This window comes from Heptranchias perlo, chromosome 5 (assembly GCF_035084215.1).
Source record: "Heptranchias perlo isolate sHepPer1 chromosome 5, sHepPer1.hap1, whole genome shotgun sequence".
Lineage (NCBI taxonomy): Eukaryota > Metazoa > Chordata > Chondrichthyes > Hexanchiformes > Hexanchidae > Heptranchias > Heptranchias perlo.
This window is the reverse complement of record NC_090329.1, coordinates 66695814-66801098: the sequence shown is the minus strand read 5'-3', so window position 1 is coordinate 66801098 and position 105285 is coordinate 66695814. Positions and strand designations below refer to the sequence as shown.

General features: G+C 42.3%; 1 protein-coding gene and 1 long non-coding RNA gene across 2 annotated transcripts; one reads left to right on the top strand and one right to left on the bottom strand.

Annotated features, from left to right (window-relative positions):
- Positions 1 to 5303: 5303 nt before the first annotated feature.
- Positions 5304 to 102096, top strand: moxd1 (monooxygenase, DBH-like 1). The gene is made up of 12 exons (XM_067984530.1): positions 5304 to 6142; positions 26497 to 26646; positions 34088 to 34255; positions 34432 to 34515; positions 55530 to 55709; positions 61416 to 61518; positions 80669 to 80835; positions 86399 to 86590; positions 91828 to 91887; positions 93768 to 93910; positions 99367 to 99535; positions 101798 to 102096. Exons 1-12 carry the CDS (start codon positions 5855 to 5857, stop codon positions 101951 to 101953), a joined length of 1860 nt encoding a protein of 619 aa, XP_067840631.1. The 5' UTR covers positions 5304 to 5854; the 3' UTR covers positions 101954 to 102096.
- On the bottom strand, positions 55881 to 95164 carry LOC137321826 (uncharacterized). Its single transcript, XR_010962909.1, has 2 exons — positions 94979 to 95164; positions 55881 to 56575 (listed from the first exon to the last, which is right to left on the bottom strand). It is a non-coding gene; the product is annotated as an uncharacterized lncRNA (long non-coding RNA).
- Positions 102097 to 105285: the final 3189 nt, after the last annotated feature.

Sequence of the window (105285 nt, the reverse complement as noted above, 5' to 3'; positions counted from 1 at the left end):
CCACTGATGCTGGTAAGTTCATGGTGCCTGGAGAAGATTTAAATTGCACCCTTGAGGCTCAAGACCACATCGGTCTCCAGCAACACACTATGTTGGTCGAAAATCTGAGGGACCTGATCAGGTCCTTAGCTTTGGTGGACACCTGGTGGCATCACCATCCCGACTCCAGTTCCTGTACTTACGTGAGGGCTGGACAGTTGCCGCAGTCAATCCAGCCTAGAGTGGCGTTATATTTCTCAAATATATGTATCCTGTCCGAGGTACAGCCAGTGCCAGGCTTGGATCACTGCCTGGCTTGGATCACTGCCTAATGCAGAGCTTGCTCTGGTAAGGTCTGCATACTGGCACTTTAACAACGTGCTCTTGGGGTAGGCATTTCCAAGAGTTGTTTTGTTAATTCTGGGCTGGATGAAAGAGAAAAAAGGGGAGCTTCCGCTACCTGAGGCTATTGTGGGATTTGGGCAACCTCGCATCTGTCTTCTGCCGAGAGTATGTGAAGGAGTGAGCCAGGAGGCAAGACTCCAATCAAGGCAGTTGGAGAAGGAGGGTCTTTGTCTGGAGTTTTGCCTGGTCCTTGACATCGGAGATTCAGCCTTGCGGTGAGTGTATGATGAGAAAACGACACGCTGGAAGACCTGTGACTCACCGGGACATGAGGCTTCTTTGTGAGATTGCACCTCCACTCCTTCGGGGCCTGGACCACGGATTGCCCTTCTACTCACTGAAGAAGAGGTAAGGAGCCCATAAGTAATTCATCAGGTTGCTGGCTAAAAATGGATCCCCTCTCATGGATTCCGAAGGAATTAATAGCAATGACTGTGCCTTTTTAATGAGGCTCTTTAGTCTCTGGATATGATCAGCAAGGACGCTCGCAGACTTTTGTGGGAGCCCCCGTCACAGGTCAGCCGAGAGAGCATCAGTTGCTTGAGGTTCCACTAACTCTCGGAGAGCTGTCCGACATTGTCCACCACATATACTGAAAGAAAGCTCAAGGCATTGTTAAAGTAAAATCTAAGCTGTTGGTTTAAAGTAAAATTTAAGCTGTTGGGTTAAAGGCAAAAATGACCTTAGGCGACTAGTGTGTGCGTGGCTGCAGTCACTGCCCCGAGACCACACTGAAATGTGCCTTGTGCGAACCAGACTAACCATAATTAAAGCTTAAACATAACAAATGATGATTAACAAATTAGTGTACTGCTAAAAAAAATGGACTCTGCTAAACAAAATGGACCCTGTGAAAAGACATTAAAAAATGCTGACTGAGCACAACAAACTGATTAAAAACTACAGAACCAGACTGAATAGACAAAGACCAGACTGTCTTAAGTTGATAACAGTTGTTTTAATGTGATTGGAGGTCAATTGTTGCTGTCGGGGCCTAATTGGCTAATGTGTAACTAAGCAAGGCTAATAATGTAATAAACTGCTGAATGTCTGTACTTGTAACATATAAAAGACTCAACGACCATTTTAAAATTGAGAAGGTGGCTGCGTACACTGCGGAGTGTCCAGTTCTTCTCCCAAAGTACTTTGTTCAATAAACTGCATGTTGAATCTTTAAGTCTGACTCCGAGTGGCGTTTTTCCCACAACAAATTGGCGTAGTCGGCAGGATCTCACTGCTGGTGAGTTGATCGGTTGGCCTCGATCGGCGAATTGGAGTAGAGATTATTGAACTGTGGAAGTCAGACTGAGCCAACAATGCAGTTAAAAACGGGGGAAAGTTAGGGGAAGTTATGGGACTGTTGGGTAAAAACAGGAACTGATTGCTTGTGACCCCCAGGATGTTGATGGTGGGGGATTTGGTGATGGTAATGCCCTTGAATGTCAAGGGGAGGTGGTAGACTCTCTCTTGATGGAGATGGTCATTGCCTGGCACTTATCTGGCGCGAAAGTTACTTGCCACTTATGAGCCCAAGCCTGGATGTTGTCCAGGTCTTGCTGCATGTAGGCTCAGACTGCTTCATTATTTGAGGGGTTGCGAATGGAACTGAACACTGTGCAATCATCAGCGAACATCCCCATTTCTGAACTTATGATGGTGGGAAGGTCATTGGTGAAGATGGTTGGGCCTAGGACACTGCCCTGAGAAACTCCTGCAGCAATGCCCAGGGGATGAGATGATTGGCCTCCAACAACCACTACCATCTTCCTTTGTGCTAGGTATGACTCCAGCCACTGGAGAGTTTTCCCCCTGATTCCCATTGACTTCAATTTTACTAGGGCTCCTTGGTGCCACACTCGGTCAAATGCTGCCTTGATGTCAAGGGCAGTCACTCTCACCTCACCTCTGGAATTCAGCTCTTTTGTCCATGTTTGGACCAAGGCTATAATGAGGTCTGGAGCCGAGTGGTCCTGGCGGAACCCAAACTGAGCATCGGTGAGCAGGTTATTGGTGGGTAAGTGCCGCTTGATAGCACTGTCGACGACACCTTCCATCACTTTGCTGATGATTGAGAGTAGACTGATGGGGCGGTAATTGGCTGGATTGGATTTGTCCTGCTTTTTGTGGACCGGACATACCTGAGCAATTTTCCACATTGTCGGCTAGATGCCAGTGTTGTAACTGTACTGGAACAGCTTGGCTAGAGGGGCAGCTAGTTCTGGAGCACAAGTCTTCAGCACTACAGCCGGGATGTTGTCGGGGCCCATAGCCTTTGCTGTATCCTGGCCCACACGATCCACCTTGACCAGTCCTCCATGGTCCTGGTCTGTTGTGTCTATGGTAGCCTCCATCTGGTCCAGGACCTTATCCACCATTCGCAGAGGGCTGGTCTGTCCCTAGATCAGCATTGGACAGGTGGACCACAATGACCTGTTCAGAGCTTCGGGACTCACTTTGTCATTTGGATCCGACTTTTGTATGCCACTGCACAGTGTCTCATTAAAGTTAGCAGATTTGTGATGACCCTCTTCACTTTACTAGAGGAGTGTGACAGGGATGTCCAATGTCCATGCTGTATTCGATCTGCAGAGAGCCTTTCCTTCATCTTCCATACAAGAGGCTGTCAGGACTGGCTGTGTGTGTGGACACAGCCCTTTTGGCTCATGTTGATACGTGCTCCTTGTGGTAAGGGATCCCACTGACAGCTGAAGGATGCATGAATGCCAGCAAGTGTACTCTGCCACATCTTCAACTAGAATCACAAATAGGATAAGTGCTGGGGAACTTTACTAAACCAATGACAGGTAGGTTTCCTGCTGAAGGAGTTCCATGATTTCAGCTGGAATACCACTCAGCTGTTGTATCTGGAAGTTTATCTGAGCCTCACCACGGACTCCAGGCCATCAAACTGGATGAGAAGAAGACAAAAGTTACCGTCTTGGATGTTGGACAGGATTGCTCAGAGTGCTTTTACAACGGTAGAGAGTTGGTCATAAACCATGTGGTTGCTGCCATGCTTTGTTACCGGCTGATTACTTTGATCCCTTTCCCCGAATTTGTTGCTAAGATCCCTTGGTGCAAAGGTAACCAAAGTTAGGTACATACTGTATAGCAGCAGAGTAGGGTGGATGTCACTACAGACGTCAACCACCTGGATGTACAGGCATAATCCGTCCTAATGCCATCCAGGAAATAAATTCTGTACGCAGTTAGATGCATCTAGTTGGCTCAGGAGAGTGAATTAGACCTGCTTGATCGTGCCTTTGTTCGGACTGAGCCGCTCATTAGCGGGAGGCTCTGATACTCCTGCTTTGCTGCTTGAGCCTTCTCTTGGAAATTCCCTGTATGCCATTCCATTCTGAAAGGAGCGATTTGCTGTATTCGCAGCTGTTGCACACTCTCCGCTTTTTTGCCCTCCTCTTCTCCCCGACACATCCAGGCAGAATATCCTGCCAACTGGCCTGGGTGAGCACCTCCAGTGGAAAGCCTTGTATTCGGGGACCCTCCCTGGCACTACCGTGGAACTGGAGTGGAGAACGCTGCATGACTTATTGATGAGAACCAACTTGTCATTTAACATTACATTCACACATTTTTAGTTTGGCTCTCATTATGTATTAGTGATGCCCTCCTTCCTGTTATTGTATTTGTTCTGGTTTTATTGGGCTCATCCCCAGTGCAGTTCTATTGGTCCAGAATCAAAAACATACTAAGAGACCTACACTCAGTCAAGAAGAAAACTTAATTTAAAGACCTTCCAATTGCTTGCTCTCTATTCTGGGCCAACCTCTCAACCCTACCCACTTCAGATGAATACCATTCCTCCTGAAAAGCTACCTTAATTTGAAAATGCTTTCCTATTGTCCACATAGATGAACTTTTCTCTACAACTCGTTACAGCTCCTTCAACCCTTCATTCGAGCTAATTATCTTTGTGTTCCACTCTGTTGAATCTATAATGACAGGTAACAAGCTGGAAACCACTAGTCCATATTTCTTCTCCCTTTTAACTAGTTCCTGGGATCATAGGGAGCTAAGACTCACCAATCAAGGTAATACAAAAGCCAAATTATCAGAGTAAGGAGACAGAGAAGACCCAAATATGTAAAATGCACCTTGACCCATGTGCTTTTGAGTGAATTTGGGTATGCAACAACTTAACATGTACTATCCAATGTTACTTTATAATTTAGTCCAGTGTGCTAGACTAGAGAGCTTTATTGAGGGCAGCCGTAGTGAGGGCAGCAGTCGTCTTGAGAAGAGAAACAATGAGCCTCATAGAGTGAATTGTCCATTTATACTTATAGCAGCTGTTGGCGCATAGAGAAGTTATTGTTTATAAGTATAGAGATATGTCAGCTGTTCCAAGTATCCGCAGGAGTTCTGAGTGCGTTGGGGAGCGACAGTCTTGATGGCCTCAGGGAGAGAGGTTGTAGTCTCAAACAGGCAAAGATTATCGGAAGATGCACATTGTTTTTTAAAAAATCATTAATGGAGCATATATTATTGTTACGATTTTTAACTCTCATATTGTACCAACTTCATGATCAAAAACAACAACTTGCATTAATATAACGCTTTTAACGTAGAAACGTCCCAAGGTGTCGTGCAATTAATCTGAAAATATCTTTAACCTTTTAGTTTATTCTGATATATTAATGTACAATCCTGTTATTTATATCCACGTAACATCCAAATTAACATCAAAACCCCGACTGGATTGCTCTGATAGCCGGAAATAACCTAATCAGTCACATTATATGCAAGTTTGGATCCAGTTATCAGGGTTTGGGAGGATTTTAATAAACGTCTACCCATTTAAACTTATGCTGCGTTTGTCAATGCAAGGCTTTGTGATTCTTGTTCAATAGCTCATTCTGTGTGACGGTGTTTGCGTAAGGCCCGTCAAAAGCCATAACTGTGAACACAGAAGCCAGGCCGAATATTTGAGTGATGAATTTGACAAATCTGCTGCAGACACTAGGCAGAGTGAACATGTCCAAGTCTGCCTGGCGGTTCAAGTTCCCAGATAAACCTGACAAGTGATTCGCGGGGCAAGGCTTGCCTTTACTGACATTCGCTTTCTTCGATGTAGGACAACAACAAAAAATGTGTGTGTGTGTTTTTGTTTAATTCCAGTCACGCACGGCCACTGACTCGGCTCCATCTCACACTGCTCGGGGCGGTGGGACGAAGAGGCTCCTCTTCCTTTGACAACTTCCCTCAGACCTTTTCAATTTGCCCGGGAACTCCGGAAAGATCGGTATCACCGGACAAAACGTGTCGGGGCAGAAGATTTGTTTTTTTTCCACATTTGTTGATGCAAACTGCAGATGCTGGAGTTTGAAAACATTTAACACCACAAAGCCTGGTCGCCTCTTTTTCGCTGTAATCATCGGGACGAACGTTTATCTTTCTGGATTGAAGATCTTTCTTTTAAAAAAAAACTTCACATCACCAGCCATAAAGCATGTTGTTGAGTTGTTTTTTATGCCTTGTTTTGGCGGGCAGTGTGCTGATGCTGAAGAGTCCAGCTTCAGCCTCTGGCTACTGGAGAAGGGAAGCGTTCAACCACCATGCCGTGCTGGATGAAAAGGGAAAATATCACTTCAGGTGGAAACATGATAATACGACCATCACCTTCGAATTGGAAGTTGAAACCAGGGGCTACGTTGGATTTGGACTTTCCCCAACGGGATCCATGGCTCAGTCAGATATGGTGATTGGAGGAGTTGCAAATGGGCGCCCGTATCTCAAGGTAAGAAGTGTCTGAATGACCATCCATCCCAGTCCACTTCACGCAAGTACTTGTAGGCACATTTCGATGCCTGTGGATCCACAGAATAGCTCTAAATGGCCAGTGATATGTTTGACATAAATCCGAACTGGTTTGGTTTTATCTATTGGATTTGCACGAAATCCAATTTTACTGCTATCTGTTGAACATCTAAAGTGAAAAATCTGGGGCAGGGACGTAAAATCTACATGTGATTGAATATGGGCGTGTTGATAAGGAAGATCAGTCCGCAAATAAATCCAAGAGAAGATTGAATCATTTTTAACTGCCGTTCACCCTTAGAAATGCTAATCAAGATTGCAAATAACAGCAGCTTCTTATTCATCCCTCCCCCTCAGAAACTCATACTATAAAATTGCTATTTTATTTCTGAGTTACTGAAAAACGTTTCAATGATTAACTTTTAGGCACAAGTTATGATCAGAGGTTTAAATAGAGTTTGAGAACAGAAGGAATCTAGGCAATAACAACGGGCCAGAACTGAGAGGCGAACAAACGGCACCCCCTGTTACTTACACTTGCCCATAGATTTCCAATGGGGTTTTGCACGGCAAGTTGCTGTTGGGGGACATCTAAACAGCACAGCGCCCTCTATAGGGCATCTGAGACCTGTGTGAACAAGGCAAGCAACTGTGTGTCCCCTTAACCAATGAGATTGAAGAATCGTTAATGAGCAGCATAGAAGCTGAACCAGGAAATGTTAGATAAGTGAATTCAATGTCAAATCAGGTACAGTAAGGCAAATAAAGTGAAAGAAAGATTGGATTAAGAGACAGAAAGAAAAAGTATTTACATTTTAAAAAAATCCAACAATAATTAAAAGCTAAAGGGATGAGACTCTACACTTGTAAAGGTTAATTTTCAGTGCTAGAGACATTGTTTGGCAGTAATTAAGACTTGCAACCATTAAAAGGGTACTTAGACTGGAATGGACAAGTACTAACTTTTTGGGCCAAGTTTAATCCATATCTACAATGTCAGTACAACCACTTCACAGCGTTCAATTCATTTGAATGGAGAGCCAGACGACGAGATGCTGTTTTCGCACATTTTACGGAGATGCAGGGTATCTCAGACAGCAACTTCCAGATTTTTGCGTTTAACTGCGCATCTCCACTTGTAAGAAGTTGCTGTCAGATTTGCACATAAACAAAGGTGAATGCTGATCGCCTCACCGTTATTTTCACAGCAAAATCTGGGCCATTATGTTCAAATTTTCCAGGTTTAAGGCATATTCAATGGAAAAAATGTCAAAATTAGACAACAAATGCATTTTGGGTGATTTTTTTTATATATTAAAAGAGGCATTACAGTCTGGTAAATTATCTTGCAAGACAGTTCAGGCTAGTATAGGAAACTACAAAGATATCATTGAATTACTGGTTATATCCACAGTTGAAAAAGTCTTTAAAAATGGCTCAGTTCTGTATTAAGATATTGGTACTAGCCTATCTTAAAATGAGACATATTTGAAAAAAAAGTTAGAATATACATTGGCAATGCAAGGAGGGAGTGGGTTAGTATACATGTCTATGTTGTGCAGATGTAAAAAATAAATAGTTGCATTTATGTAATGTTATCTTCTCAAAGTGCTTCCCATAGTGATTTACTGTTGGAGAGCAGTGACTGTTTGTTTATGTAGGTAAAGATGTGCACATATAATTCTGTTTTGGAAGGCTGTTGTGTATGGAATGCTATGCCTGGCTAGTGCTTAGATTGAGTGAAACTAGGATTACACATCTGTTTGATTTAAATGTTCCTAGAGAACAGAATGATTTCAGTTGGCAATCATGGTGGCCATAAAATGGTCTTGATGGCTTGGCAGTTAAGTTCTTTGCTACATTGCTATGATCTGTTCTGGAAAATATGAATATAAAGCTAATCAATCTCCTATGGAGTTGACTAACATCAGCTGATGATTCAGCTGCTGTCTGATCGAGGGGAAAAGCACTGCAGGTGAGTTTTCTGAGGTGAACTGAGAGTCGGTGTGGGGAGATTTTGGCAGGAGGTGTTAGCGAGGAGCAGGAACATAAGTGGTTGGTTCTGCAAATGGGATGCTACCTCAGTGAATTAGTCACTGTGAGGTGGATTGTTCCTACAAAGCTAGAAGGAAAGCGAAATCATCAACTGATGTGGGGTTAGGGGATGTCTGGGTGAGCAGTAAGGGTCCAAAAAAAATTGAACAAAATATTTTACATTTCTAGTTAAAGCTCTTTATTAACCTTCATTGATTAGCTGTATTTTGATGGCTGCAGACTGACACCATGGAGGCTATGAGAATTATTGTGCTCCACAGTAGCCTGAGCCTGCAACTGCAAGCAAACTCAAACCATTAGCTCTCTGTACTTTCTAATAGAGCTAGGCCTTGTAGACAATTTGACTCTCTGTTCAATTGTTAGAGACTGACACCATATTGGTTAATAGCCATATGACATTATTTAGCACAAGCAAGAATCAATACATTACAGTATTTAAGGAGTAGTTTACAAAGCACAATTGAGAATTACATTTACCCCGTTGTTCTTTGGTTAGAAGCAGCGACCCTGTTCCTTGTTCCTTCAATCCTATACTGTCATTCTCGTTCACCCGCCTGGTGCTTTCTTTTCTATATTCTACATCAACAAAGTCTCAGATATCCCCCCCCCCCCAGTTTTATCCCAAAAAATGGAACTGCGGCAAAATACATCCAATAAGATATTTTTCAAAATACTCCCCTAATTTACAATTTACCCAATCATATGGACAACACGTACTTGTCCAGAAGAGACAGTGCCTTATGGCCCTCCTTAATCTCTCCTTATCCTTAGCACAATGTTCCTCTGTCCCTGCAGTTGATGAATCATCCTATGGGCCTTGAAGATAACGGAAGTTCTAGCTAACTTCAGTATTCCAGTATCTCTGAAGGAGTGGCAATAACAAAATGCTCATGGCTGTTAGCTTACTGCAGCTGCAGTATGTTCATTTAAAAGCAGTCTATTTTGTGACAGCAGTTCCAGCTAAAGTCTTGACTATTTAACCCTTTCGAGCCTGGTTCCTCTAAATACCTTCTAAACACATATTTCCTTACATTCCACACCTTGAGAAGGAGGAGCCACCTCCGACTCCTCACTCAATCTTATTTTTTACCTTTCTGCAACAAGGCCATTATCTCTAGGTTGTTAGCGCATTGACCAAGTCTTTTAAGCATATGTTTCAAGGAACGCATAATATCAAGAAATCATGGATGTAAAAAATTCTTCAGCTCTCCTTTTACTAATATCCATTTTGTGGATATTTTTGTTAAGTATTATTTCCTCCCTAGCCCAATTTCATTCTTAACTGAAAGGAACCTAACCATGAATTTTGGAAATCCAAATTACTATGTCCCTCTTTACTTTAATTTCAATCCCTCTGATTGGTACCAGTATTTCCTGATCGTTTAATTAATTAGTCGATTTCTCTATGGAGCATGTGCCGGTGCCTCATTTAAAAGCTTTTCTCACTATCCTGAGCCGCACTGACCATTGTGCTGTTGTCAAGTAACTGAGCATATTTAAGACCCGTTCTTCAATGCATCTTCGTCTTGCATTTCCACATATTAATTGCCTCATATGCAACATATCATAGGTAATTAACTTTCAACTGGCCAGTTTCTTTTTCCTCATGGTATTTCTGAATGTGTTTTCCATGGTACACATCATATGTCCAGTAAGATTCAATCCTGTAAGAGCAACTGCACTCTTTTAAAGAGTGGTTCCAATAGCTCACCAGGCCGTAGGCCTTTGTAATCATGTCCTTCATCCTGGTCTCCATCTATAATTGATGGCAACATACATTTGTATCTTGCGTGTCCATTGTAGCCATTCTTGGGCTTTCAGGCTTCCTTATCAAAAGCGAGTCTGGAAGTCTTTGCTTATATCCCCCTGCATGGTCCTGATGTCTCAGGTAATGGCCAGGCTATCAAATGCTATTTTCTTATTGTTCAGTATAGGTAAGGACACAAATATCTCCAAGAGAAAGCTATCAATTTACTATTCTCAACTACATGTCCATGATTTTCACCAGATTGTACATTTATACCAGATTGATATCTTTTGGTAAATCATGCCCAGGTCAATGACTTTAGAGAACTTCTCATTTGGTGGTGTAATATCTCTGTTTCTATCTTATATTCTGAATCACTTCCCCTCATTCAATTTTACACATCCCATTATATTTCCATTTCATGTCATTCATGAGCCCTGGAGGAACTTTACTGTCCAGTACAATATTCCAATACATTTTTTTAAAATGTTTATTTTACTTCAATTCTTCTTGAACTGCTTTTCATTCTCCCAATTCCGGAGAGCAGTATTGTTGGACTTACAGGACATGTCAATGTACACCCCCCCGCCCCCACACAAAATACTTTCTTCCTTGATACACAGCATTGGATAGGAACCATTTGACTGGATTTCTTTTATTTTAAAATCTAATTTGATCATCCCCTTTTAAACTACAGGTTTGTAGGCTTGAACTGCAACTCATATCAATTCCAATTTCAGCAACAAATAATATCCAGGCTTTGAGGTTTTACAGTAGAGACAGAAGTGCTTGTAATTACTTTTGGCAAAACGTTTCCAAAAGAAGAAAAGCAACTTGGTCAAGGCTGATTGCTTTTCCTTTTCTATATAATTTTGAATTTTCGAAATCCAAGTCTTAAGTTTTAGCCCAAAACGTCACCATACTGTGACATTTGATATCTACTGTGTCTGCAGATAAGGTCTTAAATTCTTAACACCGATCGTTTCCTGCACTTTTGTGGTCCCGAAAACCATGGTCCCAAACACAGAAAATCTATTGTGGCTCTTCTTGAAAGTCCAAGGGGTTAATTTGTCAATTCGTGATTTAATTCTGTCATGTGGGGAAATATCCAATTAAATGATGCCAATTATTTTAAATAAATGCAAAGTTTGTTGCTGGTGAATTAAAAACAGATCTTGGTGTCCTTGGAAGGGGTTAACTTCTTTGCAGAAACAAAATGACGGCGCCAGATATCATCAGACATACACAGCGTTCTCGGCGTATGCCAACGTAGCTTTCGTGTCATTTTTTTAAAAAAAACTTTCGTATCAGGGAAGATAGCGTTTCAGTTCGTTCATCTTAGTTTTTAGTTGGTTCAACATTTCCAGATTGTTGTCATGGAGACAGAAGATTAAGTTTAACTTAGCCCAGACAAAATTACTTTTACAATAGCTACCAAGAGAGTCTATCTACCTCCCCTTGACATTCAATGGCATTACCATCACCGAATCCCCCACCATCAACATCCTGGGGGTCAGCATTGACCAGAAACTTAACTGGACCAGCCATATAAATACTGTGGCTACAAGAGCAGGTCAGAGGCTGGGGATTCTGCAGCAAATGACTCACCTCCTGACTCCCCAAAGCCTTACCACCATCTACAAGGCACAGGTCAGGAATGTGATGGAATACTCTCCACTTGCCTGGATGAGTGCAGCTCCAACAACACTCAAGAAGCTTGACACCATCCAGGACAAAGCAGACCGCTTGTTTCGCACCCCATCCACCACCCTAAACATTCACTCCCTTCACCACCGGCGCACAGTGGCTGCAGTGTGTACTACAGCAACTCGCCAAGGCTTCTTTGACAGCACCTCCCAAACCCACGACCTCTACCACCTAGAAGGACAAGGGCAGCAGGCACCTGGGAACAACACCACCTGCATGTTCCCCTCCAAGTCACACACTATCCCGACTTGGAAATATATCGCCGTTCCTTTATTGTCGCTGGGTCAAAATCCTGGAACTCCATTCCTAACAGCACTGTGGGAGAACCTTCACCATACGGACTGCAGCGGTTCAAGAAGGCGGCTGACCACCACCTTCTCAAGGGCAATTAGGGATGGGCAATAAATGCTGGCCTTGCCAGCGACACCCACATCCCATGAACAAATTTTAAAAAATTGTCCAATTTTGGGACAGTTCCAAAGTTTTTTGTAAGAGGTCAGCGGTGGATAATGGCTTTCCATCCGTTGAGGTGAAGCCTCGTTTCTCTCAGATAGGTAAATAATCAGTCAGTGACAAACAGGCTGTTGGAGAAAGTGATCAGGACTCATTCTCCTCTGACCATCTGGAGGACATAGGCCACTGTGGCTAATTCAGCTTGCTGTGCTGATCAGCCTCCAGTTAAATCTTTTAATGCACCTGACAGTAACAACTCGGTGGGGGTGTGGGCAGTTATAAGTACGACTTTATCTAATCCAGTGATATAGGCAAATTTGTTATTACATTTTATCCTGACCTTCCTGTCGTTGTAGTTCAGCATTACGTGTTACTAATTTTCTGGCTCTATTTGCACCTTTGGTTTGAAGGTAATCTACTGACGCAGCCAAAGTCGCGTTGTAAGCAGTAGTATGAGCTAATTAATTTCCCACTCTAATTTTTGTCCCATCAACTTTTTGTTGAAGGCTCCCTTGGTTTCTAATTGTTTCTTAAGTTTTATAATAGAGACATGAGATGGAGGTATCCTTTATTTAATTTTTTCTGTTTCTCGGTCACTTTTTTTCTGACCACACAAGATAAAAAGTGCGCTATCAGAACTAACAGCTAAGACATTTCAGTATAACCAAGATGATTATCTCAAAGTTGATGCCCTGTATGAGATAACAAAATATTGTTCTTTGATTTACAGTTACACACAACATTAACTCATTACATATCAGTTCACACCCACCAATACTCAACATAACTTCAAACAGATTAATTTTCATATGTGATCATCTCATGTCCGGAATTTGAGACTCAGATTTTTCATAAGAACCAGAATTTTACTGTGGCCACAATAAAAGTCTGGTTTCCACAATTTGATAGGTTCGTTAACCTCAATAACTCTAATTTTAATTCAGCAATATCAAAATTAAACACAAGACAAAACAGATAAAATTATCAATATAGCACGTTTGTACTAAAACCCAGTAAATTACATCATCTTTCGTTCTTCTTCAGGCGTGCCTTTCCAAAAACTGTTAAAAATACTGGAAATAACTGCTTTCACAGCTAAACAAAATCTTTGTTACATTACACACAAGAGGAAAACACATAACAACTATTAAAAAGCGGCTATAGCTTGCAACAGCAAAAAGAAAGCACTTACAATGAGGACAGGCTTTTTAAAGAGGCAGCACATGGAAAACAAAAGCACACATTCTGCAGCTTGTGATCCTTTCCCTTTCTCCTTCTTGATTCCATCATAGAATCCCATTCTGTACCGACTCAAAGTCTCAAGTTCAATTCTGTTTCCTCATCCAAGCCTGGAGTGGTGAAGGTTCCTCCATCTTTCTTTTTGTTCTTCCTTCTTCCTCACCGTTCAACCTTTCTGTCTGAATTTCAACTTCCTCTCTCAATCTCTCTAACTCTTGTGGCTAGAATAACAAGTCCCCCGCTTTCCAATCCTCCTCTTTAATTTCCTTCTCCTTTACCAGTTTCTTCATCTTAGTCTCCACCTCACACAAAGTCTGACAAGTTCCTATTTTAACTCCTTGTCCTCCTGTACAATCGTACTCTCAGTTACTTGACTTTGAATCCATTTTGTCGCCTTTTGACATGAGTCTCCTTCAGGACTGGTCAAAAATGACATTAAATCTGTTACACATAATTTCTCAAACTTCTTATCTTGGGGGTCTCTCAACATCAGTTGAGCTAGCCATTCTGTCAACACTAAAGTGTTGATGAACCATCACTGTACTACTGGTAGGTCGCAATGTCCTATGCACCCGAAGGTTCCCTTCCTTAACTGACAAGGCGATGTCACTCCTAGGATCTCACTTACACCAAACATGCCGACCGCTATTTTGTCAGTTTCCTGGCTGGCTCACCAATTTGTAGTCAATTTGACTCTCTGTTCAATTGTTTGAGACTGACACCGTATTGGTTAATAGCCATATGACTTTATTTAGCACAAGCAAGAATCAATATATTACAGTATTTAAGCAGTAGTTTACAAAGCACAATTGAGAATTATATTACCCTGTTGTTCTTTGGGTAGAAGCTGTGACCTCGTTCCTTCATTCCCGTACTCTCATTCACCCGTCTGGTGCTTTCTTTTCTGTATTCTACACCGACAAAGTCTCACACCGCCCCAGTTATACCCCAAAAAATGGAACTGCGGCAAATTACATCCAATCAGGTATTTTTCCAAATACTCCCCTTAATTTACAATTTACCCAATCATATGGACAATACATACTTGTCCAGAAGAGAGAGTGCCTTGTGACCCCCCCCCCCCCCCCCCCCCGTCTCTCCTTATCTTTAACACAATGTTTCTCTGTCCCAGCAGTTGATGAATCACCCTATAGGCCTTGAAGGTAACGGGAGTTCGAGCTAACTTCAGTATTCCAGTATCTCTGAAGGAGTGGGGGTACCGTTATGTTCCTCCCTTAGTTGCAATAACAGTGCTCATGGCTGTTAACTTACTGCAGCTGTGGGATGACTAATTTAAAGCAGTCTCTTATGTGACAGCAGCTCCAGCTAAAGCTTTGACTATTTAACCCTTTTGAGCCCGGTTCCCCTAAATACATTCGAAACCTTTATTTCTTTACAGCCTATAAATTCGACCACACTGCGCCCATATTTCGGGCGCTAACTGGTCTACCATGCCCCAATATGGTGGGCAAGAAATGCGTGCATATTTCTAACCGGAAGTGCGCCGCCCATCATATTGGGAACGATAAAATATCATTGTGCATTGCCCACGCCTGAAACAGACGTTGTTAGCTCCCTTGAAAGTAAGGAGCCTATCACGTGTTTGAGGCCCCCACTGTAAGATTGGTTTGTTCTGAGGCAGCCGGAGCCGGCTGTGCTCCTCCTGATCCCACATTTAAAGAATGCGGGCCACCACCACTCCCCGATCTCCCTGCCCGGCCTTTGTTTCTCCCTGTCTCTGCTTCCGATCTCCCTCCCTGGCTTCCATTTCTCCACAACGGCTTTCACTTACCTGAGGGCCACTGTGACGCCAGCAGTGGCCCGATCTTCATTGAATCTTCGCTGGCCGGCTGTTCGCACCACACCAGCTCCATTGAAATAAGGCCTGAGGCCCAATATCTGGGGCACCTCAGGCCTCCCCATTTAGGCGCAGGGATTGTACCCTGCACAAAATTGGCCGCACTCGAACTTCTAGTCCCTAATGTTTAAGCAGATAACGTGACGTGGCATTTAACTTTGCAAACCCCTATTACAGCACCAACTATAGGTGTAATTGGCACTGTATCCTAATATTGCCACCTTTTGTAATGGGTTTTCCAATTGTCAGAGCGTGACCTAGGACTTTTAAATGCACTTTGAAATAGAATGTTGAAAACTACTATGTGATAAATAACAGTGAGCGCTGTTAGCCTTACCATTATTTTCACAGCAAAATCTGGGCCATTAGTTCTTCAGGAGTTGATGCCAAGAATTTTTTGAAATGGTGATTAAAGTAGTGGACAGGGGAATGTCAATGGATGTTGTTTATATGGACTTCCAGAAGGCATTTGATGAAGTTCCCCATAAGAGACTGTTAGCTAAAGTTGAAGCTCATGGAATTGAGGGCAAATTATTGACCTAGTTTGGAAATTGCCTGAGCAGCAGAAAATAGAGAGTAGGGATAAAGGTACTCAAATTGGCAGGATGTGACTAGTGCTGTCCCACAACTATCACTGCATTTATTAATGACTTAGATGATGTATCCAAGTTTGCCGATGATACAAAGATAGGCAGCATTATAAGCAGTGTAGATGGAAGCATAAAATTAATGGGTTAAGTGAATTGGCAAAACTGTGGCAAATGGATTTCAGTGTAGACAAGTGTGAGGTAATCCATTTTGGACCTAAAAATGATAGATCAGAGTGCTTTCTAAATGGTGAAAAGCTCAAAACAATGGAGGTCCAAAGAGACTTAGGGGTCTGTGTACATGGATCATTAAAATGTCGTGGACAAGTATAGAAAATAATCAAAAAGGCAAATGGAATGCTGGCCTTTATATCTAGAGGACTAGAATACAAGGAGGTAGAATTTATGCTACAGCTATACAAAGCCCTGGTTAGACCACACCTGGAGTACTGTGTTCAGTTCTGGGCACCGCACCTTAGGAAGGACATATTGGCCTTGGAGGGAGAGCAGTGTAGATTTACTAGAATGATACCCAGACTCCAAGGGTTAAATTACGAGGAGAGATTACACTAATTAGGGTTGTATTCCCTGGAATTGAGAAGATTAAGTGGTGATTTGATCAAAGTTTTAAAGCTATTAAGGGGAACCGATAGGGTAGATAGAGAGAAATTATTTCTGCTGGTTGGGGAATCTAGAACAAGGGGACATAGCCTAAAATTTATAGCCAGGACTTTCGGGTGTGAAGTTAGGAAACACTTCTACACGCAAAGGGTGGTAGAAGTTTGGAACTCTCTTTCGCAGACAGCAGTTGATGCCAGCTCAATTGTTAATTTTAAAACTGAGATTGATAGATTTTTGTTAACCAAAGGTATTAAAGGATATGGGGCTAAGGCAGGTATATGGAGTTAGGTCACAGATCAGCCATGATCTCATTGAATGGCGGAACAGGCTCGAGGGGCTAAATGGCCGACTCCTGTTCCTATGTTCCTGTGCCAGATTTACAAGATACAGATTGATAAGACAGGAAAAAAATAGCGTAGGCAATTATCATGTTGCATGTTTTAACGTGTGATTGCAATTTTAGGATTTGTTAAATAAAAAAGCTTATTGGCAAGCGTTGCGATTGAGCAAGACATTTCTTTATAATTAGGTAGATTATATATTGGCTTAGCACACTGAAGTCTGATAAATAGTGTTTGTAAAATACCTATTTTCTTATAAGCAAATAAGAAAAACAAAGAATTGAAAAGTCCTTTAAAATTAAATCAATAACTTAATGATCACACTGCGCAAGTAAAACTGTGTTTCATTTGAATCCCAGCACTTTTGCAGCTCCAAGGAGTTTTTCAGATTTTGGGCCAAAATCTCCAAACATTTTGACTCAAATCTCTACAGATTTCTGACGATCCCGCCCAAAACCTTAAGCTTCAAAGATAGAAGTTTGTTAGGCTCCTATCACAGATAACACTTCGGCGATGGTAATGCCATTGAATGTCAAGGGGAGGTGGTTAGACTCTCCCTTGTTGGAGATGGTCATTGCCTGGCACTTGTGTAGCGCGAATGTTACTTGCCACTTATCGGCCCAAGCCTGGATGTTGTCCAGGTCTTGCTGCATGCTGGCTCGGACTGTTTCATCATCTGAGGGTGTGCGAATGGAGCTGAACTCTGTGCAATCGTCAGCGAACATCCCTATTTCTAACCTTATGATGGAGGGAAGGTCATTGATGAAGCAGCTGAAGATGGTTGGGCCTAGGACACTGCCCTGAGGAACTCCTGCAGCAATGTCCGGGGGCTGAGATGATTGGCCTCCAACAACCACTACCATCTTCCATTGTGCTAGGTATGACTCCAGCCACTGGAGAGTTTCCCCCCTGATTCCCATTGACCTCAATTTTACTAGGGCTCCTTGATGCCACTTGCAGTCAAATGCTGCCTTGATGTCAAGGACAGTCACTCTCACCTCACCTCTGGAATTGAGCTCTTTTGTCCATGTTTGGACCAAGGCTGTAATGAGGTCTGGAGCTGAGTGGTCCTGGCGGAATGCAAACTGAGCATCGGTGAGCAGGTTATTGGCCGCTTGATAGCACTGTCAACGACAACTTCCATCACTTTGCTGATGATTGAGAGTAGACTGATGGGGGGGATATTTGGCCGGATTGGATTTGTCCTGCTTTTTGTGGACAGATGCCAGTGTTGTAGCTGCACTAGATCAGCCTGGCTAGAGGCATGGCTAGTTCTGGAGCACAAGTCTTCAGCATTACAGCTGGGATGTTGCCGGGGCCCATCACCTTTGCTGTGTCTAGTGCATTCAGCTGTTACTTGATATCACATGGAGTGAATCGAATTGGCTGATTACTGGCTTTTGTGATGGTGGGGATCTCGAGAAGAGGCCGAGATGGATCATCCACTCGGCACTTCTGGCTGAAGCTTGTAGCAAACGCTTCAGCCTTGTCTTTTGCACTCACATACTGGACTCTGCCACCATTGAGGATGGGGATGTTCAGAGAGCCTCCTCCTCTCATTAATTGTTTAATTGTCCACCACCATTCACGACTGGATATGGCAGGACTGCAGAGTTTTGATCTGATCCGTTGGTTGTGGAATTGCTAGCTTTGTCTATAGTATGCTGCTTCAACTGTTTAGCATGCATGTAGTCCTGTGATGTAGCTTCACCAGGTTGGCACCTCATTTTTAGGTACGCCTGGTGCTGCTCCTGGCATGCTCTTCTACACTCCTCATTGAACCAGGGTTGATGCCCTGGCTTGTTGGTAATGGTAGAGTGAGGAATATGCCAGGCCATGAGGTTACAGATTGTGCTGGAATACAATTCTGCTGCTGCTGATGGCCCACAGCGCCTCATGGATGCCCAGTTTTGAGCTGCTAGATCTATTCTGAATCTATCCCATTTAGCACGGTGGTAGTGCCACACAACACGTTGGACGGTGTCCTCAGTGTGAAGACGGGACTTCGTCCCCACAAGGACTGTGCAGTGGTCACTCCTACCAATACTACCATGGACAGATGCATCTGCGACAGGTATATTGGTGAGGACGAGGTCAAGTAGGTTTTTTTCCTCGTGTTGGTTCTCTCACCACTTGCAGCTATGTCCTTCAGGGCTTGGTCAGTAGTGGTGCTACCGAGCCACTCTTGATGATGGACATTGAAGTCCCCCACCCAGAGTACATTCTGTGCCCTTGCTACCCTCAGTGCTTCCTCCAAGTGGTGCTCAACATGGAGGAGGACTGATTCATCAGCTGAGGGAGGATGGTATGGCAGCAGGAGCTTTCCTTACCCATGTTTGATCTGATGCCATGAGATTTCATGGGGTCCACAGTCAATGTTAAGGACTCCCAGGGCCACTCCCTCCTGAGTGTATACCACTGTGCCGCCACCTCTGATGGATCTGTCCTGCCGGTGGGACAGGATATACCCAGGGATGGTGATGACGGAGTCTGGGAAGTTGGCTGAAAGGAAATATGGCTATGTCAGGCTGTTGCTTGACTAGTCTGTGGGACAGCTCTCCCAATTTTGGCACAAGTCCCCATATGTTAGTGAGGAGGATTTGCAGGGTCATCTGGGCTTGGTTTGCCTCTGCCTTTGCCATGTCCGGTGCCAGGTGGTCTGTCCGGTTTTATTCTTATGACCTTCTGTAGCGGGATTGTACAACTGAGTGGCCTGCTCAGCCATTTCAGAGGGCAGTTAAGAATCAAACACATTGCTGTATGTCTGGATCACATATCCGCCAGACTGGCTAAGAACGGCAGGTTTCCTACCCTAAGGGACATTAGTGAACCAGATGGGCTTTACAAAGTATTTTGGAATAGCCCTCACTATGTAACCTAAGAGTTCATATCAGAGATCATAGAATCATAGAAGTTACAACATGGAAACAGGCCCTTCGGCCCAACATGTCCATGTCACCCAATTTATACCACTAAGCTAGTCCCAATTGCCTGCACTTGGCCCATATCCCTCTATACCCATCTTACCCATGTAACTGTCCAAATGCTTTTTAAAAGACAAAATTGTACCCGCCTCTACTACTGCCTCTGGCAGCTCGTTCCAGACACTCACCACCCTTTGAGTGAAAAAATTGCCTCTCTGGGCCCTTTTGTATCTCTCCCCTCTCACCTTAAATCTATGTCCCCTCGTTATAGACTCCCCTACCTTTGGGAAAAGATTTTGACTATCTACCTTATCTATGCCCCTCATTATTTTATAGACTTCTATAAGATCACCCCTTAACCTCCTACTCTCCAGGGAAAAAAGTCCCAGTCTATCTAACCTCTCCCTATAAGTCAAACCATCAAGTCCCGGTAGCATCCTAGTAAATCTTTTCTGCACTCTTTCTAGTTTAATAATATCCTTTCTATAATAGGGTGACCAGAACTGTACACAGTATTCCAAGTGTGGCCTTACTAACGTCTTGTAGAACTTCAACAAGACATCCCAACTCCTGCATTCAATGTTCTGACCAATGAAACCAAGCATGCCGAATGCCTTCTTCACCACCCTATCCACCTGTGACTCCACTTTCAAGGAGCTATGAACCTGTACTCCCAGATCTCTTTGTTCTATAACTCTCCCCAACACCCTACCATTAACGGAGTAGGTCCTGGCCCGATTCGATCTACCAAAATGCATCACCTCACATTTATCTAAATTAAACTCCATCTGCCATTCATCGGCCCACTGGCCCAATTTATCAAGATCCCGTTGCAATCCTAGATAACCTTCTTCACTGTCCACAATGCCACCAATCTTGGTGTCATCTGCAAACTTACTAACCATGCCTCCTAAATTCTCATCCAAATCATTAATATAAATAACAAATAACAGCGGACCCAGCACCGATCCCTGAGGCACACCGCTGGTCACAGGCCTCCAGTTTGAAAAACAACCCTCTACAACCACCCTTTGTCTTCTGTCGTCAATCCAATTTTGTATCCAATTGGCTACCTCACCTTGGATCCCGTGAGATTTAACCTTATGTAACAACCTACCATGCGGTACCTTGCCAAAGGCTTTGCTGAAGTCCATGTAGACCACGTCTACTGCATAGCCCTCATCTATCTTCTTGGTTACCCCTTCAAAAAACTCAATCAAATTCGTAAGACATGATTTTCCTCTCACAAAACCATGCTGACTGTTCCTAATCAGTCCCTGCCTCCAAATGCCTGTAGATCCTGTCTCTCAGAATTCCCTCTAACAACTTACCCACTACAGATGTCAGGCTCACCGGTCTGTAGTTCCCAGGCTTTTTCCTGCCGCCCTTCTTAAACAAAGGCACAACATTTGCTACCCTCCAATCTTCAGGCACCTCACCTGTAGCTGTCGATGATTCAAATATCTCTGCTAGGGGACCCGCAATTTCCTCCCTAACCTCCCATAACGTCCTGGGATACATTTCATCAGGTCCCGGAGATTTATCTACCTTGATGCGCGTTATTGTACTATTATTCCTTACATATAAAGTAATAACATTTAGATGTTCAGTAATTAATCCAGAAAAATTACTTAATACATGAAAATTAATAGCAGTAGTTCAAGTTGGACAATTTTCAGTGAGGAATTAATACTTATGATATTTTGTTATTATGGTCCAGATAACAGCCTGAAATAATTTGGCTCTAAGGATTGGCACTTAACCAAAAGACAGTTATGAAATTGCATGGAATGTTTATTACCTGTTAAAGAAGTTCCACCTTAGATGACTCACCTCGAAGAAAACCTTAATCTGTCTAATAGCCACAAACTGGTGGTTAAATACTAGTTAGGATGTAACAGGAGGATTAATTACCATTTAAGCTTGAAAGATGGGGCTAAAATTCAAAAAACATTCAGCTCCTTCCTGTCCTTCCTGGAACCTTTATTGATGATTAAGTATTGTGTCATGAGAAAATTTTCCCAGAGAAAGTTACAGCAGCATTAAAAACTATTATTAAGGGAATTTAAAAAAAAATTGTAGCAGATGTGAAATTCCAAATAGCATGTACCAAAGCATTGTACACAGAAACTGTTATGTGACAATTTATCATAGAATTAATATGTAAATGAAGAATTGTTTGGAGCTTTAACTATTTAAGTATGGCCTAGTTTTTTCAATTGTAAAATTGCCCTGACCCATTATATGGAATTAAAGTAAGGAAGGCATCATAGCTGATGCCCATTATTTCCCCAGACACTTTGGATGTTAAATTGGTTAACCCCTGAAACCGGGCATGGGTATCGTGATCCGCGATTAACCTGCGCCCGGTGCTTCTGTCGCAGGCAGGACGAGGTATTCATCCAGCCTGAACACTCCCCTAAACGCAGCGTTGCATTCCAGGCCTTGACACGAGGATTGAATGACATTCGCACTTTCCACCAGCAGGGGGAGCCCAAATCTTTTAAAGGCAGGCTGTCTCTTAAAATCTCTTAAAGGTAGCTGGTACTTGTTTTTGCTAAAACTAACAGTCTGCCCTTCAGACACATGTTCAAAAGGCAGTGGGAAGCAGCAGGGCATGAAGTCAATGCCAGGCACATAGCACCACAAACATGGATGCAGTGCAGGAAGGAGTTCAGTGCTTTAACACGAGTGGTCAAGGTGAGTGAGGTCAAGTGGAATCTCCTAATAACAGGGCCACTAGCCGCTTCCACTGCTCCACGCACTACGCCCCCCCATCACCCACATACCAACAAACTCTCTCCATCAGTACTCAACTCTTCCAGTCAGATGCTTCCTCTCATTCCTACACATTACCACTGTTTCAAGCCGCCCACCCACAACTCACAGGCCACACACACTGGCAGCTATTCATCCATGACAGGCACATCACACAGACACACGTCCTGCTTTCTTGTAGGAGAAGGTGTTGCATAACATAAGGAAGCAGCAAGTGGCAGTGGCATTTAGCCCCTCGAGTCTGTTCTACCATTCAATAAGATCATGGTGGACCTTTGATCTAACTCCATATACCCACCTTCGTCCCATATTCCTTAATACCCTTGGTTCACAGAAATCTATCAATCTCAGATGTAACATTCACAAGTGAGCTAGCATCAACTGCCATTTGCAGAAGAACGTTCCAATTTTCCCCCCACCCTTTGTGTTTCCTAACTTCACTCCTGCACATCCTGGCTCCAAATGTTAGGCTATGTCCCCTCGTCCTAGTATTCAAGTATAGGAGACCTCCAAAAACAGGTACAAGTGCATCAGCAGCCAGAAGCAATAATCCAGCAACTAACCTGTTAAATCCTGCATGGTCCCTTTAAATCGCGCTGATGGAGGGTCCTCCAAATACTCTAAGACACGTTCAGATGTTCGCGGTTGAGTGGAGCGTTAGACACCATTTTGGGACTTATCACTTTAAATCAGCATTGCGCACTGATTGTATCCATTTTCACCTTACTTTACATGCTTCCGGCATTTGTTATTTGTGCATGCGCTACTACCTTTACCAAGATGGCGTCCGGCGCATGTCATGCTAGAAATGTGCGTGCGCATCCAAGGCGCCATTTTGGCACTCCAGGAGGCTGTGTCCCGCTGAAAGAACTGGCGCTAGACGGCCCAATTTCTAGACCATGATTTGTAAAGGTTCTTCACGTATGTCCGTCTGGTCTACTCTGAAGAGATTTCAAAGATTGTAATTTGATTGTGTCATGTAAGTGACACATTCTTTGTTGTATTTAGAGATGTTTTAGTGATGTAGTTAAAACTACATTCAGTAGTACTGTGAGGAATTTGGATAGTTTGTTGATCCAAATCGAAAGGCAGCTTCAGAGCAAAAGCGAAAACAGAATGCATGTTCATTGTACTTTTTCAGGTAGAACATACAAAGTGCAGAATTAGACAGTGTGGACAAACGTATTGTTGTCAACAACCTTCCAATAATGAATTTCCTTGGAGTTGTTCCTGCATTGCCGCCGTTACGGAATTGTGGCGGAGCAGGAGCAGCTCCGAAGAGATTCCTGGTGTGTCTTAGCTGCTACTTTTTCAAAATAACTGAGACCAGCCAAAACCTGAAGCATTTTCATAAAAGTACACAACGTGGGACAAATGAAGATGCGCCCTTTTTCTCACCGCCAAATTAAGGCTACATCTTTAATTACTTCTCTCAATATATCAAACTTACTGATTATACACCATGCTTCAGCCAGGCAGCCTAAATTTCTAGTGATAAAAATATTATCATATTTTAGAAGTATTGGAAATTCATAAATGCTGATCAGATGCTGTGTTATCTGCTGGAGCCTTGCAATGTACTGCAGCTATTGGAGTTAATGTTGATTTGGCATGTACGTGTAAGACAGCAAAGTACTGAATATGAGGTATATGCAGTCATAAAAAATAAAGGTGTGTAGGATTGATCAAAAAGGATGAAAGAAGTTCATTCTGAGAGAATATAACAGACAGAAATAGACATGGTTAAATTGAGAGAGAAAAAGCAGAGAAATAAATGATTGGGAATAAGATTATAGGGAGGAAGAAATAATTGTATAGGCCGAGAAATTGCTCAGAGTGGTGAACCTACAGTCCTCGCCGCTCCATAGATTTATACTAACCCACTAACTTACCGTGGTCTTTACTGGGTGCGCTACCTCTAATAGGAAGCAGAGAAAAGCCCAGCGTTAGCTCCAGCGATGCTACCATCCATGGGAGAAGCCAGAGGATCGAGCTCTCCCCTCAGATCGCAGCATTTTTGACATGCTGCGAAACTTTCTGCAGGCTGCAAAGTTAAATCCAGGAAGTGAAAGATACAACATTAAAATCATTGTAAAAAACAGTTATAAACAGTGGAAAAAAAGACAGGGTAAGAAATAATCAAATTAAATAAAAGACAAGGGAATTTTTTTTTTAATTAATTTTTTAATGACCAAAAACTATTAAAATAAGGAGTAATGAGATGCCACATTTTTTAGTTGTTTGGCAGTCATTAAGACTTACTGTTAAAACTTAGTTTAGACCTGGCATTTTTAAGCGTACCTGTTTTGTAGCGATATTAGTTACTTTCCAGCTGGGTAAGTGAGCAAGTTGGCGCTGGTTCAATGATTTCACTGATTGCAGCCGGCAATATGATAGCTTCAAATTAAAGGTATATCACCAGCGAACCAGGAGGACCAAGTTCCAGATTTCCATGTTTTACTGCGCATGTGCGAACGCTGGAACTTTCTCTTCAATTTTGCCACTAACGGTGAGCGCTGTTGAGCTCGCCATTCTTTGCTAAGCAATTTCTGGGCCATTGTTTCTACCTTGATGCAGCAAAATATATAATTTAAGGAAATGATTTAGGAGAGGTGAAAAAAAATGGTTCCCTTATGTAAATTCTGAAAATCTCAGATCACTGCCAGGATACACTCATGTTGTTCAAGTTGGTATCTTAAATCCAAAACAAAACAAAGCATTTTTACAATTGTTGCACTGAGCAAAATGCCATTGACACAAGTACAAAATCATGAAAGAAAATGATTTTAGGGATACTCTATAGAAAAGTTAACCTCTGTTGGCAGATTTAAATATAGTCGTCTCTTGTCAGAATGTAAATGTGTGTTTTCTAATGAATATTGACATTTCAAAAGAAAGGATGATTGCCATCTTAGGAGTTGTTTGGGGATCAACCTTTTGGAAAAATGGAGATAAGTATATAATAAATCCACCCTGATGTCAATCTACAATTTCTTGCTTTGGTTTTATAAATGTTTTTGTCTTTGACATATATATTTATATTGGATGGTTTTGAATCAACTAAACAGACAGTTTAAATCATTCCAGAGCTTAACCAATTTATCAAGTATGGACATGTTTATAAAAAATGTAAATATCAAGTGATACAGAACCACCCATCCCAAGCAGTCAATGAATGGGCACAGCCCAAACAAGTCAGGGAATCTTGTTTTTGGAAAAAAAACATTTTTGTATAGATATTTCAGACACTACAATATTGTACACAATGCTTTATCCTATTTATCTTCTGATAATTACATCGCAAACTACCATGAGCCCCATTTTTCACTGATAATGTTCTTAAACTTACCAGCAGAGTTATCATGTCATGGGAAAGAATTCCTCAAGGAGAAGACTGTGATACACAAATCTAGTACATAGTTTTAGAGAGAAAGACATTAAAAAAAGGATTATGCACCCAAATGTTGTTAGTTCTTGCAACAATTAAATTATGGAGTTCAACCCTGGTTTCCTGCAGCAAATTTAAGAGCTATGGTGTAATGCATAGATTGTGCAATAATAGGAGACAGAATGTAACCTGAGATTTAATTAATTGGGAAAAGTATTGGACAATAAATTGACTCACTATTTCCTCTCCCACATTTCATATCTCTGACCCTTCCCATTGCCTATGTTTTGCTTTCTTCACCATTCTCCAACTTGCCAACACTCCAACGGCTTATACTCCATGGGTGATTCCATGATCCAACAGTGCTCACAGGAAGTGCATCTCTGGAAACTGCACACATACAACCTGTGAATTTCTGTCCATTAATTCTAATGGATGGAAAATCATGCACAGCATGCCAAGGGTTCACACCCTACATGTGCCATTCCCCAGTGAACGTACCAGATTGTTGAATTATCCTTATGTTCACTTGAATTGTAAAAGCAGCAGCACAATTAGGGATGTTATTGTAAATATGAAAATCTACAGGATTACACCTCCATATTGCAACCTGTCATCTTATTTATATTTTAACAGGATTATAATACATTGAACTTTGATGGAAAACTGAATAAGGACCTCCGTCAGGATTATCGCTTGGAGTATGGCATGGAAAACAATACACACACAATCATCGCTTTCTCACGAGATTTGAATACCTGTGACAATAAAGATAAGATTATAACGGTAAGACTTTTCATTTAATATTTTTCCATACCTTGATTTGTGGTCTTATAATAAACAAGACTGAAAGTCATAACATGTAAAGAATTTTACATGGAATTACTGTACCAAATTACATCCACGCATTTTTCATTTTTTTCGTATTTGAGTTCAAAATTCCATAGATCTGACATGCGTACCCTTTCTCTTTAGTTAGGATCTGCAGAAATTATTACCTGAATTTTCCTCTACATGAAATATAATTTTTGTGAGCAGTTTGCCTATTGTAAGAGCTACTGTCGAATAACCCTATATTGTCACTGGCTTTAAGATAGTGATAATCAATTACCACCAATGGGGAAAATGTAGAATGGGACATGTTGGTGAAATTATAAATGGTTTCCTGAATTTTCCCACCCCCCCCCCCCCATTTTTAAATTGCTAGGAACGATGTGGCCAAGTTGGCGCAGCTCTTTACATTTATGATTCCTTCAGTTAAGGTATAGGTTTTTATAATGATGATCAAGAAATGTATAAAACTTAGATAAAAATTAAACTTATTTACCAAGCATGTTCAAGCTTAATTAATCATAGAATCATAGATTCATAAAAGGAGGCCATTCAGCCCATCCAGCCCATGCCTGCTCTTTGTAAGAGCAATCCAGTTAGTCCCATTCCCCGGCTTTCTCCCCATAGTCCTGCAAATCTTTTCCCTTCAAGTATTTATCCAATTCCTTTTTGAAAGCCACGATTGAATCTGCTTCCACCACCCTTTCAGGCAGTGCATCCTAGATCATAACTACTCGCTGCGTAAAAAAGTTTTTCCTGGTGCCGCCTTTGGTTCCTTTGCCAATCATCTTAAATCTGTGTCCTCTGTTTCTTGACCCTTCCATCAATGGGAGCAGTTTCTCTTTATTTACTTTATCTAAACCCTTCATGATTTTGAACACTTCTATCAAATCTCCTCTCAACCTTCTCTGCTCTAAGGAGAACAACCCCAGCTTCTCCAGTCTATCCACTGAAGTCCCTCATCCCTGGAACCATTCTAGTAAATCTTTCCTGCACCCTCTCTCAGGCCTTCAAATCCTTCTTAAAGTGCGGTGCCCTGAATTGGACACAATACTCCAGTTGTGGCCGAACCGGTGTATTATAAAAGTTCAACATAACTTCCTTGCTTTTGTACTCTGTGCCTCTATTTATAATGCCCAGGGTCCCGTCTGCTTTTTTTAAACCACTTTCTCAATGTGTCCTGCCACCTTCGAAGATTTGTGCACATATACCCCCATGTCTCTCTGTTCCTTCACCCCCTTTAGAATTGAACCATTAAGTTTATATTACCTCTCCTCGTTCTTCCTGCCAAATGAATCACCTCTCACTTCTCTGCATTAAATTTCATCTGCCATGTGTCTACCCATGGCACCAGCCTGTCTATGTCCTCTTGAAGTCTATTACTATCCTTCTCAATGTTTACACACTTCCAAGTTTTGTGTCATCTGCAAATTTTGAAATTGTGCCCTGTACACCCAAGTCCAAGTATTAATATATATCAAAAAAAGCAGTGTCCTAGTACCGACCCCTGGGGAACACCACTGTATACCTCCTCCAGTCCGAAAAATAACTGTTCACCACTACTCTCTGTTTCCTGTTACTGAGCCAATTTCGTATCCATGCTGCCACTGTCCCTTTTATTCCATGGACTTCAATTTTGCTGACAAGCATATTATGTGGCACTTTATCAAACGCCATTTTAAAGTCCATGTATACAACATCAACCGCATTGCCCTCATCAACCCTCTCTATTACCTCCTCAAAAAACTCAATCAAGTCAGTTAAACACGATTTGCATTTAACAAATCCGTGCTGGTCTAGTCCTTCCAGAAATTTGCTGTTTATATTGATTGTATTTTCTGGTTGTTTTTGGTTCTTTGAGATAAACAAAGATTAAACAATGCCAAATTTCAAAGTTCACAAATGTTGTTTGTCACCTATGTAACGTGGTATATTTGCTAAATAAAGAACTTCTTGAATATAGTAACCTGCATTGTTTTTCACCTCCGAAAACATTGAGAAATTCATGCTTTAACTTCTTTTCATGATTGCTTTATAGCCCATAAGAAATGTCATTGTTCTTAGAAATAGTTTCCCTCTGAGGTTTCATCCTAATTAATTTTCCCTTGTATATGAATGGAGGAGGTGACGAATGTCTTGGGATGCTCTGTGAATGGCAGGTCTCGCTATCAATCGTAGAAACAGCACCATTATGTGGTTGTGTTCATTAGACTAGATAGGCAAGCAAGTCAAGTGCATGCTGGGAGTTGAAATCTGCTGCTTTGGCGCTGCCTTTGTGTTGTCATAGTGATAGCTGTAGGACTTAAACTTAAGCAAAATTCTTCTGAGAGGGGTCAATCTTCCTACTGAATACATTGTTAGGAATGTTCCAAACACACAAGCAGAAATGTATACGTATGATTTTCTTCAAAATTTTGTAATTTTTTATGCTTTGCTTAAAATGTACAGGAACTTCATTACAAGCTTGAATCCTTTGCAAATGGGAAATTGATAGCAAGATTTTCCTATTTTCTTGGTGGGGTGGGAGTGCACTGTGCACTCAGCTTGCCCATTTAAATAGTTGACAAAGGGAAGACACATTCTAACCTTAGTCAGTGAGTTCTTAAATCTGTGTTACTGGGTTTTTCAATGTTGGTTTTAATCATTCTTAAAATGGATAATGATTAAGCGCTCACCTCTATTTGGATTTTTTTGGAGGCAATAAAGAGGATAAAAGGATGCACTGGTAGCTTGGCTTGCACCAGAGGGCGACTGCCCATACCTGTGTTTACCTACATGGCTATTTGTACAGACCTTGGCACACCTACCTAGGAATATCTGAGGACACCTACTTTCACAGTCTTTGTTTCAGTGGGGAAGCAGTGATTGAGCTGTGCTTGTAATGATGTATAAAATTGCTGGACTATAACTTGGTGTTGTAAAATTGTTTGTAATATTTTTGGGTTTCTTTACTCTTTTTATCACTCAAGATTTTTTTGGCCTCTGTGTTTCGCGCTTATCTCATAGGTGAGATGTAGCACCCTATGTTTCAGAGAGTATTTTCACTTGCTCAGATAACCAGGTAAGTTCATAGCACACCCCTGGATCAAACAGAGAATCCTCTTCAGTTTATTTCAGCTACTTATTTTATCACACTGATCCTCTTTGTCTTCAGAAGGTGGTAGAATAACACTACACAACACTTGAACTTGCGCTTTAACTGCCAAATAAATTTATTAAACGATAAAAGAACACACATAGTCACAGTAACGGAACTTGGGTTGTTTTTCTTCGAGCAGATAAGGTTAAGAGGAGATTTGATAGAGGTGTTCAAAATCATGAAGGGTTTTGGCAGAGTAACTAAAGAGAAATTGTTTCCAGTGGCAGAAGGGTCAGTAACCAGAGGACACAGATTTACGGTAATTGGCATAAGAACCAGAGGCAACATGAGGAAACATTTTTTTATACAGTAAGTCGTTATTATCTGGAATGCACTGCCTGAAAGGTTGGTGGAAACAGATTCAATAATAACTTTCAAAAGGGAATTGGGATAAATACTTGAAGGGGGGAAATTTGCAAGGCTATGGGGAAAGAGCAGAGGTGTGGGCCTAATTGGCCAGCTCTTTCAAAGAGCCGGCACAGGCATGATGGGCCGAATGACCTCCTTCTGTGCTATATCATTCTATGATTCTATACATTTTTACAGTAGTTATTAAGAGGTAGGAAATAATTTGTGACTGCTGTGCTAAACTATGATTTTAAATAATATTCTTACATAAAAGTTCCTTTTACTTTTCTCATCTATAGGAGCTGGTTGACCTGACTATCTGTCTTTAAAGACTTCAGATAGTCTCTCCAATTTGCACAAGACAGGTTGATAAATACCTTCAAAAAAGTGATTGAGACCAAGCAGATTTAAATAAATGTTATTTTTTTTTAAAACTGCCAAATCCAAAACATATTGAACAAATCTCACAAGATGTTTGGATTTGGTTTGACCTCTCCCTTGACACCAGTCTCAGACAAAGTAATAATTCTGTAACAATTTTATTCAGATAAAACAGAAAATGATTTCTGTGAGTGAAACTGGTTTTGAATACCATATATACAGTGACAGAGTTAAAGAAGCCAATCCTATGTTAAGTTTTAGATAAAAATGCAATAAAAACTATGCCATTTGTTGGAATCTGACCAGTAAACAATGTCAACAACAGGGATGGCCTTGCCAATGGCTATGAAGGTGATCGCAGTACTGAAGTTTTATGCCTCTGGCCCCTTCCAAGCTACCTTGGTCAATCCACAAAGCACAAATGCATCAAACCAGTCACAAATGTGTTATTCATTAGGGCAGACACCTTCATTACTTTCTCCTTGGAAAATTGACAGCAAAATCATAGAGCACTGCAGTTCTTCTGGAATGTAGGATTCCCCAAATACCACACTCTCTGATAAGTTTTGGGGCTCTTTTTGAGTGACCTCCAGAGGTCTCTTTAAGGATCGGTTTTGGCTGCATAAGACCTGATAATACCAGTTGGAGCTTGCACATTGCTAGCTCAATTTAACAATCTGGGTGTGAAATGGGTGCAGGATGCTCATTTCAATATTGAAATGAGGGTTACGCTCATTTCATGCAGCTGCCAGGACTGCCTGAAAAAAGGCCTAGACCAATTTTGTAGTGGCTCGAATGCCCGTGTATATATTTAGTCCGCTTTACAAAGAGAAGAGAATCACATGGTGGCACATAACACATTCCAGTAGCTGGAATACATAGCATAAGTTCTCCAATGCTACCCTTCAGCCTCACTATCATTTCCCCAAATATTGGGCAGACTAAGGCACACTCCAGATCATAGGGGATGCAAAGTCTACTTATGGGAGTGGGTGATGATACTAAATCCTGAGAAAATATCCAATGTAAAGAACTCAAAAACATGACAGCTGATCTGCTTCAAAAGGGTGCATGCACCTGCCCAATTGACTAATGGCATGTGACCATTGACAATGTGCAACATGTTTTTTCCAGGAAGTCCAGGTCATGGAGAGATTTGGCAGCAGGCTATGAAGGCCAATAGCACACTGTGAGGGTCTGGGACTGATGGCGCTCGGAACAGGGGGTTTCTGGCAGCAGCTGGTGCTTAATAGTAGAGCCCTTTACAAGTCGTGCAGTTTCTTTTGGATCTCTTTCTAGCTCTTGGCAGTAACAGAGCTGCTGTTTACTTGTTCCATGGCACTTGATTGTCTCCACAGTATGCTTATGGGCTGCTGTGCTGCACAAGAAAAAGTCCTCCTGTTTCTCCATCATGCAGTTTACCATGACCTCTATGACTTGGTCAGTTGAACAAGCTATTCAATTTTAACACTGAACCATTACTGAAAATTACTGCAGAGTCCACAGCTGGATGAATGAACTGTTTCTCATTTATAAAGTTAAATGGCTCATTAGCAACTTCAGAAGCATGGAAGGAGCATTATCGCAAGTGTAATCATGAGTAGCCAATTTTCTTTCTTTCCTACGAACAAAATCTGGTAGTAAGAGATTGGCCTATGCAAAATTGCTCTTAACTGTTTATTTTGATTGGTGATCATTAAAATCTACAAAAAAATAGGATTTTTTCAGAGAGGAAAATTTAGCCCATAATTCCTTGGGTCATGCGTATCCTTTTTCCTGGTTTCTCAAAAAAGCTCATGAACAATAATTTGAGAATTTACACCATTCCCTGGTTTATGAAAGAAACTTTTAAGTTTTGTACGATGCTGGTCCCCACTAGCCTTTACCATACACTTTACAGTTTAGACATGTTGTTTCATACAATCACCCAGGTCTTGCATCAATCATAAATTTTCTTAATGGTTCAAGCAATCTTTTCTGCAATTTTTGAGTGTGTAACTTTTGCAACACTGACATTTTGTTTGGGAGATTAGCAATGCTGTGTAATAATCTACATCTTCCTGGAAGAGCATCCCATGCCAGTATCACATCACTTGAAAAAATACTACCCCACCACCCACAAAATAGGCATTGAGAGGTCACAATGTGACAGAAGTGAATATGTACATGCAGCATCTCAGAGGTAAAACGGGTACTCTTGAGTTTGTCAGTTAGCCATTTTCCACAAATACTACACGTTCCATAGCTAGATTACTGAGGTTTTCATCATTTATACTGGTTAAGTGGTACATTAGCTGCTTGAAAAGTTTTAAAGGATCATTATTACAGCTCAATCATGATTGGATGATTTTGTATCGTCCCTACTAAATAAATTGAATTATAAAGCCCCCATATCCACCATTTTATTCATGGATTATGAAATTTTATTAAAACAAAATTTTCTTTGACCCTTTTTGAAAAAAGAAAGCTCAAGGACAATCACCTAACATAAGATAAATCAGAGACTAGAAAAGGTCAATCAGCTTCTCTAGTAAATTTTTTTTTAAATGAAATTTTATTTTCTATAATGCCTTTTATATCCCCAGAATGTCCCAAAGCACTTCACAGCCAATGAATTACTTTTGAAGTGTAGTCACTGTTGTTATGTGGGCAAATGTGACTGCCAATTTGTGCAGGGCAAGGTCCCACAAACAGCAATTAGATAAATGGCTACATAATCTGCTTTGGTGATGCTGGCTGAAGGATAAGTGTTGACCAGGAGAATTCCCCAGCTTTTCTTTGAATAGTGCCTTGGAATCTTTTACATCCACCTGAACAGGCAGGTGGGGCCTTGGTTTAACATCTCATCCAACTTCAACTCTCCCATCATGACTTCTAATTGCACTTCAAGTAAAGCAAATATTTTTGCCTCTGTTACCTTACTTGCTAGATTATTCTAAATATTTATCATTCTTTTTGAGTGAAGAAGATTTTGCTGGTAGCTGTTTTCTAAAGTTACTTTCTACTATTCATTTAAGCCCCATAGTCCTACTTTCTTGGCATGCCTTGATGTAATAGCCTGGGCTTACATTTGATATGTTATGTACTTGAGGTCCACTTTACCCATCTTTCTACACAACAAACCATAAATGTATTTAATCTTTCTTTATAGTTCATCCTCTGTGTATTTGCAGTCAGTCTTATTGCTCTTTTGTGTACCCTTTCTCTTGCAAGTGTGGTAACTAACTCCAAACAAGGTATGATGTTCTGGTCAGACCATGTTTGGAGTAAATTTTGTGAGATTGTGTTTCCAGTGCAAACCCTTGCAAAATGTATCCTATATCTTATTGTCTGACTATGATTCTCAGGTTCTGCTAGCTTGACCAGTCTTGACTCATTTTTCCTCTGTATTTGTATTAGAAAATTTTAAAAAGTTCAGTGAGTAATTATCCTTGCTTTATGTATTTAAAATCACTTGGCACTCACTTTTACTGTTCAGTGTATTATTCAACAATCTAACATTTGTCTTTGTTCATTGCTTATGGTCAGGACAACACTGTTAGAGTGATTTGGGCCTATCATCCTGGAGATGTGGAACAAGATAGTCCAAAATATCACTTATCAAACCGTGGGAGGAAAAGTCTTCATTTATTGAACCCTGAGATGGACACTTTTATTCCTAGTGACGTACTTATATTTAACATAAGACAGTATAACGTAAGTACACATAATAGAGATTTAATAGCATCCAGCCTAGGACTAAAATCCTAGGAATAATTCACATGTAATTATTATGAATTGTTTATCTTTTTTCTCTTCTGTTGCAAAAAAATTGTCTCTTAAACAGAAAAATGTTTTTTTTGAAATTGTTGGGTTTATTTTGTTTAAGACAGGTCTCAATACCTAAAAAGGACACCACCTATTGGTGCCAAATCTTTAAGCTGCCAACCCTGACCAAAAAGCATCATGTAGTAAGGGTAAGCAATACAACTTTTCATTTAATAGAAATATTTAATTTTCAATATCTGCAAATAAGAGGCTACAATTTTGACAATTGGATGTAGCCCTGGAGTACAGGGCAGTTTTGGGCAGAAGAGGATGACTCCTAGAATATTGCTTCAATCTGTTCTTTACTCCTGTCATTCAACTGGTTACTGTTAGGCCTTGACCCTATTCCATATATCTTAGTAAGTTACAGGCTTGTATTGAGTTATTTGGGTGGAATTCAGGGCAACACTTGAGATGGGAGCATAGTTTTCTGAAGAACTGACTTATCAGCTGATTATCCTGGCTTGGAAGTCAGGACATCTGAATTAAAGCTTGGATATAGTTAGGAGCCAAATTAAATGTTGGTTATACTTAACTTGGGTCAAATCGGATACAAATCACACTATGTAGGATACGTTTGATCTTGGCAGCTTTTCCTGTGTGTGGTTAACCGGAATGTGCTAGCTTTTGAAAGTACAAATAAAACTAAAAGAGCTTCAAATGGAAGTGCATACAGGGAACATTGTGACATCTAAACCGTCCTGTGAAAGGGGAAAATGGACAATTTACATTCCTAAAATTAACTCTTGAGGAAGAAACATCTGAATACGAGACTATTACTGTTCTGTTTTTCTGTGTATGTAAAGAACATCCCTGGAAATGAACAGTGATCTTTCAGAGTGTGGGACATGACCTTTACTTAACACATGCTAACAATGGTTTAAATTGTTGTACTTGGCAAGGATTGTAGAACAATGAAGGCAAAAAAGGGGCCTACTCTACAATGCAACTAAAATTCCTTATTTCATTTACATTATTTTCCACTACCATGACCAGCAGCATAAGTATGTGCTGGACTTTGGGGCGGAAATAAGAAGAGGTCGAGTGCTTAAAACATGCAAATTGTTAATTGTATCCAGGTGGTTTATATCAATTAGTGTTAATTATATTCAGGTGGTGGGTATTAATTAGGGACTCTCATATCCATTTATCTTATCTAGGAGCATGATATGTAAGGGTGATCTCTGCGAATAAAGGCTTGGAAGTAACTGAAGACCAGGCTTTATTATTCTATCCTTCACCACCTGACTATCCGACTTTTTACACAAGTAGTATGCTAACTGGTATTTTCCAACTGGGCAGCACTGGGGAAGCAAGAGGCTTGAGCTGCTGGAGCGTATGAGCCTCATTAGCGCTTTAAACCCTGATTTTAACTCTGGATGGGAATGCAGAAGGCAGGGTCTGGGAGGGAAACCCCCATGACGCAGTGGTGGAAGGCAGGGGCAATTTGAACTCCCGGGCCTCATTAACATTTCGTAGGTTGGACGCTCGCCCAAATCCGGCGATATTTGCAACCTAGCTGGTGGGCAGGAATGGAGCTCGGGTAGCTGGAGGCCACTGCTGGGGACCCGAGGGAATGGTCTCTGGCATAAGCTAATTGATGAGGGGGAAGGGATTGGGAGCTGATCATGGTCAAGGGAGACCCAAGGTTTCCAGTTTTATGTGCCAGTCTTGGATCAGTGGATGTACAGTCGCCTCTGAGTCAGAAAGTTGTGGGTTCAAGTCCTACTCAAGAGATTTGAGCAAGTAATCTAGGCCAACACTCCAGTGCAGTACTGAGGGATTGCTGCACTGTAAGATGTGCCGTCTTTTGGTTGAGATGTTAAGCAGGGGTCCTGTCTGCCCTCTCAGGTGGGCATAAAAAATCCCATGTCACTATTTTGAAGTAAAGGAGGGGAATGTCCTGGCCAATATTTATTCCTCAACCAACATCACTCAAAAAAACAAATGACCTGGTCACTATCTTGTTGGTGGGACCTTGCTGTGCGCAAGATGGCTGTCACGTTTCCTATATTACAACAGTGACTACACTTCAAAAATATTTAATTGGACTGAAAGGCACTACATGAATGCAAGTTCATTCGTTCTTTCTTTCATTTCTACAAGGAAATGTTTTTTTTAAAAAAATGAAAAATGAAACTTATCTAGGATTTTTATGGTCTGACTCTGCCTCCCTTCGCCTTTCACCGGCGGTCCGGCACTGCGTTCGATTCGTGCGAATCTGAGTAAAAATCATGTCAGTGTCCAAATTACATCACCAGACCCTGACTTCCAAATATTAATGAGGCCTCTGCCTGCCTGTGGTAGGCACCTTTCCTGCAACTATTTTAACAGCAGAGTTAAAATAGCGGCAGTCATGAATGCATCGGGAATTGTCCAATTACCATTTTAATTGCTGATTTCTGCTGGGTGGGCAGGATTCAAATTGGGTTATTTAAAAATTATTTAAATGAAGGACTTCCTTGCCCTGCATTTTCCAGTTGTTTGTTCCACCAGTACTACGTCATTGATGTGTGCCTGTACAAATAGATGCACAGCAGGCCAGAGCCAAGAGAAATGACTTCCTGGTCTTAAAAGCTGTGTCTCCCTTGGTTTGGTAGTGATTGTTTTATACCCTTTTAGTTTGATTTTGTTGCGTTATTTCGGAACATTGGTTTCATTTTTTTGCATTTTATATCATTTTTGTTTTTTACATTTTCTCTTTTAACTATCTGACATTCATGAGAGATTGGGCAATCCTTTTGGAATTCCTCTTGTCATCAGGGAGCCAGAGGCCAAGGAGGAGTTCCAAAGGACTGCTCAGACCTGAAGTGGGTTGTATAGCCAAGTAGGTGGATCCATATACCCCGCCAGAACTACTTGGGCATATCAGAGGAGCTGTGTCTTTGCCATCAACCCTTGACTAGGGAGGCCTTTCTCCAGATTGGGATTGTGCTCTCGAGGTGCTTCTCCTTTTGCCTTACCATTGGCAGCAGCGTCTTCAGCCATTTCAGTTGTACAGACTGGAACTCTAACTAAATCACTTCAGCTCTCCAACTTTTTTTTTAAAAGTCTGAAAAACCAGATATTTGGTTTAGATTTGAGTAATCTCTTCCTTCTTGGCTCAGTAGCCGTTTTCCTTTGTAAAGTGCATTGCGAGACCTCTACATTAAAGGCGTTATATAAATGCAAGTTGTTACTAGAAGTCTGCATGAGAATGACAAGATATTTCCCTTATTACGCCCTCACAATCACATGACAATATTATGTTGTAATAGCAGTGCTATGTTCCCAAATTATGATCAGATTTTTCCTGAAGTGTACACATTTTCCTAATTCCTTTAGAGTTTTTAAAATATTTTCTCCTTGCATTTATAGAGAGAACAATAAAAAGACAGATAGTAGATAGCAACAGGAAAGATGCGAAGGATTATTGTTTTTTTAGTTAGTAAGAACATGAGTTGTGAAAGATGGGATAGGTCATTCAGGGGTTAAATTGAGAAAAGTGTTATAGGAGATCAGGGATTAGCAGAATGCTTCATTTCAACTTCTTCAATGGAAAAATTCTTAATCTGGTCAAATTGTCTTGGGAATATGTAGGCTCGAAATTACTGATAGGCAGAGGAACATTTAATGCATTAATATGACATTCCTCTGTCCGCTATTTCAATGGAGTGTTAATTTAAATGGGCTAATACATCTGAAATTATTGGACAGAGGGATATCAGCTGGCCCTTTTAAGTGTCTGCCCACTAGTATTGCCAACACTAATGTAAGCCTTATAACATGTAAAGATCAGTAAAACATGTGTTAGGAAAAAACTCAAAGAACTCTGTGTGTATGGGTGTGTACGGGAGGAGGGGGAGTGGGATTTCGTAGCAGTAAGTTTTACACTGATACACCACTATATGATTAAATGACAATGTAGGTGTTAAGTCACACTTATTCTCAAATTATTACGTAGCTTTAACATGGTGGTGAAGTTTTGTGTCAATGAATTAAAAACAGCAGTTTTATTACCATGAAAAGCACATTAAGAAAAGGAAGAGTTCAGAGACGAGCAATAGATCTGATTATGGGACTTGGTCTCTAAGTTATGAAGATATATTCAAAATTAAATTTCTTTTCATTAGTGACAAAAGGTTCAAAGGGGCTATGATCCAGGTCTTTAAAGCCGTGGCAGACCTGGATAGTGTAAGCAAAGATTGACAGCTGACAGTTGAAGCTATAATTGTATGCAATTAGTATGTCTTATGTGACCACACAATACTGGATTAAAACTCACATATCTTGTTGCTAGTGGCAACTCAACTATTAGATCATTGAACGTTTCCAGCATTGGATTTTTTTCAAAAACCTAGCAGTAGGACACAGAGTCTCAGTCTAGGAAGTTTTGAGACAGCACATTGCAAAGACAGTGCTTGTATTATTGGGAAATTTGTAAGAGGATAATAGATTAATTATAAAAGATCAAAAACAGTGTGGTCTTTCATGTTACACTTGTCTCCAAATCATACTGTGTTAATTTTAATCATTCTTCTTTGTTTAGGGATGGTGATGCATGATTTGAGTTTTTCAGAAATTAATAATCATTCAAAAATCTATGCCTGTAGATTCTGACAAGTAGTTTCTTTGTTTTTCACTGGATTATTATACAGGGTGATGCCCTTAGACTAGATTGATTACCTAAATGGAAATGATGATTTATGTCATCTTACTGCTCCAGAAAATAAGTGTTTCACGCCAGTTTGGGGAAGAGTACAATTCATAGTGTTTACTTAAATTTATACAATTAAAAAGCTGAGTGACCATTGTGTATGAAACAAGAATACACAGCAAAACAGTTGACAATTGAACGTAGGTGGCTGTTAATTGATCATTGTGTCTTTGGGTTGATGTTTTCACTTGTCTACCACTATGACTGCAATATAGCTTGACCTTAATTACTATGAGGATGTGTGGTTGCTAAGGGAACTAGGGATTAAGAGGAGCCAAATAACTTTTATATGAAAGAAAAATCAAATAATTGCTCAAATTAAAATCAGGGTAACCAGGGATGGGCAATAATTGCTGGCCTTGCCAGTGATGCCCACACCCTGAGAATGAAGAATATAAAATTCACCCAATAAGAGCAACTCTCATGCTAAACTTGGCCACGTCCTCTGCATATCTGTGGTTTAGATTTGAATTTCTCAAAAGTATATCAGTTGTTTGGTCAGTTTCAGACCTATCTCCCCTGTTATTCTTTGAATAGTGCCATGGGATCTTTAATGTCCATCTCAACAGGCAGATGGGGCCTGAGTTTAACATCTCATCCATCAGTGCAGCACTCCCTCAGCACGGCACTGAAGCATCAAATTTAAGATTTGAGAGATCCCTTAGAATGTCACAAACCAGTGCTTCAAGATATTGGGGAGGGGGCGGTGGTTACATAGGTTCAACTTTCCACCTGGGTGTTGTGGATTGGCTGTGAGTTATAGAAGCCGTGCAATTTTCATTTCCATTGATTTCATACTGTCAAACGTTAGTGACTGCATTACCGTACTGTCAAACTTCAGGAGTCCCAGATCAGTGCTACCAAACTCCGGGACTATTCCCTGTGGTTACCAAAGGCCAGGACCATCCCCCAGTGCTACCAAAACCTAGAACTAACCCCAATTCTACCAAATTGCAGGTCAGCCCCTAATTGTCACAAAACCCCATTTTTCCTCCCCAGTATTGCTAAATACCAGGGGCTCTATTTTAGCACCCGCCATCGGGTGCGTTCCTGGCGGGAGGGCTCCGAAAATCGGAGAATCCCGGCGCGGTACCGGAGCCCGCCCCGAACCTGCGCACTTCCGGGTTGCCCGCTGACGCGCCGGCGTGCGCGCGCAGCCCCCACTGGTGGGAATCCCGCAGGCAATTAAAGCCAGCGGGATGCCACTTGACAGTATTTATTTAGGTATTTCAAGTCATTAACTGACCTGATTAAGGGACTATGTGGGATTGTAGAACAAAGTGGGACTGTTTCCCACACTGGGGGAAACACTCCCAGGTCAAATGGACGTATTGCAGCTGTCAACCTGTGGCAGCTGTAAAGGTCCATTTGACAGGTGGGGGTGGGGGGGAGACCCTCACCCATTGCAGGAGGCCACTCTGTCCCTTGGGACAAAGTTTGGCCTCCACCACCCTCCTCCTGACAGTCAAAGTCACCAACCTGCATACTTACCCTGGGGTCCGGAGACATGTACCTACCTTGCGGACCCCCTCAGATGTACATCTTGCGGATGGGGGCCGCCGGAGCTGCAGTCATGACCTCCTCGGAGGGCAAACAGCCTCACCAGCCTCGCCATCCACGCCGTCCACCTCTGACACGTGGAGCTCCACAACAGAGTGCTGTGACACATCCACCTGTACAGCAGGAGGGAGGGCTACCGCAGAGAGAGATGCGTCGCAGAGGGCACTACCCTCGCCACAGGTTACACAGACCGAGGCTCAGCCTCCTGGACCTCTCTGAGCAGCAGTGCACACGGAGGCTCAGAGTCACTCGACATGTAGTCGTGGACATCTGCAGCCTCCTTCATGCCAAGCTGCTCCTGGCTGGCCCGAGCACCATCTTCCTACCTGTCGCTGTCAAAGTCACCACTGCCCTCAACAACCTCTCCTCCGCATCCTTCCAGGGTGCAACCGGGGACATCACCGATGTCTCTCAGTCGTCTGCGCAACAGAGCCCTGCAAATACACCTACACCCACTCTGCAGTGACACAGTGGGTGGCATCAGTTGTGGGTCCTCATAGTGATCCTCAGGAGAGGGCATTATTGCACAAACCAGACAGGATTCGCGAAGACATGGCAGTAGTGGTGCCAATATAATATGTAATGTGAGTTGGTCAGAAATTCAATATAAGTAACACCCATGACAAACCCTCAGACACCCTTGTGCATCCCCTTCATGCTCACGACACGTTTGCCTTACGCTGCCTACTGCACATATGTGATGCATGCCCTGTGGCTGCAGCACAGGTTGTGGCAGGTTGAGTGAGGCTGGCCATGAAAGAGATGCACAAGAGGGTGAGTATGAGAGAGAGCCATGAGATTGTATGAGGATTGGATTGAGTGGTAGTGGCGGGATGAGTACTGGCGAGGTGAGTAGGTGCAGGTACGATGAGGATGAGGTTTGAGTGGGTATGAGGGGTGATGTGACAGAGTTGTGTTGGCAGTGCTGAAGGAGATGTGGGGTGGGGGCAGTGATGTGGCAGAGGGAGTGTAGGGGAAAGACTACGTGTACTCACTTTGGCTGACCTACTGAGGTCGTTGGAGCGCCTCCTGCACTGTATGCAGGTGGGCGATATGTTGGTTGCGCTGGTGACCTCCTCTGCCACCTCGAGCCAGGCCTTCCTGGTGGCAGAGGCAGGCCGCTTCCTCCCGCCCGCCGGGAGGAAGATCTCTGTCCTCCCCCCTCCTCCTCGCCCCATGTATTGATACCTGGAGTGAGGCATCATTAAACTGGGAGCAGCCTTCCCCCTGGGCTGCTCCATGCTGTAATTTTTGCTATTTGTTGCAGCATCTGTCAGTGGAGGACTGCCCCTTTAAATAGAGCGCCTCCAGCTGACAGATCGTATTGCGCATGCGCAGCCCGCCCGACGCGCAGATCAGCAGTGGGGAACCCGGAGGAGCAGGTAAGTGGATCCAATTAGTGGATTGGATCCTACAATCGCGCGGGAAACTGACTAATTTCACCAGGCGCGTTACCCAGCGGAGGGAGCGTCCGATAAAAGGCGGGATTTCAGAGCGCTGAGAGGAGCCGAGCCGAGCGGAGGGAGCGTCCGATAAAAGGCGGGATTTCAGAGCGCTGAGAACAGCTGAGAGGAGCCGAGCCGAGCGGAGGGAGCGTCCGATAAAAGGCGGGATTTCAGAGCGCTGAGAACAGCTGAGAGGAGCCGAGCCGAGCGGAGGGAGCGTCCGATAAAAGGCGGGATTTCAGAGCGCTGAGAGGAGCCGAGCCGAGCGGAGGGAGCGTCCGATAAAAGGCGGGATTTCAGAGCGCTGAGAGGAGCCGAGCGGAGCTGCGACCGAGTTCGAAGTGACGTCAGGAATCAGATCGGGACGCGACACAGGGGAGGCACCTGATTGGTGAGTAGGTTCAGGTGAGTATTTCTCCTTATCTACAGTAACTGAAGTAAAAGGAAAGGGAAGGTCTGCAGGTCTTATAGGAAGTAGCGTTTATTTTTAGTGAATCAAGGTCCCTAGTGTAGTTAACATTCTCTAAATTGAGAACAATTTAAAGGAGTAAACTCCTTAAAGGGAGTGGTAAGTAGTTTTTCTTTTTTTTTTCTCTTGACATTGTAGTTGTTCTTAAGCTAATTTAAGGGTTAAGTCATGGCAGGAGATCCCAGCGCCGTGTCATGTTCCTCTTGTGGGATGTGGGAATTCAGGGCTCCTTCCTGTATCCCTGATTCCTTCACCTGCGGGAAGTGTGTCCAGCTGCAGCTATTGTTTGACCGCTTGACGGCTCTGGAGCTGCGGATGGACTCACTTTGGAGCATCCGCGATGCTGAGAAAGTCGTGGATAGCACGTTCAGTGAGTTGGTCACACCGCAGATAAAAATTACTGAGGGAGATAGTGAATGGGTGACCAACAGACAGAGGAAGAGTAGGAAGGCAGTGCAGGGGTCCCCTGCGGTCATCTCCCTCCAAAACAGGTATACCGTTTTGGATACTGTTGGCGGAGATGGCTCACCAGGGGAAGGTGGCAGTGGCCAGGTTCATGGCACCGTGGCTGGCTCTGCTGCACAGGAGGGCAGGAAAAAGAGTGGCAGAGCTATAGTGATAGGGGACTCGATTGTAAGGGGAATAGACAGGCGTTTCTGCGGACGCAACCGAGACTCCAGGATGGTATGTTGCCTCCCTGGTGCAAGGGTCAAGGATGTCTCGGAGCGGCTGCAGGACATTCTGGAGGGGGAGGGTGAACAGCCAGTTGTCGTGGTGCATATAGGCACCAACGATATAGGTAAAAAACAGGATGAGGTCCTACAAGCTGAATTTAGGGAGTTAGGAGTTAAACTAAAGAGTAGGACCTCAAAGGTAGTAATCTCAGGATTGCTACCAGTGCCACGGGTTAGTCAGAGTAGGAATGACAGGATAGCTAAGATGAATACGTGGCTTGAGAGATGGTGCAGGCTGGAGGGATTCAAATTCCTGGGCCATTGGAACCGGTTCTGGGGGAGGTGGGACCAGTACAAATTGGACGGTCTGCATCTGGGCAGGACTGGAACCAATGTCCTAGGGGGAGTGTTTGCCAGTGCTGTTGGGGAGGGTTTAAACTAATGTGGCAGGGGGATGGGAACCGATGCAGGAAGTCAGTGGGAAATAAAGTGGTGACAGAAACAAAAGGCAGTAAGGGAGAGTGTACAGAACATGACCGGACAGATGGTCTGAGAAAGCAGGGCAAAGACCAAGGGAAGTCTAGATTAAACTGCATTTATTTCAATGCAAGAAGTCTGATGGGCAAGGCAGATGAACTCAGGGCATGGATGGGTACATGGGACTGGGATGTTATAGCTATTACTGAAACATGGCTAAGGGAGGGGCAGGACTGGCAGCTCAATGTTCCAGGGTACAGATGCTATAGGAAAGATAGAGCAGGAGGTAAGAGAGGAGGGGGAGTTGCGTTCTTGATTAGGGAGAACATCACGGCAGTAGTGAGAGGGGATATATCCGAGGGTTCGCCCACTGAGTCCATATGGGTAGAACTGAAAAATAAGAAGGGAGAGATCACTTTGATAGGATTGTACTACAGACCCCCAAATAGTCAACGGGAAATTGAGGAGCAAATATGTAAGGAGATTACAGACAGCTGCAAGAAAAATAGGGTGGTAATAGTAGGGGACTTTAACTTTCCCAACATTGACTGGGACAGCCATAGCATTAGGGGCTTGGATGGAGAGAAATTTGTTGAGTGTATTCAGGAGGAATTTCTCATTCAGTATGTGGATGGCCCGACTAGAGAGGGGGCAAAACTTGACCTCCTCTTGGGAAATAAGGAAGGGCAGGTGACAGAAGTGTTAGTGAGGGATCACTTTGGGACCAGTGATCATAATTCCATTAGTTTTAAGATAGCTATGGAGAAGGATAGGTCTGGCCCAAAAGTTAAAATTCTAAATTGGGGAAAGGCCAATTTTGATGGTATTAGACAGGAACTTTCAGAAGTTGATTGGGAGAGTCCGTTGGCAGGCAAAGGGACGTCTGGTAAGTGGGAGGCTTTCAAAAGTGTGTTAACCAGGGTTCAGGGTAAGCACATTCCTTATAAAGTGAAGGGCAAGGCTGGTAGAAGTAGGGAACCTTGGATGACTCGGGAGATTGAGGCACTCGTCAAAAAGAAGAAGGAGGCATATGACATGCATAGGCAGCTGGGATCAAGTGGATCCCTTGAAGAGTATAGAGATTGCCGGAGTAGAGTTAAGAGAGAAATCAGGAGGGCAAAAAGGGGATATGAGATTGCTTTGGCAGATCAGGCAAAGGTGAATCCAAAGAGCTTCTACAAATACATAAAGGGCAAAAGGGTAACTAGGGAGAGAGTAGGGCCTCTTAAGGATCAACAAGGTCATCTATGTGCGGAACCACAAGAGATGGGTGAGATCCTGAACGAATATTTCACATCGGTATTTACGGTTGAGAAAGGCATGGATGTTAGGGAACTTGGGGAAATAAATAGTGATGTCTTGAGGAGTGTACATATTACAGAGAGGGAGGTGCTGGAAGTCTTAACGCGCATCAAGGTAGATAAATCTCCGGGACCTGATGAAATGTATCCCAGGACGTTAAGGGAGGTTAGGGAGGAAATTGCGGGTCCCCTAGCAGAGATATTTGAATCATCCACCGCTACAGGTGAGGTGCCTGAAGATTGGAGGGTAGCAAATGTTGTGCCTTTGTTTAAGAAGGGCGGCAGGGAAAAGCCTGGGAACTACAGACCAGTGAGCCTGACATCTGTAGTGGGTAAGTTGTTAGAGGGTATTCTGAGGGACAGAATCTACAGGCATTTGGAGAGGCAGGGACTAATTAGGAACAGTCAGCATGGTTTTGTGAGAGGAAAATCATGTCTCACGAATTTGATTGAGTTTTTTGAAGGGGTAACCAAGAAGATAGATGAGGGCTGTGCAGTAGACGTGGTCTACATGGACTTCAGCAAAGCATTTGACAAGGTACCGCATGGTAGGTTGTTACATAAGGTTAAATCTCATGGGATCCAAGGTGAGGTAGCCAATTGGATACAAAATTGGCTTGACGACAGAAGACAGAGGGTGGTTGTCGAGGGTTGTTTTTCAAACTGGATGCCTGTGTCCAGCGGTGTGCCTCAGGGATCGGTGCTGGGTCCGCTGTTATTTGTTATTTATATTAATGATTTGGATGAGAATTTAGGAGGCATGGTTAGTAAGTTTGCAGATGACACCAAGATTGGTGGCATTGTGGACAGTGAAGAAGGTTATCTAGGATTGCAACGGGATCTTGATAAATTGGGCCAGTGGGCCGATGAATGGCAGATGGAGTTTAATTTAGATAAATGTGAGGTGATGCATTTTGGTAGATCGAATCGGGCCAGGACCTACTCCGTTAATGGTAGGGCGTTGGGGAGAGTTATAGAACAAAGAGATCTAGGAGTACAGATTCATAGCTCCTTGAAAGTGGAGTCACAGGTGGATAGGGTGGTGAAGAAGGCATTCAGCATGCTTGGTTTCATTGGTCAGAACATTGAATGCAGGAGTTGGAATGTCTTGTTGAAGTTGTACAGGGCATTGGTGAGGCCACACTTGGAGTACTGTGTACAGTTCTGGTCACCCTATTATAGAAAGGATATTATTAAACTAGAAAGAGTGCAGAAAAGATTTACTAGGATGCTACCGGGACTTGATGGTTTGACTTACAGGGAGAGGTTAGACAGACTGGGACTTTATTCCCTGGAGAGTAGGAGGTTAAGGGGTGATCTTATAGAAGTCTATAAAATAATGAGGGGCATAGATAAGGTCGATAGTCAAAATCTTTTCCCAAAGGTAGGGGAGTCTATAACGAGGGGGCACATATTTAAGGTGAGAGGGGAGAGATACAAAAGGATCCAGAGGGGCAATTTTTTCACTCAAAGGGTGGTGAGTGTCTGGAACGAGCTGCCAGAGGCAGTAGTAGAGGCGGGTACAATTTTGTCTTTTAAAAAGCATTTGGACAGTTACATGGGGAAGATGGGTATCGAGGGATATGGGCCAAGTGCAGGCAATTGGGACTAGCTTAGTGGTATAAACTGGGCGACATGGACATGTTGGGCCGAAGGGCCTGTTTCCATGTTGTAACTTCTATGATTCTATGATTCTATGATTCTATGATTCTATGATTCATAGCTCCGAATTGCCACAATATTGGATTTATATTGTATGAGGTAAGAAACCAGGTGCGATCATTAACTTTTAACTTTTTATTTTATTTTAAGATATATATATATATACACACACAGTTTTAAAACTTTAGAATTTATTTTAATAAATGAGGAATTGGCCCCACTTCAGCAGTCCTTAGGCTGCCCTGCTCCATCTCTCCATGATTCCTGTTTCATCACTCACTCATGGACCTTTAGCTGTTTTAACTTTAAAATAAATGCATTTCTTTAGGGTTTAATATTAAACTTTACATCCAAAGGTCAGAATTACCCAGTTTCCTCTCCCTCTCTCCCTCACTGAGCCCCTCTCTTCACCTTCCTGGATGCCTTAAACCATTGATGCCATCTGATGTGCCCTTCTGTTTTCACCACCATTGCCCCAAGTGTTCACAAGCTGATCAAACTCTATTTTCTGCCTTTCTGTTGGGCTAAGCCTCCGTTGCTCCTGGAAGCACTAATGCGTAGGCTCTGTCTTCAGTTCTCCTGCTGGGCCACGGCTCTCGACACTGCGACTTGTTTTTTTATCCTGTCAGGCAGTTCCTCTGAAGCTCCCTCAATTCCTTTTTAAAAGTAGAAGTTCCTTTCCAAGGCTGCAGAGCCAGCTGGTGGCAAGTGTACAGCCCGTAATTCTCCAATAAGCTTGAATGGTAATCTTGATTATATTTCAATCACATTGTTAGAATTTTTTTTTTAAATGCATCCCTCTCTTCCCCTGTCGCCCTGCCCATTCCACCTTGCCTCTGTCTCATTTCCCTCCCCTTCCCCTTTGCCATCCTCCCTTCATCCCACCTCCCTTTTTACCTCTTCCCTTTTTGCCTCTCTTTCCTTCCCCTCCTCTCCATCCCCTTCTCCCTTCCCTCTTATCTCAGTTCCCCATCTCCCAATGTCCATCCCTGCTCCATCCCACCTCCCCTTCTCTACCCATCTCTCCTCTCTCTTCCTTCTTTTCCCCCCTTTCATACCCTACCCCCCATTGTACCCTCCACTCCCCCATCCCTTTTCCACCCTCACCTTTGTCGAATTGTTCCATGTACTCTAACCCTATTTGACCTAAACACTGCACATAGGCCTAGAAATTCAGAGGGCATGGCGCCAGCTACATGTACCTGTTCACATGGTCGCGGTGACCACCAGAAATTGGTGCTGGCACCTCAGTATAATAAGAGAGGCATCCAACCAATACTACCCACAGCATATTGGACTCTTAGGCACCCATTTTACACCTGAAAAACAAGCACAATCCAATTTCTAGGCCAGAATCTTCATTTCCCATGTGCAAAGGGAATAGTAAATTTAAAAATATAAATGAGAACATTTTATTACAATACTAGTTCATTTTCCTTAACCTTGCACACTGGGAGTTAAAACCAAGTATAGTTTTCTGGTGAAGCTGGTTTAAAGGGCTAAGGATAATTGAGCCAAAGGATAGAGAGCCACATATCCAAATTCGCTGATGACACAAAGGTAGGCAGAATTGTAAGCATAAAATTACAGAGAGATATTAATGGATTAAGTGAATGAGCAAACTGTGGCAAATGGATTTCAGTGGAGGCAAGTGTGAGGTCATCCACCATGAACCTAAAAAGGATAGATCAGAATACTCTCTAAATGGTGAAAAGCTTGAAACAGTGGAGATCCAAAGATACTTAGGGGAGACATAGATCATTAAAATGTCATGCACAGGTACAGAAAATAATTAAAAAGGCTAATGGAATGCTGGCCTTTATATCTAAAGGACTAGAATACAAAGGGGTAGAGGTTATGCTACAGCTATACAAAGCCCTGGTTAGACCACACCTGGAGTACTGTGTTCAGTTCTGGGCACCGCACCTTAGGAAAGATATATTGGCCTTGGATGGAGTGCAGCATAGATTTACTGGAATGATACCTGGACTCCAAATTACGAGGACAGATTGGAATTTAGAAGATTAAGTGGTGATTTGATCAAAGTTTTAAAGATATTAAGGGGAACTGATAGGATAGATAGAAACTATTTCTGTTGGTTGGCAGTCTAGGACAAGGGGACATAGCCTAAAAATTAGAGCCAGGACTTTCAGGAGTGAAGTTAGGAAACATTTCTACACGCAAAGGGTGGTAGAAGTTTGTAACTCTCCTCCGCAAACGGCAGTTGATGCTAGCTCAATTGTTAATTTTTAAATCTGCGATTGATAGATTTTTGTTAGCCCCATATCCCTTAATACCTTTGGTTAAGGCGGATATATGGAGTTAGGTCACAGATCAGCCATGATCTCATTGAATGGTGGAACAGGCTCGAGGGGCTAAATGGCCTACTCCTGTTCCTATGTTCAAAGTGCACAGATGTAATTCAGTCACCATTTTAAAGACAGACATTCTATCCTTACTATATATAATACTATGATTTTAATTGATTGTTTAGAGTTAAATAGTAAAACCTACAGAATTTGGAAAGCAGCAAAGTAGAGTTGTTTGAAGCACAGAACAAGCTAAGGAGCTGAGAGATGCAAAACGGAGGTGCCACGGTGCCACCGCTGATGAGAAGGTGTAAGTGTAGTGTGACGAGTTTACATAGCCAGTTTCCATTATAAAAATGAACCCAGGAATTTATAATGGCAAAAGGTTGACTCAAAAGTGTGACAGAAAGTAAGATTTTGTCAACAGGAAGTGCATGCAGATGTAAGATTTTTAGTATATTATAGATAAATAAACTGACAACAGTAAATTTAACACTTTTTCTCTTTATAATCACTGGCGGATACTGCACATATTTAGTGTTTTTTGATTTTCAAAAACCATATTTATTTTTGATTTTTAAAAAGCACTAGAGTTAGATTGCTATACCTAAAGGGGATATTTTGCTTTATAGAATTAGATAGAAATTACATGGAAATAGGCTGTTTGGCCCAACCAGGTCATGTTACTGTTTCTCCTCCACATAAGCAGTAACCCTAATCCCATGTATCCACCCTGTTCCCATATCCATTTTCCTTCAACTGCCTATCTAACCTATTCTTAAATGTTGATATTGTCTCTGCTTCAATCACTAACTCCTATAATGCATTCCAGAGCCTCACAAACCTCTGTGTAAAAAGGTTTCTCCTGCATTATGTCCTAAATCGCTTACATTTAATCTTTTATCTACATCCATCTATTCTAGACCCTTCAATCACTGGAAACAGTGGGGTAAATTTTTGTCTTTGCCACATGGTGATAATGAGTTGGAGCAGATCGCTTGCCTATTATATAACCCATCTGATTTTCAATATATTGAAAGCAGTGTAATGGCTGAGCAATCTGCTCCCCCAGATTACCACCCATGCAGTAGAGATAAAAGTTTACCCCAGTCTGTTTCTACTTGTTCTGTGCCATCCCCTCATTATTTTAAGCGTCTCTATCAAATCATTCTGTAATGTCCTATGCTGTAATGAAAACAACCCCAATTTTCCATTTTTCTTCACATTCCTCTTATATTTCCTCTTACCAGGCAGCATCCTAGTAAATCTGAAATGTACCCTCTCTATTGCCTCAACATCCTTCCCATAGTGTGGAGCCTAAAACTGCACGCATTACTCCAACTGTGGTCTTACTGAGGTTTTATATAGATTTACCATTATATCTCAGCTTTTATATTGTATACTTCTTCCCTTAAACCCAATATGCTGTTAGTTTTTTTTTAATGATCTTATCTACTTGAGGTGCTGCTTTTAAGTTCTTGTGAACTTGAACCCCTAAATCCCTCTGCTCTTCCACATCACCCTCCATTCAGTGTAAAAATTATTAATTTTATTTGTGTCTCCAAAATGTGCCACCTCACGTTTAGTGACAATGAATTCCGTCTATTGGGGTCTACATCTACACAAATTGGGGATGTATTCTCTAGAGTTTAGAAGGTTAAGGGGTGATCTGATCGAAGTTTATAAGATATTAAGGGGAACGGATAGGGTGGATAGAGAGAAACTATTTCCGCTGGTTGGGGATTCTAGGAGTAGGGGGCACAGTCTAAAAATTAGAGCCAGACCTTTCAGGAGTGAGATTAGAAAACATTTCTACACACAAAGGGTGGTAGAAGTTTGGAACTCTGTTCCGCAAACGGCAATTGATACTAGCTCAATTGCTAAATTTAAATCTGAGATAGATAGCTCTTTGGCAACCAAAGGTATTAAGGGATATGGGCCAAAGGCAGGTATATGGAATTAGATCACAGATCAGCCATGATCTTGTCAAATGGCGGAGCAGGCACGAGGGGCTGAATGGCCTACTCCTGTTCCTATGTTCCTATCTGCCTCTTTTTTGACCATTCCACCATCTTACCAATATCCCCTTGCAGCTTCTTTTGGTCCTCAGAATTATTTATTATGCCTTGTATTTTAATATCATCTGCAAATTTGGACACCACTCCCTCCAGCCCTATATCCAGATCTTTGATGTCCACAGCTAACAGAAGTGGTCCGAGAACAGAAACCTGTGGGACACCGCAACACACGTCCAAGCACTGATAAACTGCCATTAACTCACTCTCAGTTTCCTCCTTCCTGCTTCAAAACATTGTAATCTTGTTATTAACATGACAATACAAGATATCTGACCTTCCTTAGTAGCTTTGAAAATCACATAACTAGCAAAAATAATGTTTATATGATTCCAGATGTTCCAAAAGTAAAAATCCCTTCCGATTGTAAAACATTTTATCTTTGGAATGTGGTACATAACCCAAAGATTATTTTGGTTGGGTTGGTTTTGTTTACTTTTTCTTTTAGCCCTTGATGTTTTCAGTGAATCATGCAGTGAAGAACTCTCCAAACCATTCATCTGCAACCACTTTTCTTCATTTGCTACAGTTTAAGATTAAATGTTCTGTAGAAAAGGATTTGACTGCCATGATTTATATTCCTTGTGATTTGTTTCCCCATTCTAGAACTACAGACACTGCTTTGTAAAATTACAGTATTTTCAATGAATCCAAATGTGAACAGAAATTATTACATTAAAGAAAAATGATTCAACTGCAATTTTTCAACATAATCTTAGGTTCAAGAATACATAGAAACATAGAAAATAGGAGCAGGAGTAGGCCATTCGCCCCTTCGAGCCCACTCCGCTATTCAATATGATCATGGCTGATCCTCTATCTCAATAGCATATTACTGCGCTCTCCCATACTCCTTGATGCCTTTTGTGTCTAGAATATATACATATATAATTTATTTTTATATATATATATATATATATATATATACACACACATCCTGTCATCTCCCTATTTAAAAAAAAACATTTCAGCAGATCTATGGGTTTTTCCATATTAATTATGTTCACATTTTTAATAAAACTTTCCCATTAATGTGACTGCCTGCGGATTTACACTTTGGCCATTGGTGACGTGGAGCAGATTTGTCAACCTTCATCTTAATTTTTTTAATCTTTCATTTCTTTTCTTAGTAACTAATTTTTCATTTCCAAAATAAGGGTTTAAGCTTGTGTTTATTAAAGACTGTATAAGTCTGAACTCATTAATAGTGCAATCCTAGTGCACGCTGTGAGCGCATATCAAGAAATTGTGCACTCCCAGACCATGATTTTCCATTCATTAACAAGCAGAACATTTACACTTGAAGGCAATAATATGAAGATAGGAATTGACTGGTGATGAAGAAAGTGGTGGGTATGTGACATGGGGGAACATGTGGAGAATGGAGATCTGTTGGTCCAAAAGGGGCCAATGGCAGTTTGTGTTCCATTCTCCTGAACCACCCTCTCCTACAATAGTGTTTGACCCTGTTCCCCCCAATACAGCCAAATTCCAGCAACTCCAGATACTCCAAAACCTCCTCCAGAGTCCTGCTGGACCATAGGATCTGCCTCCTCAGACTTTTTTCCCCCTCCCCCTCCTAGATTCTATGACTGCACCCCCCCCCCCACTCAGTGCTTACAAACACCAAAATTCCATATTCACTCCCAGATCTTGAGAACCCACTCCCTAATGCCACTAGGTTCTAGAATCACTGTCCCAGTGATCCCAGGAACTGTTCCAATGTTCCTAAAACCTCCTTCTCCAGTGTTCCTGGAATCCAGGAACTCCTTTCCAGAGCTCCCAATCTCTGGGGGCCCACATCAAAGTACTGCTAGACCCTGAGACCATATCCCAGGACCACCTATAGAGCTGATAATTCAGTGCCCCTGGTAATAAAACTTTACATAATTCCCCTGTTTCTATAAAGCCTCTGACTAACTGAGCAACTCCGCGATACACATGAGAGAGAGAGAGATGTGTATTACTTTCAAAAAGTCACAAAACTTATAATAATCCCTACATTTAATTATATTTTCCCCTATCCCTCTTTGTGAAGGTTACAACTCGTGTTGTGTTACAGATTCATTGGTGGCAGCAGGCATCTGCAACCTCACCTAAGTTTCTGGTATTCATCATCTGCAAACCCAGACAGTGAGTAGGATATTTGACTATGTGTACTGTTCCAATGAAGCCTCATTTGTCCTCATTTTCTATCCACATATAGTCATCGGAGGCTCAGGAATGGGAACCTTGGCACTTTTCTCCTCTTTAAAAAGAAATACTTGCATTTATATAGTGCCTTTCACGACCTCAGGACATCCCAAAGCTTTACAGCCAGTGAAGTACTTTTGACGTGTGTAGTTACCGTTGCAATGTAGGAAATGCAGCAGCCAATTTATGCACAGCAAGGTCCCACAAACAGCAATGAGATAATGACCAGATAATCTGTTTTCGTGATGTTGGTTGAAGGATAAATATTAGCCAGGACACCAGGGAGAACTCCCCTGCTCTTCTTCAGAAGAGTGCCATGGGATCTTTTACATCCACCTGAGAGGGCAAATGAAGTCTCGGTTTAATGTCTCATCTGAAATATGACACTTCCGACAGTACAGCACTCCCTCAGTACTACACTGGAGTGTCAGCCTAGATTTTGTGCTCAAGTCTCTGGAGTGGGGCAATGTGAGCCCCCAGAGATTGGGAACACTGGAAGGGAGCTCTTCGAGTTCCAGGAGCACTGAAGAAGGAGATTCTAGTCCATAGACCTTCTTTAGCCCATAGAAACGGAGGCCGATTGTAATCTTTTCACTGTACCCTGTCTCAGATCAGTTAAGTTGGTATAGATCAGGGATCAACTTTATGGATTGAGATTGTGCTGTGTGAAATTAGTAATAAGTGTATAATAATGTTTGTATGAAATTATATGATCCACTATTTCAACAAAAGGTGTTAATCCAATTAAAATAAATTGATTTCTTAAAATAGTGGATGGAAAAAATCATATGAACATGTTAACATCTGTTTAGATAATCTGAGGAGACTGCTTTGGATTTTGTTACTGCATTTACTTTCGTAAGTCATTAAAGAAAAATATAGATAATTTCTCATTCTCAGATACTCTTAAATTACTAGAAAACCAATGGTTGTGTGCCCCTTCAGACAGTGCATACCAGTACATTTATTCCATGCAGCTTCTAGATAAATCTAGAATCATGTAAAACATTGCTAGTAAGGAATTACACCAGTATTATTTCACACAAAGTACAATGCAAAGTGTGATGGGTCTGTATATAATTATATTTTAAATATAATAATCATTTAAATCCTGAGACTGTTTTGCAGACTTTAACTCACCAAGTTATATACACAATAAATGGTTTCCTGTCAGTGATATGATCGGAAACCTAGACCTATTAAACGAGGGGCTTCATGGCAAATATTTAAAAATTCCAGTAACTAAATCTGAATCTGATCATCATCATCGCTTGTCGCTCCAAAACCGCCAGCCCTGAAGAGGACCGTTGATGCCGACGTCCACGTCTATATCTTCTGTTGTGGTCTCGGTGTGACGATCCGGATTCTTTCCCCTCAGTCTGGTTCAGTAAAAACTGAGTCGAGTACATTTTAAAGTTCATCACAACTTTAATAGCAGGTCTTAGTCTGTAGCTTCAATTCAGATTCCTGAGAGAATCCGAACGATTCTAACAGAATAAGGAGACAAAGACAAAAACTCATACCTTTATACAGATCGATAGGGGTTGGAACATCATTAACACAAGAGTCAACACCAATCATAAGCCGGGCACAGGTTGCCATGCGAGGTTACATTATTTCCGGCCAATCATAGATAATCATGTGCTGACCATGTTGCTGTTAGACAGCAAAGGGGATACTTCCTCACCTTCCAACTTGGAATGTTCTTCCCTGTTCCTTCTGTTCCTTATCTCCCAACCTGGAATGTCTTTCAACTTTGGCTAAGCTCGTTACCTATATTGATCTGCCATAAACATGGAGACATTCAGACCAGTCCTTGAATCACATCAAAGACTCTACATTGATAAGACCATGCAAACCTGCTGACTACGCAAACATATGGCCCAGCAGGAGGCCAGGCCACCTGTACCAATCTCAGTTACTAACTAATTAACCCTTTCTAACCATTTTGCATTCTGCTTCTTTGCCACGCTGGCATCTTAATATTTTACTGAAAACTGACCACGTAGGGATTCTCAGGTGCATGTTATCAGATTTGGTCGCTCCCATTGCTAGTTGCAATAGGAGATTAACAGGGGTAACAATGTAAACGCATCTGACTCAACCCCTCTGAATCTGATAAACTGTTTCAAATTTGAATGATTTTTTTTGGTTTGGCATTTGGCAGCAATGAAAAAATGTCACCAATGCTGTGACATAAATAATTGCATAATAGAGCAACTAAGGGAAAGGAGGGTTGCTTTTATATTAAGTTATAAGATTACTGACTGTCTTCTGCATGTTATAATGCATTTATTCACAGGTTGAGCCCATTATTCAGAAAGGACATGAACATTTGGTCCATCATATTCTCATTTATCAGTGTCACAGCAGCTTGAATGATAGTGCCCTAGGCATTGGACATGAATGCTACCATTCCAATATGCCAGATGATTTTTTTAATTGTGAAAGTATCGTTTTTGCATGGGCAATCGGAGGAAAGGTAGGTCCTTACTGTTGTGGTAAGCTAATCTATTTAACTCTAATTGCAAATCCTTTAGTTAAGCACAATCAGGACTTCACATTTATTTAGAACTGACTGTCCATTATGACTGCAATGTTTTGAGTCAGTGAATTACTGACACATTCCTGGAGATTAAAGATGTAACAAATACAGATTAATAATTGTTTATTTGAAGTCGTTTATTTTTAGTACAACTTATAATAATGATGTGAACATACATCACAACTCCTTTTTAAACCGTGAACCTAGCATTTCTTGGGTCATTTTTCAGTCCAACAAAAATGCAGTAAAATCTTCTCCTGACTTGTTCAGCAGTGTTGTCCAATAGAATCACTGACTAGCCACAGGTGTGGCTATGGCAACACCGTTTTAGCCACATGCACTAATTTTAGTGGAAAACTCCTTACGCACAATAAAGGTAAATGTGCTTCATGTGTATATTTACTTAACAGACATCTACCACCATTCAGTGCAAAACTTTGTAATCTTTCTCCTTCACCTAAAGTTTGGAATTCATCAGACACAATACATCTTAGTGTAACTTCTAGTTTTTTGTCCCGGAGTTGTGAGCGATACTTTGACTTCATCAGATTAATTGCTGACGATGTTGGCTTGCACAACGAGACTTCCCAGACCTGCCCCTTCTCTCGATCCAGAAGGTGGTTGCATGCTGTTTGCTCTTTGCCATGAAATGCCCTGTTGGAGCTTCTCATTATTGGTTGGGCTTGCTTTCTTTTGCTGGCCTGGAGCAGTTATTCCGATTGGTCAAGCTGACAACGATGACAGCTTCCCTCTACATACAATGTTATTGGTGTTTCCATGGTGCTGGAGTCTGGCGTTTTCACCTGCATTACACACCATTTTAGCAGATAACCAATAAGCACTAACCAAGGACATAAAGCATACACAGTGATCAAAACACACTCGTACACTCAGCTTTTCGTCTTATCATTTTACTATCAAAGCACAAAATGGTTAAAGTACACATGCATACACCGTGTGAATATGAGTAGTGAGATCACATGCCCAATGACTGTGCCTATTATTCATTTTTTATTTACTATTCAAAAATATAATTAGTGACGTCTGGATTCTCAATTAGTCACATGTCTAGTGGCTAACGTATTGGGCAACACTGTTGTAAATTATTGTCAAAATATATTATACATTTTAAAACCTTTTATTGAAGGATTACATTTCATCCCTTATGCACAAAGATGCAGTTTCTTTTGTGTTCTTTGAAGGGATAAGTATTACCTATAATATTTAAATATATAAAAAGCAGATACCGCTGCCACAGCACCCTCAGTGTATTTGCCAACTCATTTAAGAAATTACATTCATGTACATAAGACTTTGCCTTAGAGGTAATTTTTTACATTACACATTAGGAATTTTATAATGCTGGAGAAAATGATTATTAATATATGGGGCTCAATTTTAAAAGCAAAGTCCTGGTGTGTTGGGGGTGGGGGGGAGGGGCAAAGAAAATCATGTTGTTTTGGAGTGGGCAGAAATCCTGGCTCCAACATCCTAAAGAATGCGCACAACCCAGAGCCATCCGGGTGCGCGCTGTTCCCAAACCCGGAAGTCCCGCCGGCTTTAATTGCCGGCGGGACGATATTTAAAGCAGCAGTTGAACTAGTTGAAGTAGTTTAAAAATGAATAAATGCAATTTACAATGAAGGCAAGCGATTCCACGCTGCCTCAATGTGTTTCCGAGCTGTCTGAAAGACGCCATGGTGAAGGAGTCGTATTTCAGCCGGCAGCCATTTGGACATTTAAATGCCTGTTTGACAGATGGAGATAAAAGGTGAGTTATTGCAGCAGGGCACTCAGTTCTCTCAGACAAACTTTTGACTGGGAGATCTTTGTGTTTAGACTGAAAATTCTTGGTTTCTACTCAGAATTGTCCTGTTTACACATATTTACCAACTTTTCAGACCCCCTCAAACTGACATCATCACAGTGCTGCGTCACAGGTACCTGAACAAGAGCACATAGGGGAACAACAGAAGGAGCAACGTCGCAGGAGGCACTACCCTCGTCAGAGAGTCTACAGGCCGAGGCTCAGCTTCCTGCACCTCTCTGAAGAGCAGTGTACTCAGAGGCTGAGTGTGAGTCACCAGGTGATCATAGACATATGCAACCTCTTTCATGCCGAGCTGCTCTCGGCAGGGCCTGGCGGCAACTCATTACCTGTCGCTGTTAAAGTGACCACCGCCCTCAACTTCTTCGCCTACAATTATTCCAGGGTGCTACCGGTGACATCGCTGGAGTCTCTGTCGTCTGCACACAAGTGCATATGACAGGTCACCGACAGCTTGTTTCGCAGGGCCTCGCAATATGTCAACTTCTCCATGGATGATCTCAGCCAGACAGAGAGGGCAGTGGGATTCCACTCTGTGGCTGGTTTCCCATGTGTACAGAGGTGCAATTGATTGCATGCATATAGCAATCTGAGCACCTTCACATGAGCCAGGAATGTTCATCAACAGAAAGGGTTATCACTCCATTAAAGCTCAGCTCGTTTGTGACCACCACAAAAGATTTCTTCACATGTGCGCCAGTTTCCCTGGCAGCTGCCACGATTCGTTCATTCTGAGGGAATCCAACATCCCAGGCCTCTTCCACGCACTGAACACCTTCAAGGGCTGGCTCCTCTGGGACAAGGGATGCCCCCTGCACATGTGGCTCATGACACCTCTGAGGAACCCCATCGGCAAGCAACAGCATCAATACGACAGCCACATCACCACCAGATCTATAATTGAGCATGTGATAGAGCTGTTCAAGGTGCAATTTCGGTGCCTCGATCGTTCTGGGGGAGCGCATCAATACACACCAGTGAGAGTGGGTCTCATTATAGCAGTCTGTTTTGTCCTGCACAACATGGCACAAAAGAGAGGGATACCAGTTGAGGAGGCCCCACCCCCTCATGCACCATCCACATCTGCCATCCATATTGAGGAGGAGTAGGAGGACGAGGACAAACTCATGGCCAGAGCAGCGGCTCACCTAGCTGCTCGTGAGGTTAGTGAGTCGCTCTATGTGAACAGTTCTCGTAAAATCAGAAAGTGAGAAGAGTCCAGTCCTCACACCACCTGGAAAGAACAACGCCAACACCAGCACCCCTCCCCCACCCCCCCGCACTGGATGGCATTGTGTCACCATTCATGGTGAACCTCATGAAAGGACGCTATCACAAAAGCCAGTCAAGAATGGGCAAGACGTGGCAGTAGTGGTGAGAATCATAACATTTAATGTGACTTTAACAAAAAAAATATAAATGAAAAACATGACAGTCTGTCGGACACCCTCGTGCATACCCTTCATGCTCACAAAACCTTTGCCTTTCTCTTCTGATCGCTTCTACGTGGTACATCCCCTGTGGCTGCAGCAGAGGTAGTGGCAGGTGGCTCATGTCCATGGCCGGACTGCTTAGATGCTTTCGGCCTACGCCCTCTGGGTTTTGGAGCCTGTGAGGGCCCCTCCAAAGACTGCTCTACCTGCACCTGTGCAGGGGCAGACTCGGCCACTGGGACAGGAGGCAGCATTGTGGGTACTGGTTGAAAGGGGGGCCACGGGTGAGACGTGGGAGCATTTTGAGTGGCGTCCCCAGTTCTAAGTCCCCTTTTTTCATCATCCCTCTCCTGGACCAGACCCACATCACTCCTACCACCCTGCTGGAGAACAGTTTGGAGGACATGCATAATGCCTTGGAAGGCCAGTTGTAAAGTTTCTCTCTGCCTGTTTAAGGCTGCAGCTTGTTGTTCACCATGGGTCCGAATGGCCGTTGTCAGGGCCTGAATGGACTCATTTGCTTGAAGCTCAATGGAAGCTAGCCTTCTCTCCATCGCAGACATTCCCGCACTTACTTGCGACACTATCTGAGACATTTCTGCAGTTACGTGCAACACTAACTCAGACATTTCAGCAGTTACGTGCGACATTATCTTAGACAGTTCCTCACATCCCTATCTCAGAGATTCCCTCCCGTATCCGTGCCACGATTCCACTAATGCAGGAGTTGGACTCCTCCATCCTCTGCGCTATTGTGGAGAGTGTGCATGGCACTTGTTCCAGTACCTCACAAATGTGCTGCTATCCCTCAATCATTCTCCTTTTAAAGGATGGCCCCCAGGGTTCAGAATCTGCGTCAAGCTGAGCAGAGCCTGGAGAGGAGTGCTCCCACCGACGCGGACTCTCCAAAGCTGCCCCTGCCATCATTGTCTGCTCGTGCTCACTTGTGTGTGGTGACTCACCAGGTGCCAACTCAACTAACTGACTACAGGACCCACGGAAGTGTGAGTATCTGCGCTGGTGGATGGCGCTCTATGATGTGACCATGCACCCTCAGAGGCAGGGAGCTCCTCTGGGGAATCGTCCTCTCCCGTCACTGAGGTCGTTGAAGGCCCTGTAAGAGAACAGAATGCAATATTAAGCATCATGACAGATGTGTCATGTTGCGATAAGCATACTGAGGTGTTGAACATGCCAATCATTGTTAACATCAATTCATGTGTGTGATGAATGTTAAAGTTGTGTCACCAGACATTTGTGGGGTGCCAGTCTTGGCATCCCCGACAGACAGGCACTCGAAGGTGCGGCTGATCTGCAACCTCCTCCTCCGCGTCTGTGAGGACCACTATTTGTTGTGGTCCGCCTCCAGTCCTCGCCCTCTCGCATGCATTTTGCGCTCTCCTACAAGGGGAGAAAGTACAGACGTGTGAGTGAGTGATGGTGAAGTGGCCAACCGATGAATGCATTGCTTTGGGTGGGGTTAAACGTGAAAGAGTTGCATCAGAAGGTGAGTATGAGACAGAGACATCAGATTGGATGAGGATTGGGGTGAGTGGTAGTGGTGGGGTCACAAATGGGGAGGTGAGGAAGTGCAGGTAAGTTGAGGATGAGTCTTAAGTGGGTGTGAGGAGTGATGTGATGGAGTAGTCTTAGCAGTGCAGAATGAGTTGCGGTGGGTGGGTGGGTGGGTGGGGGTGATGTGCACCATGGAATACAGGAAAATCAGTAAGTTTCAATGACCTAGTTAGGCCATTGAAACACTTCCTGCACTGGAACCAGATGCGGGAGATGTTGCTGCTGCTGGTGACCTCCTCTGCCACCTCGAGCCAGGCCTTCTTGGTGGCAGAGGCAGGGCGCTTCCTCCTGTCGGCGGGGTAAAATAGTTCCCTCCTCCTCCTCACCCCAGCCAGTAGCAGCTGAAGTGAGGCATCGCTGAATCTTGGAGCAGCCTTGCCCCTGTGCTGCTCCATTGGGTCTTCTGGCTCTTTGCTCCAGCAAAATCCATTGGAGCAATGGCCCTTTCAATCTAGATGCTCCAGCTGACAGCCTGTCGTGCGGCTGCCCACTGCGCAGCTTTCGGATGGCAAGCCCAGAAACCAGATTAATGGCCATCAATTAAGTCGCGATCACGTGGGGAAAGGTAAGTATTTATTAATCAGGTTTGCCGTGCGCCCCCACTGCCATCCTGCCACCCTTTTAAAATTGAGCCCATGGTCTCTGCAATAAACTGCTCCAATCCCTTAAACATATTTTGTACAGTAAATGTTTTTGGCATTCTGAACACTGGGTTGTAGAAATTAAATTTTTCAAGTTTATGTACAATCTTGTTATCCAATATTAATTAACTTTTAGTTCTACCTTTTTTTTCTGTAATGACTGAAGGGATTTTCCTATCCCCCCAATGTTGGGCTTTCACTTGGAACATCAACAGATCCCATTTATGTGATGATGGAAATACATTATGATAACCCAAAATATCTGGAAGGTAGGAGCATTTCTTCCTTTGTAGAATCTACCAAACATGATAGTGATAGATCAGACAGATATTACCAAGTTTCTATGCATTCATCTTTTCATTTTGCTATATTTCAAAGACTTTTGTACTTTATGAAATATGAGTCTGCTCCAAATTAAAGCAACAAACCAAATTTCAACTATTGGGAGAATATTTTGAATTCTTGTTTATAATTGTAAATTAATGGATTTTTTTTGCATATGTTCTATGGTAGAAAAAATATGTTGAAATAAATGCATCTTATTCAATTCTCAAAAGGTTAAGTAACCATAAGAACACAAGATTTGATATGCACGATTGTGTACCATCTTGTCCTAACTCTACCTATAGCGAACTTAAAACACTGCAAAACAACAACAGAACTACAAAGAAGCTAATCTTCCCACAACTGTCAGTCATTCGCATATTACTAAGAGTAAAAATCGGCTGTAATTTATTTCAGATTCGAGTGTGATTCAGCTTCAATAGGACTAAAACTCAGGTCCTTTTGAAGTTACAGCCTAAGTCTGAATTTGAAGGCTGCACTATGCAGATGGCGCTTTAGTGGAAACAAATATATGCCACAAAACCACCTACTCCCTCCCATTAGACTATCAGTGATCAGATAACTGAACACCACCAAGTACCCAGATACCCCATATCCCACTATAATACCAAAGTCAGGTGCCCACCACAAAGCTAATTATTCCCCATTCCATTTCACTACCAATTATCAAAAATGTAAACATTCTGCTTACAAATGAATTAGTAGACTGAATGCATAATTCATCACAGCTATCAGAAATAGGATGTCTCTCATTTGAGTATCAGCTTCCAGGTAAGATGTTTTTTAATATCCTATATATACACACATATGAAACTCCTACTTATCCACCACCTGCGAAGACAATAGGACTCACAATTGACCTAATCATATAAAAATATCCTCAAAATTCTTAAAGCTACAAAGTGCCAAATGCAGCTCTCCAATCCAATACAAATTTTCACTGCAAATGTTATTTTTCTTTTCTTTCTTTTATGACCACTGTGATATTCAAATACAAATTAAACCTTTCCCACAAAATTTTACAGTAGTGAACTAGATTCCTTGAGTTACAAACATACTATCATTCAGACTAACGAACCTCTGTTTACTCAAAGCGGCAACATTTTCACAGCCCAGTAGCTGCCGTGCTGAGGTGATAGATTCCTATCTTGGGTAACTGAGTGTAAACTCCACTCTCACTGACATTTGTTCAACTGAGGTACGTTCCTTTAGAGGGTTGAACTTTACCAGTCTCTGCTGAATTTTACGGGGGTCATTTCCAATTGTGCTTGAGCACACCCCCTACTCTGCAAGTCGAAAAAGTTTATTGACAATATTCATGTGAATGCCTGTATGCTGGACCATCCCATTTTTTGAACTGAGGAACTATCATAGATGCAAAGAACTAATTTAGGGAGTTAAACATTTTAGGTTTTTGCATCATATGCTCTGAATTAGACACATGAAATCAATAATTTACCAAAATCTAAATGACTCATGATTCAGCTAGACCTTCGTCATTGATTTGTTTAGAAAATAATGAACTCAAAGGTTTGTGTTTATCATGGGTTCTATTACCCAAATGCAAAAATGGTGTCTGTTGTGTTAAACCCAAATGAAATGGACAATTTTGATCTCTTTATTAAGAGTTATGAAATTATTTTTAGGAATTTAGGCAGCTCCAATTTCCATGCAGAGCTTAAGTCCCTGTACCAATCTGTACTGACACTCTACTACATGAAGAATCAGTGAATACATGAGAAGTCTCACTGAGTGTTCTTGAATCTTGAGAACTTCTCCTATGTAGTCTCTTGTGGAAGATTTGTGTTGGGCAATTGAAGAAATTGGGATTTTGATCCAAACATGCTGACCTTTTGACCAAAAGTTGCACGACCTCACTAGTGCTCAAACATGTTTTAAAGGGGCATTGCTTTTGTGATCCTTCCTATTGCTAACTTAGGGCTCATCCTTGGATGATGCTTTCCATTCAAAAAATGAAGAGTAATACAGCAAAGTATATTTCTGTAGTGTTCATTAACTACAGACATCTGAGTGCTTTACAAGCTAGGAAATAATGAAGAGAATTAAGTGGGGGCAAAAGTATGATTGAATAGAAGGATCTTATGGAGGCTTTTGAAGGCTGAAGAGAGGTACTGAGGAAGGGGGTTACAGTGGGTGGGGTCTTAGTGGCTGAAGGAGCAAAGGATGCACACAGGGACATACGGCTAGAGGAAATCACACAGGTATATAGGTATAGGAATGACCATACCGCCCCTCAAGCCTGTTCTGCCATTCATTTAGATCACTGATCTGTACCTCAACTCCATTTACCTCCATTTGCCCGATATCCCTTGATACCCTTACCTAACAAAAATCTATCAATCTCAGTATTGAAAATTTTAATTGACCTAGCATCCACAGCCTTTTGGGGGAAGAGAGTTCCAGATTTCAACTATCCATTGTGTGGAAAAAATGCTTCCTAATTTCACTCCTAAATGGCCTAGTTCTAATGTAATTTTGCTGAAGTTTGGTGCCCAAAACTGAGCCCAATACTCCAGAATGCATCCACATTCCATTGGCCTTTTTGATTACTTTTTGTACCTGTTTAGTGATTTTTGTATATGGACACCTAAATCCCTTTGCTCCTCCACAGCACTTAGACTCTCACCATTACGAAAATATTCTGATTTTTCTTTCTCTGATCCAAAGTGGATGACCTCACACTTCCCCACATTGAACTCCATCTGCCACAGTTTTGCCCACTCATTTAGTCAGCCCATGTCCCTTTGTAACTGCGTGCTCCCATTTACACAACTTACTGTGCTCCTAGTGTCATTTGCAAACTCTCTATTCCTTGCTTCATATCATTAATATATTGGGTGAAAAGCTGAGGCCCCAGTACAGATCCCTGGGAACACCACTTATCACATTCCACCAATCAGAGTGTATTCACTTTATCCCTAATTTTTGTCTCCTACCTCCCAACCAATTACCGACCCATATCACAAGGTTACCTCCAATTACGTGTGCTTTTATTTTTGCTAATAGTCTCTTGTGCAAAACCTTATCAAAAACTTTCCATATTGACAACATCCATAGACTCTCCCCTATCCACCATTAAACTAGATTATCAGATATGACTTACCCTTCAGATATTTGAAGGTAAATTTGAGAGAGGGAAGGGCGAGGCTAAGGTAGGATGTGAAGATGAGGACAAGAATCTTAGTCAATTCTCTAGGAAACACGAAGCCAGTAGAGCTTAGCAATGATAGGAGTTGGGGATTATGGACCTTAGTGCCAGTGAGAATGTAGACTATGACATTCTGTATGGCTTGTAATTTATGGAGAGTGGAAGTGGGAGATTGGCTAGGACAGCATTGGATGAGTCTATTCAGCAAGTGATAGAGACATGGATTAAAGTTTGAGGCGGAGAGGGAATGGTAGAGCTGAAGGCAGGCAATCTTTTGGAGATAAAAGAATGCAGTTTTGGTGATGGATTGAATGTGGGCAATGAATCTGAGAGGTTCAAACAGTACACCAAGGTTCTGCACCCCTTGGCCTAGCCTGAGGTAGGATCCAGGAAGACATATGGAGCCGGATTTTGCTGTGAGCAGCGAACAAACAGTGCCTGCCATTCATTAGACATGAACTTGCCCATAGACTTTCTATGAGCTTTTGCATGGCAAGTTCCTGGAAATTAGAGGTCTAAAAAGTACGGTGCCCTCTATAGGGCATCTGGGACCTGTGTGAACAGGGCAAGCAGCTCTGTATCCCCTTAACCAATCCACTTGAAGCATTGTTAATAACAGCGCAGTCAGAACCAGGAAGTGTAAGTTAGAATTGTGAATTCAATGTCAAATCACGTACAGAAAGTGAAATAAAGAGGGAAAGAAAGATTGAATTAAGAGAGAGATAAAAGAGACAAAGAAAAAATTAAAAAATATATACTTTTTAATGTCCAACAATAATTAAGGAATGAGACTCCATGCTTATAAAAGTTAATTTTCAGAGCCAGAGAGATTGTTTGGCAGTAATTAAGACTTAACATGCCATTAAAAGGATACTTAGACTTGATATGACTTGATTTAACTTTTGTTGCCGAGTTTAGTCTGTATCTGTGGTCTCAGTACAGGAACGTCACGCTGTTCAATACATTTGAACGGGGAACCAGGAGGCGAGATGCTATTTTCATGCAGCTTTTGGAGGAGCAGGGCATCTCTGACAGCAACTTCTGGATTTCCATGTTTAACTGAGCTTGTGCAGTCGCCAGAAGTTGCTTTCTGATTTGCACATGAATAACGGTGAGCGCTGTTAGCCTCACTGTTACTTTTACAGCCAAATCCAGCCCATTGAGTTGAATCCAGATGCACAACATTATTTACAAGAACCAAAGAGCATAGCTTTGGTTTTGAAGTCCTTAAGCTGTATGAAGTATTTTGTTCATCCACGTCTTGAAGTCAAATAGGCAGTTAGCAAGAGTGACAACAGCCATAGGATTAGTGGAAGAAGTGGAGAAGTAGATGAGTGTTATTAGTCTTCATGTAAAAGCTGATCCCATGCTTCTGGATGATATCACTATGGAATAACATGTAAATGATGACGAGAGGGCCAAGAATGGAACCTGTTGGGCCACCAGTGGTGACCGCAGGCACAGCAGGAGAGGCCATTGGAGGCAGTGCAATGTTTACATTGCAACAGGTAGGAGTGCTATGGAAGTGGGCTGTGGAGGAAAGACATTCAAGGAGGATGGAAAGGTTGAGGGCGTCAGAAAAAGAGGTTGAGAGGATAATGAGGGACAGCAAGTTCCATCCGCCATCACACGGGATGTTGTTGATGACTTTGGCCAGTGTTGCTCAGTACTGTGGGTGAGGTGAATGCCTAATTGAAAGGGGGTGCAGGAACAGGGAGAACTGGGGGTTCACACACAAATCTTTGAAGGTGGCAGGACAAAGTGATAAGCCTGTTTCTTTTTTTAAAAAAAGCCTGCGGAATCCTTGGCTTTTTAAATAGAGGCATAGAGTGCAAAAGTAATGAAGTTATGCTAAACCTTTTAGAACTCATTGGTTACTCCTCAGCTGGAGTATTGTGTCCAATTCTGGGCACCACACTTCAGGAAGAATGCCAAGGCCTTGGAGATTGTGCAGAGGAGATTTACTGGAATGGTACCAGGGATGAGGGACTTCAGTTATGTGGAGAGACTAGAGAAGCTGGGGTTGTTCTTCTTAGAATAGAGAAGGTAAGGGGAGATTTAGTAGAGGTGTTCAAAATTATGAAGGATTTTGATAGAGTAAATAAGGAGAAACTGTTTCCATTGGCAGTAGGTTTGGTGACCAGAGGAAACAGATTTAAAATAATTGGTAAAAGAACCAGAGGAGAGATGAGAATTTTTTTTAACACAGCGAGATATGATCTGGAATGCATTGCCTGAAAAGGTGAAGGAAGCAGATTCAATAACTTTCAAAGGGGAACTGGATACTTACTTGAAAAGGAAACATTTGCAGGGCTATGAGGAAAGATATTGGGAGTTGGACTAATTGGATAGCTCCTCAAAGAATTGGCACAGGCACGGTGGGCTGAATGGGCTCCTTCTGTGTTGTATGATGCTGTGAAACACTATGAACACGGAGTGGTGTGAGCACAATCACGATGCATTCCAGCACTTTAGGAAAAAGAGGAAGGTTGTAGATGGCAGAATGTTTGCATGGTTGAGACTAGGTTTTTGAGGATGGGGGTGATGAATGTGATTTTGAAGGATATAGTGACCAAGTCAGAGGATAGAGGCAGGATGATCAGGTTGGTAGTCATGGGGCTGAGAAGGGGAAGTTGGATGGTCAGGAACTGTGATAGCAGGAGGTCAAGATCAGGTAGTAGGCTTCATGGATGAGATACGTTTAATGATGGCAGGAGCGGAAATGAAGCAGAAACTATGGAATGGGGGTGGTGTCCAGAGGGGGAGTGAGTAGAGAGGAGGACTGGGAGGAGGACAGGTTGGAAGGAACAGAGAAGCAAGGTGGATACCCTCTATTTTGAAGATGGAAAAGTTTACAAGCATCTCGCATGTGGTGTCTGAGGTGAGGAGGGGGAGTGCAGTGGAAGGTGGTCAGAGTAGACAGGCAGTAGTGGAGAAGAGGAGTTAGGAGTTACTAGATGGGTAATCTGTCTTTTTACTTTCTCAGCTAGTCTAATTATGTTAAGAGTATCCTAACACCCTGGGTGTGATCTTCATTTCCCTTTTGCCCCATTTTTCAGAGTGGGATGAAAATCAAAGTAAAAAACAAATAGTCGACTTACCAGCAGAGGCTCACCCATGTAATTTTTGAGAGGGCCTCGATTTAGGTCGAAGCACTTCTGTTGGAAACAGGCCTGATCTTAATGAATAGATTTAAATTGGGGTACTATGATGTCTTTAGGATCCTGATGCCATCTTAGGATGAGTCAGCACTGCCACTACTGCTTCTTAAGCACACTCACTATTCATGGGCGGTACAGGATATCAAACTACCAGTTTGAGTGCTACTGTCATTTAGATCACTGAAATTGTTCGGTAGACATCATGCTCGCATTCATTTGCTTTTTTTTGGCAGAAGAATCTGTTTTTATTGTAGTTGCTGCATAACTTTCAGGAAGTTCATTGAGGTACCAACTACATCAGAAGATGGGAATACTTTAGCCACTCCATCCTAGTTAGAAGAAGAGGACTTCCTTCCTGGGCCTGACTCGCTCCACCAGCACCTCCATGGCAAAATTGTACAAACGGTTCCCTGGTAGTTGACATTCTTCTTTCAGTTTATACAAATGCACTTCCCACAAATCACCACTAAAAAGTCACCTCCCCTTTAAGAGATGCAGACTGGCTTTAAGAATCGTCAGGACCAAATGCTCTCCCAAACTGTCAACTGCCTATGAGCAGCGCGATTTGCGCTGGCAGCTTGCTTGTCGTATGTAAATAGGGCTCAACCATGAACATGGTTCGGGCTTTGTGCTGACGTCATCGGGCGGGCAGTACAATTGCTCTACACACCACTGGCCCAATATATGCTCCACACCAAAACTGAGGCCCAAATATTTTCTTAAAAATAAATTGAATAGTTTTGTTAATTTCCAAAATGGCACTAGAGTATATTTCATTCATAGGTATTAGAGAAGGGGAAGATGCCAAATATACAAGCAAAGTATCAACATTTAGCTATGACCGTTTTAATCAGAAATACTTAAATATGGTGCAAATTAAAATATGTATGTTTCCTTTAATGTGTCCAGATTAGTTTTCTCAGCTCCTCTGCCAATTTCCTGTCAAGCTTATGAATGGAGTCAACCACTTGTCAGCAGATGAGGTCAAGCTAAATGCAATTTTATTAGTAAAGTGTGAGCATGCCTATGGATACTTTTACACAGAATAGGTGGAAGCTAATTGTTAGGTTGTTTCAAGAATCTTTATTTAGTAACTTGAGTATCAAATAATGAAATAACAGACACATGAACTATTCCCCACATAATAGCCTAAATTGTGTATCTAGTACTTTAATGTTGTTAGATTTTGAAAGGAAATTGCTTAAAAATCTATTTTGAATGTCTTCACATCTGGGGCACATGTGTGAGTTTTAAAGCACTATCATTCACATAAATGCAATATTTGTATTACTTCAATACAGTAAGTCTTTTGATAAAAAATCATTTGTTGTAACTGAATATTTATTGTCAGTATCCTAGGGCAAGATTCTAATCAATGTTTAGATGTCTTAAATTGGTACACTGCTTTGAAAGGCAATGGAATATAATTAGTTAGACTAAGTTAATACAACTGAACATAGATTAAAATCAAATTTATGAACCTTGTTAGAATCATATAGGCTTATTCTTTGAATAGTAAGAAGTACAGCTATATAGAGTAAAGTATTTTTTGCCGCCAAAAGGAATTAAAACCATTTCTATATGCAGCAACGGACACTGTGTGAAATACAATGTAGCTTTTCAGTATTCCTTTAGCAAACTTTGTGTACATGGTTAAGCAGATTGTTTGTTACATTGGGGTAAATTTTAACCACTAGAATGGGTGGGTTGCGGGCGGGTGGGAAGGTAAAAATTATTTTAAAAAAGTAAGACTTGGCCCCAACCCATCTCTAACCCTCCCACTTTTAACGGAGGTGAGTCAGGGGGCAGGCGACCAACCCGCTCTCAGGAGGCGGGCTGGAAGTGAAATCTTTTAGGGAGGCAGTGGGCCTCCATTTTAACAGCAATTTTATTTTTAATTCCTGGGCCGGGATTCCCGGGCCTTCTGCAGGACGCCACTTAAGAGGAGGTGAGAAGGGCCGGATCAACAGATAAGTGCCTTTATTGCACTGGTTGTCGGCCAGGAGGAGCAGGAGTGTTTCCTCCAGACTCAACACGTTTACCTGCCGCGATCACACAAACACGATTGGCCTACCCCCTCCCCCACTCGATCTCTGACCCCCGCCCACGATCTCTGACCCCCGCCCACAATCTCCGACACCCCACGATCCCCGACACCCCCCGCACCCACGATCTCCGACACCCCACCCCGCCCACGATCTCCGACACCACCCCCGCCCACGATCTCTGACCCCCGCCCACAATCTCCGACACCCCCCGTGCCCACGATCCCCGACACCCCCCGCACCCACGATCTCCGACACCCCACCCCGCCCACGATCTCCGACACCCCCCCCGCCCACGATCTCCGACACCCCCTCCCCGCCCACGATCTCCGACACCCCCTCCCCGCCCACGAGCTCCGACACCCCCTCCCCGCCCACGAGCTCCGACACCCCCTCCCCGCCCACGAGCTCCGACACCCCCTCCCCGCCCACGAGCTCCGACACCTCCTCCCCGCCCACGAGCTCCGACACCTCCTCCCCGCCCACGAGCTCCGACACCTCCTCCCCGCCCACGAGCTCCGACACCTCCTCCCACCCACAATCTCCAATTCCCGCCCACGAGCTCCGACTCCCCCTGCCCACGATCTCTGGCCCCACGCCCCCCAGCCGACATGCTCTGAGCCCCTGGTGACTGACCCCCCCCTCCCCCCACCAGTGACCGCCGACCCCCATGTCCAGACTGTCAATCTGGCCGGCTGATGGCCTAGAAACCTGCAGAAAAGAAATTGAAGTCATCCTGACGTCAAAATCGTAAGGACGACTGGGAAACCCATATGTCTGGATTTCCTGTCCAAAAAATCCCCCCCTCTGCTTTCTTTCCAGCTTGACGTTAAAATTTACCCCATTGAGTCTACAGCAGAGAAACAAGCCATTCGTCCCAACATGTCTATGCCGCTGTTTATGCTTCACACGAGCCTCCTCCCTCCCGACTTCATCTAACCCTATCAGCATTACCTTCAATTTCTTTCTCCTTTGTGTGCTTATTTAGTTTCCCCTTAAATGCATCTGTGCTATTTGCCTCAACTACTCCTTGTGGTAGAACGTTCCATTCTTACCACTCTTTGGGTAAAGAAGTTTCTCCTGAATTGCCATTTGGATTTATTAGTGACTATCTTATATTGATAACCTTCTAGTTTCGGATTCCCCCAAAAGTGGAAACATTTTCTCTACACCTACCCGATCAAACCCTTTCATTATCTTAAAGACCTCAATTAGGTCACCCCTCAGTCTTCTCTTTTCTAGAGAACAGATCCCCAGCCTGTTTAATCGTTCCTGATAAGTATATCCTCTCAGTTCTGGTATTGCCCTTGTAATATTTTTTGCCATAATCACCATCTCCATTGCCTCTATATCCTTTTTATAATAGGGAGACATAGGTGGTGATTTTAAACCCCAAAAATGGTTGGGTTGGGGGCGGGGTGGGAGTTGAAAATAGTTGTTTTTTTGGGTCGCTACAGCAAAATTTTCGGACTTTGCATTCCCAGTGGGAAGCCTGTACTTCCTTGCGCCAACGTTAAACCGGGTTGCAGTCGCGACCCAAAAAACAACTATTTTCTTTTTTTTATATTTGTTCATGGGATGTGGGCATCGCTGGCAAGGCCGGCATTTATTGCCCATCCCTAATTGCCCTTGAGAAGGTGGTGGTGAGCCGCCTTCTTGAATCGCTGCAGTCCGTGTGGTGAAGGTTCTCCCACGGTGCTGCGAGGAAGGGAGTTCCAGGATTTTGACCCAGCGACGATGAAGGAACGGCGATATATTTCCAAGTCGGGATGGTGTGTGACTTGGAGGGGAACGTGCAGATGGTGTTATTCCCATGTGCCGGCTGCCCTTGTCCTTCTAGGTGGTAGAGGTCGCGGGTTTGGGAGGTGCCGTCAAAGAAGCCTTGGCGAGTTGCTGCAGTGCATCCTGTGGATGGTACACACTGCAGCCACAGTGCGCCGGTGGTGAAGGGAGTGAATGTTTAGGGTGGTGGATGGAGTGCCAATCAAGCGGGCTGCTTTGTCCTGGATGGTGTCGAGCTTCTTGAGTGTTGTTGGAGCTGCACTCATCCAGGCAAGTGGAGAGTATTCCATCACACTCCTGACTTGTGCCTTAAAGATGGTGGTAAGGCTTTGGGGAGTCAGGAGGTGAGTCACTCGCCGCAGAATACCCAGCCTCTGACCTGCTGTTGTAGCCACAGTATTTATGTGGCTGGTCCAGTTAATTTCTGGTCAATGGTGACCCCCAGGATGTTGCTGGTGGGGGTATTGGCAATGGTAATGCCATTGAATGTCAAGGGGAGGTGGTTAGACACTCTCTTGTTGGAGATGATCATTGCCTGGCACTTGTCTGGCATGAATGCTACTTGCCACTTATCAGCTCAAGCCTGGATGTTGTCCAGGTCTTGCTGCATGCGGGCACGGACTGCTTCATTATTTGAGGGGTTGCGAATGGAACTGAACACTGTGCAATCATCAGCGAACATCCTCATTTCTGACCTTATGATGGAGGGAAGGTCATTGATGAAGCAGCTGAAGATGGTTGGGCCTAGGACACTGCCCTGAGGAACTTCTGCAGCAATGTCCTGGGGCTGAGATGATTGGCCTCCAACAACCACTACCATCTTCCTTTGTGCTAGGTATGACTCCAGCCACTGGAGAGTTTTCCCCCTGATTCCCATTGACTTCAATTTTACTAGGTCTCCTTGGTGCCACACTCGGTCAAATGCTGCCTTGATATCAAGTGCAGTCACTCTCACTTCACCTCTGGAATTCAGCTCTTCTGTCCATGTTTGGACCAAGGCTGTAATGAGGTCTGGAGCCGAGTGGTCCTGGTGGAACCTGAACTGAGCATCGGTGAGCAGGTTATTGGTGAGTAAGTGCCGCTTGATAGCACTATCGACAACACCTTCCATTACTTTGCTGATGATTGAGAGTAGACTGATATGCCGGTATTTGGCCAGATTTGATTTGTCCTGTTTTTTGTGGACAGAACAGACCTGGGCCATTTTCCACTTTGTCGGGTAGATGCCAGTGTTGTAGCTGTACTGGAACAGTTTAGCTAGAGGCGCGGCTAGTCCTGGAGCACAAATCTTCAGCACTACAGCCGGGATGTTGTTGGGGCCATAGCCTTTGTTATATCCAGTGCACTCAGCCGTTTCTTGAAATCACATGGAGTGAATCGAATTGGCTGAAGACTGGCTTCTGTGATGGTGGGATATCGGGAGGAGGCCGAGATGGATCATCCACTCGGCACTTCTAGCTGAAGATGGTTGCAAGCACTTCAGTTTTGTCTTTTGAAATCATGTGCTGGACTCCACCATCATGCAGAATGGGGATGTTTACGGAGCTGCCTTTTCCCGTTAGTTGTTTAATTGTCCACCGCCATTCATGACTGGATGTGGCAGGACTGCAGAGCGTTGATCTGATCCGTTGGTTGTGGAATCGCTTAGCTCTGTCTATAGCATGTTGCTTCCGCTGTTTACCATGCATGTAGTCCTGTGTTGTAGCTTCAGCAGGTTGGCACCTCATTTTTAGGTATGACTGATGCCGCTCCTGGCATGCTCTTCTATACTCTTCATTGAACTAGGGTTGATCCCCTGGCTTGTTGGTAGTGGTAGAGTGAGGAATATGCCAGGCCATGAGGTTACAGATTGTGCTGCAATACCATTCTGCTGCTGCTGATGGCCCACAGTGCCTCATGGATGCCCTGTTTTGATATGCGAGATCTGTTCTGAATCTATCCCATTTAGCATGGTGTTAGTGCCACACAACACGTTGGATGGTGTCCTCAGTGCGAAGATGGGACTTCATCTCCATTAGGACTGTGCGGTAGTCACTCCTACCAATACTCTCATAGACAGATGCATCTGCAACAGGTAGATTGGTGAGGACGAGGTCAAGTAGGTTTTTCCCCCGTGCTGGTTTGCTCACCACCTGCCGCAGGCCAAGTCTGGCAGCTATATCCTTCAGGACTCAGCCAGCTCGGTCAGTAGTGGTGCTGCCGAGCCACTCTTGGTCCCTGAAGTCCCCCACCCAGAGTACATTCTGTGCCCTTGCTACCCTCAGTGCTTCCTCCAAATAGTGCTCAATATGGAGGAGGACTGATTCGTCAGCTGAGGGAGGGCGATAGGTGGTAATCAGCAGGATGTTTCCTTGCCCATGTTTGACCTGATGCCATGAGATTTCATGGGGTCCATAGTCAATGTTGTGGACTCCCAGGGCCACTCCCTCCTGACTGTATATCACTGTACCGCCACCTCTGGTCGGTCCTGCCGGTGGGACAGGACATACCCAGGGATGGTGATGGAAGAGTCTGGGACATTGGCTGAAAGGTATGATTCTGAGAGTATGGCTATGTCAGGCTGTTGCTTGACTAGTCTGTGGGACAGCTCTCCCAATTTTGGCACAAGTCCCCAGATGCTAGTGAGGAGGACTTTGCAGGGTCGGCTGGGCTTGGTTTGCCTTTGTCGTGTCCGGTGCCTAGTGGCCCAATGCCGGATGGTCCGTCCAGTTTTATTCTTATTACTTTTTTCAACTTCCATCTGCCCCCAACCCACCTGTTCTTGGGGTTTAAAATCGCCCCCATACTGTGGTCTAACCAAGGTTCTATACAAGTTCAACATAACTTCTTTTCTTTTCAATTCTATCCCTCTAGAAATGAACCGCAGTGCTTGATTTGCCTTTTTTATGGCCTTATGAACCTGCATCGTTACTTTTAGTGATTTCTGTATCTGTACCCTGGGATCCCTTTGTTCCTCTACCCCATTTAGACTCTTATTATCCAAGCAGTTTGTGGCCTCCTCTTTCTTCCTACCAAAATGCACCACCTCACACTTATCTATATTGAAATTAATTTGCCAATTACATGCCCATTCTGCAAGTTTATTAATGTCATCTTGCATTTTGACACATTTTTCCTTTGCACTAACACCCCCTAATTTGGTGTTGTATGGAAATTTTGAAATTGTACTTCTGATTCTTGAGTCCAAATTGTTGGTGTAAATTGTAAACAACGTTGGCCCAGCACCAATCCCTGCAGAATACCACTTCCCACCTTTTGCCAGTCTGAGTAGCTACCTGTAATCCCTATTTTCTGTTTTGTAGCCAGCTTGCTACCTGTCCCCTGACTTCACATGCTCTGAGCTTGGTCATGAGTCTACAATGTTATTGAATGCCTTTTGAAAATCCAAATATATTACATCTACCATATTACCCTTGTCTACTCTTTCTGTTACTTCAAAGAATTCAATAAGGTTGGTCAAGCATGACCTTCCTTCTGAAATCCATGCTGACTATTCTTTATTATATTTTAGTTTTCTAGATGTTTTTCTATTACATCCTTAAATAAAGATTCCATTATCTTTTCTACCACTGACGTTAAGCAAATTGGTCAAAATTCCCTGGACTTGTTCTATCTCCCTTTTTAAATATAGGATTAACATTAGCTGTCCGCCACTCCTCTAGCACTGTTCCATTTTCTAATGAATTTTTATTGATATGTAATAGTGCCTCTGCTATCTCCTCCCTAACCTCTTATTATGTGCAGATGCAATCCATCCGGACCAGGGGGTTTTATCCTCTTTAAGTTTGATTAGTTTCTCAATTATCTCCCCCCTTTCTATTTTAAATGTCTTTACAGCTTTTTTGATCTCTTCTTCTAATGTCATGCCCACCTTGTTAGTCTCCCTGGTAAATACTGAGGCAAAGTAACTATTCAGTATTTCTGCCATTTCGCTGCCATTACCTGTGAGTTTATCTTGTGCAGTTTATCCCTATCTTGATTTTTCTTTTGTGTCTGTAGAATACTTTACTATTTCTTTTTACATTCCTTGATAATTCAATCTCGTAGTTCCTCTTCGTTTTCTTAATTTTTTTTTACATCCTTCCAACCTCTTCGTATTCCCTTTTGTCATCCTCTCCTTCATTGACTATGTTCTTAGAGTATGCCTTTTTTTAGTTTCAGTTTTACCCTTATCTCTTTATTCATTCATGGTGTTTCATTGTTGGCTAGTTTGCTCTTGCTTTTTAGAGGAATATATTTCTCCTGAACTCTATTGATCACCGTTTTAAATATTTCCCACTGCTGTTCTAATTCTTTGCCTGTCAAAATTTTTTTTCCAGTTTACATTCCTTAGTTCCACTCTCATCTCCTCAAAATTAGCTTTTTTCCAATCTATTACTTTGGTCTTTGTCTTACTTATATTTTTCTCAATCATTATTTTAAACCTTATTATGTTATGATCACTATTGCCTAGATGTTCCCCTACACTTACTGCTCTTATCTGCTCCGGTTCATTTCCCATTACTAGATCCAGCAGTGATTCCTCTCTTGTTGGGTTTCTCACATATTGGGTAAGAATGGAATTGTGTACTCATTGTAAAAACTTTATTCCTCTTTCCATACATCTTCTTGCCAGTTTATTTGGGGGTAGTTGAAATCTCACATCATTATTATTCGATGGTTTTTACTCATTTCATAGATTTGCCTACCTATTTCTTCCTCCACTTCCCTTCCACTATTAGTTGGTCTGTAGAATATTCCTATTAACGTGATCGATCTCTTATCCTTTGTTTCAACCCATATGGATTCAGTTTCTATCTTATTAGTTGCGTCCCTTTTTCTCTATTGCCATTATGTTGTCTCTGATTAGTACAGCTATGCCATCCCCTTCTTCCTTCCCTACCCTTTCTAAATGCATTATATCCTGCAATATTTAACTGCCAGTCCTGTTCCTTATGTAACCATGTTTCAGTTATCCCTACCACATCTGGCTCTTCGCTACGAATTATTGCCTCCAGTTCCCCCGTTTTGTTTTGGATGCTGTACAGGCAATTTAATTTGTTTTTAATAATTGTTCCCCTCACTTTACTTTTAACAATCATTTTGCACTCATAAAGCGTCAGGGAACATATATAACATGTTACCCTTGTTCCTTACCTTGGTCTTATCTTTACTCTCATCTCCTATTTCTTCTATCTTCAGACTTGTGTTATTTTCACCAGAACCCTCCTCCCATCTTACTAGTTTAATGTCCTGTCGACAACCCTATTTATTCTTTCCGCTAGGACACTGGTCTCACCCCGGTTGAGGTGGAGCCCATCCCAGTGGTATTGCTCCTTCCTGAACTAGTACTAGTGGCAGTGTCCCATGAAATGGTCCCTCTTTCCCACACCAATCTTTCAGCCTTCCTGATCTGTCTATCCCTATGCCAATTAGCACATGGCTCGGGTAGTATTCCCAAGATTACCACCCGTGAGGTCCTGTTTTTTAATTTAGTTCCTAACATCTGTTATTCCATACACTCAGGGGACTAGGGACGAGGATGAAGGGACTTTAGTAACAAGGATCTTAAAATGTGCTGGTGAAAAGGCTATAATGCAGCTTCACAAGAACAAGGGTAACAAGAGTACTGGATCTAGCACGCAAGAGACCAGAGGCCATAGAGTTTTGAATTAATTGTAGTTTGTGAAGGCAGAGGAGAGGAAGCTGGTGAGGAGGACATTTGAAAAGTCATTCCCCTACAAATAAAGGCATGGATTAGGGCTTGGGGTGGTAGAGGGAGAAAGATAGAGGCATAAATGGGAAATGTTCACTAAGATAAATGGCACAATAAGGGAGACGAAGAATAAAGTACAGCATCTCATAAAATACCTTGCCGCCTTGTCTAAAGTGAAATATTTTATATTTCTGTCATGGTATAAATCTATGATTATAGCTTGCTATGGGACAGATGTTAAAAAAGAATGCAAGAATACATTGGCCTAGAAATGCTTTTAAAATAATAGTGAGCCTAACAGCGCTCACCATTATTAAGGGCAAAATCGAAGAGCACATTCTGGCGACCGCACATGCGCCGTTAAACGCAGAAATCCAGAACTTGCTCTTCCTGGTTCGCCAGTGATGTGACAGCTTCACCTTAAAGGGATATTGCCAGATGGAATCAATGGACCAGCACCAACTTGCTCTCCTGCCCAGCTAGAAACAAACTAATCTCGCCACAAAACAGGTACACTCAATTTTTTAGGATAAACTAAGCTTTAACAATGTGTTAAGTCTTAATGACTGCCAAACAACCTCTCTGGCACCAAAAATTAACTTTTAAAAACGTGGAGTCTCAGTACTCCTGCTTTTAATAGTTTTTGGACATTTAAAAAAATTCATTAAAATATTTTAATTTTTTTTTGCTTTTTCCTTCTGTCTCTTTTATCTCAGTCTTTTACTCTTTTCCTCTATTTATTTTAGTTTCTCTATCATTTAATAATACCTTATTGGGCACATCCAGGTTTTTAGTCTACACTGTTTGTCTATGAACTGCACTTCCTGGTTCCCACAGCATGGCTTGCTTCAAGCTGATTGGTTGAGGGGCCTTAGCGATCCTTTCACCACTCACACAGCCCGGGAAAGAACGCTGATGTTATTTGAAGTCACAGTTCAAGGAAGTTGCTGCCAAAAAGAAGCACTAACTTAGTGGGTAAATTTAAATCTAACGAGCGGCGAGCACTGCTGGTTCACCGCTCGGATCAATTTCCGACCCATGGAATTAAATTGAAGGTAAAGTGGTAGCGCAGTGTGTTGCAACCATAACATGCTATGCCATTAAGTGGCGGACTACAGGTGCATATTCCCCACATTCTGAATTCCTTATGTCGGAATTCCTTACCGCAACCCCTAAGATAATGAAGCAGTCCGTGCCCGCATGCAGCAAGACCTGGACAACATCCAGGCTTGTGCTGATAAATGGCAAGCAACATTCGCGCCAGACAAGTGCCAGGCAATGACCATCTCCAACAAGAGAGAATCTAACCACCTCCCCTTGACATTCAACGGCATTACCATCGCCGAATCCCCCACCATCAACATCCTGGGGGTCACCATTGACTGGAAACTTAACTGGACTAGCCACATAAATACTGTGGCTACAGGTCAGAGGCTGGGTATTCTGCGGCAAGTGACTCACCTCCTGACTCCCCAAAGCCTTTCCACCATCTACACGGCACAAATCAGGAGTGTGATGGAATACTTTCCACTTGCCTGGATGAGTGCAGCTCCAACAACACTCAGGAAGCTCGACACCATCCAGGACAAAGCAGCCCACTTGATTGGCACCCCATCCACCACCCTAAACATTAATTCCCTTCACCACCAGTGCACCGTGGTTGCAGTGTGTACCATCCACAGGATGCACTGCAGCAACTCGCCAAGGCTTCTTCGACAGCACCTCCCAAACCCGCGACCTCTACCACCTAGAAGGACAAGGGCAGCAGGCACATGGGAACAACACCACCTGCACGTTCCCCTCCGAGTCACACACCATCCCGACTTGGAAATATATCGCCGTCCCTTCATCGTTGCGGGTCAAAATCCTGGACCTCCCTACCTAACAGCACTGTGGGAGTGGTTCAAGAAGGCGGCACACCACCACCTTCTCAAGGGCAATTAGGGATGGGCAATAAATGCTGGCCTTGCCCATGACGCCCACATCCCATGAACGAATAAAAAAGAAAGTTGTGAGGAGGTGCCTCGCAGAACCCAGTCAATTCCTCACAGAGAGTGGGAATACTTCTAGATCATACTCATGCAATTCCTAGCTTAATTTAGAGCTGAATTGGTGGAGGATTGGTGCAGGTGCCTCACCAATCATCATGATCTTTTGTGGCATATGGTGTGGACACCCAAGTAAAGAAGGGCAGGAAATATTTAATAAGTGTCTCCCCTAAAAACAAAACTTTGAAAATAATCAACAGTCAAATATACAATATAAATTATTAAAGATAAATGGCTCTTTTTCAAGTACAAGGCAAACAATTCAAAATGGAGTAGTTAAATTACGACAATGTCCAATGTAATTTAGATAGACCATCCTGAGGATTACCATAATTGCATTCCAAGCCTAAAATTCCCATATGCTTACGGTATAGAGATGCAAGTATAACATTTATTGATAAACAATCTACGCACAGACTGGTTTAAGTAACTGTAAAAATAGACTTTTATTTCATAGAATTGCCTGTCTTTATTCAGTAGCTAACATTTTGAAATGCCTGTTATGTTTATCTTTTTAAAAAAAAATCATTCCTGAGATGTGGGTGTCACTGGCAAGATCAGTTGCCCCGAGAAGGTGGTGTTGGTAGCGGTTTGATGCAACTGAGTGTCTTGCTAGGCAGTTAAGAGTCTGGAGTCACATATAGGCCAGACCAGAAAGCATGGCAGGTTTCCTTCCATAAAAGACATTATTGAACCAGTTGTGGTTTTATGATAATCCAAGAGCTTCATGGTAACTTTTACTAATACCAGCTTTTTATTTCCAGATTTTTTATATCTGAATTCAAATTCTCAAACTGCCATGGTGGGATTTGAACTCACGTTCTCTGGATTACTAATCCAGTAACATCTCCACTACACTACCATACCCATCTGTGAATCAAATAATCTTGTGACAATCTAATTTACTATTTTTTTTACACCACTTCTTTTATCATTACGATTGCACTGTGCTGTCGGACTGGGTATTAAATATATATAACATATATAATGTATGCAAGCAGAAGCTTATTTAATGAGCAAAGTGTATCTGTGGAAAAGTCAGTTTCACCTTTTGTTCAAACAATAAAAAGTAATAGTAATTAGATTGAGGTAAATGAATCTCATTAGTTGGATAAAGTTAGCCTTCAAGTTATGGTTTTTGATTTGTCCACTTAACCATTGTTTATTTCTGTAGGATATATAGACAGCTCCGGTCTAAAGCTGTTCTACACACCTGTGTTGAGGAAGTATGACGCTGGAGTTATTGAAACTGGTGTCTGGGTCAGTCTTTACCATATGATACCACCTGATATGTCAAACTATATTTCACAAGGTCATTGCACCATGGAATGCCTGCAGGAGGTAGGTTTTGCAAAATGCCACATGATTGTAACATTTGAAACAGAAATGAAGGCAGTTCAAAACCATTTTTAAAGATTTCTGAAAGGAAGAACCTTGTAATATTTGATCTGGTAATTTAAAAAATATTTATAGATATAAAAATCTGGCATATATCAGTAGGGCACAGATTTTTTTTAATGTGATAGGACACAAAACAATCTAATTGGTTCACACTTTCCAAATCCATCTGTATATTATTAACAATCTTGTGTATGGCACACACCTTCTGTGCACATTAACCTTACATCCCGTGTCACTTTTATAATGGAAAAGCTGTATGTCAAAATATCACATTGGGAAAACTCTATCTAAGCATGTCAATATTTCACTGTCATGGTTTATTGATGAACCAATTGAATCAATCAAAATGCCTTTTAAATAAATTCTCATCCATCTCTTTTTTTCTCAGTAACTGAAAGTTCTAATGTCCACAGTAAGGTTTTAAACAAGATGAAAATGTCACAAAACTACATATTTCACAATTACATAATTAAACTTACCAAATAGATTACTTTTTTTGTGTCTTTTAATACCTTAATTATGGTTTTTCTTTGAAAGCCTCAACTACTCCAAAAAGCCTGGCGTCATGTTTCAGGATTCAGATTATTGTTTTGTATCAGGCCTGATCTCACCAAGTGTTTGCTCAGTTCGCTTCAGAGAGATGAAGGAAGCAATTGTGCAAAATACACGATTATCCAATCCAGATCACAGGTGGATGCTTTTATCAACTATCGATACACATCTAGGAACCAATCAGAAAACACCAAATTTAATTTTGCAGCGATCCTGTAGAAAGTTACAAACCAGTGTTGTATCATTGTTAGGTCCCTGTTTACGCTATTGTATGAGGAGGTATGGGGCGGTGTGAGTCAACACCCGTAAACTGCTACTGGGAGTGACTGATGCCATTAAACCTGAGAAAGTATGTACAGCAGACCCAAATTTGTAAGACCTGGGCTTGGGCTTGATATTTTTGTTCTAAGCAGTGACAACGTTAACTGAAGACAGATCCTGTAGTCTAAGCATCTGCAGTATGCACAGTTTCCCAGGATACATCAGTAGCATTTAAAGTAGCCAAATTATAAAATGCATCCCTCATAAACAAAATCTATTTGGTAGATTTTTAAAATCATTTGAAGAAAAACTAGAGGATGATTTTCAAAGCTTTATTCAGGTAACATTTATATTGAGTAGGTAACATTTATATTGAATTTATGCGGCGGGGGTGGGGGCTGTCTCCGTTTATACTGTTTATGTTTCTCTTGGGTTTCCATTGATCTTCCACTGAAGTTATGCTGGGAGAATGGGAGAATCCCTTTGGAAATTCTACCCCAGTGTGTTTTTAAAACTGGAAAGGCTGTGCATGTGTGTGAGTGTATGTGAGAGAAAGAAAACATTACGGGCTGTACTGATTATACACCTGTTGCAGCTTTTGTGGTTTCAAATTATAAATATCCTATAAACTTCAGTAAGTGTATTAAGCTGAAAGAGAGAGAGACTGTCAAGCAATGTGTCTTTACTCATCCTAATTTGATTTTTTTTAAAAAGCAAATAAGTTAAATTTTGAAAGCAAACAAATCCTCTAATTATTAAAAATAAAAACAGAAAATGCTGGAAATACTCAGCAAGTCAGGCAACATCTGTGGAGAAAGAAACAGGGTCATCGACTTGACGCGTTAACTCTGTTTCTTTCTCCACAGATGCTGCCTGACTTGCTGAATATTTCCAGCATTTCCTGTTTTTATTTCAGATTTCCAGCATCCGCAGTATTTTACTTTTGGTTTTCCTCTAATTGTTGTCTGAGTTTGAGGATAGTTAGAAAATGTAATCATTCTAATTACTGACTCCTGTGAGACAGGGAGAGAGTGAGACACAGAGAGAAGGTGGCATCTAGACAGAGTCAACTGAAGATACACATCTAAGAAACAATCAGAATACACCAAATTTAATGTTGCCGTGATCCCTTAGAAAGTTACAAACCAGTGTTGCTAGACCTTGGACGACTCCACCCCAACATTGCTGTCAGGTCCATGCTTTCTTCTCACTGCTGACAGATACCTGGGGGATCATTTTAACCCCCAAGAATGTTAGGGGCGGGTGGGAGGATAAAGTAGGAGCTTTTTGGAGCGGGACCGCATCCCGGCTAAGACAAATTTACCTACATTTTGGAGCTCCTCAATCTGACAAGATCAGGGTTGGGGGGAGGGGGAGCAATGGATTTATTCCACACTACATCTGAGGAGGAGGAAAATGAAGATGGGGAACCCATCGCCAGAGCAACCACACACATTGTTGCCCGTGGTACCAAGGATTCCCTCATCTCTAACAGGTTCTCATAATGAGATGTGCAAATTGAAGACTCTGGAACAACCACCACCACCAACATCCCACCCCCCCCACCTCCACCCGTTGCACAAAACGATCCTTCAACCACGCATACACCCATTGTACACGTGCCCAATGGATGACATCATGTCGTGATATTCATGATGAAGCATGTGAAAGGGCAAATTCACAAAAGGGACTCAATAATGGCCAAGACGTGGCAGTGGTGATGATAATGATTAAATTTAATGTGCCACAACAAAAAAAAAGTTAACATGACAGCTCGTCAAACAAACTTGTGCATTCCCTTGGTGAATTACAATTGCTTAGCCTTTCCCTTTCCACTGCTTCCACGTGGTGCATCCCCTGTGGCTTCAGCAGAGTTATTGGCAGGTTGTTCAGATCCCTGCCCTGACTGCTGAGATGCTCTTGGCCTATGACCTCTGGGTTTTGGAGCCAAAGACTGTTCCATCTGCACCCGTGCAGGGGCAGACTCGGACATCGGAAGAGGGAGCAGCATTTTGGGTACTGGTTGGGGGGGGGGGGGGGCAATGGGTGAGACGTGGGAGCGCTTTGAGTGGCGTCCATGTTCCCTTTCGCTATCATCCCTCTGCTGGCCAGCAGTTTGGTGAGCAGAAGTGCCGTGTTATAAGGCCATGGCTAAAGTGTCTGTCTGTTTAAGGCGGTAGACATTTTGGCATCCAGAGTCCGCATAGCCTTTGTCGTGGCCTGCATGGACTTATTTGAGAGCCATGCTTGAAGCTCAATGGAGGCTACCATCCTGTCCATCGCAGACATTCTCGCACTTATCTGCGCTTAACTCCTCCATCCTCTCTGCTATTGTAGAGAATGTGCGTGGCACTTTTTCCATTACCGTGCAATGTTGCTGCTGCATGTCTATCCTTCTCCTTCTCAACAATGGCCCCTAGGGTTCAACATCTGTGTCCAACTGAGCAGAGCTTGGAGAGCAGTGCGCCCCCCCGATGCGGACTCGCCACAGCTGCCCCTGCCACCAGTTTCTGCTCGTGCTCACTTGTGAGTGGTGAATCCCCAGGTGACAACCCACCTAACTGGCTAACAGGACCCACTAAAGTGCCAGTATCTGCGCTGGTACATGGCTGTATGTCATGTGACGGTGCACCCTCAGAAGGAATGAGCTCCTCTGAAGAATTGATCTTCCATTTCTGCTGATTCCCCGTGAAGGCCCTGGAAGACAACAGAAAGTGATATTAATGATTCATCGCAAAAGTGACAATCTTTCCAATGACCATACTGAGGTCTGGCACAGTTACATCATTGATAAAATCAATTCATCATGTGTGTGAAAGATGTTAAAGTCCTGTCACCAGCCATCTGTGGGTTGCCAGTCTCTCCATCTCCGATGGATAGGCATGCGACAGTCTGACTTATTTCCATGGCCTCCTCCACATCTGTCACCACTATATGGTGGTCCACCTCCAGTTCTGCTCCTCTCCCTTGTGTTTTGTGCTCTCTTCTACAAGGGGAGAAAGAACAGACCTGTGAGTGACTCAAGGTGAAGTGTTCACCCGATGAATGTATTCCTTTTGGGTGAGGCTGACTATGAAAGAGATGCATCGGAGGGTGATTATCAGACAGATGCATTCATTGCATCAGGATTGGGGTGAGTGGCAGTGGTGGGTGAATAAATGGGCAGTTGAGGAAGTGCATAGAAAGTGAAGGATGGTTGCTGCTGCTGACACTTAAGTGCGTGTGAGGAGCTCTGTGATGGGGTAGGTGATCCAACAAAGAGTTGGGGGGGAGGGGTGTTGAACAACACAGGATGTGGGTGAATCAGGAATTGTACTCACTTTTCCCGACCTGGTTAGGTCATTAAATCACTTCCTGCACTGACCCCAAGACCCGGGCACCGTGCTTCTGCTGCTCACCTCTTCTGCCACCTCCAGCCAAGCATTTTTGGTTACAGAGCCAGGATTCTTTCTGCCATCCATTGGAAACATTACCTCCCTCCTGGCTCTCAATGCAGGCAGCAGAACATCCAGGGAAGCATCATTAAATCTAGGGGCAGCCTTTGCTTTCCTGGACTCCATTTCTCTTCTTTTCTCCTTCAAAATCCATTCTTGGACTGGCCCTTTAAATAGTGGGCTTTAAATCCTGTCATTTGGGTGAGCAGCGGGCCTGCTAGACTTGGAAGCAAAGTTAATTGACTGCAATCGAGATACGATCGCAGATTTAAACACACTCACTTTGCCTTCGGGTTCCCCATGCACAAATCCACCCGCCCGCTGACTGCCTGCCGCCATGCTAAAATCATGACCCAGGAATCCACCAGTTAGCCAAACCCCACATGCCATTCTACAGTTCTGTCAAACACCAGGTTTCCTCTCCACAGTACTATCAAACCACAAGACTACCATGCTACTAAGCTTCAATGATTCCAAAATCCTGGCCCATTTTCTAGTGTTATCAAACCCCATGGCTGCCCTAATACTGCAATGTCCCATGAGCCATCCCCTCTTGCATACCATCTTACTATGTAACCTTTGGTTTTAAAAATGGGTATGGGATAAAAATTAAATAGATTGGCATAATAAAGCCACTCATTTATCGTTTTCACAGAATAATGAAATTTATTCCCAAAGCACCAGTAAAAGTCACAGAACACTATATAATTAAATGGAATTTCACATACTTAGTGCCATAAATTGATGGACCTAATAACAATATATTTTGTGTCATATAGCATAACACCCCTTTTATTATAAAACAGTGTATCCTCTGACTCATCAGGAACAGTGCCATTGCAGACAGTTAGTAGTATTACAAAAGTAGTATGTCTCACATGCACTTTCTGTCCCCTTCATTTCTGTTACACTTCAAGTGCAGAGAAAGAAAATAACCAGAGCCAAGATATCTGCAGTGTCTTCAGTGAAATCTGAGCGAACTCACCCAATGTTTACTGCTCCAGCCTCTCGTGTGAATCCAGAGTTTACTTAACTGCAATTGGACTTTGTAAGCTTATAGGGAGAATTATGGCCCCTTCTACAAAGGAATTTCTTATGACTGTACTGATGTCTATTGCTACTAATATCACACAGCACAATTTAAATGATTTAATTGCTAAAGCCACTATTTTGCCTAGAAGGCTGGGCAAGAAATTCCACGTATTTTCAGTGTTGGTACTTTACTTATTGTCTGAAAAAATTTTTTTGTCACACAGGCTTTGACTCAGGAAAAAGCATCTGGGATCCACGTATTTGCTGTTCTTCTCCATTCACATCTTGCAGGGCAAGCCCTGAGAACAAGGCATTTCAGAAATAGTGTAGAGCAACCTCTTCTTGCACACGATGATGAGTTTGACTTTAATTTTCAAGAATTCCGCCATCTGAAAGAGGAAAGAGTTCTCCTGCCGGTATGGATATTTTTTTAAATCTTTGGCATTAGAAACATAGTTTAATGTTGCAATGAACTGAAAAATGAAGTGTTTCCATTTTATAGCAATGAAGAGAAGTAATTAATGTGAATTGATATGAACTTACAAGTTAGTGGGTGCTTGTGCAAAGAAACTCTCCTCTCTAATGACCCTCGGAGTTAGTATTATTAGCGATTTGGGGAGGAGGTGCAAAGTTTGCATTGTTTAGTGATTAGGGTGAAAAGTATTCCTGCGCATCTGTCAGGTCACACCTAAGGCATCACACCAGAAAGCGTAGTATCAGAGGTGTCATAATGCAGAGCACACACTATGAAATGTTACACATCTATTGGGCAAAAATTAATGATGGGCACAAATAAGTGCTTATCCGATACATTACCAATCAAATATCTAATTGACTAAACATGAGAAAATCAAAAAGTAGTAAACGTAACAATGAGAAATGAGAAAACTGAGCAATCAAATTGCTCAATTTTTTTCAGAGCTACCATTCACTGATCAAATACTGCAAAACCAAACGGCCAAATCGCTCAATTTCTTCATACTATTTCTGTTCACCATTTCCCTTCTTGTGCTGTTTACAATCTATATCAATGACTTAGTTGAGGGGACCGAGTGTAATGTTTCCAAATTTGCTGACGATACAAAGCTAGGTGGGAAAGTAAGCTGTGAGGCGAACACAAAGAGTCTGCAAAGGGATAGAGACAGGTTAAGTGAATGGGTGAGAAGGTGGCAGATAGAATATGTGGGGAAATGTGAAATTATCCACTTTGGTAGGAAGATTAGAAAAACAGAATATTTTTTAAAAGATGAGAGACTAAGAAATGTTGGTAGTCAGTAGCAAGATCAAAATAAAATTCACTGTGCATCACACCTGCATGTGAACACATTAAAATGGGATTGGGTGTTCTTGTACATTAATCACAGAAAGTTAACATGCAGATACAGCAGGCAATTAGGACAGCAAATGGTATGTTGGCCTTTATTGCAAGGGGGTTGGAGTACAAGAGTAAGGAGGTCTTGCTGTCATTATATAGGGCTCTGGTGAGACCACACCTGGAGTACTGTGTACAGTATTGTTCTCCTTACCTAAAGAAGGATATACTTGCCTTAGAGGGGGTGCAACGAAGGTTCATGAGATTAATTCCTGGGATGAGAGGGTTGTTCTATGAGGAGAGCTTGAGTAGAATGGACCTATATTCCCCTGAGTTTAGAAGAATGAGAGGTGATCTCATTGAAACGTATAAAATTCTTAGAGTGCTTGACAGGGTAGATGCTGAGGGGCTGTTTCCCCTGGCTGGAGAGTAGAAACATAGAAAATAGGAGCAGGAGTAGGCCATTTGGCCCTTCAAGCCTGCTCCACCATTCAATATGATCATGGCTGATCCTCCATCTCAATACCATATTCCCGCTCTCTCCCCATACCCCTTGATGCCTTTTGTGTCTAGAAATCTATCTAGCTCCTTCTTAAATATATTCAGTGACTTGGCCTCCACAGCCTTCTGTAGTAGAGAATTCCACAGGTTTACCACCGTCTGAGTGAAGAAATTTCTCCTCATCTCAGTTCTATATGTCCTACCCCGTATCCTGAGACTGTGATACTGTGATCCCTCGTTCTGGACCCCCCCCCCCCCCCCCAGCCAGGGGAAACATCCTCCCTGCATCTAGTCTGTCTAGCCCTGTCAGAATTTTATATGTTTCAATGAGATCCTCTCTTATTCTTCTAAACTCGAGTGAATACAGGCCGAGTCAACCCAGGAATCAGTCCGGTGAACCTTTGCTGCGCTGCCTCTATGACAAGTATTTCCTTTCTTAGGTAAGGAGATCAAAACTGCACACAATGCTCCAGGTGTGGTCTCACCAAAGCCCTGTATAACTGCAGTAAGACATCCTTGTTCCTGTACTCAAATCCTCTTACAATGAAGGCCAACATACCATTTGCCTTCCTAACTGCTTGCTGCACCTGCATGTTTGCTTTCAGTGACTGGTGTACAGGACACGAAGTCCCTTTGTACATCAACATTCCCCAATCTATCACCATTTAAATAATACTCTGCCTTTCTGTTTTTCCTTCTGAAGTGGATAACTTCACATTTATCCACATTATACTGCAACAGCCATGTATTTGCCCACTCACTCAACTTGTCTAAATCGCCTTGAAGCCTCTTTGCATCCTCCTCACAACTCACAATCCCACCTAGTTTTGTGTCGTCAGCAAACTTGGAAATATTACATTTGGTTCCCTCATCCAAATCATTGATATATATTGTGAATAGCTGGGGCCCAAGCACTGATCCCAGCGGTACCCCACTAGTCACCGCCTGCCACCCTGAAAAAGACCGATTTATTCCTACTCTCTGTTTCCTGTCTGTTAACTAATTTTCAATCCATGCCAGTATATTACCCCCAATCCCATGTGCTTTAATTTTGCACACTAACCTCTTATGTGGGACTTTATCAAAGGCCTTCTGAAAATCCAAGTACACCACATCCACTGGTTCTCCCTTATCTATTCTACCAGTTACATCCTCAAAAGACTTCAGTAGGTTTGTCAAACATGATTTCCCTTTCATAAATCCATGTTGACTTTGTCTAATCTCGTTGATATTTTTTAAGTGTCCTGTTATCATATCCTTTATAATAGACTCTAGCATTTTCCCTACTACTGATGTTAGGCTAACCGGTCTATAGTTCCCTATTTTCTCTCCCTCCTTTTTTAAATAGCAGGGTTACATTTGCCACCCTCCAATCTGCAGGAACTGTTCCATAATCTATAGAATTTTGGAAGATGATAACTAATACATCCACTATTTCCATGGCTACCTCATTTAGTACTCTGGGATGCAGATTATCAGGCCCTGGGGATTTATCGGCTTTCAGTCCCATTAATTTCTCCAGCACTATTTTTTTACTAATACTAATTTCCTTTAATTCCTCCTTCTCACTGGTCCCTTGGTTCCCTAAAATTTCTGGGAAGTTATTTGTGTCCACTTCCGTGAAAAGACAGAACCAAAGTATTTGTTTAATTGCTCTGCCATTTCCTCGTTCCCCATTATAAATTCTCCCGTTTCTGACTGTAAGGGACCTACATTTGTCTTCACTAATCTTTTTGTTTTTACATTCTTGTAGATGCTTTTACAGTCCACTTTTATGTTCCTTGCAAGTTAACTCTCATACTCTATTTTTCTCCTCTTAATCAACCTCTTGGTCCTTTTTTTGCTGAATTCTAAACTGCTCCCAATCCTCAGGCTTGCTACTTTTTCTGGCAACTTTATATGACTCTTCTTTGGATCTAATACGATCCTTAATTTTTTTCGTTAGCCATGGTTGGGCCACTTTTCCTTTTGTGTTTTTGCGCCAGAAAGGAATGTATAATTTTTGCAATTCATGCATTTGTTCCTTAAATGTTAGCCATTGCCTATCCACGGTCATGCCTTTTAATGAAGCTTCCCAATCTATCATAGCCAACTCACTCCTCATACCTTCATAGTTTCCTTTGTTTAGATTTAGGACCCTAGTTTCGGATTGGACTACTTCCCTTTCCATCTTAATGAAGAATTCTATCATGTTATGGTCACTCTTCCCCAAAAGACCCCACACAACAAGATTATTAATTAACCCCTTCTCATTGCACAATACCCAATCTAGGATAGCCTGTTCCCTGGTTGGCTCCTCAACGTACTGGTCTAAAAAATCATCTCGAACACACTCCAGGAATTCATCCTCCACAGTATTATTGCTAATTTGGTTTGGCTAGTCTATATGTAGATTAAAGTCACCCATGATTACTGTAGTACCCTTGTTACATGCATCTCTAATTTCCTGTTTGATGCCGTCCCCTACATTACCACTACTGTTTGGAGGCATATAGACAACTTCCACCAGTGTTTTCTGCCCCTGGGTGCTTCTTAACTCCACCCAGACTGATTCTACATCTTGATTTTCTGAGCCAATGTCCTTTCTCACTATTGCCCTGATTTCATCCTTTACTAACAATGCCACCCCACCTCCTTTTCCTTTTTGCCTGTCCTTCCTGAATATCGAATACCCTTGGATATTCAGCTCCCAGCCTTGGTCACCCTGCAGCCCTGTTTCCGTAATTGCAATTATATCATATCCATTTACATCTATTTGCGCTGTTAATTTGTCTACCTTATTATGAATGCTTTGTGCATTCAGATACAGTGCCTTTAGATTTGTCTTTTTAACATTTTTAGACACCTTAATATTTTTTTGTACAATGGCCCTATTTGTCTTATTACCATCTTTTCTTACCCGGACCCTATTTGTTAGTGCGCTCTTTTGTTTGTACGCTCTGTCCCTTCCTGACACAATCAGGTTATCCTTACCCCAATCACTTTCCTGCACTGCTTCTTTGTCTTTTCTCTTTAGCATTCCACCGGGACTCTCCACCCCCCCCCCCTTATTTAGTTTAAAGCCCTATCTACCTCCCTAGTTATTCGATTCGCTAGCACTCTGGTCCCCGCATTGTTCAGGTGTGGTCCATCCCAGCTCTCCCAGTACTGGTGCCAGTGCCCCACGAATTGAAACCCACTTCTCCCACACCAATCTTTGAGCCTTAGAGTCTTGAATTAGGGGCCATAGTCTCAGGATAAGGGGTCAGCCATTTAGGACTGAGATGAGGAAAAATTTCTTCACTCAGAGGGTTGTGAATCTTTGGAATTCTCGACCCCGAAGGGCTGTGGATGCTCAGTCATTGAGTATATTCAAGACTGAGATTGATGGATATTTGGATACTAAGGGAATCAAGGGATATGCAAATAGGACGGAAAAGTTGAGTTGAGGTAGAAGGTCAGTCATGATCTTATTGCATGGCAGAGCAGCCTTGAGGGGCCGTGTGGCCTACTCCTGCTCCTATTTCTTATGTTCTTCGCTCTCGGGTGAGTGTATATAGCTCGAAATAACAGGGTAGAGTTTCCAATGGGTCGCACCCAATTAACAAACGTATCGTGAGCATTTCCGATACTCTTGTACAAATTCCTCAAAGCACAGTGTAACTCAAATTCATTTCACTTTTCTACAGGAATATGCAGTTCAATCTTTGAATAATCTTGATTTTAATATTGTTTAATGATATTTTTTATTTAAATTTACTTTAAATATTTAGTTTTCTTTCATATAAATGTGAAATTGCATCCAATTACAAAACATTTTTAATGCTTTTTTTAACAGAAAATATTTAAAATGTCTTACAGGGTGATAGTTTGGTGACTGAATGCGAGTATAACACCACATCACGCAGCAATATGACATGGGTAGGAGAAAGATAAAATTAAATAAAAGTGGAATCTACTGTTTGTATAGGAAGGAGTTGTTGTTCTTTCGGTTGTACTAGACCACTTAAGTTGTTGATCATTAGTTTTAATGTTTTACAACAAAAAAATGTTATCTTTCTGCATTTAAAACCTGCCTGATCTGTACTGGATACTTTTTAAGTCACTTCTAATAAGATCAGTTGGCTTTATAAGTGAACTTCTTTTAGTCATGCTTATAAGAACACACTATTATAATGCTTGCATATGTGTGTAAAATAGACTGGTACCCCAAAATGTGTCCCTCAAATATTTAGTTAATACAAGTTGAAAGCTAAGCTTTCATTACCAGGAATTCTGACATCAGAAAGGGTGAAAAAGTAAAGTGATAATCACCATTGGTTCATTTTGATGTCACTCCTGTTCTGGTTGGTGTAACTGCCAGGCAGGTGTTAAGGAGGAGTCTTTACAAACTGTCAATATTAGTTTAGAGGCTTCAGTAGATCATTTTGTTTGGATAGTCCATGTTAATGACTTGCACTGGTAACTTCACATAATAACATCAATTTTGTAACCGTGTAAAAAGAAAAGCTTTAATGTGTTGCCAGACTAGCATGTTTAGGAGCTTCAACCTTTTTATTGAATTTTGATTCCTGCTCCTGGAACTATTCAACAGACAGGGTAGGCACACGATGTGCTCCCATGCTCTGCCACTGGTAGGCATATAAAAATGGCCTCCCCTTTGATTTCCCTTTTCACTCCATGGGGAAATACTGCAGTTCTCCTCAGTTCTCCCACCCTCCGCCCCCCCCCCCGGCCCCCACCCCCAGCCAAGTGCACTGGGGTAGAGGCTCTTTCCAACCTGTTTCTTACCATTTTCTGCCATTGTCTACATTGCCTGCTTCTGCTGGTCGCCCATAGAAATCAATATTTGAGACCAGTCTGCATGACGGCCTGGAGCATTCTGATCTGGAAAGAGTGCTGAGAATTTAGTAGTAGTTGTTTTGGTCTGATTTTTTTTTTGGTCTCAAATGCCTCTGGATCAGCTGCCTAACCAGTTTCTAATCTCAGTTTTTGCATTTTGCTTTGGAGTACTTTTGCCATATACATATTCAATATCATTGCACCCCATGGTAGAGCTGGCTCAATATGAGTGAGTGCTGTAAATGATGACAATCCATACTAGAAGATCTTTAGATGAGGGGAGGTTCTTTATATTGAAAGTACTCCCCTCTCTGCCCCACAACAAAATCCTTCTTGGTCAATTTTTTTTTCCTTACTAATTTTCCCTCCTCCCTTCCTCTCCTGAAGGTGTTGATTCGTTGCTGCGGTACAGTTCCATGAAAACCAGGCACCCTCTGATATCTTGCCCAAGTGTCCATTATTCAGCTGTGAGTCCTGATAGTAAGGGTTAATAGGCTACTTTATAATGGTGGGCATCGCAGCCAACCTTATCTGATACACTTACACATGTACTTCCAGCAGGGCTTGTTAGATAGTCGGAACCCAAACTGAATTTCCTCATCTTGTCCAAGGGTTTTGAGGCCACCTGTAGCATTCTCACTGACATTCCAACTAAGGTCAATGAACACAGCATAGACTCTGAATCAAATGTGGGACCTTTTGTTTATTAATGTAGTTGTTTTTAAAAACGTCTCCTAGGCTTTTATTTAGTGACCTATAAGCAGTTAAAATTGCTGTGTTACAGAACGCTAATGTGGAAATGTTGCAATGCTCTAGAATGGTATAAGTTGAATCTTCTTATGAAGGTTCTGCTGTATGAGTTAAATAGTGGTGTAAATCTAAACAAATAAAAGAGATATGCACATGTTCTAGACAAAAATGATACAGCTGTAAACTAAATCATTCTTGCTATTTTACAGGGTGGCCTAAGCACAAGAGATGAAATGTGTTTGTCATACTTACTATACTACCCAAAAATAGATCTTTCCAGATGTGAGAGTCTTCCTGAAATAGCTCCACAGTTGGAATTTATTGGAGTGAAAGAAATTTATCGACCAGTCATGTAAATATATTTCTTATCATTCCTTACTGTATGAATAAAGTAACTATTTCACTATTAATGGCATGTTATGGCAAACCTTTTCTAAACATGAAAGAACTTTTACTCATGAACAGATGATGTGATTATACTATAACATCAGGTAAATAACAGAAAGCATTTCAAGCATAAACTGGAGGAACATCTGTATAGCAAAAACTTGAAGAAACAGCTAGCCTAGGTTTAGAAGGGGAAGATCCTGTCTGACAAACCTCTTTACTTATAACATCTACAAATAAATCAAAGTAGATAATGGAGCTCTCTCTGCTTTAGTTTATTTGGACTTTCAGAAAGCTTTTGACAAAATTCCATGTAAAAGATTCCTAACTGAACTAAAATCCATAGTAATTCAGATAAAAATCTGGTTTAAAAAAAATGTGAAACAGAGAGTAGTTGTGAAAGGTGTAATATCAGATTGGGAGGAGGCATTGAGTGGAGTACTGCTGGTAAATTCTGTTGCTTCAAATCCACAGAGATAACCTGGATGGTTGAAACCTTAATGTAAGCTTCTCAAATTTACAGGTGACACTTAAGTAGGAAGAATAGTAGAGACAAAGGATGCAATTAAAGATTTGCAGAAGGCTTTACATCAGTTAAACAGACAAATGGCAAATGAAATTTAATACTGACAAATGCAAAATATTTGGGTGAAAAAATATGCAATGATCTGGCCTGAAAGCTGATTGGCTGCAAGTTGCAAAATGGGGCAAGCCAGCAGTTCATTCAGGGCTGCGAAAGAGGGCATGAAACAATTGTTCTGTGGAGGCTAAATGGAGCAACAGAGTTGGCAGAATCATGTGCGCAATGACGCTAGCACCGATAACACTCCTCACCACCCCCCCCCCAAACTTCAGTTGCTGCAAGTGTTGCTACAGGAAAGATGGTAGCTCCGTTTGGTGCAGAAGGGCACTCAATTGTAATAGCCCACAAGTAAGCTGCATTGATGAAAATACCTGACCGAGTCTTGTTGTACCCAAGAGCAAATGAAGCAGAAATTCAGGGTATCAGAAGCGCCAAGGTAAGTATAGGTACCTTTTTATACATGAGTACTTTTCCTTCATACAAGGCATGAACCCAGTGTTAACGTTCTTCCAATGCTCCTTTTCTCTTGCTTCAGGTTCTTCCCCAGATATGGATTCCAAAAGGAAGTGGTGCCATGGTCCTGTACATTTCACAGCAAACTGCATCAAGCACTCTACCTGCACAAGCACCAGCATTGATACTAGAACCAAAGAGAATGTAGTTAATGCGTTTGAGGAAGGTATACCATGTAAACCAGTGAGGGGGAGAGGAAAGACCAGGACAGGCTTCAAGCCCTTGGCTTATGTCTGTTGCAATGGATTGAGGTGATTCTGATTTCGAGCTATTTCCATCAATGGACACATTCTTTTGTTGTCCAGCTTTGTTTTTGCTGTGAAAACCTACACATTGGTTCCTTCGCAAGCACATGCTGAACATTTCCTCTACTCAAACTGAACTACCATCTTTCAGCCCTCAGCACTTATTACTTTTACTATAGCATAATCCAGGCACATAAAAATATAATCTCCTCTGCACTAGATATTGTTGTCCTTTGCTCATAGAATCATAGAAAGTTATGGCACAGAAGGAGGCCATTCGGCCCATCGTGTCTGTGTCGACCGAAAAAGAGTTTTCCAGCTTAATCCCATGTACTTCTTCTGTCTTTGCAAAGATGGACTGAGCAACACTTAGTAAAACAAGTGCTGATACAAGTCATCAAGCTGCTTTTATTTCACAGAAAAGCACTCATTTGTGTAATGATACAAAATAAAGAGCAGGCCACACATACAAAACAGAAAACAGAGAGTAGGGATTAAGGGTAGATACTCAGATTGGCAAAAGGTGGGAAGTGGTGATCCTCAGGGATTGGACCTGGGACCACTATTGTTCACAATTTACATTAACGATTTGGATTCTGGAATTGGAAGTACAATTTCAAAATTTGCAGATGACACAAATTGAGGTTATAGTTAATACAAAGGAAAAATGCATCAAAATGCAAGAGGACATTAATAAACTTGCATAATGGGTATGTAATTGGCAAATGAATTTCCATATAGATAAGTGTGAGGTGGTGCATTTTGGTAGGAGGAATAAGGAGGCCACAAACTGCTTGGATAATAAGAGTCTAAATGGGGTAGAGGATTGAGGGGTATAGATACGCAAATCACTAAAAGTAGCGATGCAGGTTAATAAGGCCATTAAAAAAAAAGCAAATCAAGCACTGGGGTTCATTTCTAGAGGGATAGAATTGAAAATCAGAGAGTTTATGTTAAACTTGTATAGAACCTTGGTTAGACCACACTTGGAGTACTGTGCACAGTTCTAGTCTCCATATTATAGAAAGGATATAGAGGTGTTGGAGAAGGTGCAAAAAAAGATTTGCAAGGATGATACCAGAATTGAAAGGATATACTTCTCTGGAAAGGCTGAACAGGCTGGGGCTCTTTTCTCTAGAAAAGAGAAGGCTGAGGGATGACCTATTAGCAGTCTTTAAGTTAATGAAAGAGTTTGTTTGGGTAGATGTAGAGAAAATGTTTCCACTTGTGGGAGAGTCCAAAACTAGAGGTCATAAATATAAAATAGTTGCTAATAAATCCAGTAGGGAATTAAGGAGAAACTTCTTTACCCAAAGAGTGGTAAGAATGTGGAAGGCGCTATCACAAGGAGTAGTTGAGGCAAATAGCATAGATGCATTTAAGGGGAAGCTAGATAAGCACATGAGGGAGAAAGGAATAGAAGGGTATCCTGATAGAGTTAGATGAAGTAGGGAGAGAGAAGACTCGTGTGGAGCATAAATACCGGCATAGACCAGTTGGACTGAAAGGCCTCTTTCTGTGCTGTAGTTTTGATGTAACTCAATGTAATTCTTGGACAGTGGTCATCAACACACTCTCTATTACCCCAAGAAGGCCCAGTAAATCAGGAACAGCCCAATTCCTGAGATGATTGTTTTTCTTTTGAAACATTCTCAGAGGATTATAGCTGTAATTGCCTCTTTCCAGACAAGTAGCCCAGTACCAGTGGGACGAGGAGCCCAACAGATCAGTGCCAGAAGCATTGCACTGAGTACCTGGCTGCAATGCAGGTAGATGTTTAATGATCTGACCAGGGCTGCTAAGGTAAGACTTATAAATCTCATATCTATTCCTCTCTGCTGTTCCCTGCACCACCTGTAGTCCCAATACTCACAAACCTTCCCTCCTCCGCTTCCCTTCACTCTCCTCCAATCACAGCAGCGCACTTCACTGACTCTCCTGCGCTACAGACACCCTCTGCTGCTACCACTGTCTTCACAATTTCTTCCCCACACCTGTGCCTTCTTTCACACACCACCACCACTATTCTACCCTGACATGCACATCCTCAAAACACCTCACTAGGCTACCACTAACATAGTTCCTTCTTTCTTGCCGGAGTAGCTGGCGCACAACAACCGGGAGCAGACACGAACAGGGGGGCAATGATTTATCCACGATCACACGCACAGCAGTGTGATTGCTGAGGCTCAGCCCCATCAGTATGGCAGTGGCATCGCGGGAGAGGCACATGCTGTCCTCTCAGACTGGCAACACACCTACTCCCCTGCCAGCCTGTCAGCCAGTGGCCTTTTTAGTTCCAGACAGTCACCTGGGTCAGACTGCCCCAGCCGATGCCAAGATACAGCAGTCTGCAGTCGAGTCCTGTATGTCCACAGTTCCTTAAGGTCGCCCACTACGGCCATCTCCAGTGCCCTCAGTGGAAATTCAACAGCCTTCCACTTCCCAAGCTGTAGCTACAAGGGATCCACCTCATATGAGCACTAGATTAGGAAAAAGAGCACAGAAGTCAGGCACCATGGGTTTGTACAAGGGTGATTTCTATTTCTCAATTGTTACATTTATGGAATTATGAAATGAAAACTGATTAAGAATCTTGCTTTTTTTTTACTTCTTTACTTATCTGTTGGTCTTACTATGCGTAGTAATGTTGGTGCAAGAAGATGTATACTTTAAGGATATTCATGTAGTGGGTGTAAGGAGATGGTAAGAAGGACTGTTGGTGTACTGGGGAGGCGAGGGATTATTGAACTGAATCACTCCTCGATAAGTTGTTATCCCACAGTTCTAGGATTGATGGCCCTTCCTCTTTGTCAGTATCCTCAGCTTCCCTGTGATCTTCCTGCTCCCACGCCTCCATTTCTTCCTCCCTTGATGTCTCTAAGGGTTGGCTCTTTTTCAGGGCAAAGCTAAGGAGCAGGCAGCACATGATGATAAATCTGGATATACTCTAGGGGCTGTACAGAAGAACGCCTTCATAACTGTGCAGGCAATGGAGCCTTTGCTTCAGTAGGCCGATGGTTTGTTCAATTAGAGCTCGGGGGGATTTATGGCTCTGATTGTAGTGCTTCTCAGCATCTGTGTTCGGGTTCCTGACGGGAGTCGTGAGCCAGCTCAGGGAATACCCCAGGAAAACACCCACAGTGCATAATGCATTGACAGTTGTTGCACACCAGCTGAACATCCAGGGAGTGGAATCCCTCTCTGTTGATGTATAACCCTGGCTCTTCAGGTGGAGCATGCAAGGCAATGTGGGTGCAGTCAATGATGTCTTGCACTCGTGGTAAGCCTCCTATCCTGGCTTCGCTGTCTCCATGGCAGCCGTGGACTACAAACTGTGTTTTGTTGCTTATGTCACCTGTTGCAACCTGGAATGACCCTGTGACACAGAAATTAAGTGCCACTGTCACCTTCACAGCCATAGGTGCCTGGTGTTGGGCTGCAGTTGGTGCTGCAACAGGTGACACATCTCAGTGAGAGCATCCCTTGTGAAGCAGAGACGTCTCACTCACTGCTCCTCAGTCAGGTTCAGGTAGGAAATGCGGTTCTTGAAAAAATGCATGGTGTAGGGCCTCGAGCTCTCCCCTCCTTCACCCTCTTCTAGCAGCATTTCTTGATCTGAGGAGGAATCTCCCTTGCTGATCCTCCTCATCGTCCAGCCCTAATGGTAGACACAGCAGACCATACAAACAATGACAGAACAGGAAAAGACCCTCTGGTCCATCCAGCCTGTCCCACACAATTGTGATACCTTGTGTATCACAATATATACACCCCCATCCCACCCATAACCATGTGATCTCCAGGGAGATGTGAAAAGCCGGATAAAAATCCGGGCCAATTTGGGGGGGGGGGGGGGGGAAGAATCTGGGAAATTACTGATGGTCGAAGACCTTTCGTCAAAACTGAAAGATCTTCTAGTTCTGATGAAACGTTAACTCTGTTTCTTTCTCCACAGATGCTGCCTGACTTGCTGAGCTTCTCCAGCATTTTCTGCTTTATAGTGTAACTGAATAGAGATATAAAAGAAAAAGAGTTTTTTCTACAAATTGCATTCAAATATTTATTTTCTGTATCAAGGACATGGCCATTTATCATCAAAAGCCCCAAGAAGTACAAGGATCTTTCCTTCACTGAAGCCATGAATAAGTTTAAATGGTCCAGGAAGAAAGGAAGGGAATTTAACAAACTTGTACATGAGATTGAGATGAATATTAGGTGTGCTAAACATGACCAGAGGGAATGGCACGTGAGTATATATTACTGACCTTTAACTTTCGGGAGTGCATACCACTATGTCCTGCACTGCGTCTATAGATGCTTCTAAGCAATTTTCTGGATTGTATTACAAAACTAAATATGTTCAGTGATCAGCACTTTGAATGTGTTGTGCTCTTTAATATTTGCTTTGAGATCTTAACGAAAATAATTGAGATGAATGGTCAGAAACGTTTTCAGACTACTCACTGTAGGTGATTAGAGATTTGTGGTTTAACAAAGAGTAAACAGTTGCAGGGAGGAAGGACTCTGGTCTACACTAACCTGCCACTGAGCACATTGGAGGTGGAAGTCAGCCTTATGGCGGACACATCGCTGCCAAAGCCCCTCACAGTTGGCGAATAAGCCTCGTATGCAACATTTGACATGAATGTTTGGAACATTCCTAACCCTAATGCAGCGAAATGGTTGGAATGTTGCAAGATGTCCTGTATAGCTTCTTCCACCTTATTGAAAGCCTGCACTACAGCTACTGAGGAACCTTTGAGTTTTGGAACGATAGCTGTAAGAAAATTTTACCTGGAGTTCATATTTGAGAAAACACGCTCAAGTATCCAGGGTTCAGTACCTACCATGGTAGGGTTGTAGAGTGGTTAATGGGATATGGTGTGTATTCATGCTGTGCTCAGGAGGATGGTACCATTGAACTCAGATATTTGATGGTGAGTAATAATCACCATGCCATTTGTCAGGAGTTCCTGGTCCTTGTTATCCACCTGTGGAGGGCTCAGACCTATGCTTGCTAATTGTCTAATGACCAAAAGCGACTATCCTCCCTAGAGATATGCAGGTCATGGTGAGGTGCCTGGTGATGGAAGAATTGAACAGAGTCAACCTGTGTGGCAGACTCAGTATTAAGACTTAAGTTAGGCATTTTCACAATAATCCAGAACACTTTATGACTGACCAGCCATCCTGGCTTATTAATGGGTTCTGGGAGCTGGGATTCTGTCCACTCAACCCCAGATAACCTTACAAGCTAATGACTGGATGGTCCTGGCTAGACAAGCAACAGAAGTGTTACCATAATTCGCTGCTAGTTAAACACCAGCAGGATCCTGGTATTATTTGTGAGTCTCTAAGCCTTGGCTCTTGCCAACCTACACCTGAACTTTCTACACTTAGGTCAGGATGTGTCCCTATGGGGAAAGTGTATGCACTCCATATTGGGCAAGCAGAAACTCTACTGCCTGGATCACTCATTTGCTCAGTCTGGAGACCTCTAAACATGGTAATGGGTTTCCATGCACCTCAGACACTGACCAAAACATTTTAAATTAAAAATTGCAGTAATGGGCAATAAATGCTGGCCTCACCAGCGACGCCCACATCCCATGAACGAATAAAAAAAAGGTGGTCTAACAACTTCAAATGTTGGAAAATATGAAAGAAAAAAATGTGAGTTACAGTATGTATATGTTGCAGCTTGATGGAATTCAGATCATAATGCCATTTTCCTGTACTTCTAATTCTTTGTATTTGGGTATAGTGCACAATATAAAATTAATGCTAGTTGATGGGGTCAGATGAAAAAGAGTGGGAGGCGGCTCGTGTGGAGCATAAACACTGGCATGGACCTGTTGGGTCAAATGGCCTGTTTCTGTGTTGTAAATTCTATGTAATTTACACTGGCCAGTTCAAATACAATCAAAACTATAACCAGTAGCTTCTTACATTAATCTGGTGTAGAAATTTCTAGTGTGGGTACATAATAATTATGCAATCCATTGTGTTTTTCCTGTTGACTGCTCAAGGAGAAAGCTGCAACTTTGCTATATGAGCCTGCAGTCATTCCATAATCCTGAATTGATGTAACTATGATTGTGATTGGATTGGCATTGTTAGTATGTTCTCCCAATACAAGTGTAGCAGTATCTCAGTGATGGTAGATGATTATATCCTTAGACAAGGTATGAATGCTGCTACTTCACTTCCAAAGATTACCAACTCTAGTCAAAAACGACTGCTTCCTGGGAACTATCTTGCAAGAATGGGGTGCATACATTAAACTGTGTCCTTGGAGCAGGGGACCTAGTCTGTGGTTAATTGAAGTAATGCTGTTTAATCGTGACACCATCGCCAATAAGCAACTAGTCACATGAAGCTGGATGTCCTTGACCTCATAGAAATGCTTGCACCTTTCTTATGCTCCAGATATTCCTGGTAAAACATGTAATGAACACAAAATATTTTTCATGGTCAGAGAATTGAAAAAGTTCTCTTTTTAATATAGGTACATGGCATACCGATATTACCACCACCATTAAAGCCTTGGGAATTAAAATCGGAACCAGAGCCAGTCACCTGTCGGACAACTTGGCAGTACTCAGATCCACTCCCTGTACTTTTGTCATTAACCTTTTGTGCTGTTCTTACTGCAGGAATGTAATTTGTTTGTACAAACTTAAATGTACTACACATTTTCATATTTAAACTATCTTTTCATGCTGAAAATGAATTTGCACTATCAAATCACTTTCATCTTTGCAAGATAATCCTTTTCAATAAAATATATTCACAATTTGTGCAAAAGAGCTTTCAATAATCATTTCAATGTAACTCAGTTAAGACTCATAAAATATTGCCTTCCATCTGTTCTAAGAGGAAGGTATACCCCCTTTGAGAACATCTGGCAGGACTTTTGTTTTCTATCATGTGCTTTTTCATACTGGAAAGGATGACATCACGATGACTATCATGTGTTGCACAGCTGTATTTTAAAATTTCCCTGACACAAAAAATTGAATACATTTGCTTTGTTTGTGAGCCAGCACTCCCTGGAATTTAAAAAAAAAGGTATATTGTTACGAACACAAGGTTGAGAAAAAAGAAAATCACTCCAGGATACAGGCCGTACACCTGGAAGGGCTACATGGAAGGTGGGGGGGATGGGGGGGAAGTCCATGTTCCCATGAGAAAGTAACACAAAAAAAACATGTTTGCACTTCTCCAAGTCCAATTTAATTTCTCCATTATAATAGTGCAAAGAGGCTTATAAATTGTGGATAAAAATACTCCATTTTTTTGTCACTAAGTTACTTAGCTTTTTAAAAACTGGTAAGGTGTCATCCACAAAATGACTTCTACCACTGGTAAATGGGCTATGATTCTCTGATCTTGCCTGAAGCACATCAGAAAGAAGTCGGTCAAGCTGATTACATACAACTATAGCATCTGATTCAAGGATAAGAAACTTTTAACGTGCGTCACCGGGCAATTAATTGATATCACAATCTATTCAGAACAAACTTAGCTTAAACAGTGCTTGTTGATCACCTCAGGTGGCCTTCCACAGGCATTTCTTTATGTGTTAACGTAACTGGCCTTCCATCGTGTCAGTAATTGCTTTAGTCACACAGATTGGTATATAAATATCATTTAGAAATCAGAGTGCCAGAGGTACAAGGTGAACATAAAAGATCCCATTCGAAGAGCAACCAGGGAGTTCTTCTGATGCCCGTGCTAACATTCATTCCTCAACCGAAACATACTGGGGGCGACAATCTGTGGTCTCAAAATCCCAACATGAAGGTGCGATTGCACTCACTCATGAGCTTCGGCGCTGACCCCTAAGGGTTTTTAAACAAAACAGCACTGGTTGGTGGGTTCCTAGAGGCACATCTCGACAGAGCGGTTGCTTGATGTGGTGTCAGGTCACCACTCGTGTGCCAGGCCACAGATGAGGAAAATTTACAAGTACTAATTCTCTCTCCTTTTTACTGCTACTGTAAAAGACTCTATTCATGAAGAAACCTGTTTTGTAATTCAGTCCAGTATAAGTGTTTGGTATGACTGAAGTGATGTGGGTGCGCAGTGGGAATCCTAGTATAAATCCAGAGTTAATTAACAGGTCAGTTGTTTTTCATTAGGGGCACACTTTCCTGGATTACCTTGCACACTCTCAGGAGGTACCTGCCCGAACTTCCACCCCAAAAGTGGCATATAAATAACATAACCTGAACAGGCAGAAAGTGGGGTGGGGCTCACGTATGGCAGGTCCTCACCCCTTTTTCCACCTGTTAGAATTTCAGGGTGGGTGCATAATATGCCTACCTACAAACGGGCGGATTTATTATGATACCATGTCAATGAGGGAATTATGTCATTTTCACCCAAGCAATTGTAAGTGCAAGGACATCCGGAACCCAGTATTATTAGGGGCATCAGGAGAATCGAATTATAAAAAGCTAGGATTTCCCCACTCCATTAGATCATTTGCGTAGTTCCCTGTTTTTTCATTCTGTGTTGCCCCACCTCTAGTTGAAACTCATGCTCTTCTAGTTAAAACATTTGCTCTTTTGCTTTCCCTCTGCAGCCAAACGAGCTAGCTCAATTTCTTTGTCTACCTGTTTTGATCATGTCAACATTTTAAAATATAGTTTTTACTGCTTTGTTCAGTTAAATTTTAAACTTTTAAATTGCCTTTGTGCACCAATATTACAAATTTTGTGGATTTGTACTAGATATTTTCTCAGATCGCTCCTGCAAGAAGACCTCATGTCCTAGGAACTGGAGTGCATAACATAGGTCCCTTGTTGCCACGTGTGAGATTAGAATTCTCCAGTCTTTATGGAAGGTGGAGTGAAAAGCATTCTGGCAAGATGAGACAACTGTAACTCTAACTGTAAACTGGTTTATTTCATATAAAATACATGAATGGAATACATATTTCACATGATTCATAAGTTTCCTCCTAGTCCACATACATTTAAAATAATAAAACACACCTCAGCTGCCATTCTAGATGAAAACTCACTTTCAAACCTGCTGTCCCCAAGCTAACTGATACTGTGTTTAGGCTGCAAGAAGTGTGAATTCATTCTGCCATTCTAGTGCCTCTGTCTCCGAGTGACTAGAGAGAGAGAGAGAGAGAGATCTCTCTCTCTCTCTCTAGTCTCTCTCTCACCGAGCTCTGTGTGTGGAGGATATTGACCCATTATGCTCTGAATCAAAACAACCAACTTGAATGAAATGTCTCCTCTTTGATGTAGTAGCAAGAAACAATTGTCTGCTTATTTAGATAAGTGCCTTACTGGGCACATTGAATGAAAACCATCCTATCACAATGGTGAGAAATGATTAGCTTTGGGACAACAGGTTTTAGTCTAAAGTAACATGCAAAAGTATGATGGCCGTTCTATCTGATGTGCCAGTTGGAAACCATTCTATCACCATGGTGAGAACTGCTAGGGAAGGTACCCAAGGACTTCCCCATCATTTCTTGATTAACATTCCAAATCATGCTAGCTCATTGGTTGCAGCTTACTGTTTAGTCAACAGAATGCTACATTTAATGTACAAGAAATATTGTAAATTGACAAAATTCTACTCAGATTATGCCAGTAAAATCCTAAATGGTACGATCATATACTGAACTGGTCATACTTATCATTACAACATATATAAGACATGTTATTCTACTATAACATGCACTGAAATAGTGTCACTACAATTCAAATTATGATTTCATTTCAGGAGTCTTTCCATCTCCATCCACCATGACACCCACACTGGTGGGGGAAGAGAGGAATGTGGGAGAAGATAAAAGTAATAAACAGAATAAAACCACCTTCTGCTGACTTTGTGAGTGGTTATATGGTCCAGATTTTTAAAATGTTGAAAAACATAACTGTAATCACTTACTAGAGCATAAGTACATTAAGACTCAAGGAACACTGGGCACATTTTTGCTTCAGAGTAGAATAGACTCTAGTTTCATTT

What these genes read in the sequence shown, in the direction of transcription:
- moxd1 (XM_067984530.1), top strand. Translation starts at nt 5,855, where the DNA reads ATGTTGTTGAGTTGTTTTTTATGCCTTGTTTTGGCGGGCAGTGTGCTG. An exon ending in CCATGGAATGCCTGCAGGAG is followed by an intron (nt 80,836 to 86,398) that starts GTAGGTTTTGCA and finishes TTTGTCACACAG; the next exon opens with GCTTTGACTCAGGAAAAAGC. An exon ending in CACGCAGCAATATGACATGG is followed by an intron (nt 91,888 to 93,767) that starts GTAGGAGAAAGA and finishes GCTATTTTACAG; the next exon opens with GGTGGCCTAAGCACAAGAGA.